A 142,925-nucleotide genomic window follows, 5' to 3' on the forward strand; every position below is an offset into this window, starting at 1 on the left:
CTGAATGAAAGATCTGCTTTCTTGCGTGACCGAGAAAATAACTTGAGAAAATGTCTTAGACAGGTCCCTCCCTAATTAACCCAAAAAAAAAAAAAAAATTAAAGGGAGGGAGGGGAAAGCACATTCAGATTTGCAAGATTCGGTTTCTATAGCTGTTCCGATACAAGCAGTCCTCATTTAGCGACCTCAATTGGGACTGGAGACTCGGTTGTTAAGCAAAACAATCGCTACGGGAAACTGTGACTCTATGATCTCACTTCAGCTTTCCTTTGCTTTACAGACCTGCGAAAGTCGCATATGCGAGGATTAATTGTTGCATCACCAGTTGCTAAATGAGGCAGTCGCTAAATGAGGAATACCTGTAAAAGTAATCCTGATCTATATGATGTTGTCTTATATGGCTGACAGTAACATGAAAAGAAGGGGCACAAACTAGATGCATCTTCTGGTAACCTTAGAGCAGTGTTTCCCAAACTTGACAATTTTAAGGCATGTGGACTTCAACTCCCAGAATTCCACAGCCAGCGTTGCTGGCTGTGGAATTCTGGGAGTTGAAGTCCTCATGCCTTAAAATTGTCAAGGTTGGGAAACACTGCCTTAGAGGATAGTGTGATGTTTATAAGCAATATAATCCTGCACTGAAAAGTGAGCTGAGGAACTGACTTGGATGTTGCTGAACTATAACTCCTGCTGATAGGACTCTGGGAGTTGTGGTTCAATCCTATCTGGAGGATCAAAGATTTCCTTCCCAGATATATAGGATGTTTAGAGAAGACGTGAGGAAGAACACCAATAAAGCTCCCTTATGCCATTAATCTTTTGTGCAGGAGCACAGTGTCTTAATGGCAATGAAATTACCCTGGTGAACTGGGAATTGCCAAAGATTATAGCTAACAGTGAATTTAGCGAAGTGCCTGTGGCACAAAACTCCAATTTAGACAAAGTATGGTGCACAGGAGGGAAAGCCAGGCAGAATGTGCACTAAAATCCTTGCCTGCGGTTGTGCATCAAGCTAAACCAGCATGGTTTATTCAGTTTATTTGATTTATGTATGCTGTGTGAATTGAGCAAATTGCATCTTAGTTACCAAGGGATGGGTAAGCTATGGCTAAGCCATCTTAAATAGTCTTTATCTTAAACGGTTGGGTTAGAATGTTACATCCAGACCCTTTGATGGTCCTACACATACACAGATGTGTAGTAAGAAACTTTGTGAATGCTACTTGCATTTTTTATTAAAGCAATTCTCAAGTGTGAAGAGGAGAGCAATAATTTTAATCTCTTTTTTTTTTTTGGTCTGGGCCAAGAAACAGAATTCATTTTTTCCTCTGGGGGAATATAATTTTCAGAGTCGGATGTCTCCAACTTTCAGTCAGAAATGTTACTCTTAATTTTTGGCCAAAAGTATGCATCTGAGACATCAGGGTGAGTCATGTTATTCTCAAACCCCTTGTTTCCTGGCTTCAGAAGTGAGTTAGATCCTGCCCTCATCCTGGAACTGATGCTGTGCCTCTCTGGACTGGAAGATGCAGAATTAATGAAGAGTGAAAGTTAGCGGGACACAATTAAAAATTACAGTACAAAAGCATTTGCTCAATGTTTTCAGCCAAGGTAGGTAGATTAATGGACACCAGACTTTAGTGTCACGCAGGTCCAGCAAAGTGGCAGTGTCAAACTAACCATGGCTTACTTCAAAACATGGTCAGGGTTAGATTTCTTGTCTTTGGATGGGAGACAACAGGGAAATCCCAAAGTCTGTGGGGTATAATCAGAAAAGTCAAGATTGGAGCTGCAACGATGCAATCAAATTTCTGTCTTTTATGTCTGTCGTACACACAACACACATAAAAAGTAGGTGGAGCCTCAATCATACCACTGTCACAACCCTCTGAGATTTTTTTTTTATCATCTCTGGGGATTTTCCTGCCCAGGGCTGTAAATCCAACTGGCAAGAGGGAAAACAAACTGGGAAAACAACAAAACAAATTGGGATAAAGCAGTGGAAAAACTACAACTTGGGCAGTGGATAAAACAAACAAACAAAATGGGGGTTGCACCCTTTTCCTCCCTGTTTTTTTAGCCCTTAATGTAAAATCCTCTCTGTGTCATGTTCCTTTTTCCAAATGAATCTACAATAGTTTCCAAGATGATTCAATGGACATAGCCCCAAAGTCAGAAGAGCTTAACCTGACCAGATTAAGTTGCTGACAGTGAGGGGGTCAGCCTGAAGGGGCCAGTAGCAACTGGGCCTCAATTCTCTGACAAACAGAATAACCGAGTTGGAAGGGACCTTGGAGGTCGTCTAGTCCAACCCCCTGCTCAAGCAGGAAACTCTATACCATTTCAGACAAATGGCTGTCCAGTCTCTTCTTAAAAACTTCCATTGTTCCACAACATCTGAAGGCAAGCCGTTCCACTGGTTAATAGTTCTAGCTGCTGTTAGATCTGCTTTCCTCTCTCCATCTATTCTCTGACATGTTTATATTAACAGAAAAGACAAAAATAAGTTATTCTATAAGATGCTACAGGACTTTCTCTCTCCCACCCTCTCTTCTTTATACATGGGTATTATGAAGAGACTTCTTCCAGAAAATTAGAAATTAGAAAGCATAAAATAAACCAAAATGCAACCCTACTCTTACCTGGACATGAACCCAGTGGTGGGTTCCCCAGAAGTAACTAACCACATTTACTTACTGTGTTGTATATAGACTCGACAGAGTGCTTAATTTGTGGTTCAGGGTGGTAATCAAAGAGAGAAACAACCTAGAACTAAGGAGAAATTTCCTGACAGTTAGAACAATCTGCCTCCAGAAGCAGTGAATGCTCCAACACTGGAAGTTTTAAAGAAGAGACTGGACAGTCATTTGTCCGAAATGGTATAGAGCAGCGTTTCTCAACGTTTGTGTGATGGCGACCCCCGTCACACAAACGTGCCGCGCATGCGCGGCGCCCCCATGCGCGGCACACGTGCGCGGCACCGCCCCCTGAGGGGGGAAAATGGCGGATCACATTGTTTGGCGACCCCCGTAAAATGGTCGATCGACCCCAAATGGGGTCGCGACCCATAGGTTGAGAACCGCTGGTATAGAGTTTCCTGCCTGAGCAGGGGGTTGGACTTGAAGACCTCCAAGGACCCTTCAACTCTATTATTATTATTGTTGTTGTTATTGTCATTGTTATTGTTGTTATTATTAGCCCCATCAAAGTGTGCCATGTACCAAATCTGACTAAAACACCTGACGTAGGAACATTGCACGATTTGATGAATGTCCAAGATAGAATGTCAGATTCAGTGGTATTAATAACTTTATTTAAACCTGTATGTCATCTGTCTGTCAATGTCCCTAGGAGGTGGCTCACAACAATCAAAGAGTTACAATAAAATCAGTAAACCATAAAAAGATAAAGATAAAAGATGTCAAGCATGATGAAGTCAAGGGTTTCATTCTCCCTTGCCAAAGGTCTATGGATCTTTTAAACCATGGGTCTCCAGCCTTGGCAACTTTAAGACTTGTGAACTTCAACTCCCACGGCTGGCTGGGGAATTCTGGGAGTTGAAGTCCACAAGTCTTAAAGTTGCCAAGGCCGGGGACCCCTGTTCTAAACAACTGCAGAGGGGGGACCATCTAGATTTTGTTGAGGGGGAAATCTAAATTCCAGAGGACAGGTGCTGCTATAGAGGTGTTCATTTCCAGGATTCTAATAGGTGACATTATTTAACTGAAGAAATCCAGATTGCACCAACCCTGCTACCGATAGATAGCATTGGCCAGGCAGATGATATGGAAGAAAAGTGGTTCTTAAATAAACAGGTCCAATATCATATTTATTCATTTGTTTGTATACCAGTTATTATTATTATTTTTTTACAAATAACTCACAGGGGTAAACTTCCTATTTTCTCCACAACCACCATCCTGTGAGAGAGAGTGAGTGACTGGCCCAAAGTCACCCAACTGGCTTTCACCCATTAGGCTGAATTAGAATTTAGTTTCCAGGTTTCTAACCATGAGACCAAACTGGCTCTGTAGAGCTTTATAGTAATGACCAGCACTTTGAATTGCACCTGGTAGTAAACCAACTACCACCCGAGGTGTTTACATGGGGCATATAACTTTTTGTGTTTCATCTGTTTATCGCTTTTATTTATTTTTAGATTAATGGGGCTTTTGGTTATTGTATTATATCAGTGTTTCTCAACGTTTGTGTGACGGCGACCCCCGTCACACGGACATGCCGCGCATGCGCGGTGGCGCCCCCATGTGTGGCGTGCATGCACAGTGGTGCCCCATGCGCGGCATGTGTGCACGGCGGCGGCGCGCATGCGCCCCGAGGGGGGGAATGGCGGATCACGTTGTTTGGCGACCCCCGTAAAATGGTCGTTCGACCCCAAATGGGGTCGCGACCCATAGGTTGAGAACCGCTGTATTATATGCTGCCCAGAACCCTATGTAAAACAAATCACCTAAATATGAGCCAGCAGATGCCAAAAAGGCCAACACAGGCTAGGCTGCATTAACAGAGGGATAGAATCAAGATCACATGAAGTGTTAATACCACTTTACATTGCCTTGGTAAGGACACACTTGGAATACTGCATCCAGTTTTGGTCACCACGATGTAAAAAAGATGTTGAGACTCGAGAAAGAGCACAGAAAAGAGCAACAAAGATGATTAGAGGACTGGAGGCTAAAGCATATAAGGAACGGCTGCTGGAATTGGGTATGTCTAGTTTAATGAAAAGAAGGACGAGGGAGGACATGATAGCAGCGTTCCAATATCTCAGGGGCTGCCACAAAGAAGAGGGAGTCAAGCTATTCTCCAAAGCACCTGAAAGCAGGACAAGAAGCAATGGATGAAAACTAATCAAGGAGAGAAGCAACCTAGAACTAAGGAGAAACTTCCTGACAGTTAGAACAATTAACCAGTGGAACAACCTGCCTCAAGAAGCGTTGAGTGCTCCAACACTGGAAATCTTTAAGAAGAGACTGGACAGCCATTTGTCCAAAATGGTATAGGATTACCTGCCTGAGCAGGGTGTTGGACTAGATGACCTCCAAGATCCCTTCCAACTTTACTACTACTACTACTACTATTATTATTATTATTATTAATAATAATAATAATAAAGGGACATATCTATGGAGATTCTCAGTCATGGTTGTCCCAAAGTTGCTTTTTTTGGGGGGGATCTTCTTTGTTTTGCTTGAAGATGTGTCAGAACTGAAGAAGCTTCTTGGATGAGAAGCAAAACACCTTCAAGCAAAACATAGCAAGTTCAGTTGCCTTTTGAAAAAAACACCTTTAGCACAAATACATGGACAACAAATCATGACTATTACTGCTATTGCCACTGCATTCTGGACAGTTGAAACTTCCAAGTAATCTTCACGGGCAGCGTTGCATACAGCACCTTGCATTAGTCAAGCAGTGAGGTGACCAGGGTTTGAATTGATGTAAAGCTTACTTTACTGGGGAAGATCCACTGCAAGTATCTTTTGAAATGCCATTGTAACTTGGAACCAGTGCTGAACAAATGGTTGTAAGTCAAGGACTATCTATACTGTCCTACATTTAATTTTATTTCTTTATTTCCCGCCTTTATTATTTTTATAAATACTCCTCCTTCCCTTCTCTTTAAAATAGAACAGAACAGAATAGAGCTGGAAGGGACCTTGGAGGTCTTCTAGTCCAACCCATGCTCAAGCAGGAGAACCTATATCATTTAGAGTCGGCTTTGCAACTGGAAGCTTCTTGGGGAGGGCAGAGATTCTTCTTTTGTAATTTGCAAGGCTCTCCCCGCCCGGATAGTGCTAAATCTAAACCCTTTATATAGTAAATTGGGCGCTCTCTATCCATTCCCTTTAGTTGGGGGCGGGGGAGGCGGGGGGAATCCAAGTCGTGGAGGGCCCTTGTCTCTTTTGCTAAACCAGATTGTATGGGAACTCTAAGAAAGATAAACGCAATCTCCCCGTCTCACAAGGAAGCCCCGGGAGAGAGCCAAGCGGGGTCCCGGGAAAGCCGGAAGGAGACCCGTCCGAGTTTTGGAGCGGCGCAACTTGATTTTTAGATCCCGCGTGGCCGCCGCTCGGTTCCCCCTCCCGCCTTTGCAGGCACACCCGGCGCCCCCCAAGCCAGAGGCCTCTCGGGGGAGCTGATAACGCCGGTCGACAGCTGGGCAGGAACGCGCGAGTTAATTTCAGAGCGGCGGGCCGCGGGGGAAAGAAAGAAAGAAAGGGAGAGAGAGAGAGAGAGAGAGAGAGAGAGAGAGAGGAAAGAAAAAAGAAAGGGAGAGCAGGAGAGAGAAACAAAAGAAAGAAGAAAAAGAAAGAAAGAAAGCGGGAGGGAGAGGAAAAAGAAAAAGAAAGAAAAAAAGAGAAAAAACAGGAGAGAGAGAAAAGAAAAAGAAAGAGAGCAGGAGAGAGAAAAAGAAGAAAGAAAAAGAAAAAGCAGGAGAGAAAAGAAAAAGAAAGGGAGCAGGAGAGAAAGAAAGAAAAATAAAAAGCAGGAGAGAGAGAAAAGAAAAAGAAAGTGAGCAGGAGAGAAAGAAAAGAAAGAAAAAGAAAAAGCAGGAGAGAGAAAAGAAAAAGAAGGAGCAGGAGAGAAAGAAAGAAAAAGAGAAAGCAGGAGAGAGAAAAGAAAAAGAAAGGGAGCAGGAGAGAAAGAAAAGAAAGAAAAAGAAAAAGCAGGAGAGAAAAGAAAAAGAAGGAGCAGGAGAGAAAGAAAGAAAAAGAAAGCAGGAGAGAGAAAAGAAAAAGAAAGGGAGCAGGAGAGAAAGAAAAGAAAGGAAAAAGGAAGAAAGAGCAGGAGAGAGGGAAAGGAAAAAGAAAGAGGGAGCAGGAGAGAGAGAAAAAGAGAAAGAAAGAAAGGGAAAGGAAAGGAAAGGAGGGAAGAGAGGCGGGGAGGCATCCCCGGCTCCGCATTCGCCGCCTCCCGGCCACTGGCGAGCTAGTCCCCGCCTCGCCAGCTCCGCGAAAAAGGGGGTTATGCAAATCCCGGATGAGATCAGCCGCGAGCAACTGGCTGCCAACTCCGGAGCGCCGCTCCCTCCCTCTCCAGTTACGTGCCGGGGGGCAGCGGGACGGGGCGCTCTCTCGGCAGGACCGGTTCCCACGTCTCTCTCCCGCCCGTGCAGCTCTCCACCGCCGCGGGCGGCCGGGACCAAGAGCCGGAGGTGGTCTCGGCGGAACGGATTCCTGGGTTTTCCAGCCGTTCGCGAGCTGGTAGGATTTTAACGCCCCGCTGTTGAGAGAAGAGGCGAGGAAAAGGTAAATCGCGGGCTTCGACCAGCCTCGGATTGGGAGTAGGACGCGGGGAAGGGCTCGCTCGCTTCCCGACGCTGCCGCCTTGGTTGAAACCCAGAGTCACCTGCTGTGGAATTAGCCGTGGGGAAGGCGGTAGAAGTGGACTCTGAGCGGGAAGAAATTCGGGCTGGGCGCGAGTGGAGGACAGACTTTGCTTCGGGTCGCGTCGCCTTTTTAATCCAGAACGCGCGAGGGGTTCGCGAAGGAGACGGTGTTCCTGATCATGGACAGAGAGTACCTTAACTCTCAAACGTTCAGAGAGCTAAGGCAAACATGACCAGAAATAGCTTTGTTGGGTAATTGGCACACCCTGTGTTAAACCACTGTGGGTTTGATTTGCTTTTGGTGACTTGCCATGCTGGGGGAACCCAGATTGATAGTTTAACAGCCGTTTTATTTCTGAATGTTCTTCGGAGTGACGGAACCGTGATCAGCGAAACCATAGTTCCCGTGCAATAGACCTGAGTTGGATGCCTAACTTGCACTCAAAAATTATACCTGCTGGAAAGTAACGCCTACACAAAATGGTTTTAGGTGAATCTGAGGCAGATTCGGGCTTCTGCGCTTCGTTTTGCCCAGGGCCATTTTTCTTGGTGTTTATTCCTTAAAAAAAAAAAAAAAGGGGGGGGGGCTGCAGAGAAATACTGGAATGTATATTTACATATAAAACCCACGTGAGGTGGAGTTGCTCGCCGATTTGCAAAAGGAATTTTTATCATATCTGAAGTCAACCTTTAGCTCACCACAAGCAGCCCTCCCACTTTGCCTGCCTGCCTGCCTTTCGGGAGACAGATGTTTGAGGGAGGCGTGACTTTCTGCACCTGGATTGAGAAATCAATACCAATCTGCAGTTCCCTCAGTGGGAACCTTAGACTGGCTTCCACACCCGCTGATCTAATCTAATCTAATCTGGGGGAATTGGGCAGATGGGAAGCACCAAAAGGGTATTATTTCCAAGTTTTCTTTCATGTCCTTTTTTGGGGGGAGGGGGGGAATCTGTTTTCAAAAGGCAGGTAGATTCACAACGTTTATGCTTTGTGTGTGCATGTGCAAAGAATATGGTAATTTGCACAGCAAAAAGTGTTTATATTAGAAATCTACCTTGGGTAAACTGTAAATCGGTGGTTCTCAACCTGTGGGTCGGGACCCCATTTGGGGTCGAACGACCATTTCACGGGGGTCGCCAAACAACGCAGTCTGCCTTCCCCCCCCCTTTTCCTTAGCTGTGCTACTCCCTTTTATTCTATTGGCTTTTGAAAGCCAATAGAATAGACTCTCTTGAATAGAGTTTAATTCTATTGGCTTTCAAAAGCCAGTAGGAATTGTCCAGGCTGTCTCTGCCCTGCTGAGCCCGCCAAAAGTTCCATTCTGCAAACGGTGCTGCACCAGTTGAGTAGTCCTCGACTTGCGGCCGGTTGGGGGTCGCGGCATTAAAAAGGTTGAGAACCACTGCTGTAAATGAACTTTAAACCTGTTCAGGATAACCACATGTCCACCTTCTGACAAAAATTAAAAATAATGAATGAATGAATGAATGAATAAGTAAATAAATACAGTTAGTCCTCAATTTAGGGCCCTAACAGCCCAAAATTTCTGATGCTAAGTGAAACAGTTGTTAAGTGAGTTTTGCTTCATTTTACAATCTTTCTTGCCACAGTTGTTAAGAGAATCACTGCAGTTGTTAAGTTAATAACACAGTTGTTAAGTGAATCCGGCTTCCCCATTGACTCTTTTGTAACCTGATCATCAGGTTACAAAAGAGGATCACATGATTTCAGGACAATGCAACCGTCATAAATATGAAATAGTTGTCAAGCATCTGAATGTAAATCACGTGAATGTGGGGATGCTGCACTGGTCATAAGTTTGAAAAATGGTCATTAGTCACTTTTTTTCAGAGCTGTTGTAGCTATGAACGGTCACTAAATGAACCGTTGTAAAGCAAGGAGAACTGTACAGAAAACAAAAACAATAAAAAAACCTCAATGAGCAAACTTGGTGGTCCATTCGGTCTTTTTCTATTGTTAGCTTTCTATGTTTCTGTTTAATAAATAATCCACCGCGGCTTTAATTTTTTTTTAAAAAATAATACTTTTAATATAGGGGAAGCTGGGTGAGTCTAGCCTTCTGGGTGGTCATTCAACTTACTTTGGAGATATTGTAGTGACTGCAATCTGAGTATTTCTGTCACACATCAATATTAATTAGCATTGGACATATATAATGAATGTGTGCTCATGATCGCACTCCAGATTGTAACCACATGGTCGCAAATTAGCATGGCTAAAAAGAAGCAAAGTGATTCTTTGTGGTTGTGCTCTTCTTCCTTAAGGCCTGCAAGTGCCAAACCAGAAGATGACTGTTCTTGATGCAGGATCAAAAATTGTGACAGTGTCTTAGGATTGAACTAAAGCAGGGGTCTTCAGACTTGGCCCTTTTATGACTTGTGGACTTCAACTCCTAGAATTCCTCAGCCAGCGTGCCTGGCTGAGGAATTCTGGGAGTTGAAGTCCACAAAATCATAAAAGAGCCAAGTTGAAGACCCCCGCCTTAGACTATACCTTTTTCAACAGGCCTGGAGATATCCTAGATGCATCATGTGTAATATTCTGATGCATTCCCTCTTATGATCATGATTTTATTTATGTTTAATTGTTTTAAGTGGCTTTTAGAATATTTTAATATTTATTGTTAAATATTTTAATAATTTAAATTCAATAATAACACTTTAATACATACATTAAATATTATAATACGTACATTAAATATTATATTACCTAACTGTGGAATATAATTGTATTATATATAATTATATATTAATATTTTATTTACTGGTTTTATTATACAGCGCCCAGAAGTCAGTATGTGAGATAGGAGGCCATACAAATTTGATAAACCTGCTGGGTGACTTTGGACCAGACAGTCTATCTCAGCCCAACTTACCTTATGGGGTTGTTGTTGTGGGGGAAATAGGAGGAGGAATAAATATCAGGAATGTTGCCACCTGCAACAAAGATGATTAGGGGACTGGAGGCTAAAACATATAAGGAACGGTTGCTAGAATTGGGTATGTCTAGTTTAACGAAGAGAAGGACAAGGGGGGACATGATAGCAGTATTCCAATATCTTAGGGGCTGCCACAAAGAAGAGAGAGTCAAGCTATTTTCCAAAGCACCTGAAAACAGGACAAGAAGCAATGGGTGGAAACTAACCAAAGAGAGAAGCAACCTAGAACTAAGGAGAAACTTCCTGACAGTTAGAACAATTAATCAGTGGAACAGCCTGCCTCCAGAAGCAGTAAATGCTCCAACACTGGAAATTTTTAAGAAGAGATTGGACAGCCATTTGTCCGAAATGGTGTAGGGTTTCCTGCCTGAGCAGGGGGTTGGACTTGATGACCTCCAAGGTCCCTTCCAACTTTACTACTATTACCTTGAATTACTTATAAAGTAATAAAGGTGGAATAAAAATTAAAGAAAAAACTAAAGAAGTAAGCTCCCAATACCTGGATCCAGACAGCTTCTTAAGCAGAAACTAAACAAGCTATATAGATTCATGCACTTGCATAAATCCATAGTTTGCTGTATATTGCACTTCCAGTTGACTGAGTTTTCACAAGATAGGAAACCACAAATAATGAAGCACATCAGGGTTTAGTGTGATATGTGAGCCTGCTTTGGAGCTTAGTATGATATGCCTAGCCTGCTCCTTTGTCAAATGCAGCCTCTGCCTCTGGCTGTGTATGTGTGTCTTGATGTATGAATTCTCCTTAAAAAAGGGACGGTGAAATCACCAAAAAGCACAGTAATACCTTTGGGAGATTCTCAATCTAGAAATATGAAAGAGTAAGCCCATTTGAATTTTCTTTTGCAAAGTTTTAGCATGGGAGCTTTGGCAAATAAAACAGAGCTTTATAAAATACATTAAGAACACAAGTAGTAGCTTAACTGCTGGACAATGTAGCCCATTGCAAAAATTTTAGTAGGGCTTCCTTCTGAAAACTCAAAAACCCATTTAGTAAAGTAGGTAGGGAAAGGAGTGGAGAACGGAACGGAACGGAACAGAACAGAACAGAACAGAACAGAATAGAGTTGAGTGTGATCGGACACTCAAGGAATTTGTCTCCAGTGCATAAGCTCTCAGTGTACCTACAAGCAACAAGTGATAAATCATGATCATAAAAATACATTCATCATAAATCATAAGATAAGGCCTTATTCTTTGTGTATGGGCTTTTAAATTAAATTTAAAAAATTAAAAAAAAACACTCTGGTCCCTCCAGCACAGTAATTTACTTTTAATCCTCTTGGCTTTCAGAGCATGAGCAGAGTTCTAATACAATAACAGCATTTCAGAATTTCTGACTTGGATGATTCCAGAAAAGCAAAATACAGAAATGATCATTTTTCGGTCTATTAACATCCAAGGCCACCGAATCTGGCCTGCTAATATAGAAAAGTGGTTGCTGAGCCAGAAAAACCCAATTTAAAATGGAAGTTTATTGCTTAGCCCCTAGGAGAAACATTGTGTTTACATGTTTTGGCACCATTACAAGTGCCATCTTGCCTTTTTTGACCACTTGGTGGTCTGTCTTCCAAATCCTAAATGGACTAAGGAACTAAAGGTCCAGAGTTCCTGTCTTTTCTATCCTCACCATTGCATGGTTATAGTTCCCAGCTCTCTGTATAATTGTCCAATGAAATTGTTCACTCATCCACTCTATTAATAAAAGTATTCCTTGATGGAAGGCCCTTTGCCCAGTTCAGGTCATCTGGCAGAATCAGAGTCTGCTTCAGTGGAAATTTGCCAGGAGCTGAGCTGAAGTCCTCCTTTCTGACATAATGCCAATAGGAACCAAGATTAAACCAGCATCCTGTTCTCAAGGACACTATTCTGGAGGCCTACAACTGTGCTCTGTGATACAGCCATACGTTTAGGCCTCAATGTCTTATAGAAGATGCCATCAAAATTGCAATTTGGAAAGGAGCTGAAGAGGAAAATTAAAAAATAGATTAGTTGGTTTTAATTACATTCAAAATTTAATTTAACCAAATAAAATTCCTGCCCAACATAAGGAGAGTGTTCTTGCCAGGCCTTTCAAAGGCTAATGATTTTTCAGCTTATGTTAACCCCCTCAGGGAACGCAGTATACATGTGCATAGAAGATACCTTTCCTACTTTTTTCCACAACAGTCCTGTGAGGTGGATCGGGCTGAGAAAGAATGAAGAAAGATTGGGAGTTTCCTTGACTGAAGGTCCAGTACTGATCACCAATATGCCTCACACTCTTTCTCTTTGTTCTTGGCACAGATTCGAGTTCAGCAACATACAGGTAGTCTTTGACTTAACAATCATTCGTTTAGTGACCATTCAAAGTTACAACAGCACTGGAAAAAGTGACTTACGTCTTTTTCACACTTATGACCATTGCAGCCTCCCCATGGTCACATGATCAGAATTTGGGCAGTTGGCAACTGGCATGTACTTACGACAGTTGCAGTGTCCTGGGGTCATGTGAGCACCTTTTGCAGACTTCTGACAAGCAAAGTCAGTGTTGCTAACTTAACATCTGCAGTGATTCCCTTAACAACTGTGGCAAGACGGTCATAAAATGGAGCAAAACTCAATAACTAACTTGTTTAGCAACAGAAATTTTGGGCTCAATTGTGGTTGTTAAGTAGAAGACTACCCTGTATTCAGTTGATGTGGCTCTCCACCATGAAAGTACTGGCATCGCCTATAAAATTGGCAGCCCAACAAGTCTCACATTTAGTGCTTTTGCAAAGCACATTTCCTGCCTTCAGTTTGGGCAAAGGCAGGCTTAAACATGTGGAGGAGGCGAAAGGAATTCAGAGACAGAGCTTTAAAGACAAACGTGATTTATTTGTTCTGTCTTTGTACATTATGAGGCTGGAACCTGTGTGATTTGCTGTGTCTGTAGGAGGTGGGTAGATTCACAAACAGCAAGATGTGGGTGTGCTATGGGGAATCCCAGCTTTTAGCGCATGTGTGGATACAAAATTGGGATTTTGACTGTTTATGATAGGGGATTGTTGAATTATATATTGATAGATCATGATTATTGTAATATAAACCATCCACAGTGTTTCTGAACCTCATCAACTTTAAGATGCGTAGACTTCAACTGCCAGCATTCTGGCTGGGGGATTCTGGGAGTTGAAGTACATGCATCTTAAAGTTGTTGAGGTTCAGAAACAATGTCCTAGCTTGGCAACTTTAAGACCTGTGTACTTCCACTTTCCAGAATATCCCAGCCAGAGTCTCTGAAGTGGGCGGTGCACAGATTGCTTTATAAATAGATGTTGGCATGAATTCTCTGTGGTTTATGACTCAGGGGGACATTTGATCTCAACTATTGGTAGCTTGTTTAATAAGGTATGATTAAGCAGAGGCCACTCTATGTAAACCATGTGTCTGACACACCAAAAGCATGTTGCTCTTCTAAAATGACCGGAAAATGCAATTTCCACATTCTGAATGTTTATCTCTGGTTACCAGATGTTAAGGAATGATAATCGTGATGGTGATGACAATATGGCATCTTCAGGTATCTGTTTGGCTAAATCACAACCCTGTCTGCGATGCTTTGGCCAAATATCAGAATTGATACTTTTCTTCCATACCTGGAACAGAGCATATTTTTCACGTAGTTGTGGTTTCCCTTTCTATTTATGTCTGTGTATTGTAGTAGTTTATACTGGATAGTCATATTAAATATTTATAATTTTATAAGAAGTTCTGTACAGGTTGTCAAGTGATTTTAATACTCGGATTTTTAAGCCATTGTTTGCAATGTTTGAAGGCTGCTTTGGTTTGTTCAAGGTTGTTAGTTGCCTTAAGGATTTGATGGAGTAGAAAAGAGTGAGGGTGTGGTTCTGTGTGTGTGTGTGTGTGTGTGTGTGTGTGTGTGTGTGTATGGCTTGGCACTGAGTCAAGCACATGATTAAACTGTAAAATGCCAAGAACGGGGATTCCCCAAACCCCTCACGTACTACTGACTGATATTGTGGTCTGGAATATTTATTTGAATTATATCCCAGCTCATGGTGCTGTACTCCTTCCTTCCTTTTATCTCACAACAGCCTCACAAGATTAGAGAGTGGCCCAAAGTCCCTCAGAGAACTTCTTTGGCAGAGTGGGGGCTAAAATCTAATCTCCCCAGGGCCATTCTGGTTTCTTAACCATTAAAGGTAATCTTCGCCTTATGACCATTCATTTAGTGATTGTTCCAAGTTGAGTTTATCTAGTCCAGGGGTAGGCAACCTTGGCTCTTTTATGACTCGTGGACCTCAACTCCCAGAATTCCTGAGCCAGCCATGCTGAGGAGAAAGGGAGAGGTTTCCAAGCTGAGCCATGTTGGCTCAGGAATTCTGGGAGTTGAAGTCCATGAGTCATAAAAAAACCAAGGTTGCCTACCCCTGATCTAGTCTTATGAAAAGAAGGACTAGGGGAGACATGATAGCAGTGTTCCAATATTTGAAGGGATCCTACAAAGATGAGAGGATCAAACTATTTTCCAAAGCACCAGAAGGCAAGACAAGAAACAACGGATGGAAACTAACTAAGGAGAGAAGGAGAGAAATTTCTGAACAGCAAGAACAGTCAGCCAATGGAACAGCTTGCCTTCAGAAGCTGTGGGTGCTCCATCACTGGAGGCTTTCAAAGAGATCCTGGACAAACATTTATCTGAAATGGTATAGGGCAGTGGTGGCGAACCTATGGCACCGGTGCCAGAGGCGGCACTCGGAGCCCTCTCTGCGGGCACACGTGCTGTTGCCCCAGCCTCGCCTCCCCCCACGACCCCCTCCTCTCCAGCAGCCCCCCTGAAGGAGAGTCGCCCCTGAGTGTGGCCCATGCGGAGCAGCGCAGCCAAGGACATGGCAGCCAGGCAGCGTAGATAAGACTCTGCCCTCACATCCCATTGTGCACAGTTGATGCTGCAGGGTGCGGGCAGAGGGCGTGACCACCAGAGCGCTGCTGGGCTGCCTGGGCGATCTGCGGTGGGTCCTGGAGTGGCCTTGCGGGCAGGCAGGGCAGGGGATGGGGGGCGGGACAGGGGTGGGGCAGGGGGTGGGGTGGGGCTGGGGCCAGGTTTTGGGCACTCGGTCTCTAAAAGGTTCGCCATCACTGGTATAGGGTCTCCTGTTTGAGCAGAGGCTTGGACTAGAAGACCTCCAAGATCGCTTCTAACTCTAGTATTCTATATTCCATGTTCTATGAAAAAAGTAACTTAGAGCAGAGTTTGTATTTGCAACCATTGCAATATCTGTACAGTCAAAGGATTGTGGTTTGAGTCCTTGGCAACCGGCATGATATACTTCGAATGGTTGCAGAGTCCTGGGGTCATTTGATCACCCATTTGCAACTCCCTGCCCCGCCAGTTTCCGACGAACAAAGTCAATGGGGAAGTGGGTGATTTACTTACACAAAAAAGTCATGAAATTGGGTGCGGTCACATAATGCCCCCGTTAACAATAACATTACTTAACAATGAATTTCCTGATCTTTATTGTAGTTGTAAATCAAGGACTACTTGTAAACCTTATTGGTGTTATCAAAACCCACCAGGGACACATTTTTCTTTTTACGCCTTGTCAAATGCCCTCTCATGCTGTGCTCTCGCCTGACATTGACATGTAACAGATCCAGAAAATCAATTTTCTTCATAATTGAGTGGAATTGCTTCGCCATTACCTGCTCAAAACTCTTGGCCAGGAATTATAAGTTCAAACCTAGCCTATATTGATGCAAAGAATGGATCTCATGATAAGGATAACATCAACTGAGCCATATCACTTTTTTCCCCAAGGCTGGTGACACCCACCATCTAGTTGTGGGTGGCATTAATAAAAATGCTATTTTTGATTAAATTACTTCCACCCATTATCAGCCAAGAGCAGGGGTCTCCAAACTTGGTAACTTTAAGGCTTGGGGAGTTCAACTTCTAGAATTCTTCAGCCAGCTATGCTGGCTGGGGAATTCTGGGAGTTGAAGTCCACAAGTCTTAAAGTTGCCAAGTCAAGCGGAACTGGATATAAAGACTATAATAGGCTAACCCAAACACTCTGCCTACATCCTCAAGGTGCACAGGAATAAAATAGGAGAAGCAGAGGAGCTGAGGTCCTCCATTCTGTCTCCACTCATACGAACATCTAGCTGAAAATAATGTTATCAGGTCTTCACAGGTCACCACCAAGGATTCTAGGAAACCTTCCAAAACTCTTATAGGTTGTGGCAGCCCCTGAAGCACATGGAATAGCCCTCTCAGGTAATTTTCAGCAGATGCATTGGTGAACAGGAAAATCTCATCTCCCTTCATTGCTGTGGCCAATGCACTATATGCACCTTTAAAATTCTGCCACCAGCAAGTCCCAAAAATGCTTTTTCAAAAGGCAGCTGGACTTTGTTTTTTCTTGTGGGAAGTCAGCCCCCCAGAGAAGAAAATATTAAAAGGGCAGAAAAATATATTTCCTCAAAGGATCTTAAAGGGTCAGGAAAGCATGCCCAGTTTTCTTAATAGCCCCAGGTCTCTCTTCCCCAAGCAAAAACCAGCTCTATAGAGATGCAGATGTAAATCCAGGGAGTTAGGAGATTAAGAAGGTAAAGACCTAAAATCTACATACCCCATCCAAACTATCAGCCCCAGCCCCAGGGAAGCAGGATATGACCTTTGGACATAATAGGGTTAACCCATCACCATCAGAATACCAGAAGGGCACACTCAGACACCGATCAAACTTTGTGCCACAGGAATAACAAACAAAAGGCTCCAGAGGGGTTATAAAAGGCTCCAGAGGGTATAAAAACCCACTCCCTACATATGCTTGCTCTCTTTTCTTCCAGACCCATTTTTCTGTCTGGCTTTCTTCTTCAGTAAACTGCAACCTTCTTTCCAAAGCAGTCGCCATGTTGTTTATCCCCGGCTTGGACTGAACCACAATGAAGACTTTTCTTCCAACATTCTTGAAGACGTTTTGCTTCTCATCCAAGAAGCTTCATGAGTTCTGAAGAAGCTTCTTGGATGAGAAGCAAAATGTCTTCAGAGAAAAACAAAGTCCAGCTGCCTTTTGAAAAAGTACATTTGGGACAATCATGACCTGGATGACTGAGAATCTCCATAAACATGTCCCCAGCAGGGTAGGCATCTTGTCTGTTTCATTGCTGTAACACTAGTAAACCAAGGACATTGGAAAAATAATTCTGAAAGGCCTGGGTGAATAAAAAGACATAACAAAAAAATACAGTGTTGCTCTCCATTGTACATTTCCAGGAAGCATTATAGCTTGTTTAGCCAGGTTATTAAATAAAAGTATAAGGCATTAGTGCAGGGGTGTCAAACTGCCGGCCCACGGGCCGGTTTTATCATACCAAAGCCGCTCCCATCTCATTGCCGGCAATGCAAAAAGAATCGCGATACGTCATGACATGTCACGTGATGTGGCGAGTTTGACACCCGTGCATTAGTGGATCTTCATTACCTGTCGGAAGATTAGAATTTTGCAATTGTGGTTAATGGAAAACCATAGTTTTCCAGGTTCAGATGCCGCTGCAAATGATGATTCAAAGGCTACAGCACAAGGCAAAGGCAGGCAATTCAAACAGATTCTCATTTATCTGAGGTAAAGAGCAAACAAATCAGTATTTGCTGCATTCTGATTTCCACAGATAGTAAAGTCGCCATAGTTGTCCACCCCTGCTCTAGGCAGACAATAGACTCTCAGCTACAAGCTCCAGGATCTGGAAGTGCAAGATACCCATTTTTTTGGGGGGGGGGCATGGGCAATACCAAGGGAGAGAGTCACTTGCCAATGGGAGAAGCCAGGCAAAAATGGCCTTGATTTGATTCCAATGACATTTAAATGTAATTAAAACTAAATAGCTTTAGTAGGATTACTTTACTTGTAGTTAATAAAAGTCCACTTAGTGTCAACAATCTTTGAAGGCTAGGGACTGAGCTCAGGCAGTAGATGTCTGACAGGAGGTTCTTGGGCACGACAATAGATGCCATTTGCGACCGTTTGTGTTAAAGCAGTGAAGGGAAGGGTCTCCACCAGCATTCCCTGGACCAGATGCTCCTGAGGTGTATGGACTTCAATTCCCAGAATTACTGAGCCAGCAAAGTTATTGCTGAGAATCTGGTCATCCCCACAGAGGAGTGGGGAGAATAAAAAAAATGTTAAGAAGACAGCTATCCTCGTGGGATTAAAGTGATGCACATAAAATAAAATGAGGTTTTGATTTCTTGGTATAGCCACCATTAGGACCTTTCTCTGCCCCCTAGCTACATGGATATCCTCGCTGAGAATTCTGGGAGTTGAAGTCCAGATAGCAGAAGGATGTCCAGATATGTGGACATCCTTTTTAAAGGATGCCTGCAGGTGAAAAGAATTGAATCGGCCTTCATCTTACAGGTAGATTTAAAACTATAGTTCAGCCTGGAATTACGGTTGTAGGTTATGCCGATCATTAAGCAGGTCAACACATATGTGATAGATCTGATTTTACAAACTTTTTTTTGTGTGATGGTCATTAAGCAAATCACCATGATCGTTAAGCAAATGCTACAGTTGTTAAATGAACCCGTTGTCCCCAATGGGCAGTTATTGCCTGAAACTGGAAAGTAAATGCCGGTTTCTGGAAACAATTGTCATAAATCACAGTCATGTGATTGCGGGATGCTGCAAATGTCCGTAAATGTGGGCTGGTTGCCGAGAGCCCAAAATGCGATCACGTGACTGTGGGGGAGGGGTTGGCTGTCTGAACTTCAAACTCAGGCGGCAGGTACCTTTTTTGGGGTACGTTACCAATAGTTCTTCTCCTTCCCCTTCATTGATTCAACCTCCCTAAATAATTTTTGCTCTCTCCCAGTATCATTTTATCTCATGTTGAGGCACTGCTTTTGTGGAGAATTTGGGGGTGGGGGAAGGGTTGAGTTTCTTGCCCCCTCTGTGATCCTCTTGAGACTAAAATTACATCCGTCTCCCCCCACGTTTTATAGATAAATTATAGCAGACATGTGAACAAACAAATACGGCTCCCGCCATTATGTCTAGCCTGGAATACGCAAAGTACTTTGGACAAGCTGATGCAGTTCATAAATGTCGGCATTTCTTTAACCCTCCAGCGTTCTGGGGTCTTTTTTTTTTTTCAGATTGAGAAAATTAATCTGTCTAAAATGAGGCAGATACTTTAAATCTTTGTTTGGAACACTTGAGGGAGATTTTAGGAGAAAAAAAAGGGAGTGAAGAAAAACAGGTGGGGAATTTTTTTTTTAGGGACATTCTTCCTGTACGCTTTCTTTTCTGGATTTTTTTTGAGTGAGCCATGGCAAAACCCAAGACTTGAATTCTCTGTGTATGTGAATATTCTGACTCTCTGCCTAACCTAAATTTTTCATTTTAGAATAGAATAGAGCTGGAAGGTACCTTGGAGGTCTTCTAGTCCAGCCCCCCGCTCAAGTAGGAGAACCTATACCATTTCAGACAAGTGACTGTTTAGTATCTCTTCTTAAAAACCTCCAGTGATGGAGCACCTATGATTTCTGAAGGTGAGCCGTTCCATTGATTAATTGTCCTCCCTCTTCGGAAGTTTTTCCTTAATTCCAGGTTGCTTCTCTCTTTGATTAGTTTCCAACCATTGTTTCTTCTCCTGCCCTCTGGAGCCTTGGAGAATAATTTGACCCCCTCTTCTTTGTGGCAGCTCCTCAAATACTAGAACAATTCTATTATGTCACCCCTATTTCTTCTTTTCTTTAGACTAACCAAACCCAAATCCTGCAGCCATTTTTTATATGTTTTAGTCTCCAGGCCTTTGATCATCAAAGTTGCTCTTCTTTGAACTTTTTCCAAGGTCTCAACATCTTTTTCGTAGTATGGTGACCAAAACTGCAGTATTCCAGGTGTGGTCTCACTAGAGGTTTATAAACCAGTATTAATACTTTGTGTGATCTTGATTCTATGCCTCTGTTTATACAGCCCAGGATTGTATTAGCTTTTTTGGGTGCTGCTATACATTGCTGGCTCATAGTCAAGTGATCATCAACTAGGACTCCAAGGTCCCTCTCACAGTTACTGTTTTTGAGCCAGGTCTCGCCCAATCAGTACTTGTACCTTTGATTTTTCCTGCCTAAATGGAAAACTTAACTCCACGTTAAAATTCATTTTGTTGGGTAGGGCCCATTGTTCAAGTTTGTCAAGATCTTTTTGGGATCCTGAGTTTGTCTTCTGGGGTGTTGGCTATTTCTGCCAGTTTAGTGTCATCTGCAAATTTGATGAGTTTTCCTTCTGTTCCCTTTATCTAAGTCATTTATGAAGATATGGAAGAGGGAGCCTTGTGGTACCCCACTGTTTACTTCTCTCCATGTGGATGTAGTACCATTAAGGACTACTCGTTGAGTGCTGTTTGTCAGCCAGCTTTTAACTGAAGAAGTTACTTGGATGCGTAACAAAACGTCTCAGTTTAATAAACTTTGGTCCAGTTGCCATGATTTAACCTTTATAGATGCATGAATTCTCTGCTTTTTCTGCCTGATGCTAGACAGTGTCACCCTGCAAAGTTCAGAGCAATCCAGAAATGGAGTTTCTAAATGGCTCAGGCCACCTTTGGTTCAAGGAAGCAAAGGTCATCCTAAAATTAGGATGGGATGACACTGCATGGAGGAATGTATAGAAAAGTAACACAATCCTGGGCCATTCTGTTTTTGCTGTCCTAATCCCTCTTCCCAATCAAAAGAGAACGCCAATTGTTCCAATAAGACTGTTCCAATAAGACAGAACCAGGCTGTCATATTGTGCTTCAGTAAAATGCACATTTTTTTTCTTTATGGGGCAGGGCGAGGGTGACACACCAACAGCGTCAAGTGAGGCATTTTCTAAATTTTTGACATGCCAAGCTTCAGAGGTTTCACCGTTGTTGGTCTGGGGTTCCATTTGAGGGCCTTCTGCAAGCATTTGCTCCCTGATCCTTTGAACTGGAGATGCCAAAGATGTCACAGACAATCTGCCACTTAATTTCCACTCTCTTCTCCAATATCTGTACCATTTATGACCTGGTAGCATATGACTTTTCTCTGTTTTGATTCCTGACTTCTACAGTTTTGGTGGGGTAGTAAAAATGCAGAAGGGCTGTGGGCTATAATTTGGCTACAAACACATTGCTTCAACTTTTGACCGTTTTCCATAGTTACAACTTTTACAGCATCCCCACGATCATGTGATCAAAATTCAGATAATTCAGATGCTTGGCAAGTGGTTCACATTTACGAAGGTTGCAACGTCCCAAGGTCATGTGATCCCCTTTTGCAGTCTTCTGATAAGCAAAGTCAACGGGGAAGCCAGATTTATTTAATGACTGGGTTACTGACTTAATCACTGCAGCGATTCACTTAACAACTGTGGCAAGAAAGATTGTAAAATGGGGTAAAACTCACTTAACAACTGACTTGCTTAGCAACACAAATCTTGGGTTCAGTTGTGGATGTAAGATGAAGCCTATCTTTATTCTAAAACTGGATTTATAGTCTAGTATCACTGGTTTAGGCACTTTACATTTTAGTAGTAGAGGAATTAGGAAACGGATTGCTTCTGCTTCATGTTGTCAGCTCTGCTTGTGGCATACGTTCCTTCCAGTTTATCATACTAAATTAAGAACTGATGAAAGAGCTGGATAGGAAGAGGAGTCTAATTAAATTGGTGATATATATGGCTATCTCACTGCTGATTGGCTTAGGCTTTTATGTAGCCTATTGTGAAATATGCCACTTGGTGACTTTTCAGCTTTTTTTTTCTTTTCTTTTTAAGTGACAGCAATATTAGGTTGGAGCCTGGTGCAACGCATTTATACAGTCTTCCAAACAGAAGAATGTCTGGTTCCTTGGAAACAGGCTGTAACTTTGTTATAAGCTGAATTCCTACTCTGCAATACAGATATTATTAAACATTATTATTTTTTTCTTGACATCAGCAGTAGAAAATTAGGTGAGAGGATGGAAATGTTAATTTGCAACATGTTTTTTTTAAAGAACATCTTTCTTCGTCCCTCCAGATCTCTTACTTTCAGTATTTCTGTCTTTCATTCTTTAACTCTTAAACTGAGAGGGGAGTGTGCGGTGGAGATGACCCAAAGTCTGAAAAAACAACCATGTCAGAGATGGTTAGAAAATAAAACCGCCTAATCTCACAAAGCCTTTGTACATATTTGTGGTGTACCTGCAAGTGAAATACTATATATACAGATCTAGTTGTTGCCACTTAAAAAAAGACAATGAAAAAAGTGGAGAAAAATAGGATGGTACTTGAATTCAGCAAGGAATGGTGAGAACATTTTAGACTTTTAGTTTTAGAAAAAAAAGTGAAGAAGGAGCATACAGAATTATGCACGCTATTGATTTGTCTGTTTTCCAAGAAACAGTTCTTGGATTGGACTTCCCGCATGGGGTAAATTTTAGGCAGAATTTTCATTACAGGTAGAGATCTCAATAGGCAAAAAATAATAATAATAAAAAATCTGCTTTTTAAATATAGCACCTGAACACAGTTTCATCTAATGAAGCTGATGTGGGTGGAAGCTTCAGGTGCTCATCTTTTATGGATCAATCCATTGGGATTCCTGCACTTAACATGTATTTGTGTCTTTCATAGACCATTCCAACTCTGTACTGGATTTTAATGGCTTTGCAGGTAGTCTTTGAGTTGGGACAGGATTCCTGGTTGGAAGTCATTACAGTTGTAAATCGAGGCACCCGCATGACTGGACTTGATTTTTATGACATTTTTTTGCGGTGGTCATGAAATGAATCAGTGTGCTCGTTCCGCTAATGTCAGGATCGTAAGTGCAAATGGGAATTTTTTTTTCCTGACAGAAACCTGTAAAAACCACTGCAAATTGTGGTCAGCTGACGGTGGGACCCCACAACCAGTCATAAATAGGTGAGCTTATTGCCAAATACCAGGTAGTCTTCAACTTGCAACAGTCCATTTGGTGACCGCTGAAAGTTACAGCGGAACTGAAAAAAGTGACTTACGACTGTTTTTCACAGTTACGATATTTGCAGCATTCCGATGGTCATGTGATCAAAATTCAGGTGCTTGGCAACTGGTTCATACTTATGACCGTTGATGTATCTGGGTCCCATTTTAAGACCTTCTGACAAGCAGAGTCAATGGGGAAGTTTATTGCCAAATACAGGTAGTCCTCGACTTACAGCAGTTCATTTAGTGACCATTCAAAGTTACAGTGGCACTTAACAACTGGGTTATTAACTAACAACTGCAGTAATTCACAACAGAAATTCTGGGCTCATTTGTTGTCATAAGTCAAGGACTACCTGTACTCGAATTGAAGTCACGTGACCATTGGGAGGGAGCACGATATTTTATGACAACCAAAAATGCTGTATGGGCCATAAGGCACCAACTCCAGCTCCATCATAATTTCAGATGGTCGTTAAGCGATTGGTCGTATGTCAAGGACTTCCTGTAAAAAGGATTAAACCAGAGCTTCTCAAACCTTTTCTCTCATTCCTTATCAGAAAGTCTTGTTGAACTTCAGAGAGCGGGTCCTAAGTCTCTTCCTTCAGCACCGTCGTAATTTCAAACAGTTGCCAAATAAACGGTCATAACCCGAGGACTGCGTGTATTATAAAAACAATATGAATCTTCCTGTCATTTCAAACAAGTTACCATTGTAATTTCATCAGTGTTCATCTCAGTAGGCATACTTTGGGAGATTTTCAAATATATTTTACTATACGTGGTAATCTTTAAATTAATTTAAAACCTGTTGTTCTAGGTAATGCTTTTGTGGGTCGTTATCCAAAGAACTATGACTTTTACACAATTTGGGTTAATTTACCCAGGTTTCAGGAGCACTGTATTAGAACATATTCATGCAGGATAACATTCTCTGTGGCTATATTTTACCGTAAGAATCAGAAACAATACATCTCTCTTAATTCTATTTCCCATAATTGCTATTATATCATAGTGAGGGACTTATTATAGTCATCCTTTTTATCAATGTTTCAAACAGGTTGTAGAAATGCTTGATTTAATGTACCAAATATTTTCTTTCATTCTTAAAAATTTAGCGGGCAAGAGGGGAAGATATATGAGAGAACCAGGAACAAGCTTGTTTAGGGCAATATTTCTCAACTTGGCAACTTTAAGATATTAAAGAAAGCCAATGCAATCCTAAGTTACATTAACAGAGGGATTCAATCAAGATCACGTGAGGTACTCATACCCCTTTATAAAGCCTTAGTAAGACCACATCTAGAATACTGCATCCAGTTTTGGTCTCCACACTATAAAAAAGATGTTGATATTCTAGAACAGCGGTTCTCAACCTATGGGTCGTGACCCCATTTGGGGTCGAACGACCATTTTACGGGGGTCGCCAAACAACACGATCCGCCATTCCCCCCCAGGGGGCGCCGCCGCGCATGGGGGCGCCGCCGCGCATGCGCGCCGCACATGGGGGCGCCGCCGCGCATGCGTGGCGCGTCCGTGTGACGGGGGTCGCCGTCACACGGACGTTGAGAAACACTGTTCTAGAAAGAGTGCAGAGAAGAGCGACAAATATGATTAGGGGCCTGGAGGCTAAAATATATGAAGAACGGTTGCAAGAACCGGGCATGGCTAGTCTAGTGAAGAGAAGGGCCAGGGGAGACATGATAGCGGTGTTCCAATATTTGAGGGGCTGTCACAGAGATGAGAGGGTCAAACTATTTTCCAAAGCACGAAAAGGCCAGACAAGGAACAATGGATGGAAACTGATCAAGGAGAGATTCAACCTAGAAATGAGAATTTTTTGACAGTGAGAACAATCAACCAATGGAACAGCTTGCCTTCAGAAGTTGTGGGTGCTTCATCACTGGAAACTTTCAAGAAGAGACAGCCACTTGTCAGAAATGGTATAGAGCAGTGGTTCTCAACCTTTCTAATGCCGCGACCCCATAATACAGTTCTCCATGTTGTGGTGACCCCCAACCACTTATACATCACCGGGTGCCAGGGGCGTGGCCAAAGAAAAAGGGAAAAAAATGGCGGACAGCCTTGTTTGGGGACCCCCGTGAAATGGTCGTTTGACCCCAAATGGGGTCCCGACCCACAGGTTGAGAACCACTGGTATAGAGTCTCCTGCTTGAGCAGGAGGTTGGACTATGTGATCTTCAAGGTCTCTTCCAACTCTGTTACTCTGTATTCTGTATACCTGGACTTCAATTCCCAGAATTCCCCAGCCACTTATTCTGGCTGGGGAATTGGAGTCCACACATTTTAAAGTTGCCAAAGTTGAGAAACACTGATTTAGAATCAACATTGCGACGGACAAATTTGTCTGTGGGTCATGAGATTTAGATCTCATCAGCTTTGCAGTAAACGTTGAAATGAGATCTGATGAAAATAGAAAGGAATGACCTTCCCCTCTAAATGAATTTCAGATCCAAAGTCCAAGTAAATCACAGCAAACCTGACGTGATCTATATTTGGGGAAATGTATTTGTGGAATTCTGAAGGACAAAAAAAATCCATAAAAGAACTAGCAAATTATGTTAAGTAGGAAATTTGGTACGTGGAGCCGAGCCAAGTTCATCATAAGAACTTGGCAAAAGCTATGATCATGAAATGAAAGGTTAGAATAGATGGATGTGAAGGGAACTGCTTTTTATTAGATGCTTTTCTTTGATCAGCACTTTCTGAACGAGCAAGATCCGTTCATACCAGGCAAGAGATATGAAAAAAATGTGGTACTCTTTGGAAGCAAAATGAGAAGATCTACAGGCTTTCTTCAACTTACAGCCACAGTGGAACCCAAAATTCCTGTGGCTAAGCAAGGCAGTTGTTAAGTGAACTTTGCCCAATTTTATCACTTTTCTTGCTACTGCTGTTAAGTGAATCACTGTAGTTGTTAACTTAACATGGTTGTTAAGTGAATCTGGCTTCCCCCATTGACTTGGCTTGTCAGAAGGTCACAAAAGGTGATCATGTGACCCTGGGACACTGCGAACGTCATAAATACGAGTCGGTTGCCAAGTGTGTGAATTTTGATCACGTGACCAGGGGGTCAGTATGAAAAACGGTCATAAGTCACTTTTTTCACTTAATGGTCACTTAATGAACTGTTGTAAGATGGGGGCGACCTGTATATCTGAATTGGCATGGGTCCTGTGTGGTTGTATGAAAGTAAAGATTCATAAGTTGATTATAATTGCATGATGCACCCCAGCAAATGATGGCAATAACTGATTTGAGAAAAAACATAGAGAATTTTGATGGAAGGTATCCAGGGAACAATGAGTGGATGACAAGAATAGATGAGTGTGAATGAGATCAAAGAGTACAGACAAAGGGATCGGGCTGCTCAAGAGACTGAAGAATGAATGAACATGGGAACTGTTTGGTGAGATACACTTTGGTGCTCAGAAAAACATCGAATATGTGATCTAATCATAAATCGACTCATGTGTACACCCATGAAAAAGGAGTACATTAAAAAACAATTGATTTGATTGTTTATGACGAACGATTGAGAGGGTTCACGGAGGATATGCTAAAAGGTTCTGAATGTGGAACGGGCCATGATTTGATAACATTGAGAATAGTTCCTGGACCCCAAAGAAAAGAACAGAAGTGAAAGGAATCTGGATGGAAGTAGAACGATTGCAGGAAATTCGTGTCCTGCACGAGAGAGTATTCGAAATTAATCTCCCAAAAGAACGAATGGAAAACAGATGTAAGACAGATGATGAGGAAACAGTGTGGAAAGAATGGTTATAGGGCGTTGTGGAATTGTAGGGAGTTCCTTTCATAGGAAGGATGGCAAAGGATGCTTGCTATGGAAAGATGAACAGCAAAAGGCCATGGACAACAAAAATTTATTTACAGGGATGAGAGGAAGAGATAGGTGCAGGTAGCTCTCAATTTACAACCTTTTGTTTAGTGACCGTCCAAAGTTACAATGGCATTGAAAAAAGGGACATGGCCGTTTTTTTCACATTTATGATCATTGCAGCATCTGCATGGTCACATGACCAACATTCGTATTCTTAGCAACTGGCTCATCTTTACGATGGTTGCAGTGTCCCGGGGTCATGTGATCTCCTTTTGCGATCTTCTGACAAGCAAAGTCAGTGGGGAAGCCAGATTCACTTAACAAGCCTATTAGTTACTACCTTAACAACTGTGGCGATTCCCTTAACAATAATAATAATAATACATTTGGGAGGGACCTTGGAGGTCATCTAGTCCAACCCCCTGCTCACGCAGGAAACCCTATTCCATTTCAGACAAATGACTGTCCAGTCTCTTCTTAAAAACTTCCAGTGTTGGAGCATTCACCGCTTCTAGAGGCAGGTTGTTCCACTGGTTAATTGTTCTCACTGTCAGGAAGTTTCTCCTTAGTTCTAGGTTGCTTCTCTCCTTGATTAGTTTCCATTCGTTGCTTCTTGTTCTGCCTTCAGGCGCTTTGGAAAATAGCTTGATTCCCTCTTCTTTGTGGCAGCCCCTGGGATATTGGAATACTGCTCTCATGTCTCCTCTCGTCCTTCTCTTCGTTAAACTAGACATACCCAATTCCAGCAACCGTTCCTCATGTGTTTTAGCCTCCAGTCCCCTAATCATCTTTGTTTTCTTGTTATGGCAAGAAAAGTCGTAAGATTGGGCAAAACTCACTTAATATCCTTCTTGCTTAGCCATGTAATTGTTGAGCTCATTTGTGGTTATAAGTCGAGGAATACCTGTATATAAGGTGTAGGGAGAGAAAAATAGAGTTTCAAAGAATGTAGCCAGAGAGCAACAAATGTTTAAGGTTAAAAGGGACAAGAAAAGGCAGAGCAATTTTAGATAAACTGGGAAGTTTGTGAAAAGGATTAAGTTGTTTGCGACTAAGGGGATGAAATTAAAAAGAAAACTGATAAAATTACTAGGTATGAAACTGAGGGGAGAGAATGCTGGAAGGACTATTTTTGATGATGATTCCATGATGATTCTGGGAGATTGATATAGGATCATGAATCTTACAGAGTGGGATTAAAATGAACAATGTACATTTTATTAGCGTTGCCTTTATTGTTGAAGAGTGAATGCAAAAACTTATGGGGGATAATACTTTAAGGATGCCTGCAAAGCCATTTCACAAAGCGATCAGGCAGGTGATAATGAGCCCAATTTGGAAAGTGCAAAATGGCTTAAAGTAGATCAGTTTTGCTCTTCATCAGCTCATTGAGAGACGTGTGAGTTGAGAAGGAGCATTCATTGTACATTTGTGGGTTTAGAGAAAACATGACAAAGCGTATAGATGTAATCGTACTTTGAATGGATATAAAATTCAGGATTGGTGGCTGAATATGTTAAGAGCAGGATATACTTAGCAAGTGGTTTAACACTGAGCAGGGATTAAGACAAGAATGTGAGCTGTTCTCTTAGATGTTTTTAATGTACTTGTGAAGGGATTCAAGTGGTGACTTTAGAAGGGGGTTGGCTGAGAGTGGGAACTTGTGTGTACTTTTTTTTTTTTTTAATGCGGGTGATGCTGTGTTGCTGGTTAAGAACCCAAGCAATTTTCAGGGAATATTAGATAAATAGTATAACGCAAAAAGGTGCCGAATCTAAAAATTGAACATATCAAAAATGATTGGATTTGTCCAGGGAAATAAAATGGACTATTGCAAGTTATGCACATATAATGAAAAAAGCAAGCAGATGAATTTGAATACTTTTGTAGAATATTTACTAAAGATGGGGAAATGTATGGCAGTACAGGAAGACAACCGCTGGTACAAAGATACAGGTAGTCCTCGACTTACGACCACAATTTAACCCAAACTTTCTGTTGCTAAGTGAGATGTTTGTGAACTAAATTTTGTCCCATTTTACGACCTTATTTGCCACAGTTGTTAAGTGAATCACTGCAGTTGTTATGTTAGTACTACAGTTGTTAAGTTAATCTGGCTTCCCCATTAACTTTGCTTGTAAGAAGGGTGCAAAAGGTGATCACAGGACCCCGGGACACTGCGATCGTCATAAATATGAGTTAGTTGCCAAGTGTCTGAATTTTGATCACATGACTATGGGGATGCTGCAACAGCCGTGTGAAAAATGGTCAAAAGTAACTTTTTCAGTGCTGTTGCAACTTCATAGGGTCACTAAATCAACTGTTGTAAGTCAAGGATGAATTGTAAATGGTCTGCGTGAAGAAGAAGCCAACATATGTGTGTGTGTGTGTGCTGCCCATTTTGTGGTAAAAAAAGGGAGAGTAGAATGTGTCAAGAGAAAGTTGAATCCATTTGGAATAGGTTACTTAAGAACTGGATGTAATTAAGCGAGAATGAATAGATGCTGAATGACTGTGAGTTACAATGAAGTGGTTTGGTCACACAAAGAACGAATCATAAAACAAATATATGAAGGAATATATTTGTAAAATAATTGGATGGTGTTAATGAAATGCTCAGAATGAGTGAGGCAATACGTTTAAAAAAACGACAAAGAAAGCATTAGGAAAAAACCAAAAACCAAAGCAAACATATGAAAGAAGGATATGGGTATACTGAAAATAAGAATGAAAAGGTATGGAGAAATAATATAAACGGGATTTGTGTAATTAAATTTAGCTAATATTTCTTTTTTTTATTCCATATGTATGTATTTAGCAAATTTGTATAGCTGCCTATCACACTAAAAATGGCTATAGGTATGGCTGCCAACACAATAACAGTTAAAAGCAGCATAATGATCTTAAAACACTGAAACGGGATTCAAAACAAGAACATTAAAAGACCCAAGATTACAAGAAAATACAAGTTGCCTAACATCATACAATCACCTAGCTGGCTGCAGGTTACTGGAATAATCACATTTTGGGTTTAAAGATTTAAAGTTTATATCTTTTAAAACACACTCTCTCTCTTTCTCTCTCTCTCTCTCTCTCTCTCTCTCTCTCTCTCTCTCTCTCTCTCTCTCTCTCTCTCTCCCTCCCTCCCTCCCTCCCTCCCTCCCCCTTCTCCTTCTCCTTCTGTCGGTCTCAATATTAATTGCCCTGAAAGAGAAATGTAGGATGGATATGAATATAAATCACATCTGGCTGTGATGAGGAACTAGTACATGTGGGTGCACCAGGAATCTTCTGTAGCAAATAATTCTTAGCACCCATGACAAACTGGGTAACTCAGTTACTAAATTATTCACCCTAAATTGCTAACCCATCAGCATAGATGGGTGCTTTCAACTGGACTTGAATTTGCAATTCATCCATGGTAAAAAAGAAATGGGATTCTCCCAGGCTAGCAACTGGGAGATTGTGAATTCTAGTCCTGCCTTAGAACACAAAGCCAGTTGGGTGACTTTGGACAGTCTCTCTCTCTCTCTCTCTCTCTCTCTCTCTCTCTCTCTCTCTCCCTCCCTCCCTCCCTCCCTCCCTCCCTCTCTCTCTCTCTCTGAAAAAAAAAACAATTCAAAAAGTTGAGTTTTGATTGCTGGAAGGCACCTCAGTTCATGTTATTCAGGCAATCTTAGGGGTTTTGCTCTATGGATAATTCAGTCGGATGGTTAATTGGTTCTTGGCAAGGACTCAGATCTGTGGGGCATCAATTGAACTTGGCAGCTTTCTCCAACAGGACCATTGGCTGGGTTGGCAGGACTTCCCAGCTGCTCGGCATTCCTCATACATGACTGGAATTCCTTGCCCCTCCGGCACCTTATGTCTCTTTCACTCCCGTCACCCCCATCGCTCCGAGCTGGAGAGATTTCTGTGTTGCAGGGGTTAAAATCCAGCTGGGCAAAATGAGGACACCCTCCCTGTTCAGCTGCTGTTGAGAATGAGGATGAAAGCCTGGGAGAGGAGAAGGAAAAAAAAAAAAAAGTCTGCCAACTTTGTGGCTGCAGTAAATATTCTTAAATCCAGACAAGGTTTAATATGAGCTAGGCTTTAACTCCAGAAATGTAGGGCTTTTAAAACATGTTTTCAGCCCAGGGTTCTGATTTAATTAGTTTTCAGCATCAGGCAGATGGATGATGAGATGAGATCTGTAACTAATTTTTCAAGCTAAATCTTGACCATCATGAATGGGGAATTCTGGGAATTGAAGTCCACAAGTCTTAAAAGTTGCTAAGGATAAACACCCCTGTTCTACAGAATAAGACCACAACCACAAGACTTTGCATTACTAGCTCTCTCTCCCTCCCTCCCTACAAGGAACTTGAGGTTATACAAGTGTTTTTGCTTCCCATCACGACAACCCTACAAGGTAGGAAAGGTCCATCTGAGCGCAGAAGATTGTGGATGCCTGGGTTCCTGAGTAGATTAGAGATTGAAACTAGGTGATTTCTACCTGGACTCTTTTATTTTGCATCGGACTGGCTCAATAATTTTTAGATTCTTTTTTTTTCAGTAATAATGTTTAAATATACAAAGATAAAATTAAGAAATGTATAAAAAGTAAAAAAAAATATTGTAAAATTCGGAGGAAAAAGATAAAAAAGATAAGAGAAAAATTTAAAAAGATACAAAGGTACTCCTTGATTTATGAGCGGACCATTCGTTTAACAAAGGTTCAGAATTAAGAGTGGCTTTGGGAAAAGTAATGTATGTATTCCTTGCCTTGACAACTGTTATCCGTGGTCACATGATTGCAGATCTCTTTTCATATCTAATGTCTCAGCTATAAGGCAGTTTTTCTCAACCTCGATAACTTGAGGATGGATGGACTGCAACTCCCAGAATTCTAGGAGTTGAAGTCCACTCATCTTCAAGTTGCCAAGGTTCAAAAACACTGCTATAAACTATTATAAAGCCTCATCATTCAATCAGCAAAAGTCCATTAAGATTTATCAGAAGTCAGAATATATATATACATACACTTAATCTCTCCTCCCTGATACAGCTGACAAAAGTGAGGAGAATCCGTAGCCTAGAGGTTAATACAGCTGCCTAATGTGCAAGCGGCCCGGGTTCAAGTCTCAGAAGGGTATGGCTAGCTGATGAGAGCTAAATAGCTCGAAATAGCTATACCAGTCTCCCTTTAATTCAACCCCGACTGCTCTTTAGAAGGCCAGATCCTGAAGTTGAAACTCAAATACTTTGGCCACCTAATGAGAAGGAAGGACTCACTGGAGAAGGGCCTAATGCTGGGAAAGATTGAGGGCAATAAAAGAAGGGGACGACAGAGAATGAGATGGCTGGATGGAGTCACTGAAGCAGTAGGTATGAACTTAAATGGACTCCAGAAGATGGTAGAGGACAGGAAGACCTGGAGGAACATTGTCCATGGGGTCGCGATGGGTCGGACACGACTTCGCAATTAACAACAACAACACACACACACACACACACACATATATATATGTATATATGTATATATATATATGTATTTGTATATGTATATGTGTGTGTATAAATCCTAATCAAATAAATCATTCATAATTCTTTACTTTTAATAGAGTATTTTATCATTTTCTCTAAAAATACAATAAAAATGATTTCTTCCCCTATTGTATCTCTTATCTATGAACAGATAAAGCCTCACGAGTCAAGAAAAATCCATTAAGAGCTATCAGAAACAGCAACTTATTAAAAATCTTAACCTTTGATCCCTTCAAATATTCCACAAATAAATTTCTTATCATTTTCTCTTTGTCTTTTCTCAGAAACTCCTTCACAACTTTAACACATACCAGAAATAACATCTATATTTTAACAAAATAATCTCTTCCTCCCATATATTATCTATAGACAAATCATTAAAGCTTTGTCATCAGTTCTGGTCAAGAGAAACCCATTAAAAGTTACTGGAAAGAACATCATATATATACTGTATGTGTATGTTATTATGTTTTGTTTTGTTGGTTTAAAAAATAAATTTAAAAAAAGGAACATCATATATATACTTTTAAATCTTGATCAAATAAACCACTTTTATATTCCTGCTTTTTGCTTTTAGAAATCTTGAAGGGAACAAATAACCTTTAAATCAGTGGTTCTCAACCTGTGGGTCGGGACCCCATTTGGGGTCGAACGACCATTTCACGGGGGTCGCCAAACAACGCAGTCCGCCATTTTTTTTCCCCTTTTCCTTAGCTGTGCTCCTCCCTTTTATTCTATTGGCTTTTGAAAGCCAAGAGAATAGACTCTCTTGAATAGAGTCTAATTCTATTGGCTTTCAAAAGCCAGTAGGAATTGTCCAGGCTGTCTCTGCCCTGCTGAGCCCGCCAAAAGTCCCATTCTGCAAACAGTGCTGCACCAGTTGAGTAGTCCTCGACTTACGACTAGTTGAGTAGTCCTCGACTTACGACCAGTTGGGGGTCGCGGCATTAAAAAGGTTGAGAACCACTGCTTTAAATAGTGTTCCAACAACTGATTTCTTTTCAGCATAACAGAATAACGGAATTTGGAAGGGACCTTGGAGATCTTCTAGTCCAAACCCTTGCTCAAGCAGAAAACCCAATCCATTTCAAACAAATGGTTGTCCAGTTTCTTCTTAAAAACCTCCCGTATTGGAGCACCCACAACTTCTGGAGGCAAGCTATTCCATTCATTACAGGTAGTCCTCAACGTACGACCACAATTGAGCCCAAAATTTCTGTGGTTAAAAGAGACATTTGTTAAGTGAGTTTTGCCCCATTTTACTACCTTTCTTGCCATAGTTGTTAAGTGAATTGCTACAGCTGATTAGTTAGTAACCCAGCTGTGAAGTGAATCTGGCTTCCTCCTTGACTTTGCTTTTCAGAAATTTGCAAAAGTGATCACAGCAACACAGCAACAGTCATCAATATGAACCACTTGCCAAGCGTTTGAATTTTGATTACATGAACATGGGGATGCTGCAAAGGTTGTAAGTTTGAAAAACGGTCATAAGTCACTTTTTTCAGTGCCATTCTAACTTTGAACAGTCACCAAACAAACTGTTGTAAGTTGAGAACTACCTGTAATTGTTCTCACTGTCAGGAAATTTCTCCTTAGTTCTAGGTTGCTTCTCTCCTTGATTAGTTTCCATCCATTGCTTCTTGTCCTGCCCTCAGGCGCTTTGGAGAATAGCTTGACTCCCTCTTCTTTGTGGCAGCCCCTGAGATACTGGAAGACTGCTATCATGTCCCCCCTCACCCTTCTCTTCGTTAAACTAGACATACCCAATTCCAACAGCCGTTCCTTATGTGCTTTTGCCTCCAGTCCCCTGATCATCTTTGTTGCTCTTCTCTGTACTTTATTCATTTTCTCTTTCACTTTTTTTCTTTTTTGTAGCTGTTAGCACTGGAAGTATATTTTTGTTTTGTATTTTTCCTTTTATAATAAAACAAAATAAATATATTTAAACAAAGAAAAAGATCTTCATAAATGCAGCATATCACTTTTGTAAGTCAAAGAGAAGAAGGTTTTCCAGGTTACTCTTCAGCTTTATTATTTGTGTATCCCTTTTAGTTCTTAAGAAACCAATCACTTTCACTTGTAGGTCTTGTGTAAAATCTTTTTCCATATGTATTTTTTTTTATTTTTAAATCCATATCCAAAACAGCTTGTTTCTCAATTGTATCCTTTTCTGCTTCCCCCCTTTTAACCTTTTTTATGGTAGCTGATAAGAGAAATTCCTGACTGCATTGTTGCCACATATCCTGTCCATGTGTGGTGTGCTTAGGGGATTTTCTTTGTGTGTTCATGGATGCACTGTGGCAAACTTCTGCCTGCCTGTCTGTCCTACAGAGTGGCTATCACAAGCCTTATTCTCTGTGTTGTAAATGATTCCAATTTATCCTTCTGGGTCTTTTAAGTTATATAGAATAGAATAGAAAATAGAACAGAACAATAGAATAGAATAGAATAGAATAGAATAGAATAGAATACAATACAATACAATACAATACAATACAATACAATACAATGTGACCTTGGAGGTCTTCTAATCCAGCCCCCTGCTCAAGGAGGAGAACCTATACCATCTCAAACAAGTGACTGTCCAGTCTCTTCTTAAAAATCTACAGTGATGGAGCACCCACAATTTCTGAAGGTGAGCCGTTCCACTGGTTAATTGTCCTCCCTCTTTGGAAGTTTTTCCTTAATTCCAGGTTGCTTCTCTCTTTGATCAGTTTCCAACCATTGTTTCTTGTCCTGTCTTCTGGTGCTTTGGAGAATCATTTGACCCCCTCTTCTTTATGGCAGCCCCTCAAATACTGGAATACTGCTATCATGTCTCCCCTATTTCTTCTTTTCTTTAGACTAGCCAAACCTGCAGCCGTGCTTTGTATGTTTTAGTCTCCAGGCCTCATCTTAGTTGCTCTTCTCTGAACTTTTTCCAAGGTCTCAACATCTTTTTTCTAGTATGGTGACCAAAATCGATTGCAGTGTTCCAGGTGTGGTCTCACTAGGGTTTTAAGGAGAAACTAAGGAGAAATTTCCTGACCGTTAGAACAATTCATCAGTGGAACGACTTGCCTCCAGACATTGTGAATGCTCCAACACTGGAAGTTTTTAAGAAGAGACAGGACAACCGTTTGTCTGAAATAGTAGAGGGTATAGGGCACAGGTCGGCAATCTGCGGCTCCGGAGCCGCATGCGGCTCTTTGAGCCTTCCCCTGTGGCTCCCAGCCTCCTCTGCCTTTGCAGAGAGAGAAAGAGACAGAGAGAGGCAATTGCGCTTCCCTGCCCCCCCCTCTCTCTCTCTCTCTGTGTGTGTGTGTGTGTCTGTGTGTATTTTTTGTGTGTGTGTGTATGTGTAAAAGAGAGTGCACTCACAGTGTTCTCCGAGGAGCCGAAAAGCTTCCTGGGCGGAGCTCCTCCCTTTGCTGCGTCTCTGCAGGAAGCAGGAAGCAGGAAGGGCAGGAGAGAGCTAGCTAGACCAGCTAGGCTGACTCAGGAATTCTGGGAGTTGAAGTCCATGAGTCATAAAAGAGACGAGGTTGCCTACTCCTGAAGCTTGTTGGACAACAGCTTGAAGCTTGCCAGGTGAGCAGCAGATAGGAGGGGGGGGAGAAAGAGAGAGAGAGAGAGAGAGGGAGGGGGAGAGAGAGAGAGAGAGAGAGAGAGAGAGAGAGAGGAAAGAGAGAGAGAAAGAAAGAGTGGGGAAGAGGAGTGGCAGACCAAGGGCAAATAGAGAGGGAGGGAGGGAGGGAGGGAGACAGAGAGAGAGAGAGACCCTTTTGACATCTAAAATGAAGATAACACTGCATATATCCTTTTTTTACCTTTGTGTGTATGTAATTTTATTCTCTTAAAGCATTCTCTTGGTGATCATTTTTTTAATAGTATGGATATTCCCAAGAGTCATATTTTTACTTTTATTTTTAACGTGTACATATACACACACACACACACACACACACACACACACACACACACACACACACCTATAATAAAGGTAAAAAAGGATATATGCAGTGTTATCTTCATTTTAGATATCAAAACGGTTTTGCGGCTCCCGGTGTTTTGTTTTTGGTGGGAAACCGGTCCAAGTGGCTCTTTGAGTGTTTTGGGTTGCCTACCCCTGGTATAGGGTTTCCTGCCTGAGCAAGGGGTTAGAAGACCTTCAAGATTCCTTTCAACTCTGTTATTCTGTTAGGTTTTTAGTTGATTTGTGTGCTAGGGTGATGCCATGTGTGGTTGTGATTGTTGGTTGTTTCTGAGATGTTTTTGATGATTGATTAACGTATGGCCTGCCGTGCAACGCAACAGCCCTCTTTACTCAGCCCAAGCTTCCAGTGATAAAATCAATAAAAGACATTATCTGTGGATGGGGAGAATTCACCTCCTTTGCTATTGAATTTGTTTTATTGAGCATTTTAGATCATGAGGAAGGGCTTTACTTTTTGGGCATGGCTGGTACCTCTCTGCCCCACCCACCCCTTGGCTAATTACATCCTGCTTCTTTAATTTCTTTGATTTCTTTTAATTGCTCAGCCACCTCCATACCTAAAGCCCTTGAAAAATTCAGGAATTCCCCTATGCAAAGTTACTAACCAGTTTAACTTGACATAATTGGGAAAATCACTTTCCTTGCTCTGGTCCGGCTGGGTCAAGGATTAAACTTGCAACATTTTGTGTGCAAACTATGAGTTGTAGCCCGGAGCAACATTGTAAAGGTTTTGCTTTGGTTGTTTGGGTTAGTTAGAGAGGACATTGGGGGGGGGGTGATCAATGCTTTGATTCATTCCCCCTTGCCTTTTGCATTGCCCACTGTCTACCCTCCTCCCCAAATTATGGCCTGTCAGCTGCTGTTACTGGCCTTAGATCAGGCAGCTGTTAGAAGGGACATTCCAGCAAAGGATTGTGGGAGCAGCTGGCCAGCTTCATACACCCTCCCCAACACTCTTCCCAAATCACAGATTAAGGTACAGTGAAGGAAGAATGAGCTTGCTTCCTGAATAATGTGTGTGAGACTTCCTGGGAAACTGTGTGTCTCTGTGTGTGTAGTCTTGTCTCTTCAGGGACACTGTCAAGGACTGTGGAGACTGTGTATGGCCTATGGGAAAAGCACACTTGCGGGATTTTAAAGGGAAGACTTTGCCAACTTAATGCCCTCCAGATGTGTTATTTTACATGTCCCATTGGCCCTGTGTTGTTTGTTTGTTTGTTTATGTCCCATCATTATTATTTTTTCAAATAACTCAAGTGGTGAACATAGTTAAAACACCTTCCTCCTCCTATTTCCCTGACAATAGCAACCCTGTGAAGTGGTCTAGGCTGGGAGAGGGTGACTGGCTGGCTTTCATGGCGAAGGTAGAACTTGAACTCACAGCTTCCTGCTTTTTAGTCTGTGCCTTCGCCACCAGACCAAACTGTTGGTGAGTGATGTTAGGAGTCTAGATGGTGATCTTTGGGGAAAGTTTAGGGAACACTGATACATTACTTTGGACTGGACTGGAATGGAATAGAATAGATAGGCAGGTGGGATGGATGGATGGATGGATGGATGGATGGATGGATGGATGGATGGATAAGGATGTAGGGATGGATAGGTAGATGGATGGATGATAGGGTGGGTGAGTGGTTGGATGGATGGATGGATAGATAGATAGATAGATAGATAGATAGATAGATAGATAGATAGATAGATAGATAAATAGATAGATGGATGGCTGAGGAATTCTGGGAATTGAAGTCCACAAGTCTTAAAGCAGCCAGGTTTAAAGACCCCTGTTTTAGATGGTTGCTAACTGAATGATTGTAAGTCGAGGACTACCAGCATAGGAACCAGGTGTGTTACTGGTTCAACTATGTCCTAATGCAATGAATATGAACCACAAGAAAGTCAATAAAAACAATGACATGTATTGGATGTGACTCATTTATTGCTTATAACGGGGTTTAAAGCCAGGTTAATAATTGCCAAGATGCACACTTGAGGAAATGTTGATCACTAAGAATACTACAAGATGTCATCCTGACATCCTAGCCCTTTTATTAAAAAAATGCTGGGTTTGCGATTGCGGCACCGGCGATGCGCAGGGAGAGCGCTCTTTCTCTGTCGTCCGGTTTCCCTTTGTAGGAAGACCCTGGAAAGGGTTGAAAGTCGTACTGGAGGGGCGACCACCACTGAGGAGGACCCTCGACAGATCGCGGAAGGGCGGAAGTCCTTCCGTTTGATCTGAGGCAGCTCCTTTGGACCTACAAAATGCAGCCCAGATTTCAACTGATGAACTCACAACTCAAAAGGCAACAGAAGAAGGAATTAACACTAAAGTGGACTTTAAAGAACACCAGCTACAACCTATTCAGAACCTTGATAATCAAACCTTGATTTCAACTAAAAAATCTGCAATTTTAACAGCAACAGAAACTGAAGAAAGCAATATTAAGACGGAAAGTGCTGAAGACCTACGTACACAGCACATTGAAAATTTAGATAACCTAGACAACCCAACAACAACTACAACATTGAATATGACTTTTTATTTAAATCAGCTGAAACCGGAAGAAGAAGAAGACCAGCCTGAACTGACAACAGATATACTAAGCCTAATATGGAGACTCAAATTACTAGGCCAACAACCTAATGACTATGAAGGGACCAGTTTCCTTGAAAAATTGATAACTGGATGGTCTCCCTTGATTCAAATGAAATATGTAGGAACGAAAGGAGATCCACCTGAGGATTTAAAGGCACTGCTATGGAAGCCTGTTTGGCACAAAAGGAAAGCCAGAGTTAGACTTAAAAATGGGATTTCTTTATGTGACCTTTAATGGAAGAGCCTAAAATCTCATTTAATGGGCTAAGGAGATTTTAAAAGACATTAACTGATTTAATATTTAGGATTTAGACCTACGAGGGAAATAAAAACTAGCTACTAGAATAATACAGTAGTTTTGAATCATAATACAGAAGATGGATTGAGACTATTAATAAGTGATGATATTAGGAGAGAAATAGAATATGATTGTGAAATAAAGTAAGAATTTATCTGAGTAAATAATAAGTGTATCTTAGACATGATAACTACTTTGCAATGAACTAAGGGAACCGTGGGCTATCTGAAATCTAAATACTATGGATATTAAGCTAACTGGAATACTGTAACAAATTAGATAAAAGTTAAAAACAGGATATGGAGGTGTATAAGTCAAAAGATATTGATAAATGTTTTAACCGATTGAGTTATAACTAGCAATGTATTAATTTGAATGTGATATAATAATCAAGGGAAACAGAGAGGAAATCTTTGATGATGTAACCTGACATATGTATGAAAGAGCTTGTTATTGGACTATGGATTACCCAATCACCATGTTGCTTCCTTAATACCTGGAGCTTTGTAAAATTGAAAAATTAATAAAACTTTTTTTAAAAAAAATGCTATAGATTTTTTAAAAAACAAACTATAACCTCAGAAACCGCCATTGTAACTTCAGACAGTTGCTAAACAAATGGTTGTAAGTCGAGAACCACCTGTATTCCTTCCTTGTCCTACTTACCTCACAACAACAACCCTGTGAGGTGGATTGGAGAGAGGGAGAGGGGGAGAGAGGGCGGAGAGAGAGAGGGGGAGGGAGGGAGGGAGACAGAGAGACAGAGACAGACAGGCCAGCCATATTGCAGATGTTTTCCTCTCACGCAATGGATGGAAACTAATCAACCTAGAACTAAGGAGAAATTTCCTGACAATTTGAACAATTAATCAGTAGAACAGCTTGCCTCCAGAAATTGTGGGTGCTCCATCACTGGAGGTGTTCAAGAAGAGATTTTCACAATCATTTGTCTGAAATGCTATAGGGCAGTGGTTCTCAACCTTTTTAACGCCGCGACCCCCAACCGGTCGTAAGACGAGGACTACTCAACTGATGCAGCACCGTTTGCAGAATGGGACTTTTGGCGGGCTCAGCAGGGCAGAGACAGCCTGGACAATTCCTATTGGCTTTTGAAAGCCAATTGAATAGAATTTATTCAAAAGCCAATAGAATAAAAGGGAGTAGCACAGCTAAGGAAAAGGGGAAAAAAATGGCGGACTGTGTTGTTTAGTGACCCCCGTGAAATGGTCGTTCGACCCCAAATGGGGTCCCGACCCACAGGTTGAGAACCACTGGTATAGGGCTTCCTGCTTGGGGGGGGGGTTGGACTAGAAGACCTCCAAGGTCCCTTCCAACTCTGTTAATCTGTTACACTCATTTTCAGTATATTTGGGGATAATGTGAATGGATTTCCAAAGACTGTAAAGGACTGTGGTTGATCTGGGTGAGCTGACCTCTCACAGGGACCTTGCTGAAGTTTGCTGAAACAAAGAATAGAGGAGAAACAGACACTGACTTGAAAGCGCCTAGGCCGACTTTTCCCCTTTGCTTAACTGCGATGTCCCTAATCTGGATCACCCATTCCCCATCTGTTCTTCAGCTGTTGCAATCATGAGGAAGGATTTTCCACTGAGGAGTAGATGGCTCTTACATCCATGTGAGAAAATCCTAAACGGGAATACAGATGCTCAGGCAATGTCATTTCCTCAGTGAATGTTTGAAACCGATTTGGGCCATGTGGGCCACCATAATACTCACACTTCATTCTAGTCACATGCACTCATGTGCTCAGCCCCCCCCACATTTAAAGTGTACCAGTTTTTTTTCTGTAACCAAACTTTACACAAGGAAATATAGATAGTTCTTGACTTAACAACAGTGCATTTAGTGACTGTTCAAAGTTACACTAAAAAAATTGACATTTCCATTTTCATGAGCTGAAGAAGCTTCTTGGATGAGAAGCGACACGTCTTCAGAGAAAACCAAGAAAGTCTGTTTGCCTCTTGAAAAAGCACCTTTGGGACAACCATAATCTGGATGACTGAGAATCTCCATAGACACTATTTTTCACAGTTACAACCTTTGAAGCATCCCCATGATCTCGTGATCAAAATTCAGATGCTTGGCAACAGATTCATACTTATGACCATTGCTGTGTCCCAAGGTCAAGCGATCACCTTTTGCAACCTGCTGACAAGATAAGGTTCACTTAACCAGGTCACTAACTTATCAATTGCAGTGATTCACTTAACAACTGTGGCAAGGAAGGTCATAAACTGGGCAAAACTCGCTTAACAAATGTCTCGCTTAACAACAGAAATGTTGGGCTCAATTGTGGTTGTAAGTTGAGGACTACCTGTAGTTGTTGTTAAATTAGAGAAATCCCAAGCGTTGCAGAAGTTTCAGGTGAAGGTTTAAGTTGTGTCACTTGATCTCGCTTTAATTCAGGGGTCTTCAAACTTGGCCCTTTTACGACTTAATAATAATAATAATGATAAAGTTGGAAGGGACCTTGGAGGTCATCTAGTCCAACCCCCTGCTCAGGCAGGAAACCCTATACCATTTTGGACAAATGGCTGTCCAGTCTCTTCTTAAAAACTTCCAGTGTTGGAGCATTCACTGCTTCTGGAGGCAGGTTGTTCCACTGGTTAATTGTTCTAAATGTCAGGAAGTTTCTCCTTAGTTCTAGGTTGCTTCTCTCCTTGATCAGTTTCCACCCGTTGCTTCTTGTCCTGCCTTCAGGCGCTTTGGAGAATAGCTTGACTCCCTCTTCTTTGTGGCAGCCCCTGAAATATTGGAACACTGCTATCATGTCCCCCCCTTGTCCTTCTCTTCGTTAAACTAGACATACCCAATTCCAGCAACCGTTCCTGATATGCTTTAGCCTCCAGTCCCCTAATCATCTTTGTTGCTCTTCTCTGTACTCTTTCTAGAGTCTCAGCCTCTTTTTTACATGGTGGTGACCAAAACTGGATGCAGTATTCCAAGTGTGGCCTTACCAAGGCATTGAAGAGTGGTAGTAATACTTCACGTGATCTTGATTCTATCCCTCTGTTAATGCAGCCTAGCACTGTGTTGGCCTTTTTGGCAGCTGCAGCACACTGCTGGCTCATATTTAAGTGATTGTCCACTAGGACTCCGAGGTCCCTCTCACAGTTACTACTATTGAGCAAGGTACCCCCTATACTGTACCTGTACATTTGGTTTTTCTTGCCTAAATGTAGAACCTTACTTTTTTCACCATTGAATTTCATTTTGTTAGATAGCGCCCAATGTTCAAGTCTGTCCAGGTCCTCCTGTATCCTAAGCCTGTCTTCTGGAGTGTTGGCTATTCCTGCCAGCTTGGTGTCGTCTGCAAATTTGATGAGTTCCCCATCTATCCCTTCATCCAGATAGTTGATGGAGATGTTGAAGAGCACTGGGTCTAGAACAGAGCCCTGGGGCACCCCACTACACACTTCCCTCCATATAGATGCTGTTCCGTTGAGGACCACACGCTGAGTACAGCCGGTCAGCCGGCTAAGGATCCATCTGATGGTGATGCTGTCTAACCCGCGTGGCTGGCTAAGGAATTCTGGGAGTTGAAGTCCACAAGTCATAAAAGGGCCAAGTTTGAAGACCCCTGCTTCAATTGTTCCACCCATAAATCAATGAAATAGGAATGTTGATCAGTTGATTTATTCTCATTTGTGACCATGCACAATTTTGATCAAATAATTCTAGAATAAAAGCTGTCCTAAGCTGCATTTTATCTGCAGGAGAAGGGGACATTAGGCTGCAGCTCTGGAAGTTCTCCTTGCTTTACAAAATGCTGATTTTGGAGATTGAAAAGAGAAAGCATGGGAGGAGAGCTTGACTATCTCTATTGCATATGTTTGTATTTCTATTCTTAGTTGTGAGTCATAATTGATGACACTTGCATCACTGTAGTAGCCGGGCAGTAATTCTGATGAGCTGGGCGACTTAAATGTCTAACAGTGCCTTGTAAATTGAACCTCCATATTCAGAGTCAACACTAAGTCTTTGACTTAGGTCTACAATTGGGATTGTAATTTTGGTTATAAGTCATTGCAGTTGTAATTGGAGACACCATGTGATCAGACTCAATTTTATGACCATTTATATGATGTTCATTAGATAAGTCACCACAGTCGATAAGCAACTGCAGTGTGCTTGTTAAGCGAGGCACCTAGTAACGGGTGGGCTCATTTTACCCAAAGGGCATTTTTTTGGCGAAAAAACAGCCATAAATGTTGCAAAATGTGATCGCATGACTACGGTGCAGCAGTTGTAACTTTGAGGGTGGGTAATTTTGAGTTCGTTGTAACTTTGAAGGGTTGTTAAGTGACCAGTTGTAAGTTGAGGACTCCTTGTATACCAGAACTGGGGACAAGTAATAGGTCTGCTTCTTCTATGTTTCTTTCTTTGCTTCTTTGAAACTTCTGAAAGGAGACAGCTGCAGGATGGGCTGAGAAGTCCTTGATCTATCCAGAATTAGACATTTCTTACGGTATGTTTTTGAGTGATTTGAATGAAATACAGGCAATTTCACCATCTAGGATTGGTGTTGTGGATTGTGTACAGGTAGTACCGGATTTACAACAGTTCATTTAGTGATTGAAGTTACAATGGCACCGAAAAAAGTGACTTATGACCACTTCTCACACTTAATGACCGTAGCAGCGTTCCCATGGTCACATGATCAAAATTCAGATGCATGGCAACTGATTCATATTTATGATGGCTGCAATGTCTCGGCGGTCATTGTGATCACCTTTTGTGACCTTATGACAAGCAAGGTCAATGGGGAAGCCAGATTTATGTAACAACCCGTATGACTAACAACTGCAGTGATTTACTTAACAACTGTGGCAAGAAAGGTCGCAAAATGGGGCAAAATTCACTTAACAACTGTCTCACTTAGCAGCAGAAATTTTGGTCTTAACTGTGGTCATATGTTGAGGACTACCTGTCTAACTACAAATTGCAGGTGCTCTGTAATTAACAGGAGTCTGCCTGCTTCGTTCCTAATAAATAAGATCATGGTTTCACTCAGCTTGAGCTTATTTCACCAATATTTAACTGAAACAACCAAGTTATATTTTAATCCGTCTCATGACCAGCTCTTTTATTACAGGGTGGATTTTCCCAGAAGCAAAGTGTATGCGGAGCCACAGATTTGGCTTGTAGCCCTCTTTGTGTTATAACGCTGCTGGTGTGTCACTTCCAGTCCCTTCTGGCTGGAATCTAGGAAAATAAAGACAATAGCAGCATGTGAGTGATTTCCTTGCCTGGAACGCTTGGTATTTATTAGAACCAATAAAGGGCTTGAACTAGGAAATGAATAAGGCCGCTAAGTCAAGTTGAAATCACTCACCATCAAGCTTGAGTGATAGAGGAAAAGACTCATATAAGTTTATGAATATAAAACAATAGAGTTCTAGGTTGCTTCTCTCCATGGTTGGTTTCCATCCATTGTTGCTCATCCTACCTTTTGGTGCTTTGGAAAACAGTTTGAACCCCCTCGTCTTTGCAGGAGCCCCTCAAATATTGGAACATTGTTATCATGTCCTTATTTTCATTAGACTAGATCAGGGGTCTTCAAACTTGAGCCTTTTTATGACTTGTGGACTTCAACTCCCAGAATTCCTCAGCCAGGCATGCTGGCTGAGGAATTCTGGGAGTTGAAGTCCACAAGTCATAAAAGGGCCAGGTTTGAAGACCCCTGGATTAGATCTATCCAATTCCTGTAACTGTTTTTTGTTAACTGCTCTTTCTTCAACTTTTTTCACAGGCATGAAAGCTCAGTTATTGATGTAACCAGTCCACTGGTCGGAGGTAGGATGGGACCCAGGACGCTTTGCCTTTTGCTGTTGATCTCTGTAGGGGCCTCGGAGTTGGAAGAGCACTTTGATCCAGGTAAGAAGTAGAAGCTGAGAGAGAAAAGGGCAGCGGTTCAAAACAGCTGGCTGGCATCAGGATTCAACTCTCTTTTCAGTTCTAGGAGAAGCAGGTGAATTAAATTCCCCAAATCCACAGAGCCTAAATTAACCAGAAGAGCCTTTAGTGCAGGGGTCTTCAAACATGGCCTTTTTATGACTTGTGGACTTCAATTCCCAGAATTCCTCAGCCAGCGTGCCTGGGTGAGGAATTCTGGGAGTTGAAGTCCACAAGTTATAAAAAGAGCCAAGTTTGAAGACCCCTGCTTTAGTGCATCCCATCATTGCACAGTTTGGGAGAAGATGAACTTTTCAAAACTGGGAAGTTAGGAAGAGGAACTTCAGTCCAGCTTCCCTCATAGGTGAGGGAAAATAGAAGGAGGGAGAGCTCCATGTGCTGCTGTGAGCTCCTGAGTGAAAGACAAAATATAAATCAAATAAGTATATTTCACACTGATTCCAGCTTATTTACAGTGTTTCTCAACCTTGACAATTTTAAGGCATGTGGACTTCTACTCCCAGAATTCCACAGCCAGCAATGCTGGCTGTGGAATTCTGGGAGTTGAAGTCCACATGCCTTAAAATTGTCGAGGTTGAGAAACACTGAGCTAACTGCTTGAAAATTAGTCCGTTGTTGATGAGAATAAAATCTAATAATAATAAAAAATAATAAAGTAATTAAGAATTAAAAATAAAAATGCGACAGAGTAAAGACAGACATAACTAGCAAAATGAACAAGGATTATATCTGGAAACTATAGGTTTGTCAGAATTGCTAGGAAAAAATAGAATAAAAAAATGTAATTACAGACACGGATAGTCCTCCATTTATAACCGCCACTTAGCAATAATTTGAAGTCACAAAGGACCAACCGGGGGGGGGGGTATTTACTACCTGGATTTGAAATTCTAATAGTTGTCCCTATTATGTGAACAAACTTCAGGCGCTAGGCAACCAGGCCATATTTACAACTGGGGAGAAGAGGTTGCAAGCAGCACCTTGCCTTTGAGTAGCTTGTTGGTGTGCCCAGGACAAAAAAGATTTCCATTTCATTTATATTAAAATTACCTCATGAAATAACAGCTAACGCAGTCACTTCTCATGTAGTTTTACACTAAAAATTAAAAAAAAACAGCCAGCCAGAGTCACCTGGCAATTTATATTGGGCAGCCATATAAACGTACTTAATACAGGTAGTCCATGATTTACGAGCACAATTGGGCCCCAAATTTCTGTTGCTAAGTGAGACATCTGTTAAGTGAATTTTGTCCCATTTTATGACCTTTCTTGCCACAGTTGTTAACGAGAATTACTGCAGTCGTTACTAATGCGGTTGCTAAGTAAATCTGGTTTCCCGGCTGACTTTGCTTGTGAGAAGGTCACAAAAGGTGATCCTATGACCCCGGGACACTGCAACCGTCGTAAATATGAATCAGTTGCCAAGTGTCTGAATTTTGATCACATGACCACGGGGATGCCGCAAAGGTCGTAAATATGAAAAACGGCCATAAATTGCTTTTTTCAGTGCCATTGTAACTTTGAAAGACCACTAAACAAACTGTTGTAAGAAGAGGACTCTGAGTAACCAAAATAAACATTACAGTTGATTGTTTAGAGCAGCTCTGGATCCACATCAGGACCTTTCAGCTGGAAATGAAAACTCAGAAGGTGCCTCCTCCTCTGGAATGCTGGGCCTGAAGACACAACTGACAACATCCCTTGCTGAAGCTAAGCTGGACCGATAGGATCGATGGCCAGATAAGAGACCCCAGGAACGTTCAAAACATTCCGTCATAGAACAGTCTGACCTTGGAACAGGTTGCCCTGAGTGTTCCAGAAGGCTTGGAATGGCCTGTTCCGTGACAGAAAGTTTTGCAGGCTCCTAGAAGATGACCCACAGCCCATTAAAAGTTCCATGAAGGGGAAAGGAAGCGAGGTGCCAGTGGGGGTGTTTGTTTTCCCATAAACCATCCGGGGGACACACTGAGCGATATTGTGGCCTGATGTGTCAAGTGGAAACAAAATGGTCAATTGATCTCGATCCAGAGCTCCCCCTGTCTGGAATATTTCACATTCCTCCGAGATTTTTTTTTTTGGGGGGGGGAGCTATTTTCTCAGTCTGACAACTAACAATTAACCAGTGGAACAATCTGCCTCCAGAAGCTGTGAATGCTTCAACGCTGGAAGTTTTAAAGAAGAGACTGGACAGCCATTTTTCTGGGTGTAGGGCAGTGATGGTGAACCTTTTAGAGACCAAAAACCGCCCCCCCCCACCACTGTCCCGCTCTGCCCTGCCCACTGGGTCACCCACCACCTCCATGGCCCGCCACAGATCACCCAGGCAGACCAGCAGCGCCATGGCGGCCACACCCTCTGCCCATGCCCATGGCGGCCACACCCTCTGCCCATGCCCCGCAGCATCATCTGCGCGTGACACAAGAGCAGAGTCTTGTTCCCGCTGCCTGGCTACCATGTCCTTGGCTGCGCTGCTTCACGTGGGCCTCGCCCAGGGGCGACTCTCCTCTGGGGGGGCTGCTGGTGAGGGGGCCATGGGAGGAGGCGGGGCTGGGGAGACGGTGTGTGTGTCCACAGAGAGGTCTCTGAGTGCTGCTTCTGGCACCTGGGCCATAGATTTGCCACCACTGGTGTAGGGTTTCCTGCTTGAGCAGGGGGTTAGACTAGATGACCTCCAAGGTCCCTTCCAACTACTACTATTACGACTTCTTCTTCTTCTTCTCCTCCTCCTCCTCCTCTTATTATTACTATTACTATTATTACTATCATTATTATTTAGTGGCAGAACATCACTACAGCAGAGAAGAAGTGAGAGTCCTGTTCCCAATCTTAGAGGCAGAACCCTCTATAATCCAAGTAATCAAAGAGAGAAGCTAGCTAAAACCAAGGAGAAATTTCCTAACAGCGAGAACAATTAACCAGTGGAATGGCTTGCCTTTGGAAGTTGTTGGTTTTTCATCACTGGAGGCTTTTGAGACTGGACAGTCACCTGTCTGAAATGGTATAGGGTCTCCTGCTTGAGCAGGGGGTCGGACTAGAAAACCTCTTAAGCCCATAGGAAGACTGGAAACAGGAATTTTAGTTCTTTTCTGGGCAAATAAATTGCTCTTAGTTGTTACGACTAATGGGCAATCGTAGACAAGAATGTTCTGATCTCTCTATAAAGCTGTGCTATTCAATGGCTGTGTCCACATCTCGAAGAGAGCAAAGTCCAGCAGTGAATAATATATTTGACAAGAGAACCTCATTTTTCCTTCAGTACTGAATGCTATCACCAGACAATTTCAATTTCTTTCTAGTTTTTTTTCCTCAGGTGCTTTTCTTAACAATTTACCTTTTGAGCCAAATTCCAAAAAGCTTCCAGCATTTTGGACAGGAGAGGGGAATCTTGAAAGAATCCAATTTAATTTCTGAGTCATGTTGTTGTTTATTGAATCAATTATCTTCGGGGTTTGTATGTTTCGATTCAAATTTCTGTTGGAACTCACTCAATTGGTGGCCTCCCTCTTCTTGTATATGAAATTAGAGCGCCTCCTAATGGAAAATACAGAAATATCAGAATCCTTGAACCAGTTAGTTAGGTGACTGCATCTAACTTTCTGCTTGGGCCTTGAATATGAGTTAATATAGTGCCAGACATATAAAATAAAACAAATATACTTAAAAAAAAAATACAAGGACAGACAGATGCCTGCTTTGCTTCTCTCTGAACACATCTGGTAAAAGGGCCCACACTTCTCTCTGAGAAACAGTTTCACTGTCAAACATTTTCCTAATGTCCAGTTGGAATCTGTCTTCCTGCAATTTAAATCCATTATATTGTTTTATTCAGTTTTAAATCCATTGCACTACAAGTAGTCCTTGACTTGCTTCCAACCGTTTGTTTGGTGGACGTTCAAAATTACAGCACTAAAAACATGACTTGTGGCTGGGCCTCGCACTTAAAACAGTCACGTGATCAAAACTTGTTCCCTTGGCAACCGGGCATGTATTTACAATGGTTGCAGCGTCCCCGGGGTCAAGTGATCATCATTTGTGCTGGTGTCCGACGAATAAAGTCAGTGGGAAAAGTGGATTTGTTTAACAATCGTGTGAATCACTTAATAGCTGCAGTGGTTCTCTTAACAATCGTGGCAAAAAAAAAAAGGTCCTAAAACCGGGGACTACAGGTAGTCCTAGACTTACAATGGTTCGTTTAGTGACCATTCAAAGTTACATCATCTCTGAAAGAGATGACGTACGACCATTTTTCACACTTATGACCGTTGCAGCACCCCCAGGGTCACGTGATCAAAATTCAGATGTTTGGCAACTGACTCATTTATGACGGTTGCAGTGTCCCCGGGGGGGGGGGTCATGCGACTTTCTGACGAGCAAAGTCAATGAATGGGGAAGCCAGTTTTGCTTAACAACCGTGTTACAAATTTACCAACAGCAGTGCTTCATTTAACCACCGTGGCAAGAAAAGTCGTAAAGTGGAGCAAAACTCACTGAACACTTAATGTTTCACTTAGCAAGAGAAATTTTGGGCTCAGTTGTGGTCGTAAGTTGAAGACTACCTTACCTATATTGACTTCCCAGTCGCCATGCTTAGCGACTGAAATTGTAGTAACAATTGTGGTCGTAAGTCGAGGACTACCTGGAATGTTTTTTCAAGCTTGGCAACTTCTTTAGTTCAAGATTTATCAAGAAATGTCTCTTGGTAATATTAGCCTGACTTTAAACCCTGTTACAAGCAACAAATGAGATACATCCAACACGTGTCATTGTTTTCATTGACTTTCTTCTGGCTGTTATTCATTGCATGATTAGGTCATAGTTGAGCCAATAACATACCGGGTTCCTATACTGGTAGTCCTCAACTTAACAACCAACCGTTCATTTAGCAATCCTCTGAAGTTAACAATGGTACTGAAAAAAGTTACTTACGACCAGTGGTCCTCGCACTTACAACCATCGCAGCACCCCACGGTCATGGGATAAAAATTCAAATACTTGGCAGCCAACAAGTGTTTACAATGGTTGCAGCATCCTGGGGGTCGTGTGGTTGCCATTTCCAACCCTCCTAGCTGGCTTCCAACGAGCAAAGTCAACTCACGTAACAACCGCCTTGCTTAGCAACAGAAATTGTGGCCCTAATTGTGGCCATAGGCTGTAGGTGTGTAACTGGAGGTCTGCATTCACTGCCGAGAGTATTTTTCAGCCCTTTCACGTTTTTTCCTTCCACAGCTAAGTGTCGGTATGCGCTTGGCATGCAGGATCGGACCATCCCAGATGAAGCTCTCTCGGCCTCGAGTTCATGGTCTGATTCAACAGCTGCAAAACACAGCAGGTGAGGAAGGTATCCCGCTATTTAATTTGCATGACGTAATCAATTCAAACACACTTGTTTATTGATGCATACTTTCTCTGTCTGTTAAGATGAAACTTCCCAGTGGCTACTGGAAATTCCCATTCAGCACGTACACATATTCAAATGTACCATATCTTAGGGATTAGGAACTTGGCATTTATTTACACTTAAAACCTTAAGTTGGATTGGTGCTCAGTACAAAGATATCTGTAGCTGAATGATCTGCATAGTGTCTCTAAGAGGGATTTAACTTGCTGTTGTAATCTGTTAGTTGCATTTATAGAAATTAGTAACTGGATAGAAGCCTATGATTTCCGATATATAGTTTCTGGGCCAGATTCGTTTTCATTGATGAAACTTAAACTAGCTTAAAGGTATCCATTGTGCGAATCGATTTATAAAGGAAAACCACAAGATTTATAAAGGAAAACCACAAGACATGACAAGGAATCGACAAAAGTTTTCTTTTTAAATCAGATTTGCAGATTGGGGAGAACTAGCTAATACCAACAGTATCCATAACAATCCACAGGAATGTTAATGTGTTTATTTGTACATCAGGATGCCCATTGGGCAAAAGACACAATTATGTAAATTACAGAAATTTTACTTATTTATTAAGAAAGTGTATATGGCTACTCAACTTACAGTGAACCCGACAGCTTACAGAAGAAACACCCCAAATACAAAATCCAATAACTGCTCCCGGCAATAACAATGAAACAAACCATATTGATGGGCTTCATATTACCTTGAGTCTCCGGGTCTGCTGGCCAAACCATGTCAAAACAATTATCAAGTGGGGGCCAATCTTAGTTCTACAGGGATAATGTTCCACCGGGAGAGAGGATCCACTGGATGGACCTCCTTAAGAGAGAGAGTCCAGAAACATAGCCTGCCTCCCCACTCTGGTGGATCAGGTAGATGTAACTGAGAAAAGACAGACTACAAGCAGTTCAGGTTGTGTCACAATGTCCAGGGCAAGTAAGTCACGTCATTTGCATAATAATATCATGATGCATGGATCAACATTCCCCCTGCTCCCCGAAGGCTCACGGCAAACACTCTGAAAGACCAAAACAAAATTCAAAATAAACTGGATGCTTATTAAGCCTGCTCCACCCATTTTAAAAATATCTCCCCACTCCTTAGGTTGGTGCAAGTGTTTCTCAAACTTAGCAACTTTAAGATGTGTGGACTTCAACTCCCAGAATTCCCCAGCCAGCCACATCCCCCCCCTCCTTCCAATGCTAGGTAATTCTGGGAGCTGAAGTCCACACATCTTAAAGCTGTTGAGGTTGAGAAACACTGGGTTAATATGTACAGTAATTGTATATCTCCTTTAAACCAGAGATAGGGAAAGTCGTGTGTGTATGGATGCATTTCATTGTGACTCCATGAATGGATGGATGGATGGATGGTTTGACCCTGGTTGGACAAACCAGCAGGTTGAAAACACGCAAAGGTTTTGGGAAAACAAACCAAAATGCAGAGATTATAGGATGGGGACTATCTGCCCTGGGGATGAGACATGCAAACAGATCTTGGAATTGTACTTGATTTCAAACTGGGATCAAACTAAAATAAGGCACCTGACTAGAAACCAGGAGACGTGAATTCTAGTCCCGCCTCAGGCATGAAACCTGGCTCGGTGGCTTTGGGTCAGTCACTCTCTCTCAGCCCAACTCACCTCACAGGGTGATTGTTGTGGAGTAAATAGGAGAAATGAGTATTGTGTATATTTGCTGTCTTGAGTTATTTACAAAAATAATAACAGCGGGATAAAAATAAACAAAATGAGTTCTGTGATAAGGCAGCAATCCAGGAGGCTTACCTCACACCTCACTTCTTGTTGTTTTAGGCTGGCCCTGAGTGATGGCGATGGAGCTTGGTGTCCTGAAAGACCCGTCTATCCCAATGATGCAGAATACCTGGAGGTAGACCTGCGCCGACTGCATTTCCTGACCTTGGTGGGGACACAGGGCCGCCACGCAAGTGGTCACGGCAAGGAATTTGCTCGCTCCTATCGGCTCCATTACAAGCGGGATGGGCACCAATGGATGCCTTGGCGTGACCGGTGGGGAAATGAGGTAAGTAGGGAGCATTGTAGCTTCTCTGAGGTGGGATAACATGGAGATGGGTTATATTGTGGAGACTGCATCTGTGTCTAATCCAGTGTTTCTCAACCTTGGCAACTTTTTAAGATGTGGACTTCAACTCCCAGAATCCCCCAGGCAGCATAGCCAGCTGGGGAATTCTGGGAGTTGTGGTCGAGACATCTTAAAGTTGCCAAGGTTGAGTAGAGTTGCTCTTTAACTTGCAACCATTTGTTTAGTGACCGTTTGAAGTGAGAACGACACTGAAAAAAGTGACTTATGACCGTTTTTCCCCATTGATGATCGTCCAGCATCCTCATGGTCACATGATCAAAATTCAGCCGCTGGGCATCTGGTTCATATTTATGACGGGTGCAGTGTGTGTCCCGGGGTCACGTGATCACTTTTTGCGACTTCCTGACAAGAAAAGTCAGTGGGGAAGCCAGATTCACTTAACAACCACGTTACTAACTTAACAACTGCAGTGAATCATTTAACAACTGCAACAAAAAAGAACATAAATGGAGGGGGGGGAACTCACATAACAAATGTCTTGTTTAGCAATGGACATTACGGGCTCATTTGTGGTTGTAAGTTGAGGACTACCCGTAACACTGCTCTTAATCAACAGATCAGACAAAGTTGACTTGTTGGGCCCAATTCCTCCTTTCGCTCTTTTACTCCTTACTCTTCCTTTCCTCCTAGGTGATTTCAGGCAATGAAAACACAGATGACGTGGTGTTAAAGGATCTGGGCCCTCCCATCATTGCCCGCTATGTCCGTTTCTACCCCCGTTCAGACCGGGTCATGAGTGTCTGCTTGCGAGTGGAACTCTATGGCTGTGTTTGGAAAGGTGAGTGATTGTAGCTTGTTATTTTAGCACCTTTTTTTTTCAGGCTGGATGCAAAGAGTGTGCCTGCCCCTGGCTTTTTAAAAATAGATGTTGCTGGGTTCACATCATTTACCACGCTAGCCTGGACCTCAAAACACGGTATGCTCAAATGAAATAAATTATATCATCAATTAGGCCACACTTGGAATACTGCATCCAGTTTTGGTCACCACGATGTAAAAAAGATGTTGAGACTCTAGAAAGAGTACAGAGAAGAGCAACAAAGATGCTTAGGGAACTGGAGGCTAAAACATGTAAGGAAAGGTTGATGGAATTGGGTATGTCTAGTTTAATGAAGAGAAGGATGAGGGGGGACATGATAGCTGTGTTCCAGTATCTCAGGGGCTGCCACAAAGAAGAGGGAGTCAAGCTATGTTCCAAAGCGCTGAAGGCAGGACAAGAAGCAATGGATGGAAACTGATCAAGGAGAGAAGCAACCTAGAACTAAGGAGAAATTTCCTGACAGAACAATTAATCAGTGGAACTACTTGCCTCCAGAAGCAGTGAATGCTCCAACACTGGAAGTTTTTAAGAAGAGACTGGACAGCCATTTGTCCAAAATTCTCACACTGATAATGTGTGGCTGGCATCCATTACGTAAATGAAATCCAGAGTGACTGCTTTCTTACTGTTAACACTGAAAATGAGAAGAGGAGAGCCACAGTGTACAGATAGTCCTCGACTTAACAACCATTTGTTTAGCAGCTGTTGAGAGTTACAGTGGCACTGAAAAAAGTGGCTTACATCCAGTCCTCGCACTTAACCACCATTGCAGCATCCCCATGGCCATGTGCTCAATATTCAGACCCTTGGCAACTGACATGGATTTTACAGTGGTTGCAGCATCCCAGGGTCACGGGATTTGCAAACCACCTAGCCGGCTTTCGATAAGCAAAGTAAACTGGGGAAAGTGGATTCGCTTAGTGACCATATAATTGACTTAACTACAGTGATTGACTTAAACAACCACGGCAATAAAGGTCATAAAATCAAATGCAACTCGTGTAATAACTGCCTTGCTTAGCAATGGAAATGCTGGTCCCAATCGCGGTTGTAATCACATAATATTGCCTGTGCAAAGGAGCCATATAGGTAGCCCTCAACCTACGACCACAACTGAGCCCAAAATTTACGTTGCTAAGTGAAATAATCAAGGAGAGAAGCAACCTAGAACTCAGGAGAAACTTCCTGACAGTTAGAACAATTAACCAGTGGAACAACCTGCCTCCAGAAGCGGTGAATGCTCCAACACTGGAGGTTTTAAAGAAGAAACTGGACAGCCATTTGTCTGAAATGGTGTTGGGTTTCCTGCCTGAGCAGGGGGTTGGACTAGATGACCTCCAAGGTCCCTTCCAACTTTATTATTATAAATTATAATATTTGTTAAGTGGGTTTTTACCCCATTTTATGCTTGGCAGCTGGTTCATACTCATGACGGCTGCATTGTTCCAGGATCATGTGATTCCCTTTTGCAACCTTCGGTTAAAGCAAAGTCAATGGCCAGATTCACTTAATAACCCCATTCCTAACTGAACAATTGCAGTGATTCACTTAACCACTATGGCAAGAAAAGTTATAAAATGGGGGCAAAACTCACTTTATCTACTGTCACGGTTAGCAACAGAAATTTTGGGCTCAATTGGGGTTGTAAGTTGAGGGCTGCCTGTATTCTGTTATCCTAAAATAGAAAGTCTGGCATACCTTGCAGGCCTGATTCCGTGTGTGAACCCAAGTCTTTCATTTATATGCATACAAGGAGGGTCTACTGGTCAGAATGTTAAGCTAGGACTGGAGAGACTGGGCGTTCATCTGGTGACTCGATTCAAACTTTTACATGGGGATGCTAGAATAAAACGAGAAGCAGGCTCCATGAAGAAAGAGCACAATTCAGAGTGAGGATAGGTGGTCCTCAATTTATGACTAGTCGTTTAGAGACCGTTCAAAGTTTATGATGGACTCCCTAGGGCAGGGGTAGGCAACCTTGGCTCTTTTATGACTCGTGGACTTCAACTCCCAGAATTCCTGAGCCAGCATGGCTCAGCTTGGAAACTTCTCCCTTTCCCCTCAGCATAGCTGGCTCAGGAATTCTGGGAGTTGAAGTCCACGAGTCATAAAAGAGCCAAGGTTGCCTACCCCTGGCCTACGGGAACAGATATTTAGAACTTGATGCGTTGTTAGAACAATTAAAGAGAAATTAATCAGTGGGACAATTAATCAGTGGAATGACTTGCCTCCAGAAGTTGTGGGTGTTCCAATATTGGAAGTTTTTAAGATTGGACAGCCATTTATCTGAAATGGTATAATGGTTGAGCAGGGGGCTGGACTAGAAGACTTCCAAAGTCCCTTCCAACTATGTTATTCTATTATCAACCTTTACCCACCTGAGACTTGCATCTAATGGTATAACAAGCCGGAAATCTGCCTCTGAATGCCTTGTGTCCTTCCACAGATGGCCTTCAATCCTATACGGCCCCTTTAGGTCAGGTGATGCCTTTGGTCCCGGACCCAGTCTACCTGAACGACTCCACTTACGACGGGTCCAGTGTCAGCAAGTGAGTGAGTAAGAGGCTCCTGAGTGGCTTTCAAGCATAGCAACTGGGGTTGAATTCGATGTTTGTTATTCAACATTTTCATACTCTGTTGGCTTGCAAGATCATGTTGGGTCAACCCTTCTGGTGTCCTCCAGTCAGGCTTTCAGGGTTTTGAACCTTCAGGCAGCTAAGCATTCAGAGAGTTTTAATCTTAGATATTTAAAGACTCTTGGCTGGGAAAATCTGGATTAGCATTCATACCCAAAGAAGAAAACTCTGATGTATTTTTAAAAATGTATTTGTCAGTGATTTTATGCTGCTTCAGTCAAAGTTAATCTCAGGGACCCACAAAATGCTTAAACCAAAAATAGCTATACAAAAATACAAATAAATATCCATAGTTCAAGTCCATCTTAATAGACTTACTGACTTCCATTGGGCAGCCCTTACATCAAAGGTACAGATCTATGCCATGAATATTTCAGCATCTAATTACCTACCTAAAGAACTGAGTTTTCAGCACATTCCCTAATACCAATAAAAGAGAATATTTGTAGCCCAGAGTTGAATTTTGGGGTCCTTGGTGCTCTCCGAGCTTGATTGTTTGTTTTCAGACATTTCATTATCCAACTAGTTAACCCCAACAATGTTTGGAGGGAATCCCTTCAGTCTGTTCTAGCACTGATGATGTTACCTAGTTGGGTTATGAAACGTCTGCAAGAAAACAAGCAAGCTCAGAGAGCACCAAGGACCCCATCTTCCTAACTATTAATGAAGATGCTGATCTTATTTCTGGGGGGACTTGATTACCAGAAGAAGGAAGCTCCTGTCCAAGAATGCTCACTTCTGGATCCCACTTGTTATACATTGTAGAATGTGGACATTCTTAGCTCGGTTACTCTATGGCAGGGGTGGAGAATTTGGCTCTTGTATGACTTGTGGACTTCAACTCCCAGAATGTTCCTGAGCCGGCTGGCTCAGGAATTCTGGGAATTGAAGTCCACAAGTCATAAAAGAGTCAAGGTTCTCCACCCCTGCCCTATGGTGTACTTGGGCATATGTTTAAACCAGGGGTCTTCAAACTTGGCCCTTTTATGACTTGTGGACTTCAACTCCCAGAATTCCTCAGCCAGGCACGCTGGCTGAGGAATTCTGGGAGTTGAAGTCCACAAGTCATAAAAGGGCCAAGTTTGAAGACCCCTGGTTTAAATGCTGCTGCTGTACTTCACTGTGTAGCGGAAGTTCCCATGTAGAATTCAAAGAAACCCACCCTTCACGGAAGGCCATAAAATTAATGGAACTAGTGCTGTACTTAATAGGTTTGAGGGATCTTAGACTTCCCTTTCCTCATCCTATTTTCCCTCTTGTTCTTTGGGGTCCTTTCTAAAGCAGGTTACACTTTGGGGGTCTTGGCCAGTTGACGGATGGAGTGGTGGGACTGGATGACTTCACCCAAACCAAAGAGTTGCGTGTGTGGCCTGGATATGACTACGTAGGCTGGAGTAGGCGGTCTTTTCCTGAGGGTTTCGTCAAGATGGAATTTGAGTTTGACCAACTCAGATCCTTCACATATATGAAGGTAACAGCATTTTTCTGCAGAGGGCCCAATGAAGAACGTGGTAGGATTAGTGGGCTGGGCCAATTAAAAGACATGTTCCTAATACTGATAGCCCTCAATTTACGACTGGTCGCTTACCAATCATTTGGAGGGGGGGATCTCATTCTTCTAGAAGGTTAACATGGGAAGAAAACAAGCCTATTTCAGAGTTGTCTTTCTTTTCTATCATCCTGCCCCCCTCCCCGTCCCCCTCCCCATTTTTTCCTCCTCCACCTCAATCTCTCCAGGTTCACTGCAGCAATATGTACACACATGGCGTGAGAGTCTTCCATCAGGTGGACTGCCTCTTCAAGCACAGCCTTGCCACCGCTTGGGAGGCTGACCCTGTCTCCCAACAGTATTCGGTGAACGTCGGGGACCCCAGTGCCCGCTACTTCACTGTGCCCCTGGGTGGCCGGATCGGCTTGTTTGTCCAGTGCCATTTTTACTTTGACAGCGAGTGGATGCTCTTCAGCGAAGTTGCCTTTCTCTCAAGTGAGTCGGGTCTGGGCGATGGCTTGAGGCCGAGGCCCCAAAGATGGAAGGTAGAACGAGGCCTTCAATGATCGGACATAATTGTTGTTATGATGCAAATGACGTTATATGATGTTTAGGTCAGGGGTCCCCGACCTGTGGGCCGGGGCCCATTCGTAGGCTGTGAGGAGATTGCAAGTAGGCTGAGGAAACAGCCAGAGAGCGTATGCGCACCCTCACACACATGTTCCATTTGCGTGAGCGGCAGGCAGGTTCCTGCTCACGTGGAATCATCCCCACCGGTCCACAAAGCCAGAAACATTGGGGAACTCTGGCCTAGGTTCAACGCTCCATGATTTTGTCTTGGAAGCATTTCAGGTGTCCTCTTGGGCAGGGCTAGGCAACCTTGGCTCTTTTATGACTCGTGGACTTCAACTCCCAGAATTCCTGAGCCAGCCATGCTGAGGGGAAAGGGAGAGGTTTCCAAGCTGAGCCATGCTGGCTGAGGAATTCTGGGAATTGAAGTCCACGAGTCATAAAAGAGCCAAGGTTACTTACCCCTGCTCTTGGGGAAAGAAAGACCCTTATCTGAAACTTTGGAAAGCTCTGGAGAGCATATTGGTAGTCCTCGGCTTATGACCATTTGTTTAGTGACTGTTTGAGATGATAACAGCACTGGAAAAAGCGACTTACTGCTGATTTTCACCCTTAATCATCATTGCAGTGTCAACATCATCAAAATTTGGGCGCTCGGCAACCGAAGCATTTATGACAGCTGCATGGTCTCTGGGTCATGTGACCACCATTTGCGGTTTTTCCAATCAGCTTCTGAGTAGCAAATGGGGAAAGCCAAACTTGCTTAACAACGTAATTCATTTTATTCACTTAATGACCACAGTGGTTTGCTTAATGACCAAAAAGGTTTTAAAATTAGTGCACTCCCTTAACTACTGCCTTGCTTAACAGCAGAAGTTCTGGTCCCGATCATGGTTGTAAATCAAGGACTACCTATACAATTTGGTTGGATCAGAAGAATGCAGTTTTGTATCGCCTCTTAGCTTCAAGACTGTATTTTTGTCTATCCCGGAAACTTAACTAATTCAAGTTTCATTGTCATTGAACTCAAAATGCAAATATCCTTCTAGAGTCTGGACCGGGGGTAGGCAACCTTGGCTCTTTTATGATTCATGGACTTCAATTCCCAGAATTCCTGAGCCAGCCATGCTGAGAGGAAAGGGAGAGTTTCCAAGCTGAGCCATGCTGGCTCAGGAATTCTGGAAGTTGAAGTCCACGAGTCTTAAAGTTGCCAGGTTTGAAGACCCCTCTTCTAGAGTCTAGACCAGTGGTTCTCAACCTTTTTAATGCCACGACCCCCAACTGGTCGTAAGTCGAGGACTACTCAACCGGTCATAAGTCGGGGACTACTCAACTGGTGCAGCACCGTTTGCAGAATGGGAGTTTTGGCGGGCTCAGCAGGGCAGAGACAGCCTGGACAATTCCTATTGGCTTTTGAAAGCCAATAGAATTAGACTCTATTCAAGAGAGTCTATTCTATTGGCTTTCAAAAGCCAATAGAATAAAAGGGAGTAGCACAGCTAAGGAAAAGGGGAAACAAAATGGCGGACTGCGTTGTTTGGCGACCCCCGTGAAATGGTCGTTCGACCCCAAATGGGGTCCCGACCCACAGGTTGAGAACCACTGTTCTAGACGATTCCACTTAGAGGAGTATTGTCTTTTTCAAGGACTGATAAGAGGGGGAAGAGAAGAAGCTCTGAGTAGGGAGAAGCTCTCTTTGTGGAGAGTTTTGCATTTGTTCCAGCCATTTGCAGCTGTTGTCCTGCCTGGAAGAAAAGGAGAAAAGACAATGCCAGAGAGCAGGGCATTCCTTCCGTGCTTGAAGGAAGGGCACGAAATCAACGCTCTGCAGCTGCGCCCAGCAGCCAGACTCTTTGGGATTTATTCCAAACTGCCTCCACTTTGCAGCTGGCCTCCTGGGAGGGCTGGGAGCATGGTTAGGAGATGACATGGCCTTTTCCCCAATTTACCTCCTGAGAAATAACTATTACAAACGTTCCTTTTCCCATCTGTTCTCCCTCTGTATGTTCTGGATATCTGTTACAGATCTGGGAAGCCCATCTGCTGCGTCTCTAGGCTAAAGAACAGCAGGATGGGCAGCCTTTGGGATGGAGGGAGGCTGCTTAATCACCAAACTTTCCCCAGTAACCCAACCTTCCTCTTGCAAGAACATAAGACTAGTCCTGGCTGGTTGAACCCAGGACTTTGTTCCCACGAGTGGGCCCAGAGATGCCTCTGGGGTGCTTGCAAATAGAAGATGGAGGCACCTTTCTGTCTTTGATCTTTGTTTTCCCAAGCCAGGAGAAGGGCCTTTGGTTCTTCAAGATCGATAGTCAGTCAGTCAGTCAGTCAATTTCTATAGCTGCCCATCTCAATGAATGACTCTGGGTGACTTACAGTTCCAAAAGTATGAAAACAGTAGAAAACATTGTATTGACACCCAGTGATGGTCCTCCATGAAGACCTGCAGTTCACCTTGGAAAGCTGTCTGAGCTGGTGGCCACCCCTATAGCTTGTGGCAGCAAATTCCATGTTTTGACAATGTGCTGTGTGAAGGGGTGCTTTCTTTGATCGGTTATAAATCCGCCCTTCTTATTGCCTGCTGTTCCATAAAAAGAAGAAGCAGGAAGAGGTTTGCCAAGCAAATACTGTAAGCAGGAGAGGAAGGGTTAAATGATCGTCCTTTATATCAGTGTTTCTCAACCTTGGCAACTTTACATGTGTGGACTTCAACTCCCAAAATTCTCCAGCTAGCAACGCTAGCTGGAGAATTCTGGGAGCTGAAGTCCACACATCGTAAAGTTGCCAAGGTTGAGAAACACTGCTCTATATCCTCTGGATCTGCTGATCATCATTTCCCCACACTGAAATTGCAACTAAATTTCCCAGGTCCACTGTGGCATCAGTTATATAACGTTCCATAAATGGATAACGGTCCACCCTTTTTACCCAATGCCTTCCTGCTTTGCTGTATGATACGTCTTCCTTCTGGTTTTGCACCTCGGTTGATGGATAGCTTCTTTTCTCTTGTTCCCCTTCCCCTTCCTGTTTTCTACCCGTCCAGATGTTGTGGATGACCCCTCTCTTCCTGTTTCAAGTCACTACCCCCCAATGGTGGCCCCACCTCACCCTTCAGGCCGTAACCTTCCCATCTCTCCGGCTCTTGATTCCTCACTCAGTGACAAGGCCGATGTCACCTCGAACCTCACCCAGGCAGGTGAGTCGCTTGCAAATTGGAGAGAACACGGCTCTAATATTCTTCCTCCACTACCAGCCCCAGAAAGACATAGTCATGTGTTCCTCTCAGCTTCTTTTTCTATATTTCTTCCCTTGTCAGATCTTGAGGGCGAAGCGAAATCTGGCCAGCCAATCGCAAAGGACGACAGCAGCAACACCTCCATCTTGATTGGATGCCTGGTGGTCATCATCCTCCTTCTCCTGGTTGTCATCTTTCTCATTCTCTGGCGTCAATATTGGCAAAAGATTTTAGGAAAGGTGAGACCGGCTGATTTTGTAAAAAGTTGCGTCTGTTTGAAAGAATTACTTTTTTGTTTTTCTTCAGCCGAGGTCTGCTGGCTTGAGTGGGGTTTTCATTTGTTACTGACAGAAAGGGACAACTTGCTGCAGTGAATTTGCACCTTTGGGATTTGGTAGAATAGGTGTGTTTCAGTGGTGGGGAATGGAAACTCTGCCATCTTGACCTTAACAATCTAAAGCAGGGGTCCCCAACCTCCGGTCCATGGACCAGTACAGGGCCGTGGCATGCCAGCAACCGGCCTGCACAAACAAGCAAAGCCCCATCCATGGGATGCAGGCACCACGTGAAACCACGCCCCCTCCGATCCGTGGAAAAATCTCTCCACAGAACCTGTCCCTGGTGCCCCAAAGGTTGGAGACCTCTGATCTAAAGTATTTCTCAACAACCTCGCTCTGTAGGCTCAACGGCGCATCTCTGATGATGACCTCACCGTCCACCTCTCTGCACCGAACGATACTATTGTCATCAACAACACAATGGGCTCCAACAGGCACTCCAACCGATATGAACGCATCCTCTCAGGAGAGACAGAATACCAGGAACCCAACAGGGCACGGATGAAACTCCCAGATCTTCCTCACAGTGTTGAGAATTCGGGTAAGAGGCCGTCGGTTTCGGAATTGCATTATTTTATTAAATTATTTATTTTATTTATTAAATCATCGGGAAGAGCGAGAGAAAACGAAGGGGCTCAAGAGAGTGACACAGCCAAGGAGATAGGAAGGGAAGAGGGAAATCCCTCGAATATTTGTTAGGAAGGCCAGGATTTATTATTTATTGAGGGGTGTACAATAGTCCTTGACTAACAACCTTTTGTTTTTAACTGTGGCTATGTCGGGTAGGCAACCTTGGCTCTTTTATGACTGGTGGACTTCAACTCCCAGAATTCCTGAGCCAGCATGGCTCAGCTTGGAAACCTCTCCCTTTTCCCTCAGCATGGCTGGCTCAGGAATTCTGGGAGTTGAAGTCCACCAGTCATAAAAGAGCCAAGGTTGCCTACCCCTGGGTTAAGTGAATCAAACGGTTGTTAAGTGAATCTGGCTTCCCCCATTGCTTTTGCTTGTGGGAAGCCATCTGGAAAGATCACAAATCCAGATCAGCCATTTGTCTGAAATGGTATAGGGTTTGAGCAGCGGGTTGGACTAGATGACCTCCAAGGTCCCTTCCAACTTTATTATTATTATTATTATTACTATTATTACTACTACTACTATTATTATTATTATTATTATTATTATTATTATTATTATTATTATTATTATTAAGTGATTCTCCCCAGGACTCTGCTACTGCTGTAAAAGGGAGCTGGTTGCCAAAACCCCAAATCCTGATTGCGTAACTGCAGAGGTGGTGCGGCAATGGTAACTTGTGAATCACTTTTTTCAGTGCCATTGTAACTTCAAGGCAGGCCTTAAAACAAATAGTTGTAAGTTGAGGACTATCTGCAGCATGTTCTGTTATCTTCCAGTTTTCCACATCCGTACATTTACACTGAATTGGGCTTGAATATAAAACAAGCTACCTTCCCACGTTTCCTAGAAAAGACAGGCTATTCAAATCAAGCAGCTTTGCATTCATTTCTCTGCTCAGTTTATTTTCATAGAGCCATTGAGAGGGAAGAATTGATTGAGATCACATAATTCAGCCCTCTGCGTGGTGCATAAACCTTTCAACTGCAATTTTCTCACCATATTCAATAGCCATACATCTTCTGTTTAGATACTTCCACACTGTCCAAGGCTATATAGGTATCAGTTGTATAAGATCCAAGTGGATGTACCTAGCAAATGACACACTGCCGTTCTTACTGTGGGTTGAAATAGACAAAATACTTAAGAAGAGTCTCAAATGTTGATGAGTTGTCATATCTCATCAGGACAGGTGGGACCCCTTAGAAAAATGTCCAACCCAAGTGAAAGCTTTTCAACTGCTGGATTGCTTGCTTTTTAATCACTGAACTGGGGAACCATTAAAAATGTTGTTTCTAATTAATGAGGGGCAAAAATGCCCTAAAAGGGCATAACCCCTAATTCTCTCACAGTTGATCTGTCATGCCTTCTCCTTTAAATAATTAAATGGATTATTCTGTGTGTTCCCTTCCATTGTGGAAAAGCAAGGCATTAGGGTTCTTTTCAGTCACTAAACAAATATTTGTAAGTCAAGAATTACCCGTGTATCCCTTTTAATTATTAAGGCTAACTGGTTTCTTTTTATGTCCAATATAACAGCTTTTCCCCATATTATTTTTGTAGCCTGTCATTTTAAAATCCATTTTCAGATCAGTCTCAGTCTTGTCAAATAAAACCTATTCCTCTTTCATAGCATCTTTTAAGCACAGTGTATTTTTAGGACATACATTCTTAAAATTAATTCCTGGATTCATTGTTCAAAAATATCCATCAATATGTCCAATATTAAAATATTCTCTGTTCTTCATTATTATTAGTAAATCAAATCCGAATGTTCTCCTTTAGTTGCAATTTTTAGTTCTTTCCGGTTCCTTCTAGTGTTCAAACTTCCCACTTTCATCCATCAATATAATCAATGCATTTTTCATGGCAGGAATTGTTATAATTAAATTCCAAAATCTTATTTGAAATCCAAATGGACCATTGATAACGTTTGTAACTTTCCAGAATCAAAATTCTAATCCCCTTTTTAGTGTTTCATTAAGCGTTGAAGGAAACTCACCTGGTGCTATAAAACGTGTAGATTCAAAGATTACTGATAGATGAAAAGTGGTTAAAAATTTCCAAAATTGATTGGAAAAAGAAGCATGCAGATCCAGTGTCCTTTTGAAGGTGCTGAATGTGATTTAAGCTAGATGGCTGTTTCCTTGTCTCCCAGAACACTAAAACTATGGAGACCGCTGTCTTGCGCTCTCCTTGTAAGGAGCAGTTGTAAAGAGCGCTTGTGGGTGATCTCAAGTCCTCTCCTTGTCTGGAGAGTATTTACAAAGAGCCGGTCTATTTGCTGGCTCTGCACTCCATTCCGCTTGACAGCTCCACTTTTAATGGAGCCATCTTCAGTTCACCATTTCTTCCTCCAAAGCCCCTATTGTTGTGCATTGTGTGTGTGTGTGTGTGTGTGTGTGCGTGCGTGTGTGTGTTTGTATCTCCTTGCTTGTATCAAAAATATCAAAAAGTGGGCTTTTGCTGTAAACTGCAAACTGGGAATTGTGACTCGAGAAAGGAAAGAAGGAAGCAGTCAATTAACTGGGATGCTTTGTTAGTGGTCTGCTTCATTTAAAAGGGTGCTCTATATTTCTAGCAAAATCGAGTTATAGCCTGCTCCTAAATTATGCTGATTTATATGGTCTGCTTTTTCAACCCCCCCCCCTTTTTTTTTAATGTCAAAGAAACTGGAGAACTAGCACTCAAGAAAACCTGGATTCTTCTGGATGTGCTTAGTTTTCTAAGTGCAAGGAAGAACCTTTGTATCTTTTTTTCTTGAAAGAGCATTCAGTAACACAATGCCAATTTTCCTGTCTGAAATGAAAAAAAATCTCAGGAAAGATTTTTTTAATTCTTTTTTTAAAATTCTTCTAAGCGAGTAGGTTTGCTTAAATTTGAATAGGGAAGGCAGGTAAGGGAAGTAAAAGAGAAAATTAAGAATTACAGGTTGTCCTCGGCTTACAGCCATTTGTTTAGCAACCGTTCCCTATGACGATATTGGAAAAAGTCCTTGCACTTAAAACTGGTTCTTGCACTTACGACCGTCCATTATCCTGAGCTGGGGTTAGTGGGGACCTGTAGCCTGGTACATCTGGACAGAGCCGGAGGAGGAAGTCCAGCCTTGGTTGATTCCTTTGAAGAAGACAGAAGCAGGTGTGATGGGATGTGCAGCTAGAGAAGGAGTCACCAGTCACACGAAGGGTTTCCTGCCTGAGCAGGGGGTTGGACTAAATGACCTCCAAGGTCCCTTCCAACTTCATTATTATTATTATACAGCAGCTTCCCAGGGCGGAGGTGACCCATTCCAGAAAGAGACCCAAAATAAGAGACTGCTCAGTCCTGAACTGGATATGGGAGGGAGGAAAAAGTTCAGGGTAACCATACCATAGAACAGAGGTAGTCAACTTTGGCAACTTTTAAGACTTGTGGACTGGCTGAGGAATTCTGGGAATTGAAGCCCACAAGTTTTAAAGTTGCTAAGATTGGACATCCCTGCCCTCTTACCTCCCAGATATAGGTGAGAAAGTTACAGATAGTCCTCGAAATTTTGATCAAGTTGGGAATCCATTGTCAAGCAAGGGGGTTGTTAAGGGAGCTGCGTTCGGTTTTACAACACTTTTTTTGTCATGGTTAAACCAATCGCTGAAGTTGTTAAATGAATCATGCCGTTGTTAGCGAATCTGACTTTCCCTATTGAGTTTTGCTTGTCAAAGCCAGCTGGGAAGTTGCAAGTAGCGATCACATGACCCGGGACATTGCAACTGTCGTGAATACATGCTGGTTGCCCGTGGGTATGCTGTGATGGTCATAAGTGTGAAGACCAGTTGCAAGTCACTTTTTTCAGTACGGTTGTAACTCACGAAACAAATGGTTGCAAATCAAGGACTACTTGTAGAGAGCTTTAGTTTGGCAAGATTCTGTCGGTTAGGCGTAAGCAAATAAAGAGCTGGACTCAGTTGGCTGTTACCGGTCTTCTTTGGGCTTAGGCCTGCCATCAATCTGGAGGCCGTTTGGAAATGTCAGGATTCTGGGTCGCTTTCTTCTGTCCAAAGATACTAATGAGGGCTGGTTCCCATCATTAAACCGCATGTCATTTGGTGTCTGCGTCTCTTGCTACCCTGTTTGGGATGTGAAGCTTAAAAGAGGGGCAGGAATCCCTAAAGTGCTGCCTGTTTTCTGCGTCACACCTTACCTTTCGTATCCATCTCTCCATCCGTCTGTCCGTTCCTCATCCGTCCGTTCGTCCTCTCCACTACCACCACCACCACCCCATCTCTCCCACCCCCCTCCCTCCCTCCCTCCCTCCCCCTTCTCCCGACAGCTCTGCTGCTCAGCAACCCGGCTTACCACCTCCTCCTGGCCACCTATGCCCAGCCAATGGGAAGGCCTGCTTTCCCGCCACCCAGCCAGGTTAAGCCAATCAACACCAATGGTAAGGAGGGCGCTGAGCTTGTGCGGTGCGGCTGGGAACCCGGGTGGCCTCACTTACCCTGCTCAGAACATCCTGCCTTCTGCAGTTCCTCTCCCTCCTGCCAGGGGGTGCTGTCTGCCCATCTGTCTCCCTCTCTCTTTCTTCGCCATGTCTGTCTCCCCCTTCCCCCTCCCCGTTCATCTCCCTCTTGTCGGCCCTGTGCATGGCTAAGACCAACATTTCACCTTCCGCTTTGCAGGTTCTGCGATGCTGCGGCTTCTGGAGTGGGGGAGGGAGAGCGGGGATGGGGTTGGATGTTACCTGGGCTCCTTGTGTCCAAAGTAGAGCTCCATCTGCCTCTGAGGGCCGCTGGGTGCCTAGAGTTGCAGCACATTTGGGGGTTGGGCAGGTTCCTCCATGTCCCTTTCTCCACCAATCTCTGAAGTGATTCTTTTTTTCTTTCGTCTTTTCTTCTTCTTCGGCAGCCTGCGGGATCGACTACACGGAACCAGAACTGGCTGCCAGCCAGCCAATTTTCCAGAACAGCGTGCCACATTACGCCGAAGCCGACATCATCAACCTGCAGGGAGTGACTGGGGGGAACACATACGCTGTCCCTGCTGTCGCGGTGGATGCCCTTGCTGGCAAGGACATGGCAGTGGGTGAATTTCCCCGGGAACGGCTGATCTTCAAGGAGAAGCTAGGTGAAGGGCAGTTTGGAGAGGTAAGCCCAGGACAACCTGTGGCAGAGAAGGCTATAAGTGAAAAAGTGAGACATACTGTCAACGCTGCTAACATCGGATGTTTTTGCTTTGACAACAGTTAGAGATGCAACCATTTTCTTCTTATGTTTTACTTTTAGAGTTAGATGATGCTGGGGGGCGGGCGAAGAATGTGCATGAGAGTTTAGATAGATATAATAATACTGGACTTAGTGTGTGAACCAAGGTTAATGACATAAGAGATGATAAGGATTGGGGGGCTGGAGAACTGGAGGGAGAGCCTGCATTTCAAACTAATTGGGGAATGTGACTTATGACTGTTAGTTGGAGGAGGGAATTGTACTTTGATACTATGGGCTCAGGGGAGGGGAATCCAGTTTTTGGCTTGGGTTGTGTTAGTCGATACTATGTTTCTCAAATAAAGATTCTTTAAGGTTAAAAAAAAAAAGAATTCCAGGGAAACCCCCTGGGTTACTCCAGCCAGTGGGAAACCTTCTCAATCATGGGAAGAAATTGCTATGGATTTCATATAGACCTACCTGAAAGTTTACACTCATCAGTTTACACTCTGTTGATGAAAGCCCAGATGCGCTGGGCAGGCCATGTTGTAAGGATGCCAGATCATCGCATCCCTAAACAGCTCTTCTATGGTGAGCTGTCTCAAGGAAAGCAATCGCATGGGGGACAAAAGAAGCGATACAAAGACATGTTGAAAGCCTCTCTCAAGTCCCTGGATCTCTTGGAAACTTCTGGTGCATGATCGACCAACATGGCGCACCTTGGTGTACCAGGGTTGCCAGACATATGAACACAGAAGGACAATCTTGGCACAAGAGAAGCGAGCACTCTGCAAAGCCAGAGCTGTAAATGCTGAAGTAACAGTGTCTACTTTTCTTTGTTCAGTATGTGGCAGAACATTCTGTGCTAACATCGGTCTTATTAGCCACCTACGGACACATCGTTGATGGCCCATAACCCACAAGATGTCAAGGTCTTCGTCGAAATCGATGGACAAACAACCTGAAAGTAGAGGAAATACTGTTATCTGGACTGCGGTAGATCTGCTTCGAAGTTCTTTGAAGAGTCATCTGTGGAAACCATGACACATTAATATTAATATTAATACCATTTTACAATGCCTTGGTAAGGCCACACTTGGAATACTGCATCCAGTTTTGGTCACCACAATGTAAAAAAGAGGCTGAGACTCTAGAAAGAGTACAGAGAAGAGCAATAAAGATGATTAGGGGACTGGAGGCTAAAACATATAAGAACGGTTGCTAGAATTGGGTATGTCTAGTTTAACAAAGAGAAGGGCGGGGGGGGGACACATGATAGCCGTGTTCCAGTATCTCAGGGGCTGCCACAAAGAAGAGGAAGTCAAGCTATTTTCCAAAGCGCCTGAAGGCAGGACAAGAAGCAACGGATGGAAATTAGTCAAGGAGAGAAGCAACTTAGAACTTCCTGACAGTTAGAACAATTAACCAGTGGAACAACCTGCCTCCAGAAGTGGTGAATGCTCCAACACTGGAAGTTTTTAAGAAGAGACTGGACAGCCGTTTGTCTGAAATGGTATAGGGTTTCCTGCCTGAGCAGGGGGTTGGACTAGATGACCTCCAAGGTCCCTCCAACTTTATTTTTTTTATTATTATTATTATCGATCATCGCACAGTCAGCCAGATGTTCAGACTGGATTTGGCATTTTGTCTACCTATCAAGTCCTTACCCAGGACCTGGGATAGGCAGATGTGGATGTTTGATGGTATTACAGGTATCGTCGCAGAATGGAAGCAGTTTCTAGTAAGGCTGCCTTTTGCTATTGACTAATAGCGAATTTGTCAATGCCAATGGTGTTCAAGAGGTGCTCCAGTTGTTTTGGGATTGCACCCAAGGAGCCTATGACTATTGGTACTACCCTTGCTTGCTTTTGCCACACTCTTTCTATTTCTATTTGTAGGTCTTTGTATTTTGTTATCTTCTCCAGTTCTTTCTCTTCTATTCTGCTATCTCCAGGCACTGCCACGTCCACTATCCAGACTTTTTTGTCTTTCTTATCGACAACTGTTAAGTCTGGGGTGTTATGTTGCAGGTGCTTGTCTGTTTGAATTTTGAAGTCCCAGAGCAGTTTTTTTTATTATTATTATTATTATTATTATTATTATTATTATTATTATTATTATTATTATTATTATTATTATTATCATCATCATCATCATCATCATCATCATCATCATCATCATCATACATTTCCAGTGAGGTAAAGTAGTAGAGCAGAGTTCTCCAACCTTTTGGGTACTAGGGACCGGGTTATAATGGAGAGACATTTTTCTGCGGTCCAGAGGGGGCATGGTTTTGTGTGCTGCCTGCCTCTTACGCCTCAGGAATGCGCCCCCTCCCCCCTGGAATCTGCTCCTTACAGTGGTCCTTGACTTACAACAGTTCATTTAGTGACCATTCGAAGTTAAGCAGCACCGAAAAAAGTGACTTATGACCGCTTTTCACACTTACGGACTTTCGCAGCGTCCCCACAATCACATGATTTACATTCGGATGCTTGAAAACTGGTTCATATTTACGACGGTTGCAGTGTCCTGGGGTCATGGGGTCGTCCCCTGTTGTGTCCTACTGACGAGCAAAGTCCAGGGGGAAAGCAGGTTCACTTAACAACCGTGTTACTAATTTAACAACTGCAGTGATTAACAAAGGTGGCCAGAAAAGTTGTAAAATGGGGCAAAACTCACTTAACAGATTTCTCACTTAGCAACACAAACTCATAAATAAGTTGAGGACTTGCCTGTATTACATTCCATCACCCTGCCACACGTTAGAAAGAAACATGTGGCAGATGGATTTTGGCCAACTGGAACATTTCCTCCAAAATTTGTGTTAGCTGACTGGAGAATTCTGGGAGTTGAAGTCCATACATCAGCGGTTCTCAACCTGTGGGTCGGGACCCCATTTGGGGTCGAACGACCATTTCACGGGGGTCGCCAAACAACGCAGTCTGCCATTTTTTCCCCCTTTTCCTTAGCTGTGCTACTCCCTTTTATTCTATTGGCTTTTGAAAGCCAATAGAATAGACTCTCTTGAATAGAGTCTAATTCTATTGGCTTTCAAAAGCCAATAGGAATTGTCCAGGCTGTCTCTGCCCTGCTGAGCCCGCCAAAAGTCCCATTCTGCAAACGGTGCTGCACCAGTTGAGTAGTCCTCGACTTACGACCGGTTGAGTAGTCCTCAACTTACGACCGGTTGGGGTCACGGCATTAAAAAGGTTGAGAACCACTGCCATACATCTTCAAGTCGCCACGGTGGAGAGCAAGGCCTTATTGCAGTCACTGTGCATTTATTCACTGTGTCCTTTGTGATTCCATAATGATTCCCTGTTTCCTCTCTCTCTCCCCCCCCCCCAAAGGTCCACCTGTGTGAGGTGGAGAACCCTCAAGATCTACTAAGCTTGGAATTCCCTTTCAACGTGCGCAAGGGGCGCCCTCTGCTGGTTGCTGTGAAGATTCTACGCTCGGATGCCACCAAGAATGCCAGGTGAGTGTGCCTGAGGATGGAAATAAAGGTATGCATTGTTAAAGAACAACCCGCTGTATACATTTTTCCAACCTGACTATTCTTCAGCATGCTGAAACCCGCCCCCCCCCCAGACCTTTTTAACCTGCTTGTCCATTGCTAAGACTTCTGGGGTTGAACCCCACATATCAGAAAGCTGTTCAGGAATGATGCGTTATGCTATGTTTTTCTAACTTGATTCACTCCAGGTGAAAGTTGGCACAAATATCCACAATGGCATGTTATCAACTATGCCTTGGTGGACTTAATCTTTATTCACCTGTTGGAAATGTTATATTAGCCCTAGCTTTGCTCATACTTCTCAGTGAAATTTGTTTGGGGGTGCTGACTCTTAAGAAAGCAGAGCTGCATTTGCATTCATTTGAGCTCCTCGCTTATTTATCTGCTCAAGATTTTCCATTTGGGTCTTGCCTAGCAGGTAATTTGAAAGAATTATGTTGAAAGTAACCGATGGATAGAGGTTTCAGATGTACACAGGTATATGTGGAAACTGCTGGTCAGCACGAAAGAATAAGGAACTGATTTTGCAAGATAATGACTATCTGTGGGTGGTTGTTAGAAGAAAGGTATAAAAATGTAGTTTAAGTCTAGCTCGGGGCCATTGGCCTATAGCTGTCCTTTTTGGAATCTGCTATATCAGTGGTGGCGAATCTATGGCACGAGTGTCAAAGGTGACACTCGGAGCCCTCTCTGTGGGCCCACGTGCCGTTGCCCCAGCCTTGCCTCCTCCCATGACCCCCTCCTCACCAGCAGCCCCACTGGAGGAGAGTCGCCCCCGAGCGTGGCCCACGCAGAGCAGCACAGCCAAGGACATGGCAGCCAGGCAGCATAACAAGACTCTGCCCTCACACCCCATCACGCACAGTTGATGATGCGGGGCGTGGGCAGAGGGCGTGGCCACCATGGTGCTGCTGGGCTGCCTGGGTGATCTGCGGCAGGCCCTGGAGGCGGTGAGTGGCCCTGCAGGCAGGCGGGGTGGGGGCAGGGCAGGGGGTGGACTTGGGGCAGGGCCAGTTTTGGGGCACTCAGTCTCTAAAAGGTTCGCCATCACTGCTATACCACATGGTCCTCATTGCAATGGCTGTTAATGCAAGTGATGTAATGTTATTATGCTATGTTCCAAATTATTAGCAAAATAAACCTCTGAATCTGAAAGTAAGAATTATTGTTTTGTGTTGCTGTCTCTTGTCTTTTCCATTTGGGTTTTTCCATGCCGCCATAAATGTCCTTAAGGCAGCATTCGCCCCGATAATTCCCTAGCAGTAACTTTTACACCAGTGCAGAATTTAGCTTTCATGGCTGTTTAAGCATGTCTGCTTAAACACAGGTAGTCCTTGACTTTTGACCATTCGTTTATTTATTTATTTATTTATGAGACTTATATACCGCTTTAAGTGCAAGCACTCTCTAAGCGGTGTACACCAGTAAGCAATGTATATATATATATTTATATTGCCCCCAACAATCTGGGTCCTCATTTTACCTACCCCGGAAGGATGGAAGGCTGAGTCAACCTTGAGCCGGTGAGATTTGAACCGCTGACCTGCTAAACACAGTCAGCTAAAGTGGCCTGCAGTACTGCACTCTAACTGCTGCGCCACCTCGGCTCATTTGAGTCAATTTAGTGATTGTTCAAAGTTACGACAGCACTGAAAAAGCGACTTATGCCGGGTCCTCGCATTTATGACTGTCACAGTGTCCCCACAGTCACATGACTGTGATTTGGGTGCTTGGTATTTATTGGCATGTATTTACAACAGTTGCAGCATCCCAGGCTGACACAACCACCATTACGACTTTCCCAGCCAGATTCCGACAAGCAAAGTCAGTGGGGGAAGCTGGACTTGTTTAATGACTGTGTGCGATTCGCTAACAATTGCAGCAAAAGTGTCATCAAATCGGGCTCATCTCACTTAGGTAACCAGATTGCTTAGGGAGGGAAGTTTCCAGTTGTGGCGGTAAGTTCAGGACTAGCTGTAACGTTAGGAAGAGATTGTCAGAAAGATGAGAAACGAATGGGAGAAAACTCAAACATAAACAATAAAAAAGATAGCATTGCAGGAACCTGACAGCAGCTTAATTTCACAAAAGGGAGCCTAGCCCAGGTGTGGAGGAGAAAGTGGGAGGAAGCATTTCAAAACATTCGAACAGCCTCAATTGCTTCACCGTAAGTGGAAGGAAAGGAAAGAACTGGACAATGTTACAATGGTAACGGGGACATCATAACCACACCTGGATAACCAGGTTAGGGGCAGATCATCAGGGGGAAGTCTTATCTTTTATGGTTGCTAAGAGTTGACACCAATTTGATGGCACACAGTCAATAAGTTTTCATTCATACGAAGACTGTATTCTATATTACAAACAGCCACACTGCTTTGATGGGGATTTTTATAGTTGGGGAAAAATGGGAACGAATAAACAATTAGAGTCCAGATGTCCTTTCTTGAGACCTGTCACCTTCTTCATCCGCCTGTCCGTGTCTTCTCTTGTGTCCATGCAGGAATGATTTCCTGAAAGAGGTGAAGATCATGTCTCGCCTGAAGGACCCTAACATTGTGAGATTGCTGGGTGTGTGTGTGCGGGACGATCCGTTGTGTATGATCACCGAGTACATGGAAAATGGGGACCTCAACCAATTCCTGAGTGGCCATGAGCTGGAAGACAAGATGGGTGGCAGCCCCAGTGGGAGACCAACAATCAGGTATTTGGGAGGAAATACTGACAATCCTGGATATTAACATTTATAATAATTCATTTCAGTTTCCTTCTTTACTGCATCCCTGTTGTTCTCACACAAATCACCTTTAAATCTCTTCCAACATTTTCTCATGTCACTTTCATTCTCAATTACTTCACCATTTTATGTTTAATCCCATTTTCTATGCTGTATCAGGCCTTTTCATCTACTTCCCCAAAACTTTTTTTTTCTTCAAATTAATTACAGCAGTTTCCGGTGATGTTACTCCTTTTTCCTCAAAATGGTCACCAAGATGCCACAGAACAGAATCACATAATTCTTGTTGAAGTGTTGGTCACAATTCCCAGTTTGTTAGATGTCACTATACTGTAAAAAAAAAAAGACTATAGAAAGGTAATACATATGGCCAGCTGACTCTTAAACCGCTGCATGAATGCTGTTGACCATCTCTAAAGAGTACAGAAATGGCTGTTGGAGTCTATTTTTCCAAAGAAGCATTTGAAACCGAACAAGATGGATTTTAGCTTGGAAATCCTGAAAAAAATTCCAGAGATGGAAGCGCTCGGTTAAACAGGAAGAAGGTTGAGAACATGAGATGATCAATGTTCCACTGAATTTAGTGGGTCATTAAGATCTTGAGATGACTTCACTTTATCTTGCATTTTAGCTTGCGTGGTTTAAGTACCAAGCGCTGCCCCACTGCCTGATGGGAATATCTTCTGTGCTTTGCTCCTGTAGGGAGGCAGGAGAGTGAGATGCACATTTTCCAAATAAACATTCCTACCATCTTTTTTTTCTTCTTTTTTCCTACTTCTCAGCTATCCCACTCTGGTCCATCTAGGGGCTCAGATAGCCTCAGGGATGGCGTTCCTTGCCTCCCTCAATTTTGTGCACCGGGACTTGGCAACCCGAAACTGCCTGGTGGGCGAAGGCTTCACCATCAAGATCGCCGACTTCGGCATGAGCCGGAATCTCTATGCTGGAGATTATTATCGCATCCAGGGCCGAGCCGTGCTCCCGATCCGCTGGATGGCTTGGGAGTGCATTCTCATGGTGAGTGTGTGAAGCGACGAGCTTCAACTGCAGGCAGTCCTCGCTTCAGGACTGTCCTGATGAGCGACGGTTTGAAGTCGTGGTGCTGATGAAAAAGGTATCTTTAGAACGGATCCTTGCGGTATCCCCAAGGTCACGTGATTGGGATTCCGGGACCTTTGCAAGGGGTGGGTGTTTACGATGGTTACGGTGTCCCATGATCACATGATTGGCATATGCAGCCTTCCCAGCCAGCTTTGCACAAGCAAAGTCAACGGTATCACAAGATACTGTCCTCTGGAGTTTTGCTTAGTGACCGCAAGTGATTTGCTTAGTGACTACAGCGGAAGTGAAGTTGCAAAAACAGAAAGGTCAGAATCCTCCTTAAGCCCTGGGAAAGGTGAAACTGTTAGGAAGGGATTAAGGCCAGTTCCTCCCTGGGATATAAGGACAGTGGTCTATCTAATTACTTAGATCCCACCTTTATTATTTTTACAAATAACTCAAGGTAGCAAACATATCTTAACGTACCTTGCTCCTCCTGTTTTTTCCCAGTATGACAACCCTGGGAGATGGGTTGGGCTGAGAGAGGGGGGGACTGGCCCAGAGTTACCCGGTTGGCTTCCACGGCTAAGTCAGGATTTGAACTCGGGGTCATTGGCTTTCTAGCCTGGTGCCTTAGCCACTAGATCAGTGGTTCTCAACCTGTGGGTCGGGACCCCATTTGGGGTCGAACGACCATTTCACGGGGGTCGTCAAACAACGCAGTCCGCCATTTTTTTCCCCCTTTTCCTTAGCTGTGCTACTCCCTTTTATTCTATTGGCTTTTCAAAGCCAATAGAATAGACTCTCTTGAATAGAGTCTAATTCTATTAGCTTTCAAAAGACAATAGGAATTGTCCAGGCTGTCTCTGCCCTGCTGAGCCCGCCAAAAGTCCCATTCTGCAAACGGTGCTGCACCAGTTGAGCAGTCCTCGACTTACGACCACTTGAGTAGTCCTCGACTTACGACCGGTTAGAAGTCGCGGCATTAAAAAGGTTGAGAACCACTGCACTAGATCAAACCGGCTCTCCGGTTTTTCAGGATAGACCCGAAAAAAGGGGCAAACCTGAAAAAGATTCATTAGGAGTTTTTAAAAAATGCTTATGTTTATAACTTTGCTTTGCAAAGGAACAAGAGCAGAAGCAAGAAAAAGGAATAGGTAAATCTAAAGGACAGCTTTCTGAAAGCAAGCACTGTCCTTTTATAATAAAGGACATGTGGTCACTGTCGGTATAAGAGAAAGAGGAAGAAAAACACAATCAGACTTGCAGTATTCTCTGATTATAGCCTATCTTAATAAAGTTATAGTCTTCTTGCAGAGTTAAGATCTGGTTAGACCAGGGCTCTTCACACTTGGCCCTTTTATGACTTGTGGACTTCAACTCCCAGAATTCCTCAGCCAGCTATGCTGGCTGAGGAATTCTGGGAGTTGAAGTCCGCAAGTCATAAAAGGGCCAAGTTTGAAGAGCCCTGGGTTAGACCTTCCAGAAAAAAAATGGAAGCAGTACTTCCAATCCCTTTGAGGGGTTGAGTGGCAGGACCTGTTGCAATGGTTTTTACGTGGGATTTTGTGTTTTCGATTTGGTTTTCTGGCTTGCCCTGACCAGACCCTCAAGGTTGAAGCATGTTGTAAAGCTGATTTAACGAATCCACGAATGTTGTCTTTCTGTCCCACCTCCCCCCCCCCCCAGGGCAAATTCACCATGGCCAGCGATGTTTGGGCATTTGGCGTTACGCTCTGGGAGATCCTCATGCTGTGCCAGGAACAGCCATACAGCCAGCTCACGGATGAAGCTGTAATCGAGAATGCCGGCGAGTTTTTTCGGCATCAGGGCAAACAGGTAACAATATGCCTGTTCAACATAAGATGCCTATTATATAAAGTTTATATAATATTTCCTGACAGAACAATTAATCAGTGGAACAACCTGCCTCCAGAAGCTGTGAATGCTCCAACACTGGAAGTTTTTAAGAAGAGACTGGACAGCCTTTTGTCTGAAATGGTATAGGGTTGGATTAGATGACCACCAAGATCCTTTCTATCATTATCATCATCATCATTATACATTAGACTAGGACTCACCCTAACCCCCCAATAATCTGAGTCCTTGCTTACCGACCTTGGAAGGATGGAAGGCTGAATTAATCTTTTTCTTTTTGTAATAAATTTTATTAGTTTTTATAGGGTTAGGAATGAGATGGGATTGGGATTGGGATTTGGGATAGGGTTAGGGTTAGGGTTAGGGTTTTTTCAAATAACATTCTCAATATTTAGCAAACTGCATAATATCTGGGTTCATGTGTTTAACAATAAATAATAGATAATAGTTAATTATCATAAACAATATGTTAATTTAATCACTCGATACTCATCTTCTTACTAATATATATTCAAAGTTACATATCACATTCCTTTCTCTCTAACTCACCTTTCTAGCTTTTGATAGAAATTATCCCATGTTCTAAAATAATCTTGAGCCCCATCAGGATCAAACTCCAGACTGTGGGCAGAGTTAGCCTGCAATACCGCCTTCTAACCACTGCGCCACCAAGACCTTGAGTCTTTAAGAGGAGTAAGCTCTGTTTTTAAAAAAATCCAGGCTCTGTCTTGGGCCTGCTCACCTCAGAGCGATGTCACAGTGCCTTTTCCTCCATCTTCAGATCTATCTCTGCCGTCCACCTGCCTGCCCCTTGGCTGTCTACGAGATGATGCTGAGATGCTGGACACGAGAGGCCAAGGATCGCCCATTGTTCCAACACCTGCACTGCTTCCTGGCTGAGGATGCCCTCAATATGGTGTGAACCAGACCAGCACTGGCCAATCGGAGGCTGTGTTAAGAAGTTGGACAGCACCATAGAGACTGCTGGAGACTGGATGTGGCTCAGAGGCCCTCATGCTCGGTAGCATTTTTGTGGGACATCTGGTTGTTCACTCTGGCCGAGCCTTTGCTCATCCAAATCTCACCGTTCACCCTCCAATGTGTAGTTTTCTTTCTACCCTTGTTTTCTTTTTTGCCTGGTCATCTCTAATTAACTTATTCCATCACATGATTCAAAACTGTTATTCTGAGATTCTTACCCACTGTGTTAACTCATATTTCTCCTTGTCCTAAACCGGTCTGTTTCAGCTTTAAACCAACTTGGTGCCTTCCTGGTGTGTCTAGAAACTACATTTCTCAAAGGTTTTTTTTTTAGTATTTATCAACCCCAGAGTAAGGAGTCAAGGGCCCTCCATGTGTCTAGGCTGTTCCAAATTCCATCAAGAACATTTGCAGCAAAGGACAGTTGTAAGTCCAAAACATCTGGAGAACATGAGATTGCCTGCAGCCAGAGATCATCATGTTGACCAGAAAGTCTCAGTTCCAGTCTTAACACATCTGGGAGACACTCAGGCAAGGAAGCTGCTCGGTCAAACGTAGCCCAATTCATCTGGCCATAATTTGAACAAATATTTCATTACTTGGTTCTTCCAAATGTTTTTTTTTTCTTGCATCATTCTAGGTCTTTCGTCTGTCTTTTGATCTCCAGGTTTTCAGGGTGAGCTAAGGAAGCAGGGTTAGTGGCTCAGGCAGTGTTTCTCAACCTTGACAATTTTAAGGCATGTGGACTTCAACTCCCAGAATTCCACAGCCAGCATTGCTGGCTGTGGAATTCTGGGAGTTGAAGTCCACATGCCTTAAAATTGTCAAGGTTGAGAAACACTGGGCTAAGGTATTTCCTCAACCCCTCTTTCTCTGTTTTCCTTCCGTCAGCACCAAACCAGGCACAGTGTAATGTTCTGATTGGGCTAATCATGTCCTTCACTTCCATTCAACGCTAGCAGCTCTGTGAGCTGCTGGTCTTCTCCAGGGGACTGTAAATGTAAAAGACATCCTTCCCAATTTTACCTCAGACCCATCCCTAAGTAGCCCTCGATTTCAGCCCTTTCTTGAGAACATGAGGAGAGAATATGAATGCTAGCTTGCTTAGCAGGAGTATCAACCGTCCGGCTAGCAAATTCAACATTGAGGAAACTTTACGGCTTTGAGGTGCCATAAAAGATAAACTTTATTGAATACAGATTTCGGTACTGAAGAAGAAAAATCAGCTCTTAAGTTTTCCCATGCGAAAATCTGGTTAGTTAACAATAGCTTTTCATAGCCCCAATCACATCTCTTTAGTTTTGATATGGGAATAGTCCACTTTACCGTCAGATACCTGCTTTTGTGGCCTTGGGCCTTGGGTCTCATGGGCCGTGGATGGCTTCTTGAAATTCCTGTTTCTTTCCCAGGCTTCCCCTCCCCCGTTTCTATGGCAAATTGAGTAGTGATAGAGGTCAGCAAGCATCTTAGCAATTCAAGGTTGACAGGGAGTCTGTAAGGATGGCTGCAGTAAACATTTTGAACAATCAAGGACAGTACAATATGCGCGTGTTGCCACGTTGAATATCAACGCTCCTTTTTTCCATACCCTGCAAACCTTTCCTTTGACACTCCAAAGTAATTGTGGGGTAGCACTCTCCCCCTTCTCCTCCACACACTCCTTTAGCTTGCCACATTAGATTTGGGGGTATTTGAATGCTCTTTAATAGGATCTTAACAGAGACATCACACTGGATTTATAAGCAAAGTTGGGGTGATTGCTCCATCCACTGTTGAAAACTTTCCTTCTTTCCTTCCTTCCTTCCTTCCTTCCTTCCTTCCTTCCTTCCTTCCTTCCTTCCTTCCTTCCTTCCTTCCTTCCTTCCTTCCTTCCTTCCTCCCTCCCTCCCTCCCTCCCTCCCTCCTCCTTCCTTCCAGAATATGATTTCAAACTGAGATGAACACATACCTTTTGTGGTTAAGAATTGGGTTCATGGGCAGCAATCTGCATAACATGATCTCCAAAGCTGTCTACGGACCTTACGTAAAAATGGTTGGTCTGGAGGCTTGTCTGGGAACATGGGAGTTGTATTCTGTCACAACCCTGGGTAGGCAAAAAATTAAGGGAAAGCTACCTTGTACTGTAATTCACTAGCATTGGTGGGATGTGTTGCATACTGGATATTCCTCTCCCCTTGTATGGTGGAGGGTTAGGCTGTTAACCTTGGAGACCTCTGTACTGTTGCACTGTTTGTGTGTGATGTCTTTCTCCAGAAAATCTCTCTGTCTCTCTTTTTCTCCCTCTCCCTCTCTATTTTTCTGAACTTTTCTGTGAAAGTCTGCACGTGTCAATGGGAATACTTTTTGCCTTTGACAGACTCCATCTGAGGGGGCTGCATTTTCAGCTTTAGATTCATGGACTAACACTGGCAAAATAACGGGGACCGCTTGGTCCAAGCACACTGGGATTAATTAAGCACTGGATGTTTGAAGAAGCTGGAAGAAAGGCGTGGCTTCATGGATACTTCACGAATCCATGGTTGGCCAGGAGATATCTGGTCCTAGCTGTTCTCAAGAGTGGACAAGAAAAAGAGGAAGGAACGGAGACTGGCCAGATTTGATGTGGCATCGACTGGACTTTGGGCTGGATGTGTTCATGGGCTGAACTGAAAAAAAAGAATTGATGCTGGTTCCTCGTAAGGACCAGCTGCCATTCCACATCCTCCAGATCATCCCAACTGGGGACTCGGCCCTGCTCTTTGTATACACTTGTTTGTTTTCTTTCTCCTGGAGACTTGAGGTGACCTGATTGTAGATACTGTACTGTATAAAAGGGTGGTGGGAAAGATGCACTTTTCCAAACTAAAAGAGAAGAGTCAGGAAATCAGTGTGTGGGTTTCTGTTTTCTCCTGTGATTCCATGATAAAGATGCCACTCCCAAAAATGTCCTGGAAGTTAGTCATGGCATCCGGGCACATGCCCGGCTGCCATCTGCGTTGGATCTCACAGGCAACTCCTGAGAGGCAACCCATGCAATAAACTGCTGAGCCCCAATATCTTAGTGGAAAGGAGACAGAAGGACAGTCGATTTTCTTTTTAGCCTCCAACACAATATCGTTTAATGTCTTAAGCAATAAATATATTTTGTTAGGTAATGAATTCATCAAGCCTCTTTCAAAATTGTAAAAAGTTGCAGAAACGGGAACACCCAATGTCTTCAACATGTCCTAAAACCAGGGTAGGCAACCTTGGCTCTTTTATGACTCGTGGACTTCAACTCCCAGAATTCCTGAGCCAGCATTGCTCAGCTTGGAAACCTCTAGCTGGCTTGGAAACCTCATGGCTGGCTCAGGAATTCTGGGAGTTGGAAGTCCATGAGTCATAAAAGAGCCAAGGTTGCCTACCCCTATCCTATGCTTTTGGAGGCATCTGTTATCAGAAAAAAAACCCCAAGATAAAACATAAGTGACAGCAATCTGTTGAACCTGCTTTCTTCAGAAGTTACCTTTGTGCAGCTCAGTCTTACTCATTTTTGCTTAGAGTTTCCCTTGAGATTTGTAGGGTTCATTCACAACTTGGCTTGTATAGAATGGCCTATCCTTTAAACTGATTGCATCCAGATTTATGCAATTGGAAGAAATTCTGACACTGAAAAACAATGGCAAAGTTCATGCACAGTAGTAATCATGGTTTGTTGGAGTGTCTGGATGCTGATGTTGCAAGCTATAAACCATGACTTATAAGCCACAGTGGCTTGGTATGTAAAACATGCATTATTAAAACCAAACAGAGCTATTATCTGATATTATCAGAAAGTGCAAAAGATTGTGTGGTGTTATGTTTTAGCACAGGGGTCCCCAACCTGTGGGCCGTAGCCCACTTTTTGGGCTGCGGCCTATTGGCCATTGGGCTGCGTGAGTGGCTGGTTGGTGCAGCATGTGTGCACAGCCCCACTTGCACGAGCGTAGCTGCGAGTGTCACAGGGTTTGCAGCCCCATTCGCGCAAGTGTTGCTGTGAGTGTTGTGGGCACTAGTGATCCCACTCATAAGCAACAGGTGAGCACATTTACCCCTCCCACAAAACCATCCCCTTTTTCCCCGTCCCCACTGCTCCAGACCGCCATCGCTGAAAGGCTGGGGAACTCTGATTTAGCAGACAACTTGAATAGACCACCATACTTGGGCTGTAAAAATTGAGAGAACTAGATGCAGCAAGCAGTAGGTTTTATGTATCTCTTTACTTCCTTCTAGTGTTCATCTGGACTTTTGCAGCCTAGAGATAATAGCCCTACTTGTGAAACCTGTGCGAAAGTTGGTGCATTGTGATGCACTTCTGAATTTTAGTTGATGCGTCTTTTTCAAATATCACATACTAAGTCAGAAAAGCTCTTTCATACATAAAGTGATTCTCTGGAATCTGTGTGCAAAGGGATACACACTACAGTTATATTTCTATTCTCTCAGGAGGAAGTATCACAAAACTGAATGTTTTTTTCCCCAAGAAATTGTACATAGGATAGTAGCTTTAGTCATGACTAACTGTTGCTTGGTGGGGGTAAGCTAATGTTTCGAATATTTTCGATTGTTTGAAATTTACCCATCTTAATTAGATGTATATTTCTATTTGAACTCGTTTTGGTGGTATATAGTGTACCCATAACTGCATCATTTTGTTTCATCATCTCTCCATTTATCCTGTCAAATGCCTTTTTTGTATTTTCCTGGGAATACTTGTAGCTGTTTGTTCCTTTATGTGTATCAAGATGTGTATATATTTGAAGAGGAGAAAAAAAATAGATTTTTTTACATTAATATATAGAAGTTTGGGGGTTTGTTTGTTTTAATCCTTTCCATTTATGTGGTGAAATAAAACGCTTTGCATTTTGTATACTACAAGAATTGGTGTGTGAAAGTCAGCCTTTCAACTCACAAAAAAGAGAATGAAATTGGACAGGCGGATGTCCCAAAAAATTCATCTATGAAAAGAACCACATCAATTTGAACGTAGCTGTATAATGACGTAAATTTAAGGGCTAGGAAATTTGAGAATATACAGCTGCTAATCACTAAATTAATGGCCATTATGTGAGGACTACCTCTATAGCTATATTCCTAAATTTCCCAGCCCTTAAATTATGACCATTCACAGCACAAAGCCATTCATGTAATCACATCCACTCAATGCCACACGCACATCCTGCTCAGCTGCAGTATGGTTTTATTAGGTTTTGGCTTGGGACAGGGGTAGGCAACCTTGGCTCTTTTATGCTCGTGGACTTCAACTCCCAGAATTCCTGAGCCAGCCTGGCTCAGCTTGGAAACCTCTCTCTTTCCCCTCAGCATGGCTGGCTCAGGAATTCTGGGAGTTGAAGTCCACGAATCATAAAAGAGCCAAGGTTGTCTACCCCTGGCTTGAGGTAACATGAGGGCCTACCCAGGCATTATGGCTTCTTCAGCAAATTGCAGTTACAGCCACCAATTTACAACTTTTGCATGACTATGCCACATTATTATTTTGGAGGTTTAAGGGGGTAATTTTATTTCTTCCAGTAACTCCCCTCATTGGACTTCCTATTTGAGTTTTGCAGTGGTGTTCTCCTGTGAGGCCCAAAACCAAGAATGACATGTGGCAATTTCTTCCATGCAGAGTTCTTTATTGTTTTACACCTATAGACAGATTCTTGTCAGACTGAGGACGCTTGTATCTTCACCTACAGTATACTCTGGGAACTATTAGGGAGGGGCTGTCTTCATCCTCTTTCTTCCATATGTGATATCTAGGCTGGGTTGCCTTTTACTCCACCGGAATGGATCTCTATTCTCCAGAAGTGATGAATGCTCCAACACTGGAAGTTTTTAAGAAGAGACTGTATAGCCAGTTGTCTGAAATGGTATAGGGTTTCCTGCCTGAGCAGGGGGTTGGACTAGATGACCTCCAAGGCACCTTCCAACTTTATTATTATTATTATCAATCATCGCACAGTCAGCCAGATGTTCAGACTGGATTTGGCATTTTGTCTACCTATCGAGTCCTTACCCAGGACCTGGGATAGGCAGATGTGGATGTTTGATGGTATTACAGGTATCGTCGCAGGATGGAAGCAGTTCCTAATAAGGCCGCCTTTTGCAATTGACTAATAGCGAATTTGTCAATGCCAATGGTGTTCAAGTGGTGCTCCAGTTGTTTTGGGATTGCGCCCAAGGAGCCTATGACTATTGGTACTACCCTTGCTTGCTTTTGCCACAGTCTTTCTATTTCTATTTGTAGGTCTTTGTATTTTGTTATCTTCTCCAGTTCTTTCTCGTCTATTCTGCTGTCTCCAGGCACTGCCACGTCCACTATCCAGACTTTTTTGTCTTTCTTATCGACAATTGTTAAGTCTGGGGTGTTATGTTGCAGGTGCTTGTCTGTTTGAATTCTGAAGTCCCAGAGCAGTTTAATTTTATCATTTTCTATGACTTTCTCTATTTTATGATCCCACCAGTTTTTGCTTACAGGCAAATGATATTTTTTGCAGATCTTCCAATGCACCATTGTTGCTACTTTGTCATGCCGCTGCTTGTAATCAGTCTGTGCAATCTTCTTGCAACAGCTTACCAAGTGGTCCACTGTTTCTTCAGCTTCTTTGCATAGGCGGCACTTACTGTCTGTTGCTGTCTTCTCAATTTTGACTTTGTATGCATTTGTCCTTAAAGCTTGGTCTTGTGCAGCCAGAATTAGTCCCTCGGTCTCTTTCTTCAATTTTCCTGCTCTTAGCCATTGCCAGGTTTTATTATTATCTGCTTTCCCAGCTATTTTTTTCATGTATTGGCCATGTAGTGCTTTGTCTTCCCATGCCTCTATTCTGTTCTTCATTTGGTCTTTCTTGTAGGCCAGTTTGGTCTCTCCAGTAGTAGTAAGCCTTCCTGATATACTAATTTCAGTGCATCTTCATCATTGTTCTTCAGATATTCTTCCAAAGCCATTTTTTCTTCTTCAACCATCTGATGTACTTGTAGCATTCCACGCCCACCTATTTGCCTTGGTAGATAAAGTCTATCAATGTCACTGCGTGGATGAAGGGCATGATTCATTGTCATTATTTTTCTGGTCTGCCTATCCATTGCTTTTAGTTCTGCTTGAGTCCAGTCCACTATTCCAGCTGTGTACCTAATTACTGGAATTGCCCAGGTGTTGATTGCCTTTATGGTATTTCCCATTGAGTTTGGACTTTAAGATCTTCTTCACTCTCTTGATGTATTCACCTCTAATCTTTTTCTTGACTTCAGTGTGCTTGATGTTGTCAGCTTGAAGGATACCCAAGTATTTGTAGTAATCTTCCTCATCCAGACTCTTAATGTTATTTTCGTGGGGCATCTTGATTCCTTCAGTTTTCACTATTTTTCCTTGTTTGATAGTAAGTGTGGCACATTTGTCCAAGCCAAACTCCATTACAATATCTTGGCTATATATACGGACAGTGTTGAGCAGCGATTCTATTTCAGATGATGTTTTTCCATACAGCTTCAGATCATCCATGTAAAGGAGGTGGGATAGTCTGGCAGATGTTTTTGATGTTTGATAGCCATGTCCTGAGTTATTCAGTATTGTTGACAGAGGAAACAGTGCAATAACAAATAGTAATGGTGATAATGAATCTCCTTGAAATATTCCTCTCTTGATATTAACCTCTCCCAGCTTCTCACCATTGATCTGCAACTGTGTCTTCCATTGTGCCATCGATCTTTGCACAAATTTTCTGATGTTTCTACTGACTCCTGTTATTTCTAGGCACTTGATTATCCAATCATGTGGCAGAGAGTCAAATGCCTTTTTGTAGTCAATCCATGCCACATTCAGGTTGGTCTTCCTTCTCTTGCAGTTTTCCAAGATCATTTTGTCTATTAGGAGTTGATCTTTTGTTCCTCTGCTATTGGGGCGGTTTCCTTTCTGCTCAGGTGGAAAGAGATTGTTTTCAACTAGATGCTGTTGTACTGCATCAGCTACTAGTTAGTAATTTGAAAGTTGTTGGTAAGCAGGTAATTGGCCTGTAGTTACCTGGTGTTGCCCCTTTTGCTGGATTTTTCATTATTAGGTAGGTTTTCCCAGTTGTTAGCCACTTTTCAATTTCTCCTCCTTGTAGTATATTGTTGAACTGCTTGGCAATGAGTGGGTGTATAACAGTTAGATGTTTCAACCAAAACCCATGCAGTTCATCTTCACCTGGTGCTGACCAATTTTTGATTTTCTTTGCTCTTTTTTCTACCATTTTTGTTGTTATTACTAGTTCTTTCATTTCAACTTCTGTTTTATTTGCATCCACCTCTTTTAACCAAGCCGCATCCTTGTTGTATTTCTTTGGGTTATCCCATATCTGCTTCCAGAACTGCACTGTTTCTTCCTTGTCAGGTACTGACTGATTCCTTGCAGTTTCTCCATTGATGGATTGGTAGAAACGTTTCTGATTGGATTGAAATTGGAGGTTCTGCCTATAGTTTGCAATTCGAGCTTCATATCTACTGATTTTCCTGGCTATAGCTGTTATTTGTTGCTTTATTATTTCCAGTGCTTCCTTGATCTTCCTTGTTTCTAAGTGGTATTTCTTGATTAGGTATTCTTTGGTCTTCTTGTTCTTCAGCTTCTTTTCTTTCATCTGTTCTAGCTTGCTTGCATGTGATCTTAACTTGCTGATCTTATTTTCTAGTCTAACCTTCCATTTTTGTGGTGCACTGTTTGTTTGTTTTTCTTTTTTGTTGATTTTACATCCCAGGTATTCTGTTATAACTGCAGCTGTGCTGTACATTAATTGGTTTGTTTCTTGCAGTGAATTGGTGCTTATACTTGCTATTGCAGTATTTGCATCTTTTAATGCTTGTGCTAGCTGTTTCTTTGGAACAAGCTTCAATGCAGGCAGCCTTATTCTGTTGTTTTTGTGCTGTTCTAGATGCTCAGTTATTCTTTGTTTCAATTCTTTTATTTCTTTAGTTAGAGGGTTTTGTTCTTCCTGAGGAAGAGGTGCCTGGTTTCCAAATGAGAACAGTTGTATATCTCTGCTGGATTCCTTCACTGCCAACTCCCCTGGTTTGCCTCTACATTCTGAATTACTTCTGGTAAGGCTTTGATTTCTTTGCCCTGGGTAAACCTTTGCAGTTCGTCCAATTCTGTTTCTGTGAATACTTTATTTCGTGTTATAAATCGGCGTTGATCTGCTAGTCTCTGTTCTGTTATTTCTGATTCTGGATGTTGTTCTTTCCAGAACTGGTGCATTCGTTTTAGATATCCTCTTCTTGTTGGACTTGATCTGTAGTAACAGATCATTATTTCTTTGTTTTCCATCACTGTGTATCTGCGACGGGTAAACACCTTTTCTTCCAGTAGTTCTGCAGCTGCTGGCCCTGGTTGCTCAGCCAACAGTCCTGAGTCCTGTAACCCATTTTTTACCAGATATCCAGGAACTCCAATCTCTAGTGCGGACCTTGTTAACCCGGGCGACGTCCGAGCCGGTATGGCATTCTGAAATTTACGTCTCACCATATTTTTTATGGGAGAGACACTCTTTGTCTGACTCCTCTGCAGCTCTCATCTTCCTCAGAGTACACAAGCCCCACAACCACGTCAAGGTAGTGCCTCACTGGGGGTTGTTATTATTATTATTATTATTATTATTATTATTATTATTATTATTACTACTACTACTACTACTACTACTACTACTACTACTACTATTATTACCATCTTCCTGGGGATCTACCTCCTCAATGCATCCCATCATATCTCTAATAAAAGCCAGTGATCCCTCTGAGCAAGCAAAGTATTATTATCATTATTATCATTATTATTGTTTTATTCATTAGAATGAACCACAGTCAACTGAACATTCAAATTGATGGGTGCTGCTGGTTGACACAGGTTGCTGCCAGCATCCTAAGGGTCAGCCAGGTACCTCCTTAAAATGTAAGATGTTCCAAGTAGCACAGTTTTTTGTAGCATTGCTGGAGTTATCACAGGAAGCTGCAGTTTCTTGATGCATTATTTTTTATTATTCTTATTATAAATAATAACAATAATACAAGAACCTCTTTTACCAAAAGGAAGGTAGACTTTGTGCATGTATAAAATACATTTTACACATGTGTAAAGTGACAATGGAAGATCTGAGAGTCCAGGTTTGAGGTCCTGCCACAAAGAAGAGGGGGTCAACTTATTTTCCAACGCACCAGAAAGCAGGACAAGAAACAACGAATGGAAACTAATCAAGGAGAGAAGCAACCTGGAATTCAGGAGAAACTTCTTAACAGCGAGAACAATTCACCAGTGGAACAGATTTGCCTTCAGACGTTGTGGGTGCTTCATCACTGGAAGTTTTTAAGAAGAGACTTGTCTGAAATAGTATAGGATCTCCTGCTTGAGCAGGGGGTTGGACTAGAAGACCTCCAAGGCCCCTTCCAGCTCTATTCTGATTGATTAAGATTAAGATTGGGAACAGCTTGAAGAAGATTTACCAGTGTTGTTACCAAGAGTCAACACTGATTTGGAGCTACATCAATTTTGTCCACCTATTGTTGATGCTGAAATAAGCAACCAGTGATTGGGTGAATTGCTCTGATGTCAGAGAATGTTGGAGACGATTGTTAGGGTGCACCAGCAAAAAACATTTGACAAACATTTGCTACTCTGAGGGAAGATGAAAAGATAGATTTGCATGCTGGAATAAGAGAAGGCATGCCATGGATAATGGGCTACCAGGTTATGGATAGGGATAGTTCACTGATACAGCTAGACGTCGACTGACGACTAGAATTGAGCCCAAAATTTCTGCTGCTAAGCAAGACGGTTGTTAAGTGAGTTTTGCTCCATTTTACAGCCTCGCCTCAGTTGTTAAGTGAATCACTGCAGTTGTTAAATTAGTAATATAGTTCTTAAATGAATCTGACTTCCCCATTGACTTGCTTGTGATCACATGACCCCGGGACACTGCAACCGTCATAAATGAGAGTCAGCTGGCAAGTGTCTGAATTTTTATCATTTGACCATAGGGACGCTGCAACGCTTACGTTTGAAAAATAGTCATAAGTCACTTTTTTCAGTGCTGTTGTAACTGGTCACTAAACAAACTGTTGTAAGTTGAGGACTAACTGTACTTGGAAGGGTGGGAATTCTGCAAACCAGTCACATTGACACTCAGAGCTTGGCTGTTAAGTTATAATAATAACAAAGTTGGAAGGCACCTTGGAGGTCATCTAGTCCAACCCCCTGCTCAGGCAGGAAACCCTATACCATTTCAGACAAATGGCTGTCCAGTCTCTTCTTAAAAACTGCCAGTGTTGGAGCCTTCACCACTTCTGGAGGCAGGTTGTTCCACTGGTTAATTGTTCTAACTGTCAGGAAGTTTCTCCTTAGTTCTAGGTTGCTTCTCTCCTTGATTAGTTTCCATCAGTTGCTTCTTGTCCTGCCTTCAGGCGCTTTGGAGCATAGCTTGAGTTGTGTAACAAGCTGAAGGGTTAACTCTTATTTTCTCAACATGGTTACAGTTTCAAACCCTTTTGTTCTGAAGCTTTCTCACCTAACAGTTGCCATCTTGGCAATAACCTTTTGCTGCGGCTGTTTCCCTCCTTCCCCATCAGCTGCCACAATCTTCTGATCCACCCATTTATGTCCTGGGTTTGCCTCATTCCTGGCTGTTCTGCCCAGCTCTTTCACTAACCCCCTCCCTCCTCCCAACCTGGATGCAGTAGTGTTAACGCAGTGGGGTGAAAAAATGCTGATTCAGCTTTGCTAGCATGCTGATCGTTTGCAGAGGGGGGAAAAAAATGCTGCATTACCAGTGCTACACAGAAGGAAGAGGCAAGCGGCAATTTTCAGCTCCTGAACTCTTCCCCTCTCCGCCGAAAACTGAGGCAGGAGAAAGGCCTATAAGAATTTGAGCCTGGAGGAAGAGTCGGGGACAGCCGTTCGAAATAGAGAAGAACATTTCAGCCACAAGGGTAAGAAAGTGACTTCTATTTCCTTCAGCCTTGGTGCTTTGCTTCCAACAATCTCTCATCCTTTGGGGCAGGAGGTGGAGAAGGGGAAGAATATCTGAGGTTTCCTGAGAAAATATAAAGTTCTAAACATAATGGGAAGTAAATCTATCGAATTCAGTGGGCTTTGCTTCCGAGTCAACTTGTTTCAAACAGCTTTTGGCTTTTCATGATGTCTTCCCTTTCAAAATAGATCCAAACTGAAAGGACTGAACGGACACACACACACAGAACCAAGCACCATATAAATAGAACGCATAGAATAGCCCAGTGCACACATTCTGGAGAGAAAGAAGTTTCTTGAGGATGGGCTCTAGCACAAGCCAGGAAACTTGGTAGAATAAACCTTTAATCCTTGTGACCAGCTCAGATTAGATCCTGCAACAGAAATATACTTTAAAGTAGTCCATGTGTTATATTTTTTTCCACTTAATTTACTGCATTGTGAGTTCCTGAGGTGATTTTGGAATGGGTTCAGATATCTTGTTAATATTGCTTCTGGTGGCTTTTCTGAACTGTTCTTAAAAAGTCAAAATTTCAATTAAAATCTTCCATAAAAGCCTAAGTTATTAGCAACTTTGGGGTTTATAGGAGGTTATTCTGGGCTGAATTCTCTGCAGTGACCCAAAATCCTGGTTTAAGTCTCTCTCAAATTCCAATCGGTGAAATAAATCTCTCTCTTCTCCACCACCCTCCATGGCTGAAGAGTGATTCAGAATTATTTAAGATCTTTTCATAGAAGGTATGCAAAGGTCTACCCAGGCTCTGAATATGCTGAATTAAATGCTTAATCTTGCTTAACATGGGTTCCATGCTAGCAATTTATTTATTTATGGGTACCAGATTTTGGGATTCCCTAGAAAGAGGCTGAAATAGAAAGGAATGAGAACAGATTGTTGATTTCTTCCAAGTCAAGTCTTCTGAAGGATTAGACCTGGATGGTTTGGAGGAACTCAATATTCCAGGAAATAAAACTACTTTTTAATAAAAATCCTGCTTTGAATTTCTAAAAGGAGAACGGGAGATTATGCTCCACCGCAATCTCCAAGCTGAGATTCTTGGATTTGGAAGTATAAAAGATGGGATTCAGCATTTTTTTTATAGCTGGAAATATTAGAGTGGGCTCTGACTCACATAACTTCATTTGCTTCTCAGTAATTACTAGACATCTGATTGATTAATTTTAGCCTCCTTTTTTCTCCAGGAAAATAATAATAATAATAATAATAATAATAATAATAATAATAATAATAATAATAATAATAATAAGAAGAAGAAGAAGAAGAAGAAGAAGAAGAAGAAGAAGAAGAAGAAGAAGAAGAAGAAGAAGAAGAAGAAGTTGGAAGGGACCTTGGAGGTCATCTAGTCCAGCCCCCTGCTCAGGCAGGAAACCCTATATCATATCAGACAAATGGCTGTCCAGTCTCTCCTTAAAGATTTCCAGTGTTGGAGCATTCACTACTTCTGGAGGCAGGTTGTTCCACTGGTTAATTGTTCTAACTGTCAGGAAATTTCTGTACTCTTTCTAGAGATCTTTTTTACATCGTGGTGACCAAAACTGGATGCAGTATTCCAAGTGTGGCCTTAGCAAGGCATTGTAGAGTGGTATTAATACTTCACGTGATCTTGATTCTATCCCTCTGTTAATGCAGCCTAGCACTGTGTTGGCCTTTTTGGCAGCTGCAGCACACTGCTGGCTCATATTTAGGTGATTGTCTACTAGGACTCCGAGGTACCTCTCACAGTTACTACTATTGAGCATGGTGCCACCTATGCTGTACTTGTGCATTTGGTTTTTCTTGCCTAAATGTAGATCCTTGCTTTTTTCACCATTGAATTTCATTTTGTTAGTTAGTGCCCAGTGTTCAAGTCTGTCCAGATCCTTCTGTATCTTAAGCCTGTCTTCTGGAGTGTTGGCTATTCCTGCCAGCTTGGTGTCGTCTGCAAATTTGATGAGTTCCCATCTATCCCTTCATCCAAATCGTTGATGAAGATGTTGAAGAGTACTGGGCCCAGAACAGAGCCCTGGGGCACCCCACTACACACTTCCCTCCATATAGATGCAGTTCCATTGAGGACCACTCGCTGAGTACGGCCGGTCAGCCAGCTCCGGATCCATCTGGTGGTGGTTCTGTCTACCCCACATTTTTCTATCTTGTCAAGTAGTAGGTGGTGATCTACTTTATCAAATGCCTTACTGAAGTCCAAGTAAATTATGTCCACAGCATTCCTCTGATCCACTAATTTTGTCACTTGGTCAAAGAATGCAATAAGATTTGTCTGGCATGATCTATTTTTGACAAACCATGTTGGCTTTTAGTAATGACTTTGTTTGCCTCTAGGTGTTCATTGATTCATTGTTTGATTATCTTTTCCAGGATCTTCCCAGGTATTGAGGTCAGGCTGATAGGTCTGTAATTTCCTGGATCCATTTTTTTTTTCCTTTTTTGAGGATGGGAACTACATCAGCTCTTTTCCAATCCTCTGGTAGTTCCCCTGTGTTCCAGGATCTTTGAAAAATATAGTTCAGTGGTTCCGATATCACATCTGCCAGTTCTTGAGAACCTTGGGGTGTAATCCATCTGGTCCTGGCGATTTGAACTCATCTAAGCTGGACAGGTGCTCACTTACCATTTAAGTAACTTGAAGTTTGCTAATTGTGAATATTTCTATGTACATTAACTATTACTCATGTATTTATAATTATTATCATTTTCTCCTCCTTTCCTGAAATGTACACAGGTAGTATTCGACTTACGACCACAGTTGAGCCCAAAATTTCTGTTGCTAAGCAAGACATTTGTTAAGTGACTTTTGCTCCATTTTACGACTTTTCTTGCCACAATTGTTAAGTGAATCACTGCAGGTGTTAAGTTAGTAACAAGGTTGTTAAGTGAATCTGGCTTCCCCCATTGACCTTGCAATGTCAGACTGCTGCAAAAGGGGATCACATGACCCCAGGCCACTCCAATTGCCATAAGTGCGAGTCAGTTGCCAAATGTCTGAATGTTGATTACATAACCATGGTGTGCTACAAATGTCACTTTTTTTAGTGCCGTTTCGAACATTCACTAAATGAACTGTTTGTTGTAAGTGGAAGATTACTTGTACTGCAAATATGAATGTATCCTTTATCTGTAGGAATCCTTCTCACTATTTTTTTTACCAATTTATTTAAATACCACCTTTATTGTTTTTACAAATAACGCAAGGTGGCAACCATATCTAACAGATCCTCATCTCCAAAGCGTCGGAAGGCAGGAGAAGAAGCAACGGATGGAAACTAATCAAGGAGGGAAGCAACCTAGAACTAAGGAGAAACTTCCTGACAGTTAGAACAATTAACCAGTGGAACAACCTGCCTCCGAAAGTTGTGAATGCTCCAACACTGGAAGTCATTGAGACTGGACAGCCATTTGTCTGAAATGGTATAGGGCTTCCTGCCTGAGCAGGGGGTTGGACTAGAAGATGACCTCCAAGATCCCTTCCAACATTATCAATCATTGCACAGTCAGCCAGATGTTCAGACTGGATTTGGCATTTTGTCTACCTATCGAGTCCTTACCCAGGACCAGGGATAGGCAGATGTGGATGTTTGATGGTATTACATATATCGTCGCAGGATGGAAGCAGTTCCTAGTAAGGCCGCCTTTTGCAATTGACTAATGGCGAATTTGTCAATGCCTATGGTGTTCAAGTGGTGCTCCAGTTGTTTTGGGATTGCACCCAAGGCGCCTGTTACTATTGGTACTACCCTTGTTTGCTTTTGCCACAGTCTTTCTATTTCTGTTTGTAGGTCTTTGTATTTTGTTATCTTCTCCAGTTCTTTCTTGTCTATTCTGCCATCTCCAGGCACTGCCACGTCCACTATCCAGACTTTTTTGTCTTTCTTATCGACAATTGTTAAGTCCAGGGTGTTGTTGTTGTTGTTGTTACTATTATTATTATTATTATTATTATTATTATTATTATTATTATTGTTATTATTATTATTTTCCCCACAACAACCCTGTGAAATGGGTTGGGCTGAGAGAAACCCTGGATGGAGTCCTCCAGGGTATATTGAGTAAATAGTAAGAGGAAGGTATGTTGAATATGTTCTCAGCCTTGAGTTATTTGTTCAGCTTATGGCCTTGATTATTATTATTATTATTTTGGAGTGCTGTGTTCAATTCCACAGGGTCTTCTCTTCCATTTGGCCAAGAAAAGCCCAGGAAACATTCCTTTAGTCTTGATACAAACGTGGTCCTAGAAAATTGAACAAGAAAACAAGAGGAAGGAAAAAATACTAATATTTGAGAGAGGTATAACCTGTTAGAAACTGTGCTTGGAACCTAATAGAAGTTCCTGTGAGAGTGGAAGTCTCGCTTCTTTATCGGCAAAGGTGGACTTCCACATTTGGATGTTTTAGATGCTTTAATTCCAACTTTGCAAGATCTTTTTTTCCCCATGAGAAGTTGAAATTGATTGATTGATTGAACCTTTTTTTTTTTTTGCACACGGCGGTGGAGGCCTAAAGTGAAAAGGTTTTATAAAACGCAGCTGAAGGCCTAGGACTGGGGTGATGGTGCGCGTGCCCACAGAGAGGGCTCTGCATGCCACCTGTGGCATGCGTGTCATAGGTTCGCCACCACGGGACTAGGCAGTCACTTGTCTGAGATGGTGTAGGTTCTCCTGCTCGAGCAGGGGGCTGGACTAGAAGACCTCCAAGGTCCCTTCCAGCTCTATTCTATTCCATTCCATTCCATTCTATTCTATTCTATTCTACAGTAGATGATGGTCATAAGTGCCTATTCCTGCAGATAGAATGTTCAGTTATTTTATATATAATTCAATATGCTAATTTCTGATAAACTATGTTGTAAGTTAGATCATACTTATGACAATTATATTTCCCTAAGAAAATAATTACTGAGAATTTATCAATGCTTCCAGACAAGACTTAGTTTGTACAAAATACCCCATCTCATTCACAGGAATGCCAACAACCTATGAACGAAAGATAAAAATGTGTTAAAGTGAAAACATTAAACGAATTGACAATGTATTTTTATTTATAGTGCCAGAAGCTATCTGGAATCATTTGTGAAATGGGCTCATCCTCATTTTTGATAACTAACTATAAATAGTATAATGCTTTTTATTTCTATCTAATTCTTTTTTCCTTTCCCCATTTATGCAAAACACCAAAGAGATCAGACTAATGTGTATGCGTATGAGTGTAAGAATATGTTATATTTCTAATAATAATAAGGCCACACTTGAATACTGCATCCAGTTTTTGTCACCATGATGTAAAAAGAATGTTGAGACTCTAGAAGGAGTGCAGAGAAGAGCAACAAAGATGATTAGGGGACTGGAGGCTAAAACATATAAGGAACGGTTGCGAGAATTGGGTATGTCTAGTTTAACGAAGAGAAGGACAAGGGGGGAAATGATAGCAGTATTCCAATATCTCAGGGGCTGCCATAAAGAAGAGGGAATTAAGCTATTTTCCAAAGCACATGAAGGCAGGACAAGAAGCAACGGGTGGAAACTAATCAAGGAGAGAAGCAACCTAGAACTAAGGAGAAACTTCCTGACAGTGAGAACACTTAATCAGTGGAACAGCTTGCCTCCAGAAGCAGTAAATGCTCCAACACTGGAAGTTTTTAAGAAGAGACTGGCCAGCCATTTGTCCGAAATGGTGTAGGGTTTCCTGCCTGAGCAGGGGGTTGGACTAGATGACCTCCAAGGTCCCTTCCAACTTTACTACTATTACTATTACTTTCCCACCCATCTACTGTTACTGTCCTCAAGAAAGAGTTATTGCGTTAATAATAAAAAGAAACTTATCAGTTGCGTTGTCATACAAGTTTTGATAAGCATATCGAGAAGCAAGGACTTCAATTAACTTGCATTCTTTCTATGCTTCCATCTTGCTAAGTGTCCAAGAATTTGTTTTCCTCATAACCCTTAAGACTATTGAATTATTCTTCCAATTATCTTTTCATTCATGTGTTGATTCTTGCAAGAAATCCACATCAGATGAGAAACTTGAGTTCTGTGGTTACTTAGCAAAACACTGTGGGTGCCTAAAGAGTTGAATAATTCCTTTTTTTATTTCAAAGTAATATTGTGTTTTGCTTTTTTTTTTTTTAAAAAAAAAAGGGCTTCACAGGGCGCTAATTTTTCTTCAAATGAAGAAGGCTGAAATAATAATAATAATAAAAAGCTTTCCTGAAGATCCAGAGAAATATTGTGTCAGCTGCCACCTTATGCTTGTTTCTTTCGCTACAGTATGGTGACAGACTGCCATGAACTGTGGGCAGGGAGGAGGGAGGAAGGCAAGAGGGAAAACGAAGTAAGTTCTGCAGGAGGGAGGAAAACAAGGGAAAAACGAAAGTAAGCTCTGCAGGAGGGAGAGAAGCAAGGGGGAAAACGAAAGTAAATGCTGCCAGAGGGAGGAAAACAAGGGAGAGAATGAAGCAAGGGGGGAAACGAAAGTAAGTGGTGCAGGAGGGAAGGAAGCAAGGGGGAAAACGAAAGTAAGTGCTGCAGGAGGGAGGGAAGCAACGGGGGGGGGGAACGAAAGTAAGTGCTGCAGGAGGGAGGAAAACAAGGGAGAGAACGAAGTAAGTTCTGCAGGCGGGAGGGAAGCAAGGGGGAAAACAAAAGTAAGTGCTGCAGGACGGAGGAAAACAAGGGAGAGAAGGAAGTAAGTTCTTTAGGCGGGAGGGAAGCAAGGGGGAAAACGAAAGTAAATGCTGCAGGAGGGAGGGAAGCAAGGGGAAAAACGAAAGTAAATGCTGCAGGAGGGAGGGAAGCAAGGGGGAAAACGAAAGTAAATGCTGCAGGAGGGAGGGAAGCAAGGGGGAAAACGAAAGTAAATGCTGCAGGAGGGAGGGAAGCAAGGGGAAAAACGAAAGTAAATGCTGCAGGAGGGAGGGAAGCAAGGGGGAAAACGAAAGTAAATGCTGCAGGAGGGAGGGAAGCAACGGGGGGGGGGAACGAAAGTAAGTGCTGCAGGAGGGAGGAAAACAAGGGAGAGAACGAAGTAAGTTCTGCAGGCGGGAGGGAAGCAAGGGGGAAAACAAAAGTAAGTGCTGCAGGACGGAGGAAAACAAGGGAGAGAAGGAAGTAAGTTCTTTAGGCGGGAGGGAAGCAAGGGGGAAAACGAAAGTAAATGCTGCAGGAGGGAGGGAAGCAAGGGGAAAAACGAAAGTAAATGCTGCAGGAGGGAGGGAAGCAAGGGGGAAAACGAAAGTAAATGCTGCAGGAGGGAGGGAAGCAAGGGGGAAAACGAAAGTAAATGCTGCAGGAGGGAGGGAAGCAAGGGGAAAAACGAAAGTAAATGCTGCAGGAGGGAGGGAAGCAAGGGGGAAAACGAAAGTAAATGCTGCAGGAGGGAGGGAAGCAAGGGGGAAAACGAAAGTAAGTTCTGCAAGAGGGAGGGAAGCAAGGGGAAAATGAAAGTAAGTGCTGCAGGAGGGAGGAAAACAAGGGAGAGAACGAAGTAAGTTCTTTAGGCAGGAGGGAAGCAAGGGGAAAAACGAAAGTAAATGCTGCAGGAGGGAGGAAAACATGGGAGAGAACGAAGTAAGTTCTGCAGGAGGGAGAGGAGCAAGGGGGAAAACTAAAGTAAGTACTGCATGTTTTTCAAGGTTATTGAGCATAGCAGCTGCATATCTTCCTGTACATGGATTGGCTGTTACCAAAACATCCTGCCTGAACTTAAATGGTCACAGGGTGGGTGATGGAAGGTAGGTAAGGAAGGGGAAGGTTAAACTTGGGGCTTTTGGCATGCAGTTCTCAGTTCTGGCTATACACTACTGCAGTATACTTGGCCTTTAATAAAACTATGCCTTTCTCAACAGCTGGAGCCAGTGGTGGGATTCAAATATGTGAGCAACTGGTTCTGTGTGGATACCGCTTTTGGAAGTCCATTTTGGGCCTGGGCAACAAAAATTAGCTACCGGTTCTGCCAAAGTGGTGCAAACCGGCTGAATCCCACCACTGGATGGAGCCAAGGATGTTTTTTATTTAGAGGTTTAATTCCCAGCAGGTCTGACACGTTGAGGGGTTTCCCCACCCTGCAACTGGGCTGTGAGAATCACCTTGAGGAAGAGGAGGAAGAGACGCAGCCAAGGCAGCGGTGAGGTAAGAAATTTCTGTGTCCGAAATAGGAATGCAGTTTGAGAAAATGTCTCAGGGTTTTATCCTTCCTGGTTCACTTTGGGATAAAGGCAGGGAACAGGGAGGCCCACTCAGACTCTGTTTCTGTAACCCTGTAAGAAAAGTAGTTTTGATATTCATGACTTTGGTGTCCAGGTCTGATCTCTCCGGGATGGCAGACACTCCTTTGCCTCAGGCTTCCAGTCCTTGAAGGGCTGTCACAGAGGAGAAAGGTTCAACCTATTCTCCACAGCATCTGAGGGCAGGACAAGAAGTAATGGGTGGAAGCTCGTTAAAGAGAGATCCAACCTAGAACTAAGGATAAATAACCTGTTACTGAGGACAATTATTTAATGGAACAACCTGCCTCCAGAAGTTGTGAATGCCACAACACTGGAGGTTTCTAAGAAGAGACCGGACAGTCCTTTGTTTGAAATGGTATAGGGCAGTGGTTGTCAACCTTTTTAATGCCGCAACCCCCAACCGGTCATAAGTCGAGGACTACTCAACCGGTCATAAGTCGAGGACTACTCAACTGGTGCAGCACTATTTGCAGAATGGGACTTTTGGCAGGCTCAGCAGGGCAGAGACAGCCTGGACAATTCCTATTGGCTTTCGAAAGCCAATAGAATTAGACTCTATTCAAGAGAGTCTATTCTATTGGCTTTCAAAAGCCAATAGAATAAAAGGGAGTAGCACAGCTAAGGAAAAGGGGGAAAAAATGGCGGACTGCGTTGTTTGATGACCCCTGTGAAATGGTCGTTCGACCCCAAATGGGGTCCCGACCCACAGGTTGAGAACCACTGGTATAGGGTCTCCTGAGCAGGGGGTTGGACTAGAAAATCTCCAAGGTCTCTTCCAACCCTATTATTCTATGTTATATGTTCACTCCACAGGCTGAAATAGAGGCAATTCTACCTGGAAAACCTGTGCAGGCTGTCTTTGAATTGACCAACATGGCTTCGGTACGAGAAGTATCCAGTTTCACCGAAGACTTGCTGTGCCCCATTTGCCTCTCCCTCTTTCGGGACCCCCACATGCTGGAGTGCGGCCACAGCTTCTGTGCTCCCTGCCTGGAGCCCTGCATCCCCAAGGGGCAAAGACGCGGGCTCTGCCCTGAGTGCCGACGTCCCTTCGCTTTGCGCCGCATGACCATCAACCGAGCTCTTTGCAGCTTGTCCGAGAAGGCCCGGCTCCTGAAGCTGGATGAAGGGGCTCATCTGAGTGGCACCGGCAGCTGGTACTTCTGTGAGGAACACGAGGAGCCCCTCAAGCTCTTCTGCAGCCAAGATGAGGAGCCTGTCTGCGTCATCTGCCGGGACTTGCCTCAGCACCGGGGACATGACTTCCTGCCCATCAAAAACGCGGTTCAGACCTATCAGGTGAGAGCTGATCCTGGGAAGAGAAAGAAGGTGACCTCTGGTTGAACAAGACACTAATCTCTCTCTCTCTCTCCCTCTCTCTCTCTCCCTCTCTCTCTCTCTCTCTCTCTCTCTCTATCTCTCTCTCTCTCTCTCTCTCTCCCTCTATCTCTCTCTCTCTCTCTCTCTCTCTCTCTCTGACCTTCTGACTAGCAAAGTCAGTGGGGAAGGCAGATTCACTTAACCGCCATGTGACTAACTTAACAACTGCAGTGTAGCCAGACAGGTCATAAATATGGAGCAAAATTCACTTAACAACTGTCTTGCTTAGCAACACAAAAATGTTGGGCTCCATTGTCTTAAATTGAGGACTACCTATATTTTGGTTTCCCTTAAAATCAAAAGAAGATTGTGGGAGGATGAAAAGGTCAGGGACTAAGGGATCCAGGGACAGAAGGGGTGCTCTCAAAGGGAACTGGAAGCACCAACTGGAACCCCAAGATTGCCACTAAAGAGCACATAATTTCAGGAGATCTCCCCAATGCACATCAACATGCTTTGTATTGTTGTAGTTATGTTGAGGTAGGAAATTAGCAAAAACACCAGTTCCCAAATGTAGCACCTTAAACTCTCCTGTCCTTGGGCTGTTTCAGCAGCAAAAGAATCCTGAGATACAGGTAGGGACATGCATACATATCCTTGGGAAATAATAGGTAGCTTGTCCTTCTGCTGGGGCGAGGCTGTGTGGATATGATGCAAGATGCCACCTAAGCTAGTTTAATTAGGAATGACATCTCAGATACAAGAAATGGTTGCCCACAGCACTGCAAAGAATTCAAAGTCTTATTTTTGTTCTGGTTTTTCCCCCCCAAGACAATGGATACTTGGCCAGTCTCTTGATGGCCTTGGGAGGCAGCTGGGAGATAATTTCATAACGTTTATTTCCAGCCTAGGAACCCTAGTTTCAGTCTCCCAATCTCAGCCCTTGCAGGTGAGGACTGTAAACCCCAGGATGCCTTTCCTTGTGATTGAGTTGGAAAGGCTATTTGAGCCATGGAGCCCAACGCTTGACTGAAGCCCCTCAGTTAAGGCATCTCTGGCAAGTATCGATCCAGCTTCTGCTTGAACACATCAGGGAAGTCAAGTCCACCATCACGCTGCGTAACTGGTTCCACTGTAGGACTGCATTTAGGAAATTCCTTACAAGCTCAGAGAGGGCTGAGGACTCCACAGTTCAAACCTGAGCTACATATATTCTCTTCTGCCAGTTCCCTCTTGTCAGGAATAGTCACATACACCCACAAATTTGCTTTCTATAAATGTTTTGTCCTCAGGAGTTTAGATGGAGTAGCAGGCTCTATACCAGTGGTGGCGAACCTATGGCACGCATGCCAGAGGTGGCACTCGGAGCCCTCTCTGTGGGCACACATGCTGTTGTCCCAGCCTCCCCTCCCCCGTGACCCCCTCCTCACCAGCAGCCCCCCTGGAGGAGAGTCGGCCCCGAGTGTGGCCCACGTGAAGCAGCGCAGTCAAGGACATGGCAGCCAGGCAGCGTAGACAAGACTCTGCTCTCACGCCCCATCCTGCACAGTTGATGCTGTGGGGTGGCGCAGAGGGCATGGCTGCCATGGCGCTGCTGAGCTTCCTGGAGGCGGTGAGTGGCCCTGCAGGCAGGTGGGGCAAGGAGTAGAATGGGGGCGGGACCAGTTTTTGGGCACTCGGTCTCTAAAAGGTTCGCCATAACTGCTCTATACTGAAAAAAAGAACAAGTCAATGAGGCAGAAAAAAAGAATCTGAAGTGCCAACCCCCCATTTGATTCATTAGAGTTAATATGACTATAGTCCTCCACTTACAGACCACAACTGAGTCCAAAATTTCCATTGCTAAGCAAGACAGTTGTTAAGTGAGTTTTGCCCCATTTTTGCCACAGTTGTTAAGTGAGACACTGTTCTTGCTAAGTTAGTAACACGGTTGTTAAGTGAATCTGGCTTCCCCATTGACTTTGCTTGTCAGACTCTTGCAAAAGGTGATCACATGACCACGGGACACTGCAACTGTCATAAATACATGTCAGTTGCCAAGCCTCTGAATTTTGATCACATGACCATGGGGATGCTGCAACGGTTGTACATTTGAAAAGCAGTCCTGAGTATTTTTTTCCACTGCTGCTATAGCTTCAAATGGTTACTAAACAAACGGTTGTAAATCAAGGACTACCTGCATTTTCCATATAACGTGATGTTGCTATCACATTAGAAATCACAATGCAGTGATTTGGAGGTATTTGGGATTGCAATCAAAATTTGTGGATGTCCCTTTGGGTTGTTGATGATTGCTATGCTGTATCTGGCTAGGACGGTGAATGCAGTGGGCTGAATACTTGGATGCAGGAATGTAAGCCATCTTCAGGAGAAATCTTTAAGAGATGTATGGCATTATTGTTCCCCAGTCTTGTTTTCTCTGAGAAGATATTCAGTCAATCAGATCTTTAATTGCAGTCATGCACCATAAATAAATGGGATACAAACAATAATTTTTTAAAAAGCTAAAAAGTATAGAAAGAAAACTTGCACAAAAGCCGTATACTTAAAAAAAGCTGAAAGATACCCATAAAAAGCAAAAGTTTAAAAAAGTTCTATCAGCAAAAAGAAATACGTTAAATAAATACAGGGGAACATCAAACATTAATATATTGGTAACTAAATCTATCACAGTATGAAACACTTGTGGACTTCAGCTCCCAGAATTCCTCAGCCAGCATAGCAAGTCTTAAAGTTGTCAAGGTTGCAGACCCCTGTTCTTAACGATCAAATTAAATGCTCATTAAGGCTGGTTGGGGAACAGAATTTAAGCGCTGTTGAGAAGAACCTGGCAACACAAATGTTATAGCAGGATTAGCGTCTGCAAGCAGCAGGGAGGTATAAAATTGTCCAATGAAATGATGGTGTTTGTTTTAAGTCAGACCTGAATTTTCTCTTCCCTTCAGGACCAGCTGAAAGCATCTCTGGAGCCTCTTGAGGAAGATCTCAGACGGTTGAAACTGAGTCAGTGTCACCAGCAGGAGAACATTATCGAATTAAAGGTGCAGCTTTTGCATCGCATGCCCGAAGTAGGATATTTGAGTCATTAGTGCTTCAAATAAGAACTCAAATGAGTTGATTTGTTTAATGGTCCATTGGATTTTTTTTTCATAGCTACCCAAGGTAGTCTCAGGAGTCTTTCCCCAAAACCAACATCATTGTGACAGGTGATCATTTCTGTATGACCAAACCACAATCTTTTGCTGTGCCCCATTTATGTTTTTCCAGACCTGTTCTGAATCCTTGTCTGATCATGTTTCTGGAGAGTTTGTGAAGATGCACCAGCTGCTGAACGACAGGGAGCTGGCTATAAAGCAGGCCTTAGAAAACCAGCGAGAAAAGAACTTGGCTCAGATGGAAACCAAGTTAAAGGAACTGGACTGGAAGATGGCCTCATGTTCAGAAACTCTGTGTCGCGTACAGGCCGGCCTTGAGTGCAAAGATCACATAAGTTTCCTTAAGGTAAGGAGGACTCTGGGCTGTGGGGTTTTCTTGGGAAGAAAAAAAAATTGCTGAGTGCATGGATTTGTACCAAACAATTGTCACAAGAATAATTTGGAGTTCCAACTCAAGCCGGGTTTGCAATGTAAATTATCGTAATGATAACATAGTTGTCTAGAAATGAGTTCTAGACAACTATGAGGAAAGAAGAAATATTAGAAATATTTATTTCTAAAAGCAAAAGAAGGGGCAGGCTGCAAAGAAATGGGGTACAGTGGCTAACTTTTATGGGGGGATCTTGTCCAGGATGTATCATGAAATTGGGATACATGTCCCCACTTCTCTCCACCTCCCCATGATGGTGAATAAAAAACCAGAAGCAACAAAAAGAAAACACAGCTCTGAATTAGAATAGAATAGAGCTGGAAGGGACCTTGGAGGTCTTGTAGTCCAGCCCCCTGCTCAAGCAGGAGAACCTATACCAATTCAGATAAGTGACTGTCTAGTCTCTTGTGGAAGTATCTACCTGCTGAGGTGTGTGTGTGTGTATGTGGTATGCTTGTGAACATACAGTTCTGCTGGGAGATTTAATTTAATTAACTCTATTTGTGTTTGCAGATGTTTTCTTCTGATATGTGGATTAGGCCTGGGTAACTTATTTGGGGGTTTGAGGAAGTTTGCTAGTTGGATTAACTTGGGGACACTGATTCTCAGACCATTGTGGATTCTGTTAATATTTTAAGGGAAGATGGAAACAGTATAAAGAATAAAATAGATTTGGATATAAATCTTCTCACATCAGTGTTTGTCACGACTGACAAAACGTCTGTGTTTTCTTTAGCTTCATAAGCCACCCGAAATCACTGAGAGTGAGTTGGGTGGCCAAATACATTTTCTTAAACAAATAAAATACAAGACTTGATTTTCTGTAACAATTGCTGATTCCATAGTGTTTCTTCATGTAAAAGTGAGATCGATCAGTACATGCGTCTTCATCATCTCAGATTGTCAGTGGCATATCAAGCACTGTGATTCTGCAGCAGGCATGCCAAACACATGGCCCACAGGCCGGATGCGGCCCACACAGGCCACACCCAGCGTGGCCTCCAAGGACAAAACAAATCCTGATATGTCACGATACGGCCCACGATGCGATGGGGTTTGACACCCCTGCTCTACAGTCCTCAGTTTTTGTTTCTTCTTTCTATGTTGTGATAGTATTTCACCGGGATTACTTTTTTTTGATAATAAACTAGGGCAGGATCTATTGAGAGCAGAATCTGTTGTGTACCATTAAAATGCAGGATGCTTTGACAGGAAAGTGGGTGATAACTCACTGACAGAATTATTTTGATAGTTCTCTCACTTTTCTTTCTTTCCTTCCTTCCTTCCTTCCTTCCTTCCTTCCTTCCTTCTCTCCCTCCCTCCTTCCCTCCCATAGGAGGCAAAAGAGTTGCTAGAGAGGTAAGTGGTGTTTCTCTTTTCTTATACAGGTAGTTGTCGAGTTACAGCCACAGTTAGGACCAAAATTTTCATTGATAAGGAAGGTGGTTGTTAAAATACTGTTAAAACCCCTGATTTTACGATCTTTTTTTTTGCCACGGTTGTTAAGTGAACCACTGCAGTCGTTAAGCAAATCCAGCCTCCCCCATTGAGTTTGCTTGCTCCAAGCCGGTTTGGAAGGTCGCAAATGACAGTCATGCGACCCCCCAACATGGCAACTATCGTAAATGCATGCTGGTTGCCAAGCACCTGTACCTTGATCACGACCATGTGGATGCTACAACGGCTGTAAATGTGAGGACCGGTTGTAAATCACTCTTTTCAAGGGTCTCTCAATGAATGGCTGTTAAGTGGAAGATTACCTACACAATAAATGTATGAAAGGAAGAAAAGCATGAGCCAGCAGGGAGGGCTGATCCTGCAAGCTACATCAGTTTGCCTGCAAAGACAAATAGGCATGGGGGAGGGCTTGCCAGCCACGTAGAAAAAAGGCAGCTGGACTTCCACCTTTCAGAAGCTGCTGGATTTGCCAAAATGAGTAGGTGAAGCTCCTCCACGAATGGAAGTGAAGGTGGTTACTTCTTTACTTCCATTGAAAAGCTCTGCTACAATGATAAACTTGGGTCCTCTTCCTTCTTGGGAGCAGAGACAAAGCAAGGTTGATTTGGCCAAAAGGTTTAATGAGTTCATTGTTCTTCTGGCCCTTTGGCTCCTACAGTACCCAAATCACTTCTAAAATCTCTGTAAAACTATAAAAGAAAAAGTAGAGATTTCCTTGAGTGAGTCTTTACTTTTGATGATGACCTGGACATTTTCTTGGCAACAGTATGGCCATCACCTTCTCCTGGTTTTTGCAGCTTCCCAAGGAAGTATTAATCAGATCTGAACCTACTTAACTTTTTGGGAAATCATCCTATGTTGGCTTTGTTCTGTTCTATGCTGTGATTATTAAAAAATGTAAGAAGAGAATCAATTTGTTAGAAATGTCTATACTGGAATGTCAAGTCATGTCCAGTCTTTTCTTTGTTCTTTTTTAATTGTATTATAAATAAAAAACTTTAAAAAAAATGCATGGATGCTTCTAATAAAACCTGATTTATGGAGCAGAAGACAGATCCAGGTGTAATTTCTTCCAATTCTAATCTTCCCATTTTCGGCCAATATTTTCCATGCTATTTTTCCTTACTGCATAAAATCCACTAAATTGGTAAAAGAAAAAATGGCAATATCAATTTTTTTACCAGTAGTACTCAGGTATTTCTCTGTAGAAGGACCCAGATGTGATTCCTCTAGGTTTGATAGAATTGAGGCAGGTTATTCTAAAGTGGTTGACTCTTGGGATGCTGTGCTTCTACAGGGTCCGTAAGGAACAAGGAGCTCATGATGAACCTGAACTAGATGCCGAATTCATAGGAGAAGATGGGCTGGGGGCCAGCACTGAAGACACAGATGAGTGTGAGAATGAGATTGATGAAGGGTTGATGAGAGAGGATGAAGACGATGATGAGGAAGAAGAGGAAGAAGAAGAAGAGGAGGAAGAGGAGGAGGAGGAGGAAGAAGAAGAGGATGAACAAGAGGAAGAACAAGAGACTGCAGCAGGAGAAGAGGAGAAGGAAGAGGATGAAGATGGAGTGGTGGCTGTAGACTTGAACCTGGGCGAGTTTAAAGGACCTCTGCAATTCTACGCCTGGAAGCAGCTCCTGGGTGCGGTCCATCCAGGTGAGATGAGGTTTTTAGACAAAATGAATTGGTATTGATGTATTACTTTTACACCCCACCTTAAAGGGTCTTTGATGCTCTCTGAGCTTGGTTGTTTTCTTGCAGATATTTCATTACCCAAACTTGGTAACATTATCAGCACTAGTTTGAGTTATGGAATGTCTGCAAGAAAGCAAGCAAGCTCAGAGAGCACCAAGGACCCCCCCATTTCAACCCTGAGCTACAAATATTCTCCTTTATTGATCCCTTACCTTTTATCTGGAAGTTCAAGGCTATGTACCTCCACAGCAATAACCCTGTAACGTGATGATGTTGATGAGGTTATCCATTCTGTGGGCCAGATCTCTTCACATCTTCCAATCTTGCAGTACTTCTTTTGAGTTTTTCTGTGCTCTGGCTGGTGTCAGCTTTTTTTTTTTTAAATAAGCCAATCTTTCCTCCTTTAATTCATGTTACCTTCAGATATTCTAGCAAACAAGATAAAATTGAAGCGCTCCTAGGTAATACACTCTTTTCAGATGATCAAGCCTCTGAACATTCACTGCAGTTTTTTGAGGAACTTACATACAGCATGAGATGGATTGTAACTTGCCTTTAAAAGAATCACTCAGGTTTAAGCTGAGCAACACCAGTTATAAGCAAGCTTTTTATTTTTGCACTGTAGCATAGCCTGTGAGACCATGAATGGGCCATGCACTAGTTCAGGGGTAGGCAACCTTGGCTGTTTTATGACTCGTGGACTTCAACTCCCAGAATTCCTGAGCCAGCCATGCTGAGGGGAAAGGGAGAGGTTTCCAAGCTGAGCCATGCTGACTCAGGAATTCTGGGAGTTGAAGTCCACGAGTCATAAAAGAGCCAAGGTTGCCTACCCCTGCACTAGTTCAAAGGCAGTGCTCTGGTTGGTGGTCAGCTTTGATGGTGTCCAGCCGTTGTGTTATTTGGCAGGCTGGTTTCCTTTTGCCACCAACTCTTCAAACATAATTGCTTAATTGCTGTAATTACCCTATAATATATAATTACCCTGTAATGTAGTTTGGGCTAAAAGAGAGAAAGGAAGCTTCAGAAATGTTGTAGATGGTAGTAGCTCTATTAAAAGATTGCTAATAGACATTCATTTTTTTTCTGGATCACTTTCTACTCCTGCCTGCGCATGTCCATTCTTGTTCATTCTTAATTCTTTCCATCTCTCCTCTGCAGTCCCTTCAAGCATCACTTTGGACTGCAATTCGGCTCATCCCAGCCTGGTCCTCGTGGAAGAAGCCACCGGAGTCAAGTTCAGTCCCGGCCGACGCTTTTGGCGACGAAAGCCAGAGCGCTTCACCTCGAGCCTGTGTGTGGTGGGACGGAAAGGCATTACCACCGGGCGCTTCTACTGGGAGATCCGAGTCGGGGACAGCACCGGTTGGGTGGTGGGGACGGCCAAAAAGTCTGTGAAGCGCAAGAAGAGGCTGAACTTTCTACCCAAGGAAGGCGTGTGGGCCATTGAGCTGAAGGCTGGAGAGTACCAAGCTTTGAGTGAACCCCGTACGCCCCTCTCAGTCTGCGGGAGGATGGAAAAAGTTGGGGTCTACCTGGATTTTGAAGGGGGGCAGCTCTCTTTTTACAATAGCAGCAGCATGACCCATCTGTACACCTTCCAAGAATGCTTCCATGAAGAGCTGCTCCCCTTTCTCAGCACCCAAAGCAGCTACCCCCTCTCAGTGTGGGATCTGGAGCTCTGAGATCTTAGCTCAGAGTGCCGCTGTCAAGAAATGATCCTTTCCGGAACCACGGTGAATGAAGCTCAAGAGCGCAAATCTTCCCTGGTGACAACGATTTAATTAGGATCAAATGAAACAATAACAAAGACCTCTAGCAGTAAGGCTCTTTGTCAAAACAAAGTTTGCTCTGGGAGCTATTGACTCCCAGCGTTATTTAAACACATGTCCAAATTAACCCCACCCTTCAATCAATTCCCTGTTAACCATGACCGCACCTAGTGAAATGTAAACTCCACCCTCCACCCTCCCGTGTCTCGCCCTATCCCCATCTAGCCAGCATTTTTTCCCAATTAACATTACAATCCCTCCGTTCTCTTAAATCTCTCATGTATTAAAGTTCTTATGCCTCCTCTGGGAATCATGTTCGTCAGCTGTACTTCGGCTATCCACTAAACATCTGATTGGCGGTCTATAGTTCTTCTGTGCATGCGTGTTGTTTCTTCATCACAGGCATTGCGTTTGCAGCCCCGCAGGACTGTCTGTGATTCAGGCAACGTCGGAGGATGTCTGGCTCGTGTTTTCCAACCCGGTAGCTTTTGGTTTCTATGCTGGCTCTCCCCCACCCCCGTCTCATGTCGAGCCTGAGAGGTCTTGACAGGCGGACCCCCCTACCAGGTGTCCTCCTGGAAATAGCAAAATATACAGTTAGTTTGATGTTGTAGATGGTGGTACACCTCCCCTTCCCCCTGGCTTATTGGGATATTTACGATGGTATCTACGTATTAATTGAGGTGCATTCATATCTGCCTCCCCCACCCCCGATGCCTCGGATACTGGGTAGCCTCTCCATTGTACTAGGTAATGCAATTGATTTCGTCTATATCGTGAGTCGAGTATCTTTCTTATTTCATAATGATTCCCCCCTAATTGCCCAGGAGGTTGTGGGACCTGCCTGAATGATGGCTTTGTTACTGGTTTCAGTAAACTGCTATGGAAGACTGGGTATACCTTGCCAAGATTGCGAGGGAGTTTTAAATGCACAGTTACTGGATTAATGACTCCGTCAATTTTGAATGGCCTGACATGTTTTGGACTTAGTTTTTTATATGGTCTATGTAATTTCAAATATTTCGTGGATAGGTAGACTTCATCGCCCACCTGGAATGGTTTTTGTGGATTTTGTTTTTTGTCTGCTTGTCTTTTTGACGACTGTTCTGCTTTTAACAATGCTTTCTTTACTGTTTTCCATAGCTCTTTAAATTGAAACATCCATTCATGGGGTTGATATGACCTAACATCACCCTGAGGGCATTCAGGAATAGGAACGAATTCCATCCCATGTACGACTTGAAAAGGAGTAAACCCCGTACTACTGTGTACGGTGTTATTATATGCCATTTCAGCAAATGGTATTAACTCCGCCCAATTTGTTTGTTGATAATTGACATAACACCTTAGATATCGCTCAATCATAGCATTTGCACGTTCAGCTGCTCCGTTCATACTAGGATGGAATGCCGAACTAAGGCCTTGGGACGAGCCAATCGATGTAACAAAATTTTTCCAAAACCTAGCAGTAAATTGTACCCCTCGATCAGATATTATACGTCTAGGCACTCCATGTAACTGGTAAATATGGGTTATAAATAATTTAGCTAACCTCCGAGCTGATGGTAACCCCTTATATGTTGTAAAGTGTGCTTGCTTGGAAACAAATTGATTACTGTCCATATAACTGTATTGCCATGGCTTGCTGGTAAGTCTACTATAAAGTCCATACCAATATCTTCCCATGGCCGTGAGGGATCTGAAACTTGTTGTATCAACCCGCATGGTTTTCCGACCTGGGGTTTTGTTGTTGCACACACACATAGAACATTCCCGGACATATGTTTGTATATCTTTCTTCATGCTGGGCCACCAGAATTGTCGTTTAATTAGGTGTAGAGTTTTTAGGAATCCATAATGACCAGCCACCTTTACATCATGACGTCTCTGAAACACCTCTATCCTTGGAGATGATGGAACGTATATTTTATTACCTCTTCATGCTAACCCATTGTTCATAGTCAAAATATGGGGATGGGTTGATAACCAAGGATCTGTTAATAGTGCATCTTGCGATTCACGTACTAGGTCTTCCATAGGTCGTATTAATGCAATTATCTCCTCTGGGCATTCAGGGGAAGGTATTAGGGCCTGTATTACCTCTTCTTGTTTACTGTTATATTGAGGCTTCCTTGACAATGCGTCTGCCATAAAATTCCTCCCTCCTGGCACATATTTCAATCGGAATTGGAATCGTTGAAAGTATAAAGCCCACCTTACATGTTTAGGTGCTAGTCGCCGAGGGGTTTGTAATGCTTCGAGGTTTTTATGATCTGTCCACACCTCGAAAACCTCTTTTGCTCCTAGGAAATGGCGCCATGTGCTTAACGCCCACTTCTCTGCAAATGCCTCCTTCTCCCAAACCGCCCACCTACGTTCAGCCCTGATAAACTTACGTGAAGTGTATGCACATGGTTGTAACTTCCCCCGTTCATTTCTGTGTAAGAGCACAGCCCCTACTGCCACATCGCTGGCATCTGTTTGTACTATAAAAAGGTCCTCTGGATTGGGATGTCTTAAAACAGGTTCCTTTGAAAATAACAATTTTAAGGTTTCAAATGCCTTTTGGCATTGCAGTGACCAGGATAAGGGTCGTTGTGGCTGTGGTTTGTCACCCGTCAGTTTAGTCCGAAGTAAGTCAGTTAAAGGCAAAGCTATCTTAGCAAAAGATGGGATAAAATTCCTGTAGAAATTAGCAAACCCAAGAAAACTTTGTAACTGATGTCGCTTGCCAATCCAATACTGCCTGTACCTTTACAGGGTCCATTTCCAGACCCCCCCCCCCGAAATTCTGTATCCAAGATAGTCTAGTTTGATGGAACGCCCACTTTGATAATTTAACATATAACTGAGCTTTAAGAAGTTTCCACAACACTTGCCGTACTAATCGTACATGATCTTCTTTGTTCTCAGAATATATAAGAATGTCATCCAGGTACACAAGAACTCCTTTGTATAGATGTTCATGCAACACTTCATTTATAAGTTGCATAAACACAGCAGGAGCCCCCTGTAATCCGAATGGCATTACCTTATATTGAAAACTTCCTAATGGACTGTGAAACGCAGTCTTCCATTCATCACCTTTTTTTATTCTTACTCGATAATAGGCTTCCCGTAAATCGAGCTTGGTAAATATCTTCCCTTGTGCTAAATGGGCCAAAAGATCCTTTATAAGCGGAAGAGGATATAACTTTTGTACACATACTCCGTTTAAACCCCTGAAATTGACGCATAAATATAAACCTCCATCTTTTTTTCCCTTTAAATAATACAGGGGCAGCGACCCGTGACTGAGCAGGTTGAATTAAACCCCTTTCCAAATTTTTGTCAATGTACCTCCTTAGCTCCTTCATCTCATTTGGGGTCATGGCATACATTCGGGGTTTCGGGAGTTTTGCCCCTTCCATTAATTCAATAGCACAATCAGTTGATCGATGAGGAGGTAATACATCGCATTCCCGTTCATCAAATACCTCTATCAAATCTACGTATTCCAATGGAACCACTACCTCCCCCTTCTCCCCATTTTGGGGAAGGATATCCTCTCTCTCTTTTCCTAATTTAACCTGTTCATGAAACGGTGGTTGGGGGCCTACACCAATATGTACCCTTCTATACCCTCCTTCCCACCAAATTGTTGGACCCCATTTGTCCAACCAGGCCAACCCTAAAATGACAGCTTCTGTCATGGATGGTATCACTACAAATTGTATCATTTCCCAATGATCTCCCAACTCCATACATAATGGTTCAGTGATATATTTAGCAGGTACCCCTCCTAGTAAGGATCCATCCACCTGCTCAAACCGTACAGGGGTACGCAATGGTTTGACTCTAATGCTTGCCGCACCACCCGCTCACCAATTAAACATCGAGTACACCCTGTGTCTATGAGGGCATTGTATTCGTTTCTGCACCCTGACCGTGGATCAGTGAGTGTTATAGGCAGGATAAATGGGTGAATAGATTCACTAACCATAGGATCTTCTGCCGTCTCTGAATCTTCGTTGCAGACTATTAACTGGGTTCCTAATAGTAGTTTCCCCTCCTCAGGTTCCATCTCATTCCTTTGGATCTTAGATGTCTCGGACTTTTGTTGTACTGCTTGGGACCTCTCCAAGGGTTTCTTTGGTACAGTTTTCGCAAGGGCCTCTGGTCTGGCCATAGGAAGTAGTTCAGGGCATTCAACAATACGATGGCCTGGTTGGTTACATCGAAAGTAACGGAGTATTGGACAAAACACTCTGATGGGTAGACGAGGTGAAGTACCTGGAGATGGTGGTCATTCAAAAGCCTTTCTTGGAGCCATTGGATTAACATTCTTTGGACGCAATTCCTGCAATCCTGTGTCTAAATCTACCACCATTCGGTACCAATCCTGTAGAATATTGGGAATACCTCGATAAATACATGCCTGTCTAAGGTTCTTGTCTAATCCAGTGCTAAACTGACGTATTAATAGTTGTTCAGGCCACGTTCTTAATTTATTAGCCACCCTCTGGAATTCTCTGACATATTCCGCAGCTGTTCTTCCTCTCTGTTTGACCTCTAATACGTCCCCCTGAGACCGTCTAATCCGTGATACATCTTCGAACCGAGTCCGAAGAGCTCCTAAAAATGTTCCTATAGTCGCCAATTCTCGGGCTCGATCAGTATGAAGATCAGCCACCCACTCCATGGCCTCTCCCTGCAGAACCGATGTTACGGCCCCTACCATCGCCCACTGGGATGGATAGAGATACCCATATCGATCCATATGGCCTATAACCTGGCTGAGGAACAGGGCTAATCGGTCTGGATTACCATCAAACGTTACTCCAAGGGATGGAGGACCCCAAACTGGTCCCTGGACCCATGGTCCCATATTCCATCCTGGACCCCTAGATGGCTGAACCCCAACTTCGGGTCTAGACTGACTTGTAATTCTAGCAGCCGAAGATCTCCCAGCAGTTTCTAATTGGGGTTTCCCCATAAGGCGGCTAGTACTCTGACTGTCAGGTTTCTTTTGATGCACAATCTCTCCACGATTAGCATCCATTCTGAATTTTGGACTGGCTAATCTAAATCCTCCTGATGCTGGCTGAGGTAGGGAGGACCGGTCTGTGACCAAGTTGTAGACTCCACCCCCTGTTCCCAATGTTGTCCAGATGGAAAATCCTGATAACCTCATTCCCCAAACTGCTCCCGCAGCAAGTCCATGGTGGTTTGGCCAGGGGCTGTGGCATAACACCAATCTTCCTCATCTTCACCATTGGGATGAACCTTGTATCTCCTCTACAGCTCCAGCACCACCTCCTTCTGCCATGCCAGTAATTGCAGGGCTCCTCCACCACTCTCCAGATAAGGTATCCTTATTAGCTGCCAACCCCTGGGGGCCCACTATATCCCCTGACCTGTTTGGCTGGCTAGTCTCAATAATTTTAGGGTGTGCTCCTGGCTGGTCTACTATAGGGGGGGGTCTGGCTTTACTACTTCTAACTGATGCTCCTCTGACTCTGGGGTCACAAGACCCGACTCTTGGGTACCCTCCGCCATAGGCAATTCACAGTCTCAGCCAAACTTCAGGAGAAATCTTCGAGCTCAATGCAAAACAGAAACTCCAACTCCTACTTTTTCCACCAAGAAAAACGAAGTCCGTTTAGAGCAGTGGTTCTCAACCTTTTTAGTGCTGTGACCCCCAACCGGTCGTAAGTTGAGGACTACTCAACCGGTCGTAAGTCGAGGACTACTCAACTGGTGCAGCACTGTTTGCAGAATGGGACTTTTGGCGGGCTCAGCAGGGCAGAGACAGCCTGGACAATTCCTATTGGCTTTTGAAAGCCAATAGAATGAGACTCTATTCAAGAGAGTCTCTTTTATTGGCTTTCAAAAACCAATAGAATAAAAGGGAGTAGCACAGCTAAGGAAAAGGGGGAAAAATGGTGGACTGCGTTGTTTGGCGACCCCGTGAAATGGTCGTTCCACCCCAAATGGGGTCCCGACCCACAGGTTGAAAACCACTGGTTTAGAGAGAAGTAGGGGAGAGCAAACTTTCTGTCAAGAAATGATCCTTACCGGAACCACGGTGAATGAAGCTCAAGAACGCAAATCTTCCCTGGTGACAACGATTTAATTAAGATCAAATGAAACAATAACAAAGACCTCTAGCAGTAAGACTCTTTGTCAAAACAAAGTTTGCTCTGGGAGCTATTGCCTCCCAGTGTTATTTAAACACATGTCCAAATTAACCCCACCCTTCAATCAATTCCCTGTTAACCACGACCGCACCTAGTGAAATGTAAACTCCACCCGTGTCTTGCCCTATCCCCATCTAGCCAGCATTCTTTCCCAATTAACATTACACTCCCTCCGTTCTCTTAAAGCTCTCATGTATTAAAGTTCTTATGCCTCCTCTGGAAATCACGTTCGTCAGCTGTACTTCGGCTATCCGCCAAACATCTGATTGGTGGTCTATAGTTCTTCTGCGCATGCGTGTTGTTTCTTCATCACAGGCATTGCGTTTGCAGCTCCGCAGGAGTGTCTGTGATTCAGGCAACGTCGGAGGATGTCTGGCTCGTGTTTTCCAACCCGATAGCTTTTGGTTTCTATGCTGGCTTCCCCCTCGTCTCATATGTCGAGCCTGAGAGGGCTTGACAGCCGCATTGCAAAGAACAGCCTGGTGAAAATATCTCAACAAGTTTTGGTTTACCTCGTCACCCTTTAATGCTCATCACCCTATAATGCTGTAGTAGGGCATTGCATGCCAAAACAACTAGGCACAAGGACGTGGTTTTCCCCATGCCATCACTCTGCTAAACAACTAATTCCCACAACGCTGTTTTATTCCCCTGGGATGTCAAACCACCTGGTAGGGCTGTATTAACTAATATCCTTCTCAGCTTTCCTATTATCTATTCCTTTAGCATCTTATGACTATAACTTTGTTGTTTGCATGTTATGATTGCTTTTACATAGTATCCTATTATGATTTATGTTGATTGTTTATTTAGTATCTTATGACAATCACTGCGTGTTGTATATTATGATTGATGATGATTGTGTTTTATGATTATGATCATGATTTATCACTTGTTGCTTGCATGTACACTGAGAGCTTATGCACCAGAGACAAATTCCTTATGTGTCCAATCACACTTGACCCATAAAGAATTCTATTCTATTCTATTCTATTCTATTCTATTCTATTCTATTCTATTCTATTCTATTCTATTCTATTCTATTCTAAATAAAGATTTCTTAGTAAAGAATTATATTAAGGAAGCAAAAGCTGGATTTTAAGGAACCAGGATAGAAAGCATATTGACTCTTTTGAACTTTGGAGTTGGAGAAGATTCCTGAAAATACAAAGATATGGGTCATCTAACAAATTAACCCAGAGTTCTCACTCAAAATAGTGACCAGGCTTGAATTATCATATTCTGGATACATTATGCAAAGACCCAGATTTCTTGAGAAGTGGCAATGGGAATATGATTGGAATACCTGAAGGTATTACCTTCTTCAGAAGGTGATCTGAGGAAGATCTACGGTATCAATGTGGGTGCTGAAAGTGGACATCTGTATGATGTCACTTAACAACAGCAGCAAAATGTTGGATCAGAGACCAGAAGAGAAAGAAATATCATTTGGGGCAGGAGATGGAGATGGGGAAGAATATCTGAGGTTTCCTGAGAAAATACAAAGTTCTAAACATAATGGGAAGTAAATCTATTGAATTCGGTGGGCTTTGCTTCCGAGTCAACTTGTTTCAAACAGCTTTGGCTTTTCATGATGTCTTCCCATTCAAAATAGACCCAAACTGAAAGGACTGAATGGAAAGTGGGAATAGAAATAAAATTAACAACTAAAAGCCACACACAACCAGGCACCATATAAATACAACGCGTAGAATAGCCCAGTGCACACATTCGGGAGAGAAAGAAGTTTCCTGAGGATGGGCTCCAGCACAAGCTGGAAAACTTGGTAGAATAAACTTTGGTCCCTGTGACCAACTCAGGTTAGATCCTGCAACAGAAATATACTTTAAAGTAGTTCATATGTTGTATATTTTTTTCACTTAATTTATTGCACTGTGAGTTCCTGCAAGAAATTATTTATTGCTGGGGTGATTTTGGAATGGGTTCAGATCTCTTGTTAATAATTGCTTCTGGTGGCTTTTCTAAACAGTTCTTAAAAAGTCAAATTTCAATTAAAATCTTCCATAAAACACTATGTTATTAGCAACTTTGGGGTTTATAGGAAGTTATTCTGGGCTGAATTCTCTGCAGTGACCCAAAATTCTGGTTTAAGTCTCTCTCAAATTCCAATCCGGTGAGATAAATCTCTCCTCCACCACCCTCCATGGCTGAAGAGTGATTCAGAGTGATTTCTCTTGATAGAAAGTATGCAAAGGTCTACCCTGTGTCAACGCTGCTAACATCGGATGCTCTTGCTTTGACAACAGATGGAAATGCAGCCATTTTACTCTTTTGCTTTTAGAGTAAGTTGATGCTGGGAGAGGGAATGTGGATGAGAGTCCAACTAGTCATAACAATAATAACTCAGCCGTGGGAATCCAAGGTTATTAGGTCCAGAGTTGATAGAAATTTGGCAGGCTGGAGAGCTGGGGAGAAATCCCTTGCTTCAGGCTAATTGGGAAATGTGATTTATGACTGTTAATTGGAGGAGGGAATTGTGCTTTGCTACTTTGTGCAGGGGGGGGGAATTCAGTTTTTGACTTTAACTATGTAGTGCTGATACTTTGTTTCTCAAATAAAAGATTCTTTAAGGTAAACAATGCCTCAAAGTTCTTTTGAAGAGTTTCATCTGTCGGAACCATGACAACCAGGCTCGAAATATGCTGAATTAAATGCTTAGTCTTGCTTAACATGGGTTCCATGCTAGCAATTTATTTATTTATGGGTACCAGGTTTTGGGATTCCCTAGAAAGAGGCCGAAATAGAAAGGAATGAGAACAGGATTGTTGATTTCTTCTAAGTCAAGTCTTCTGAAGGATTAGACCTGGATGGTTTGGAAGAACTCAACATTCCAGGAAATAAAACTTTTTTTAAATAAAAGTTCTGCTTGGAATTTCTACAAGGAGAATTGGAGATTATGCTCCACCTCAATCTCCAAGCTGGGATTCTTGGATTTGAGAGTATAAAAGATAGGATTCAGCATTTTTTTTTTTAAATAGCTGGAAGTATTAGAGTGGGCTCTGACTAGCTAGCACAATTTCATTGCTTCTCAGTAACTGCTAGACATCTGTTTGATTAATTTTAGCCACCTTTTTTCTCTCTCCAGGAACAAAAACAGGTTATATGGAGGAAATTTCCCTTTAATTACCCTTACAGTGGAAATCTTGTGAGGTAGGCTGGGTTGGAAGACAACAACTGGCTGGCCCCTGGTTACCTGATGATCCATACAGATAATATTCTACCTACGGCCACAATTGAGCTCAAAGTTTCTGTTGCTAAGCGAGACAGTTGTTAAGTGAATTTTGCCTCATTTTGCAACCTTTCTTGCCACAGTTGTTAAGTGAATCACTGCAGTTGTTAAGTTAATAACTGAGTTGTTAAGTGAATCTGGCTTCCCCATTGACTTTGCTTGTCAGAAGGCCGCAAAGGGCGATCACACGATCCCAGGACACCGCCATCATCATAAATACATGCTTGTTGCCAAGTGTCTGAATTTTGATCATGTGACCCTGGGGCAGCTGCAACAGTAGTGTGTAAAATGGTCATAGTTTACTTTTTTCAGCACTGTTGTAACTTCCAAAGGTCACTAAACAAACAATTGTAAGTCGAGGACTATCCGTAATTACAAGGAACACTAGAAAAATATTCATGTGTGGGTGATACAACAGGAAAGAGAAAGGCAAAACACCAAGCAGGGAGTAACTACAGCTCTTGTTTCTCAACCCTGGCAGCTTTAAGATATGTGGACTTCAGTTCCCATAATCCCCCAGTGAGCAAGGAGAATTCTGGTGAAGGCTGCTTGAGGAGTCCTGGGAGTTGAAGTCCACATATCTTAAAGTTGCCCAAGTTGAACAAGAGCCAAGTGCCTTTTTATTGGGTGAGGCTTTTCATGCAAATGAAGAAGTCTGAAATAATAAGAATAAAAAGCTTTCCTGGCGATCCAGAGAAATATTGTGCCAGCTGCCATCTTATGCTTGCTTGTGCTTCGCTACATTATGGTGACAGACTGCCATGAACTGTGGGGAGGGAGGGAGGCAAGAGAGAAAACGAAAGTACGTTCTACAGGAAATCAGGGTGGGGAAAGGAAGTAAGTTATGCATCTCTTTGAGAGGCTGTTTCAACGTTCTCAGGCATAGCCGCTGCATATGTTCCTGTACATGGACTGGCTGTTACTTCCTGCCTGAATTTAACCGGTCACAGGGGATGAGTGATGGGAGGTAGGTAAGGGAGGGGAAGGTTAAACTTTGGGCTTTAGGCACACAGTTCTCATTTCTGGCTATGCGCTACTGCAGTACACTTGACTTCTAATAAAGCCGTGCCTTTCTCAATAGATGGAGCCAAGGATGGTTTTTATTTAGAGGTTTAATTGCCAGCAGGTCTGACGCATTGAGGGGTTTCCCCACCCTGCAACTGGGCTGTGAGAATCACCTTGAGGAAGAGGAGGAAGAGACGCAGCCAAGGCAGCGGTGAGGTAAGAAATTTCTGTGTCCAAAACAGGAATGCAGTTTGAGAAAATGTCTCAGGGTTTTATCCTTCCTGGTTCACTTTGGGATAAAGGCAGGGAACAGGGAGGCCCACTCAGACGCTGTTTCTGTAACCCTGTAAGAAAAGTAGTTTTGGTATTGATGACTTTGGTGTCCACGTCTGATCTCTCCGGGATGGCAGACACCCCTTTGCCTCAGGCTTCCAGTACTTTAGGGGCTGTCACAGAGGAGAAAGGTTCAACCTATTCTCCACAGCATCTGAGGGCAGGACAAGAAGTAATGGGTGGAAGCTTGTTAAAGAGAGATCCAACCTAGAACTAAGGATAAATAACCTGTTACTGAGGACAATTAATCAGTGGAACCACCTGCCTCCAGAAGTTGTGAATGCTCCAACACTGGAGGTTTCTAAGAATAGACTGGCCAGTCCTTTGTTTGAAATGGTATAGGGTCTCCTGAGCAGGGGGTTGGACTAGAAAACCTTCAAGGTCTCTTCCAACCCTATTATTCCATGTTATATGTTCACTCAACAGGCTGAAATAGAGGCAATTCTACCTGGGAAACCTGTGCAGGCTGTCTTTGAATTGACCAACATGGCTTCAGTACGAGAAGTATCCAGTTTCACTGAAGACTTGCTGTGCCCTATTTGCCTCTCCCTCTTTCGGGACCCCCGCATGCTGGAGTGTGGCCACAGCTTCTGCGCTCCCTGCCTGGAGCCCTGCATACCCAGAGAGCTTTGCCCCGAGTGCCGGCGCCCCTTTTCTTTGCACCACATGACCATCAACCGAGCCCTCTGCAGCTTGTCTGAGAAGGCCCGGCTCCTGAAGCTGGATGAAGGGGCTCAGCTGAGTGGCACCGGCAGCTGGTACTTCTGTGAGGAACACGAGGAGCCCCTCAAGCTCTTCTGCAGCCAAGATGAGGCGCCCGTCTGCGTCATTTGCCGGGACTTGCCTGAGCACCGGGGACACGACTTTCTGCCCATCAAAAACGCGGTTCAGACCTATCAGGTGAGAGCTGATCCTGGGAAGAGAAAAAAGGTGACCTCTGGTTGAACAAGACACTAATCTCTCTCTCTCTCTCCCTCTCCCGCTCCCTCCCTCCCTCCCTCCCTCTCATTCTCTCTCTCTGTCTCAGTCTCTGTCTCTCCCTCCCTCTCTCTCTGTCTCATCTCTCATATTTCATCTCTCATTCTCTATCTCTCCACTCGAGAGGGCTTATTTTGCAAGCCAAGATGAAATGCAAGTAGAGTTCATATCATATATAAATCATAATAAGTATCATGATAAACAGGAACACTGAAATGGAGCTTCTGAAACCTCCCAATATTTACCAGCTACATTTTCACTCTGAAACGCATGGAGAAACACTAATACTGTACTGAATCTGTAACTCACATACCGGATATATGATTCATCTCCCACTTCCTGAAGATTTGATCTATTAACCACTTCTTCTTCTTGTGCCATATCCGTTATCGGACATTGGCGATCATGTTGGCAATCCTGTTTTTATCAGCAGCTACACGAAAAAGTGCTGCTGAGTTTTGTCCAAACCAGTCCCTTAGATTTTGAAGCCACGGTGTTCTTCTTCTGCCTGGACCTCGTTTGCCTTTAATCTTTTCCTGGAGGATTAAATGGAGTATGCCGTATTTTTCTGGGTGTCGCATCACATGTCCGAAATATTCTAATTTTCGTTTTTTAATTGTTTTGATGATTTCCCTTGGCTTTCCCAGGCGGCTTATCACCTCATTTCTGATCTTGTCAACCCAGCTTATATGTAACAGCTGCCTGTAAATCCACATTTCAAATGCTTTTGGTCTCTTCAGGTGGCCTTCTGTCAGAGACCAACTCTCTACTCCATAGAGCAGGGTAGAAAAAATATAGCATCTGACAAGCCTGATTTTTAGTCTTAGGCTTAACCACTAGGTGGCTGCTAAGGGTAAGAGATGACTGCTATTGGAAGGAAGAGTTTAGTTCTGGGAATTAGTTTGAGAGTGACAAACTAGCTTAAGGACATTATATGAGGAGCAGCAGCATTGGGAAAGGAATTTCCCTCTAGGCAAGTTACAGGCTTACAAGACAAAATACCTATCAATTACACTTCCAGTTGCATTAGCTAAGCCATTATGGACTGGCCAGTTTCAAGGCAAAGTCTGGGTCAGTGGTGGCGAACCTATGGCACACGTGCCAGAGACGGCACTCAGAGCCCTCTTTGTGGGCATGTGCGCCATGCTCCAGAGATGGCAACCATTCCTCTTCAACCAGCTGCCCGCTAACTCGCCAAGGTCCCACGTGGCCAGATGCATCCCAGCACGGCTGGTTTCCCTCCCCCTGTCCCATCCCTCCCGGCCTTGCAAGCTCTCCTTTTCCTGAGCACAACCCATTGCATTTCCTCCTCAGCTGTCAGCCGGCCGTCCAGCTCAGAGGCAGCTTCTCTGAACTGCTGGGGGTAGGCTGTGGTGCTCCAGAAGGTCCAGCAGGCTGTGGCTGCTGACGGACACTGTCGGCCCCATGCGCTCGCTGGCCTCTGTGTGTGGGGGCCGATGGTGTCAGGCAGCAGCCTCCCCGGCCCCTGCCTCGCCTTGCCCTGCAACAATGGCACCCTCGCCTCGCCTCGCCTCACCCTGCAGGACGAGCCTCCTGCCCATCGCCCCACCTGCCAGAGACCCCCTGGATCTCTCCCAACCCTGCCGGCCACCACAGGCATCCCTCCCCATGAGCAACATTGAGGTGACCACACCCACCTTGGCCACACCCACCCAGTCTGCCATGACCACCACAGCCACGTCCGCCCAGTGGGCCACGCCCACCTGGCACCCCAGCGATAAATAAGTGGGTTTTAGGTTGCAGTTTGAGCACATGGTCTCTAAAAGGTTCGCCATCACTGCTCTAGGTCAGTGTTTTTCAACTTTAGTAACTGTGGACTTCAACTCCCAGAATTCCCCAGTCAGCAAGATTAAAGTTGCTGAAGTTGAGAAACACTTGGCTGATTATGCACCGTCAAGTTGTTTTCAGCTCCTGTTGACCACACAGGGAATGAATGCAGGAATGTAAGCCGTCTTCAGGAAAAATCTTCAAGAAATGTATGGCATTATTGCTACCCAGTCTTGTTGTCTTTGAAAAGATGTTCAATCAATCCAATCTCTATTGCAGTCATGCACCAGCATAAGGATAATGGGATACAAACAATAATTTTTAAAAAAGCTAAAAAGTATAAAAAGGAAAACCTGTACAAAAACCATATACTTAAAAAAAAGCTGAAAGCAAAAAGTCTAAAAAAGTTCTATCAGCAAAAAGAAATACATTAAATAAATGCAGGGAAACATCAAAAATTAATATATTGGTAACTAAATCTATCACAGTCAGAAACACTCTTAACTAACAAATTAAATGCTCATTAAGGCTGGTTGGGAACAGATTTTAAGCACTGTTGAGCAGAACCTGGCAACACAAATGTTATAGCAGGATTAGCATCTGCAAGCAGCAGCGAGGTATGAAATTGTCCTGAGATCAATCAAATGATGGTGTTCATTTTAAGTCAGACCTGAATTTTCTCTTCCCTTCAGGACCAGCTGAAAGCATTTCTGGAGCCTCTTGAGGAAGATCTCAGACAGTTGAAAAGGAGTCAGTGTCACCAGCAGGAGAACATTATCGAATTAAAGGTGCAGCTGGGAAGTGGTGCTGATCGGACTTTCTGTTTAATGTTAAACTGCGTGTATCTTCTCTCTCTTTATCCCAGCAACCATTTGTAGCTCACTGATTTAATATTAGGTGTTTGACGGTCAGCATTTAATCCAGGCTCCTGCAATTTAGTCTAAAGAAAAGAAAAGCTACCTGCTTGCTTGCTTGACATTGAGAGCATTCAAAAATAAATACAAATGTTGTAGTGTGGCATTCAAGTGACCGAAGTTGTCAGCCAGGCATTTTTCCGGATATTCCATTCTGTTCCCTTTTCCCCCTGGGATTCTCAATTTAGTTATAAACACTTGGAAGCATTGTGGTGCTCTAAGCTGCCACAAAAGACACTCTTATAATTAGAACTTTGTGTACTGATAGAAGGGAATATTTGTGGCTCAGGGCTGACATGAGGGGTCCTTGTGATTTCTGAGCTTGGTTGTTTTTTTGCAGATGTTTCACTACTCAACTAGGTAACATCATCAGTGCTGGAAGGGAGTGGGCTTTGCACTCTGTTCTAGCACTGACGATATTACCTAGTTTGGTAATGAAATATCTTTAAGAAAAACAATCAAGCTCAGAGTGCACCAAGGACCCCACAGAGCTGTGTGTGTGTGTGTGTGTGTGTGTACGTAAATAAATGGAACTTTGTGAGTATATATGTACATATGTGTGTATATGTGTGTTGTCACTACATTATAATAGAGGCAAAAGATTTAAATTGCTGGTTTTGCTTAGGTAATCATCATTGTGGCATCGATTGATCGATTGATTATGACTTACCTGACAGTGAAATGGGTGGCATATAAATTTAATAAACAAAATAAATTATACGCTATCAAGTAGTTTTTAACCCATAGAAAAACGGAGTTTCTCCATGACAATTTATCCCTAACCTGGTTTTTCAGATTTTCCAATGGTGCCCACATTGGCACTGTAACTATGTCCACCATCTTGGCTTTTGTTCTTCCTCATCTTCTCTTTCTTTCCATCTTTCCTAGTATTAGAGCCTCCTTCAGAAAGTCCGGTCTTCGCATCGCATGCCCAAAGTAGGATGTTTGAGTCATTAGTGCTTCAAATAAGAACTCAAATGAGTTGATTTGTTTAATGGTCCATTGGATTTCTTTTTCATAGCTACCCAAGGTAGTCTCAGGAGTCTTTCCCCAAAACCAACATCATTGTGACAGGTGATCATTTCTGTTTGCCCAAACCATAATCTTGTGCCCCATTTATGTTTTTCCAGATCTGTTCCGAATCCTTGTCTGATCACGTCTCTGGAGAGTTTGTGAAGATGCACCAGCTGCTGAACGACAGGGAGCTGGCTATAAAGCAGTCCTTAGAAAACCAGCAAGAAAAGAACTTGGCTCAGATGGAAACTAAGTTAAAGGAACTGGACTGCAAGATGGCCTCATGTTCAGAAACTCTGTGTCGCATACAGGCCGGCCTTGAGTGCAAAGATCACATAAGTTTCCTTAAGGTACGGAGGACCGTGGGCTGTGGGGTTTTCTTGGGAAGAAAAAAAAATTGTTGGGTGCATAGATTTGTACAAACAATTGTCAGAAGAATAATTTGGGGTTCTAACTCAAGCCAGGGTTGGAATGTAAATTATCGTAAATAAAAATGAGTTCCAGACAACTATGAGGAAAGAATAAATCTTTATTCTTAAAAGCAAAAGAAGGAGCAGGCTGCAAAGAAATGGGGTACAGTGGCAAAGTTTTATAGGGGGAGCTTGTCTGGGATGTGGAAGTGTTTACATGTTAAGGTGTGTGTGTGTGTGTGTGTGTGTGTGTGTGCTTGTGCTTCTGAACATACAGTTCTGCTGGGAGACTTAGTTTAATTAACATTATTTGTGTTTGCAGACCTTATCTTCTGATATGTGGATTAGGTCTAGGTAATTTATTCTGGGATTTGAGGAAGTTTGCTAATTGGATTAACTTTGGGGCACTGATTCTCAGACCATTGTGGATTCTGTTAATATTTTAAGGGAAGATGGAAATAGTATAAAGAATAAAATATATTTGTCTGAAATGGTATGGGGTTTCCTGCCTGAGCAGGAGTTGGACTAGATGATCTCCAAGGTCCCTTCCAACATTATTATTATTGTTATTGTTGTTATTACATTCGAATATAAAACGTCTCGCACCATGATTTGTTCAATCAGTGTTTGTCACAACTGATAAAATCTCTGTGGGTTTTTTAAATCTTCGTAAGCCACCCGTAATCACTGAGAGTGAGTTGGGTGGCTAAATAGATTTTCTTAAACAAATACTGTAAAATAAGCTAGACTGACTTTCTATAACAATTACTAGATTCCATAGTGTTTTTTCATGTAAAAGTGAGATCTATCAGTACATGCGCCTTCATCACCTCAGATTGTCAGTGGCATATCAAGCACTGTGGCTCTACAGTCCTCAGTTTTTGTTTCTTCTTTCTATGTTGTGATAGTATTTCACTGGGATTACTTTTTTTTGATAATAAACTAGGGCAGGATCTGCTGAGAGCAGAATCTGTTGTGTACCATTAAAATGCAGGACGCATTGACAGGAAAGTGGGTGATATCCCACTGACAGAATTATTTTGATGGTTCTCTCACTTTTCTTTCTTTCTTTCCTTCCTTCTTCTCTCTCTCTCCCTCCTTCCCTCCCATAGGAGGCAAAAGAGTTGCTAGAGAGGTAAGTGGTGTTTCTCTTTTCTTATACAGGTAGTTGTCGAGCTACAGCCACAGTTAGGACCAAAATTTCCACTGATAAGGAAGGTGGTTGTTAAAATGTCACCCCTGATTTTAAGATCTTTTTTTTTGCCACGATTGTTAAGTGAACCACTGCAGTCGTTAAGCAAATCCAGCCTCCCCCTTGGAGTTTGCTTGCTCCAAGCCGGTTTGGAAGGAAAGTCATAAATGACAGTCATGCGACCCCCCCAAACATGGCAACTATCTTAAATGCATGCTGATTGCCAAGCACCTGTACCTTGATCACGACCATGTGGATGCTACAACGGCTGTAAATGTTGAGGACTGGTTGTAAACCACTCTTTTCAAGGGTCTCTCAATGAATGGCTGTTAAGTGAAAGATTACCTACACAATAAATGTATGAAAGGAAGAAAAGTATGAGCCAGCAGGGAGGGCTGACCCTGCAGGCTACATCAGTTTGCCTGCAAAGACAAATAGGCATGGGGGAGGACAGCTGGACTTCCTCTTCCACCTTTCAGAAGCTGCTGGATTTGCCAAAATGAGTAGGTGAAGCTCCTCCACGAATGGAAGTGAAGGTGGTTACTTCTTTACTTCCATCGAAAAGCTCTGCTACAATGATAAACTTGGGTCCTCTTCCTTCTTGGTAGCAGAGGCAAAGCAAGGTTGATTTGGTCAAAGAGTTTAATGAGTTCATTGTTCTTCTGGCCCTTTAACTCCTACAGTATCCAAATCACTTCTAAAATCTCTGTAAAATTAGTAAAACATCACCACTTTTGATGGTAACCTGGTTGTTTTCTTGGCAACAGTTGGCCATCACCTTCTCCTGGTTTTTGCAGCTGCCCTGGGAAATATTAATCGGATCTGAACCTACTTAACTTTTTGGGAAATAATCCTGTGTTGGCTTTGTGCTGTTCTCTGCTGTGATTATTAAAAAAAAATGCACACATGCTTATAATAAAACCTAACTTATGGAGCAGAAGACATATCCAGGTGTAATTCCAATTCTAATCCTCCCATTTTCAGCCAATATTTTTCATGCTGTTTTTCCTTATTGCATAAAATCCACTAAAGAGGTGAAAGAAAAAAAAATGGCAGCATTTTTTTTTTTGACCAGTAGTACTCAGATATCTCTCTGTAGAAGGACCCAGATGTGATTCCTCTAGGTTTGATAGAATTGGGACAGCTTATTCTAAAATGGTTGACCCTTTTGATATGCCCTTCTTCTACACAGGTTAAGTAAGGAACAACCTGATGAACCTGAACTAGGTGCCAAACTAGTAGGAGAAGATGGGTTGGGGGCCAGCAATGATGACACCAGCAGTGATGACACAGATGAATTTGTCAATGAGATTGATCGGTTGATGAGAGATGCTGAAGATAGTGATGAGGAAGAAGAGGGGGAAGTAAAAAAGTTTGTCCCTTTTGGGATGCCCTTCCCCAGGGTAAGTAAGGAACAACCTGATGAACCTGAACTAGGTGCCAAACTAGTAGGAGAAGATGGGCTAGGGGACAGCAGTGACGACACCAGCAGTGACGACACAGATGAATTTTTGAATGGGGTTGCTCGGTTGATGAGAGATGCTGAAGATGATGATGAGAAAGAAGAGGAGAAGGAAGAAGATGAAGATGGAGTGGTGGCTGTAGACTTGAACCTGGGCGAGTTTAAAGGACCTCTGCAATTCTGCTCCTGGAAGGAGCTCCTGGGTGCGGTCCATCCAGGTGAGATGAGGTTTTTAGACCAAATGAATTGGTATCGATGTATTACTTTTACACCCTATGTTAAGGGGTCTTTGATGCTCTCTGAACTTGGTTGTTTTCTTGCAGATATTTCATTACCCAAACTAGATAACATCATTAATGCTAGTTTGGGTTATGGAATGTCTGCAAGAAAACAAGCAAGCTCAGAGAGCACCAAGGATCCTCCATTTCAACCCTGAGCTACAAATATTTTACTTTATTGACCCCTTACCTTTTATCTGGAAGTTCAAGGCTATGTACCTCCACAGCAATAATCCTGTAATGTGATGATGTTGATGATATTCTCCATTCAATCTTGGCGATTCTATGAGCCAGATCTCTCCACATCTTCCAATCTTGCAGTGCTTCTTTGAGTTTTTTTGTACTCTGGCTGGTGTCAGCTTTGATGGTGTTCTTTGGCTTTTCATTTTACCACTAACTCTTCCAAACATAATTGCTTAATTGCTGTAATCACCCCATAACATATTGTTGTTGTTACTTGCGAAGTCGTGTCCGACCCATCGCGACCCCATGGACAACGTTCCTCCAGGTCTTCCTGTCCTCTACCATCTTCTGGAGTCCATTCAAATTCACACCTACTGCTTCAGTGACTCCATACAGCCACCTCATTCTCTGTCGTCTCATTCTTCTATTGCCCTCAATCTTTCCCAGCATTAGGCCCTTCTCCAGTGAGTCCTTCCTTCTCATTAGGTGGCCAAAGTACTTGAGTTTCAACTTCAGGATCTGGCCTTCTAAAGAGCAGTCGGGGTTGACCTCTTCTAGGACTCCATAACATATAATTACCCTGTAATGTAATTTGGGCTAAAACAGAGAAAGGAAGCTTCAGATATATTGAGGATGGCAGTAGTTCTATTAAAAGATGGCTAATAGACATTCATTTGTATCTAATTTTTTTTCTGGACCACTTTATATTCCTGCAATAGCTGGCATTCTTCTTCTTTCTTAATTCTTTCCATCTTCCCTCTGCAGTCCCTGCAAACTTCATTTCGGACTGCAACTCAGCTCAACCCAGCCTGGTCCTCTTGAAAGAAGCCACTGGAGTCAAGTCCAGTCCCAACCAATGTTTCAGGCGACAAAAGTCAGAGCGCTTCACCTCGAGCTTGTGTGTGGTGGGATGGAAAGGAATTACCACTGGGACCTTCTACTGGGAGATCGAAGTCGGGGACAGTACCGGTTGGGTGTTGGGGATGGCCAAAAAGTCTGTGAAGCACAAGAAGCGGCTGAACGTTCTACCCAAGGAAGGCGTGTGGGCCATTGAGCTGAAGGCTGGAGAGTACCAAGCTCTGAGTGAACCCCGTACGCCCCTCTCGGTCTGCGGGAGGATGGAAAAAGTTGGGATCTACCTGGACTTTGAAGGGGGGCATCTCTATTTTTATAACAGCAGCAGCATGACCCATCTTTACACCTTCCAAGAATGCTTCCATGAAGAGCTGCTCCCCTTTCTCAGCACCCAAAGCAGCTACCCCCTCTCAGTGTGGAATCTGGTGCTTTGAGATCTTAGTTCAGAATGCCGCATTGCAATGAACAGCCTGGTGAAAAATGAAACCATTGAGATGTGCTAGAATGGATCTTTTATTAGTAATAGCAATAGCATGTAGACTTATATACCACCCCATAATGCTTTACAGTACCCTCTGGGCAGTTTACAACATCAACATATTGCCCCCAACAATCTGGGTCCTCATTTTATGGACCTGGAAGGATGGAAAATCGAGTCAACCTTGAGCCCAACCCATCAGGATTGAACTCCATGCTGTGGGCAGAGTTTCCCTGCAATACTGCATTCTAACCACTGCGCCACCAGGGCTCTTTCAAGAGACAGTCCAATCTATTCAGCCTTTGCAAACAGTTGCTGAAAGATTCGAAAGTGGTGCTGACCTGACTATTGTGGTCCATGATGATTGCTCTAGGCGCAGAGAGTTCTATACGTCCAGTTTTCAACTTGATCTTCTATTTGTGCTTAATTTTCTTGACCCATTGACAGTAGTGAGGAAAGGGGTTGCCTCTGTCCACCTGTGGTGCAAGATTTTACTTCCTTTCAATGCATTCCACTGCAGGCAAAAATAATGAGAGCAAGCCGTACTTCCTGTCCTTGGTTGAAGGTCTTAGTAGGGATATTCAAATATTCAAATACTGGGTTGTGTTTATATCTCAACAAGTTTTGGTTTACCTCGTCACCCTTTAATGCTCATCACCCTATAATGCTGTAGTACGGCATTGCATGCCAAAACAACTAGGCACAAGGACTGTTGTTTCCCCCATGCCATCACTCTGCTAAACAACTAATTCCCACAACGCTGTCTTATGCCCCTGGGATGTCAAACCACCTGGTAGGGCTGTATTACTATTATCCTTCTCAACTTTCCTATTATCTATTCCTTTAGCATGTTATGACTATAACTTTGTTAATTGCATCTTATGATTTATCTTGATTGCTTTTATGTAGTATCCTCTTATGATTTATGTTGATTGCCTATTTAGTATCATGATATTCACTGAGTGTTGTATATTATGATTTATGATGATTGCGTTTTATGATTATGATCATGATTTATCACTTGTTGCTTGTATGTACACTGAGAGCTTATGCACTAGAGACAACTTCCTTATGTGTCCAATCACACTTGACCAACAAAGAATTTTATTCCGTTCCATTCCATTCCATTCCATTCCATTTTCCATTCCTGTCAGAATCCAATTATATTTCATTTCTAGTTATTGACTATGGAAAACCCCATTTCTGCCCTCTCTGGATTATGTCATACTACGAAGGGGAAGGGGGATGAGCAAAGGGGTTTTATGGCTCTCACTTCCTTCATTAAAACTTCAAAGGGGCTGAATGTGGATCTCACCAAGAGGACTGACCATAACAATATGGCCATCAGCTTTCATCTACTACTCTCTGAAGTCTCCCTTCCGCCGGCCATGAGGAAAAGGGGGTGGAAATGTAATGCCTGGGATTGTCGCTGGATGAACGGTGGGCTGGAGGCTGCTTGGGAACACTTAAAACCTTGAATGGTAGGGGTTGGGCCTCAGGTCCTATCTAGAACTCCTGCAACCATCTTCTCTTAATAAAGATGCCTGATGGAAGAAATATTCCAAGAGTTCTGTCTTCTTAAGATGCAAAGTGAGGTGGGTCCTTACAATTCCATTCCATTCCATTCCATTTTCCATTCCATTCCATTCCATTCCATTCCATTCCATTCCATTCTATTCTATTCTATTCTAAATAAAGAATTCTTAATAAAGAATTATATTAAGGAAGCAAAAGCTGGACTTTAAGGAACCAGGATAGAAAGCTTATTGACTCTTTTGAACTTTGGAGTTGGAGAAGATTCCTGAAAATACAAAGATATGGGTCATCTAACAAATTAACCCAGAGTTCTCACTCAAAATAGTGACCAGGCTTGAATTATCATATTTTGGACACATTATACAAAGACCCAGATTTCTTGAGAAGTCCACAGTCCTTCCAAAGGTGGAAGAGGAAAAAAAATAATATCCAGCTGCAAAATAGATGGAGCTGATTACAGAGGCAATGGGAATATTATTGGAATACCCGAAGGTATTACGTTCTTCAGAAGATGATCTAAGGAATACCTACGGTATCTATGTGGGTGCTGAGAGTTGACACCAGTTTTATGTCACTTAACAGCAGCTGCAAAATGTTGGATCAGAGACCAGAATGGAAAGAAATATGAAAAAATGTATATACTTTGTGCCAAGAAGCCCATTTTTTTGCATACTCAATTTGGGGAGAGGGGTATATATTTTGCTTTACCTGTGTGTTCTGAATAGCTGTATAGAAATTTCCTCTATCCCCTCCACTTTGCTTGCATCAGAATATCTTGACAAAAAGTGGCAGTGGGACTTCAAAGACCCCAGTCTTGCAGTTGCATTATCCAGCCTGATTTCTTCCTGTGTCTGCCATGCTCACTCATCTTGGAAATATTTCAGTTTGTACCAATAAATGCCTTGGTTTCCCATGCATGCTCCAGTAGTCTTCTGCCAAACTCCCCAATGTCATCTTAGGAAAAATTTAGATCCATCTATCTATTTTTTCCTATTCTCAGCCCTCATATTTAGAATATTGCTTTCACTGGGCAAGTCACTGTATTCCTATTTAATGCATTTCTCCACTTACCTGCAATGCTCAATGTTCAAATGACACCTTTCAGCACCCATAAACAATGGCTGCATGCAAACCGAGAACTGGTTAGGCTCCTAAATCTGGAAGAGCCATTTGTTAGAATGCAGTATTGCAGGCTAATTCTGCTGACTGCCAGCCAGCTGCCTGCAGTTCGATTCTGACAGGCTCAAGGTTGACTCAGTCTTCCATCCTTTGGAGGTCAGTAAAAATTGTTGGGGGTCAATATGCTGACTCTTTAAACCACTTAGAGAGTGCTGTAAAGCACTGTGAAGCGGTATATAAGTTTACGTTCTATTGCTATTGCTATCTCTATTTGATGTTGGACATGTGCTGGATCAGTTGACATTCAACTTTCAATGATTGCAGTTATTCCCAATCTCTACTTCAAATTAAAGTATTTATTGCTCAGTGTAAGCTGTCAGCCAAATCCCAGTCCCACCTGAAACTTCTTTTCAGAGTGGATCTATAGCAGGGGCATCAAACTGCCGGCCCGCGGACCAGAGGCATCAGAATGAAACCACGCCCACCCCATTGCCAGCAATGGGGAAAAAGCTCTGATACATTGCACAATGTCACATGACGTGGCAAGTTTGACATGTCTGACCTATAGGAAGAGGATCAAGATGGTATTATTAGTGCAGTGTTTCTCAACCTTAGTAATTCTAAGAGTGTGGACTTCAACTCCCAGAATTCCTCAGTCAGCATGTTTAATCTCAATCTTAAGAGTTGTCAAGATCGAGAAATATTGATTTATGCTTGTCATTTTCCTCCTGGTGCCCTCCTTTTGAGGTTGTCGGTTTTCAGACGAGTTTGGCTGATTCTTTTTTTAAAAAAGAAACATTTGTAAGTCACCCAATTCCCAACATTTATAGACTGCTCCTAAGTAAAAACAAGGAAAAGAATGCAATGACAGACAGATATGAAGAAAGAACATGGCAAGAATAAAAAAAAGCTCTGAAGAGGAATGAAATAGAAATGAAAGTCACATAATCCAAAGGGAACATAATTCTTCCTTGCCAAAACCTGGGTCAAGGGCCAGGTTTTCGTGGCCCTCCTAAACCACAATGGAGTGGGGATGTCAGAACCCATATTATTAAAGGGGCTCTTTCTAATTCTATTCCTTCTCTTATTCTTGGTTCTGTCATACTCCTGGAAGGGAGGGGGGAAGACGCTGCGGGCTGTCTCTTTGTTTCTCACCATAGCTCCAATGTAACCCTTTCACTGTTCTGAATAATTGCTCTTTGGTGGTGGTGGTGTGGGGGAGAAAGGACTGTGCCTCTGGCCATCTGGCTAATCTCCTGTTTCGGAAGGGAAGGTGTGAAGACCCAACAAAAATCGCTACAAGCCTGAGACAGACTGGCAGTATCAGCTCTTTCCCATAACGGACTTAACACCTGGGGATTGGCCCATTTGAACTGACCGGATGAACTATTATCTGAGTGGGAAATCCTCAGATCCTGTCTATTATGCCTGTGATCAGCTTCTCCTAATAAAAGTTCCTTTTGGAAGAGACGGCTTCCATGAGTTCTGCTCTCTTGGGATGAGGTGTTGAAGTGGGCCCTGACGGGGCCACCTGAATCTTGGGCTCCATCCACTGATTGTGTTCAACAGACCCTCAATTGCCATTGGTCAAGGATATTTTAATCTGGATTCCTACCTGACCAAAAGGTCCTGGCTAACTCCTCATGGATTCTAAGGTGGTTTGGCCCTTGGTTACCATGAAATCAATCTGGATTGACACTGATAGCCCTGCATCAAATTTGTTGTCTGAGCAACAAGCATCAAGCAAGCATTCGCTGTCCAGTCTTGAAATCAGTTTGGTTTAGAACTCTTTATTAATTACAACCTCGGAAACAAATGAACCAAAAACCAGAATTTGAGCAGGACATCAGTCAAGAGATATTTACAAGCCATAGATTCAGAGCAAATGAATGCCAGATCACATTGGTGTCACTTCTTTAGTGAATGGGGAAGAAAGGCAGAATTTCAGTCATGGACGGGCACTGGTGTCCAAGGGAGGGATGACATGCTGGATCAGCTGGTTAGCGGTCTGCTCTTCGTCAGAGGCCCCCATGCGACTGCGGGCTTTGATCAGCCAGTCCCACAGTATTCCCAATCCCACCAGGAACATGGCGCCAGGGATCAGCAAGACGATCCGATAAAGAAATAAAGGCTCTAGTAGTGAAAAAAAAGCATCAGGAGAAGGAGAAATCTTCTCAGCCATAATTTGTGACAATTCAGATTTCTGAGTACATAACAAGATGCAAAATTATTCTATAAAGCTGAATTATCTCCCCCCCCTCCAGAATAATCTCTGTGAGTGGGAGTTAAGTGTGCTTTACTGGGTATGTTTGAGGATAAAGATGCTTAGGATCATGCTGTGGATGCCAAATCTCCCTGCACACTGGATATATTGGTTATGTGTTCCCAGAAAAGGAATCCTGCAGATCAAGAAGCAAAGGGATCTAAGATTTAAGGAAGTACAATATTGCGGGCCCAACTGGCAAAAGAAAGCTCAGGACCATATAATAGTTGGAAACATGCAGAAGAGGCCTTTATCCTACAGTGGATAGACAAGGGCTACAATGATGATTATGATGACAGAATAACAGAGTAGGAAGGGACCTTGGAGGTCTTCTAGTCCAACCCCCTGCCGAAGCAGGAGTCCCTATACCATTCTCGGCAGCTTGCAGAGCCCCATGATCGTGTGGCTATAATTTATGATGTTTTTGCTGGTTTCCAACACAAAATGCTCTATAGCAGTGGTTCTCAACCTTTTTAATGCCGCGACCCCCAACCGGTTGTAAGTCGAGGACTACTCAACTGGTGCAGCACCATTTGCAGAATGGGACTTTTGGCGGGCTCAGCAGGGTAGAGATAGCCTGGACAATTCATATTGGCTTTTGAAAGCCAATAGAATAGACTCTCTTGAATAGAGTCTATTCTATTGGCTTTCAAAAGCCAATAGAATAAAAGGGAGTAGCACAGCTAAGGAAAAGGGGAAAAAAATGGCGGACTGCATTGTTTGGCGACCCCCGTGAAATGGTCATTCGACCCCAAATGGGGTCCCGACTCACAGGTTGAGAACCACTGCTCTATAGTGAACAATGGCTTTACTTAATGACTACCACAACAAAGGTTGTAAAATTGGGACTGGTCATGGGATGATCTGCTATGTGACCATCATGACTTATGGCTGTAATTACTAGTAGTAATTCAAAGAGTACCTGTATTGCTGAAAAATTATAAGAAGTAGTCAGAATAGCAGAGTTTCCTGTGATGGTCCTCACAATAAGCTACTTGATACGGTGGTGGACAGAGAAAGATTGAAATTGTAATAGGAGATGATATATATAGTTTATGGGTTGACATCTGGTGTGATTTGAGATAGATGTTGGGGTTGCTAATATGCCACTGCCTCCGCTGGCAACATCAAGAGGACAGGAGTGAGGAAATAAGATTGGTTGCGAACGATGTTATCGGTCTTTCTTCTACACCCTATGTGGTCAGGGGATTCTTTCGTAGCAGTTACTTTACATGTGAAGGAAGTCTTTGGTAAATGTCTGTGGAGATTCTCAGCCATCCAGGCCATGGTTGTCCCATGCTTTTTCAAAAGGCAACTGGACTTTGTTTTTTCCTTGAAGACTGTGAGCCTTCAAGAGTCAGGACTGAAGAAGCTTCTTGGATGAGAAGCAATACATCTTCAAGGAAAAATGAAGGGCAGTTATGTTTTGAAAAAAAAAAACACTTTTGGTAATATCTTTTGGTGACTTCCTGGATAGGTTTAAGTCTAGATGGGTTTTTTTTTCATTGTGGTTTGGTTAGAGTCCCAGGTTTCTAAGCATTCTCTTGCATTTTTCAATCTGGCTAAACCTAGATTTAAAATGTTAAAATGTTAAAAAATTATATCTAAAATGTTGGTGGTTTCCTAACCCTGTTGAAATATGCTCTGCCCCAAGATTGTTGGTGGGAAATGAAATTACTGAGCTGGCACTGGGTCTTTTGATTATTTGTTGGGGCTCCTGGATCTCCAGAGGTGTCCTATGTAGTAGTGTCCACAGTCTTTGTATTGTGTTTTTGTGCAGAACCTCAGTGTTGTCATCTTTAGTACTGCTATGGGTTTGAACGAAGTTGAAACTCAAATACTTTGGCCACCTAATGAGAAGGAAGGACTCACTGGAGAAGGGCCTAATGCTGGGAAAGATTGAGGGCAATAGAAGAAGGGGACGATAGAGAATGAGGTGGCTGCATGGAGTCACTGAAGCAGTAGGTGTGAACTTAAATGGACTCCAGAAGATGGTAGAGGACAGGAAGACCTGGAGGAACGTTGTCCATGGGGTCGCGTTGGGTCGGACACAACTTTGCAATTAACAACAACAACAACAATGGGTTTGAACAAAACGTTTTGTGTGGAATAACCTGTTGGTGGACTCTGACATATTTTTGATGTAAAGGAGGGTATATTTTTGAGAAATTGTTGTGTCATATTCAGTTGGGTGGACTTTTTCTTGAAGTTGTATGGGTATTTGTCTTGCAAGAAGTTTCTGTTTTTCAAAGCATGTTGCAGTTTGTTGTGGCTTGACTGATTGGAATCTTTATGCAACTTTGTGTTCTATGGCTGCTGAGGAATTAGTTTGCAAGAATTGCTTTTTCATACTTGTATTAGTAATAAACTATGGTTATCTCCGCTGATAGAGATATGGGCTAGATTTGGACTAGATGACCTCCAAGGTTCCTTCCAACTCTCTTATTCTGTTTCTATTTCAGATAGCTTGCTATTTTTTTCTTTTGTGAATTTGATTCCATGAAATGTATGGTTGATTAGATAATGCATGATTTCTACTGTAATTATTCTTTTCTCTTGGGTAAGGGTCATCTACATATATTATTCATATTTAAGATTGTAAACAGAAGAACTATAATTTCTGTTATTAAATCACTGCTTCTTTGCCTTGAGATGGAGGATCCCATTGGAGTCCCTTTTTAAAAATTTTTTTCCAGATTTGGCTTTGAAAGTGAAAGTATGTGGGGAGGTAGACATCAATGGGTTTCATAAGTCCAAGTATTTTAATTTTAGTGTGCTCAGGTTGGGTGAGCTGTGAAGTAGTGTTGTAAATTTTTTAGTTTCATTCACACAACATGAGTAACCTAGTTCTTGAATCAACCCATTTGGAGATTCCAAACAATACATGGAACCACAAATTCATCAAAGGGCTGGGTTGGCATAATATGCTAAGTTACAATATCTTACCCTCCAATATCAGCATTAACCAAGCCTAGCATTTGGATAGATGTGGTCATGTTAATGGATACAGTCAACAATCACTGGTCTGAGGTCACTGAAAGAATTTCATAGCTTATCACTTCTCAGTTCTAACTAAAGCAACAGTCCTAACTAAAGCATTCCACAAGCACTAAACTGTATCTATACAGTACCCTGATTAAAAAAAAAACAGTCATCAATTTTTCTAACAATTGCCATCTTCCTTCCCCCAGAGACTCTTACCCACATATGTCATCAAGACCCTTCCCTGGCAGGTCCGGTTTATCCCAGAGAGGACCTGATACTCTCCTTCTAGCTCCTTCTTCATATGCATGACGATAAGGCCCATCTGGTGGAGGATGAGATGCTCCTTCAGGCCCAGGTTGAAGTAGTAACAGCGCCCTCTGTTGGCAATCAAGACCCACTCACATTGGGATGAGGTGAGGTTCACTCGGCACAGGACAACGTAACTGTTAGAGCGGGGAATGGGGATGAAGGCTTTGGAGTAACGAGGAATATACTGGTGGATAATGGGGCACACGCTTGATGCTGGTGAGAAGAAATGAGACGGGCATCGTAGTTATGGATAGATACATACGCTACCTTTCATCCTAAATAGTTTAGACAGGTAAACTAGAGACTACTCTCATTGTCATGGCATTTAAGTGGATGAAATGGTGCATGCAATAATTTTTGAACCGCGGTACTTCAAATGGGCTAACTTATAGAATGTGCCTCAAAATCTGGGACCTATGACTCCTGATTCTTGTCACAGCCCCTTTTAGTGTTTTTTTTAAATCAACTTTTCAGGCCAACCCACAATGCTGGGATTGTTTGGGGGTGGGTGGGATGTCTCCCATTCAAATACTAATCAGCTCCAATCTAGTTACTCATCAGACAAGTTAGTTAGATGCTCTATTTAGCTGGGAGAGTGTGCCATATATTTGCCTATAAACTCAGCATAAAAATACGCTGTCTGTAAAAGATCTGCTAAGAAGTAAATACAGATATAAAAGATCTACTAAACAGATAATATACACATTTATACTTGCCATATATGTAAAGCAGTGTTTCAACTAGCAAGGGGAATTTTGAGAGTTGAGGTCCATATATCTTAAAGTTACTAAGATTGAGAAACACTGATATAAAATGTTGCCAATAGTGGGTCTATTGCAACTGACATTAAATATGAAGTCTATCCAAATTTGATATTGTTAAGTTCCTGCTTCTGGTGGTCCATTATTTTTAACATTTCTATCTTTTTAAATCTTTTTTAAAAATATTTTCTAATGTGGCAATTGAAGAAGTCTTGTTAATGCACATCTCAATTTTTAAGCTACCTAAATGTTTCCAATATTGGATCATTACTATTTTAGCTGATAAATGGAAGTAGACAATACACTCCTTATTTAAGCTTGAGATTTAATCCCATAAATAGGAGAACAATAGTAAGACTGTATTCATTTCTTTGTTTAGAAATCGCCCATGGAATTTTATAGGTAGCGCTTGACTTATAAACTTAATGGAGTTGGCCCCTTATGGTCATAAGTCATGAGAGTTGTAAAACAGATCCGCCATGTGATCCACCTGTTCGATCATAAAGCATCCATGGCTGTCATTAAGGAAACCAATTGTTCGTTATGGGCTGGTGTTGTCAAAACCAGAAGTAAATGCAAAAACGTCATAAAATGTGGTCACATCACTGTGGGACACTGCAACTGGTTGAAATTATGGGCCGCTTGCTAAGTGTCCAAAATGCAGTCACATGACTCTAGAGAAATTGGAACTTCAGAACCAGGTTGTTATTACCCTGGGAGGTCCATCCTAACTTCAAACAGTCCTAAGTGATTGGTCGTAAATTAAGGAGTAACTGTATATTACAAAGTATAACTTTATCACATGACCATCACAAATGAAAGAAAGAGCCATTTTTGGATGACCTTTCCAATATTTGGAAGAATAATTACAATGTATGTGTATGTATGTCTATGTACATGAATATTTACAATAAATATATATGTATTTAAGGTGTGTGCTTATAGACACACACACATACACAACGTATATGCATACATGTGTATATATATACACAGATGCACACACATATATACACACACACATACATATCAATGCATATGCGTCTTCTTTTATCCCATGTTACAGAAAACAAATTTAGATCTACAACATTTCTATTACTACTAGGGCTTAAAAACAGACTGGATCAGCAAAGGCCATAGATCAATCAAAGAGGTGTTAATAAGAGCTAAACTCGATTTCCTTGTTTTGAGGCAGCATATCTTAGAAAACCAGTTGTGAAGAGTCAAGCAATGATGGAAAGGAGTTATATTTAGTTGCCAGTTGTGAGAAGAAAGATGTTGTAGGCAGCACATGAACCCCATCCAAGTCTCTCTTTGGGTTTGAGACTCTTATTTGTTCCTGCAGTGAGAAATTGTGTATTTACAGGTCAAGGGGATCACCCATGATTTTGGAGTGTGTGTGTGTGTGTGTGTGTGTGTGTGTGTGTGTGTGAACAACCCCAATTATACGGGACCAAAGAAGTGAAAGTCTCCCTTATTGTATGTGTATTCAACACATATCGAAAGAGAGAAGGCTTTGATCATGCAGTTGTAGCCTTCACCTTGGTTTCATCTGCCCATTCCTGGGTATTCCTGGGGGCAGGAAAAGGGTCACAACTTTTGGGAACATCTCTAAGGGCCTTCAGCTCATTCCTCAGGCTTCTTCACTTATCTTACCTGATGAGCAGGGTAGAAATGGGAAGTATGGATAAATAAATAAATAAATAAATGAAGTAATAAATACCAGGTAGTTTTTCACTCATTGGCCCAGCTCCAACCTCTGTGATCCATCTCCCCCAAAGCCCCCCCAGGATGAGGATCAAGGCAGAGGTGCCCAGTCTCTTCCCTTCTTGGGGTGGGCTGCTGAAGGCCCACATCCCAACCACCATCTTGGCAGTTCCTCGGGTTTTGAAAAGGTTCCACCTTGATGTCATAGTGGAACCCAGGAAGAGCCGATGGCTGGAGGGGGGGGGAGATTCAGGCCATTCCCACAGCTCTGCGCACCTCCCACCTCAGCTGCGAAATAATATAGATCAGCTTTCCAGCCCCTGATCTGGTTCCAAGGATAAATTAAGGTATCACGATGGGAGGAAAGGGATGGTTATCCTCAAGCTAGAAATAGGGGTTCAGGTGCTGACAATGGGAATTAAATTCAGTTGAATTCAACCCTTAAAAGAGTCTTTTGCTATGAGGAACAGTTAACCTCTACAACTCATATAACAAGACAGAACAGCAAGGTAATTGTCTGAGAGATTTTAGGGGACAGGGCTGCTAGATTGAGGTACAGTTTTAAAAAATAATAATTGCTTTTTTTAAAATAAGCAGTTATTGCTCCAGGGAGCTATAACTTCTTAGAACCCGCTTAAGGACTTTTTGCATGAAGCAGAAAAAAAAGCAGAAAGCATTTTTGCTTTCGATGATGAGACAGGATAGATTATAGAAAGAAAAGAGGGGCAAATTTATAATTGGATTTATAGCTGCTGAAAAGAAGATCCAAAACCACTTATTTGTAATTTTTCCAATTTTTCTTTTACGGTACCATTATTATTATTTTTCTTGGGTTTTTTAGCTCTTTCTTGGATGTCTCTTTTTTTCTTTTTTTTCTTACTTATTCTCTATTAGTTTGTATTAGCATTTTGTTGTTGTTGCTGTTAGTTACGAAGTCGTGTCCGACCCATTGTGACTCCATGGACCACGTTCCTCCACGTCTTCCTGTCCTCTATCATCTTCTGGAGTCCATTTAAGCTCACGCCTACTGCTTCAGTGACTCCATCCAGCCACCTGATTCTCTGTCGTCCCCTTCTTCTAATTGCCCTCAATCTTTCCCAGCATTAGGCTCTTCTCCAGTGAGTCCTTCCTTCTCATTAAGTGCCAAAGTATTTGAGTTTCAACTTCAGGATCTGGCCTTCTAAAGAGCAGTCGGGGTTGATCTCTTTTAGGACTGACCAGTTTGAACGCCTTGCAGTCCAAAGGACTCGCAGGAGTCTTCTCCAGCACCATAGTTCAAAGGCCTCAATTCTTTGGCACTCAGCCTTTTGTATGGTCCAACTTTCATAGCCATACATTGCAGCTGGGAAAACCATGGCCTTGACTATACGCACTTTTGTTGGCAGGGTGATGTCTCTGCTTTTTAGTATGCTATCTAGATTTGCCATAGCTTTCCTCCCCAGGAGCAAGTGTCTTTTAATTTCTTGGCTGCAGTCCCCACCTGCAGTGATCTTGGAAGCCAGGAAGATAAAATCTGTCACTACCTCCATTTCTTCCCCATCTATTTGCCAGGAATTCAGAGGGCCAGATCTTGGTTTTCTTAATGTTGAGTTTCAAGCCAACTTTTTAACCTTTGTTTTAATAAAATTATACGTAATAAATAAATAAAACCACTGCCCTGAGCTATTCTTTTTCTACTTCTAGCCTCTTTCGTTGGGTTACAGAGCGGTAAATTTGTGCTTCAGCTATAGACATTGTTTGAGCAGCAAAAGCATAGTAATCAGGAAGTTTGTAAAGTACATAAGCTAAACAACAAGTTTGTTATTTTTTTTTTCTAATAAGGAACTGCCTGGAAAAACCCAGGGAAGACAAACACAATTGCTGGTCTGTACCATTTCTCAAAAAAATCACCTCATAGAGAGAAAACTCCCAGTCAAGCTGCATCATATTTTGTAATTAAATTCATGTTTCACTCCTCTTCTTGATGGATGCAAAGGGAGGCCAGTGACTTCTGTTGGTAAAAATCAAGATAAAAGAAGGATCCTTCTTTCTTGCATTTTGCAACGGGGAAGAGTTTCACCCCTCCTCCCCCCCACACACATTTCAAATACATCTACCCACCTCCTTTTCTCTATCTTAATTCCCCTCTGCCCCAATCCGGAAACATGTGCTTTCCTCTTGAAAAAGAAATCCGTACAGGTTGTAAGTCCTCGACTTACAACCACAATTGAACCCAACATTTATTTTGCTAAGTGAATCTGGCTTCCCCGTTGACTTTGCTTGCCAGACGGTCGCAAAAGCAGAACATGTGACCCCGGGACTCTGCAACCGTCAAAAATATGAATCTGAATTTTGATCACATGACCATGGGGATGCTGCAATGGTCATAGGTGTGATAAATGGTCATAAGTCACTTTTTTCAGTGCCGTTGTAACTTTCAACGGTCACTAAATGAACTGTTGTAAGTTGAGGACTGCCTGAGCAAAAGAAGAAAGCAGATGGTGGATATTTCACTGGCAGCTCTCCTGCTCCAGCTTCTGTTGAAAAGTATGAAGTGGGATGATGAAACAAACTCCTTTAGCTAGACTTTTGTTAGTGCCTTGCGACTAATCAGACCATCATTTGCTCTCAATTCTTTCTTGCCAGAGTTGGGGGTCCCGTTATTGATTTATGAGCTTTATGAGCTCCCCTCACCCATGGGTTGCTTGCCTAAAAGGAAGAGTACATTGAATAACAGAACTGGAAGAGGCCTTGGAAGTTTTCTAGTCCAGCTCCCTGCTCAAGCAGGAGACCCTATCCAAATGGTTGTCCAATCTCTTCCTCAAAACCTCCAGTGTTGGAGCACTCACAACTTCTGGAGGCAAGTTCTTCCACTGGTTAATTGTTCTAACTGTCAGGAAATTCCTCCTTAGTTCTAGGCTGCTTCTCTCTTTGTTCAGTTTCCATCCATTGCTTCTTGTCCTGCCTTCAGGCGCTTTGGAGAATAGCTTGACTCCCTCTTCTTTGTGGCAGCCCCTGAGATATTTGAACACCGCTATCATATCCCCCCTTGTCCTTCTCTTCATTAAACTAGACATACCCAATTCCAGCAACTGTTTTTCATATGTTTTAGCCTCCAATTCCCTAATCATCTTTGTTGACAGCTGCCAACATCAACTGAACTTTTGGTAGTACCACAGTTTCTCTATATCAATTGAAATAAGGTCATTGCTTATGAGATTGTGGACCAGAATCCTAGACAAGATGGGCCTTCTCATCTGCTCCAACAGGCTACCTCCTCTACTAGGAGTGTTTTCTTACTCCTATGTAGGAGAACTCCTTACATGAATAGTGTTGAGAAAGATCAGCCACCCATCTCTTTAGAGTTGGCCTTTTGGGATCTCTGACCAGTGAATCATAGAGTTGAATGAGATCCTCAAGTCCAAATCTCTGTTTGGGGTAGAAATGCAAACTAAAGTATCTCTCACAGCTGTTGCACATCTGCTAAAATTCTTTCCAAGCCTTTTTATTTTCCCATTTTCTTTACGGTTTCTTCTTAACATAGAAAAAAAACCTCTCTAACTTTCCTGACAGGAAATCTCCAGCTATATATTTAGCATAAATAATTTTGGTTTCAAGACAGCTTAGGAACCTACAGAACAGAAATGAGGAAGCACTTCAGAAAAGGAGAAGAAAAGCTTCTCCCAAACAATCCTGTGACTTCAGTCCCTTGTTATGAAGTGCACAGATCTACAGTTGTTTTTGTGGGTAAAGCCACTTTGCAAAGATTCTGGGACATTCTCTTATTCATCACTGTTTTGTTTTTCTTGTTACCGTTTGCAGGCGGTGGGGTGGGCT

The 142,925-nt window shown here is 42.8% G+C and overlaps 5 protein-coding genes, 1 long non-coding RNA gene and 1 other non-coding gene across 23 annotated transcripts in view; 4 read left to right on the forward strand and 3 right to left on the reverse strand.

Annotated features, from left to right (window-relative positions):
• Positions 1-6,810: 6,810 nt before the first annotated feature.
• Positions 6,811-78,786, forward strand: DDR1 (discoidin domain receptor tyrosine kinase 1). Of its 4 annotated transcripts, none has more exons than XM_039357202.1 (18): positions 6,811-7,271; positions 45,325-45,449; positions 50,715-50,817; positions 52,700-52,928; positions 53,640-53,787; positions 56,276-56,378; positions 57,747-57,936; positions 58,203-58,449; positions 61,568-61,720; positions 61,841-61,998; positions 62,440-62,638; positions 67,037-67,147; positions 67,612-67,850; positions 71,261-71,388; positions 73,931-74,131; positions 74,947-75,181; positions 76,895-77,044; positions 77,865-78,786. In XM_039357202.1, exons 2-18 carry the CDS (start codon positions 45,374-45,376, stop codon positions 78,003-78,005), a joined length of 2,811 nt encoding a protein of 936 aa, XP_039213136.1. In that variant the 5' UTR covers positions 6,811-7,271; positions 45,325-45,373; the 3' UTR covers positions 78,006-78,786. The 4 variants fall into 4 exon arrangements, with proteins under 4 accessions (XP_039213136.1, XP_039213137.1, XP_039213138.1 ...); XM_039357203.1 differs by having other exon boundaries at positions 57,750-57,936; XM_039357204.1 differs by lacking the exon at positions 67,037-67,147 and having other exon boundaries at positions 6,813-7,271.
• LOC120314277 lies at positions 44,429-50,707 on the reverse strand. The gene is made up of 3 exons (XR_005558387.1): positions 50,415-50,707; positions 48,820-49,019; positions 44,429-44,777 (listed from the first exon to the last, which is right to left on the reverse strand). It is a non-coding gene; the product is annotated as an uncharacterized LOC120314277 (long non-coding RNA).
• A 10,646-nt stretch (positions 78,787-89,432) lies between the features above and the next one.
• Positions 89,433-108,581, forward strand: LOC120314266 (nuclear factor 7, brain-like). 11 transcript variants are annotated; one of them, XM_039357173.1, is made up of 8 exons: positions 89,433-90,007; positions 98,085-98,182; positions 99,094-99,579; positions 102,546-102,641; positions 102,868-103,101; positions 104,522-104,544; positions 105,941-106,302; positions 107,500-108,023. In XM_039357173.1, the coding sequence occupies exons 3-8, from the start codon at positions 99,154-99,156 to the stop codon at positions 108,021-108,023; spliced, it is 1,665 nt and encodes a 554-aa protein (XP_039213107.1). In that variant the 5' UTR covers positions 89,433-90,007; positions 98,085-98,182; positions 99,094-99,153. The 11 variants fall into 11 exon arrangements, with proteins under 11 accessions (XP_039213107.1, XP_039213103.1, XP_039213105.1 ...); XM_039357169.1 differs by having other exon boundaries at positions 98,088-98,182; XM_039357171.1 differs by lacking the exon at positions 89,433-90,007 and adding an exon at positions 96,446-96,528 and having other exon boundaries at positions 98,088-98,182.
• On the reverse strand, positions 106,882-107,015 carry LOC120314282. The gene has a single exon (XR_005558389.1). It is a non-coding gene; the product is annotated as a small nucleolar RNA SNORA76 (small nucleolar RNA).
• Positions 108,582-118,404: 9,823 nt separating the features above from the next.
• LOC120314273 (zinc-binding protein A33-like) lies at positions 118,405-128,592 on the forward strand. Of its 4 annotated transcripts, none has more exons than XM_039357194.1 (8): positions 118,405-118,506; positions 118,666-118,760; positions 119,304-119,777; positions 122,336-122,431; positions 123,688-123,921; positions 125,094-125,116; positions 126,366-126,853; positions 127,862-128,592. In XM_039357194.1, the coding sequence occupies exons 3-8, from the start codon at positions 119,364-119,366 to the stop codon at positions 128,383-128,385; spliced, it is 1,779 nt and encodes a 592-aa protein (XP_039213128.1). In that variant the 5' UTR covers positions 118,405-118,506; positions 118,666-118,760; positions 119,304-119,363; the 3' UTR covers positions 128,386-128,592. The 4 variants fall into 4 exon arrangements, with proteins under 4 accessions (XP_039213128.1, XP_039213127.1, XP_039213129.1 ...); XM_039357193.1 differs by having other exon boundaries at positions 118,408-118,506; positions 118,621-118,760; XM_039357195.1 differs by having other exon boundaries at positions 118,410-118,506; positions 118,663-118,760.
• A 4,270-nt stretch (positions 128,593-132,862) lies between these two features.
• On the reverse strand, positions 132,863-139,286 carry LOC120314263. Its single transcript, XM_039357166.1, has 3 exons — positions 139,126-139,286; positions 136,549-136,854; positions 132,863-133,217 (listed from the first exon to the last, which is right to left on the reverse strand). The coding sequence occupies exons 1-3, from the start codon at positions 139,268-139,270 to the stop codon at positions 133,033-133,035; spliced, it is 636 nt and encodes a 211-aa protein (XP_039213100.1). The 5' UTR covers positions 139,271-139,286; the 3' UTR covers positions 132,863-133,032.
• A 76-nt stretch (positions 139,287-139,362) lies between these two features.
• LOC120314269 overlaps positions 139,363-142,925 on the forward strand; it is a 16,804-nt gene continuing 13,241 nt past the window's right edge. Inside the window, exon 1 of the transcript XR_005558386.1 lies at positions 139,363-139,456. The gene's annotated coding sequence lies outside the window, so the exon portion shown is untranslated. The remainder of the gene's footprint in view (positions 139,457-142,925) is intronic.

This window comes from Crotalus tigris, unplaced genomic scaffold, assembly GCF_016545835.1.
Source record: "Crotalus tigris isolate CLP2741 ecotype Arizona unplaced genomic scaffold, ASM1654583v1 scf7180000018867.1602434, whole genome shotgun sequence".
Taxonomy (NCBI): Eukaryota; Metazoa; Chordata; class Lepidosauria; order Squamata; family Viperidae; genus Crotalus; species Crotalus tigris.

Coding starts and splice junctions, on each gene's coding strand:
- LOC120314263 (XM_039357166.1), bottom strand. CDS start 139,270: ATGGTGGTTGGGATGTGGGCCTTCAGCAGCCCACCCCAAGAAGGGAAG. Junction 136,855..139,125: donor AATGAGTGAAAAACTACCTG/GTATTTATTACT, acceptor TCTTCTCACCAG/CATCAAGCGTGTGCCCCATT. Junction 133,218..136,548: donor GGTCTTGATGACATATGTGG/GTAAGAGTCTCT, acceptor TTTCACTACTAG/AGCCTTTATTTCTTTATCGG.
- DDR1 (XM_039357202.1), top strand. CDS start 45,374: ATGGGACCCAGGACGCTTTGCCTTTTGCTGTTGATCTCTGTAGGGGCC. Junction 74,132..74,946: donor AGTGGGAGACCAACAATCAG/GTATTTGGGAGG, acceptor CCTACTTCTCAG/CTATCCCACTCTGGTCCATC. Junction 77,045..77,864: donor TTCGGCATCAGGGCAAACAG/GTAACAATATGC, acceptor CTCCATCTTCAG/ATCTATCTCTGCCGTCCACC.
- LOC120314266 (XM_039357173.1), top strand. CDS start 99,154: ATGGCTTCGGTACGAGAAGTATCCAGTTTCACCGAAGACTTGCTGTGC. Junction 104,545..105,940: donor GCAAAAGAGTTGCTAGAGAG/GTAAGTGGTGTT, acceptor GTGCTTCTACAG/GGTCCGTAAGGAACAAGGAG. Junction 106,303..107,499: donor CCTGGGTGCGGTCCATCCAG/GTGAGATGAGGT, acceptor TCTCCTCTGCAG/TCCCTTCAAGCATCACTTTG.
- LOC120314273 (XM_039357194.1), top strand. CDS start 119,364: ATGGCTTCAGTACGAGAAGTATCCAGTTTCACTGAAGACTTGCTGTGC. Junction 122,432..123,687: donor AGAACATTATCGAATTAAAG/GTGCAGCTGGGA, acceptor ATGTTTTTCCAG/ATCTGTTCCGAATCCTTGTC. Junction 126,854..127,861: donor CCTGGGTGCGGTCCATCCAG/GTGAGATGAGGT, acceptor TTCCCTCTGCAG/TCCCTGCAAACTTCATTTCG.